This window comes from Diospyros lotus, chromosome 7 (genome assembly GCF_014633365.1).
Source record: "Diospyros lotus cultivar Yz01 chromosome 7, ASM1463336v1, whole genome shotgun sequence".
NCBI lineage: Eukaryota > Viridiplantae > Streptophyta > Magnoliopsida > Ericales > Ebenaceae > Diospyros > Diospyros lotus.
The window spans coordinates 12,340,284-12,484,462 of NC_068344.1; the positions used below are offsets into that span (position 1 = coordinate 12,340,284).

General features: G+C 36.3%; 1 protein-coding gene across 1 annotated transcript; it reads right to left on the bottom strand.

The window, feature by feature from the left end:
* Window positions 1-42,912: 42,912 nt before the first annotated feature.
* Window positions 42,913-43,211, bottom strand: LOC127805557 (em-like protein GEA6). Its single transcript, XM_052342310.1, has one exon. The coding sequence runs from the start codon at window positions 43,207-43,209 to the stop codon at window positions 42,913-42,915; it is 297 nt and encodes a 98-aa protein (XP_052198270.1). The 5' UTR covers window positions 43,210-43,211.
* Window positions 43,212-144,179: the final 100,968 nt, after the last annotated feature.

Genomic DNA, 144,179 nt, shown 5'->3' on the forward strand with positions numbered 1-144,179 from the left:
CAGCGACAGCGGCAGGAGGCACGATAAATTGATCGACAGCGGGAGTACTTCACACACACACACACACACACACACACAGATGGGAGTTAGGGATTTGATGATTTGGGGAAGAAGGGGAAAGGGAGAGGGAGAGATATACACGGCGAGAGTATTCCCGCCCACATTTTTTTCTTTTTTTTTTTTTAAAAATATTTATTTGTTAAGTAAAAATCAAATAATTTATACAAATAATATTATTAATTATTTAATTGATAAAAATAAAATAATTTATAATTATGATAACTAATAAAATAATAATTTGAATTATTAATCTAAAATATGGTAATAAAATAATTTAAATTATTGTATCAAATTAATATTTATTTAAAAATATAATTATATTATAAATCTAATAATTATAATAAATTAATTAGTTTGATATATTGTATTATTATAATAATTATAATAAATTAATTATTATAAGTAGTACTTAAATTTTAATAATTTTTTTATTTTATAGTTAGAACTAAAAATTTTAGTCAATAACGACGAGAAAATGATTGATTAACGATAACTTATTTTACCTGTCGTTAAAAGTTATCTTATAACGACGGGATTTGTATTTAGTCGTTAATAGTACTACATTAACGACCAAAACTAATGTCGTCGCTAATTTTTGGTCGTTAATGCCTGTTTTTGTTGTAGTGTGAACATATATGTGTTTGATGAAAATCCAATCTTAAGTATGAAAAATCATTTATGTTAATCTCATACTTCAAAATAAGCTTTCATATTTTGAAACGTGCATGAAAGGTTTTGGCTTGAAACTTAATCGTATGAAAAATTCTTTAGTTTATGCATCATGTCTTGAAACTCGTTTTGATAACATTTCAATAACTAACATCATGTCTGGAAGACTAGCACCATATAAGGAGACATATATGAAAATGTTTCCCTTTTAGAAAACTAACTCCCGATAATTCAATAACTAACATTCATTAGTGATAAAATGATTTTTAACGAATTTTTCAAAAAATAGAAAGTGTATATCTTGGAGGTGGTAAAATCGCAAAATCCTAAGTTCCTACTAAAATCCAAATTCTACTTTTTTATTCTTATGGATTTTGATTTTTTTGATATTTTTATTGAATCCAAATGGGGGGTACTTTCTTACAACATATTTACAACATATTTACATTTCTCTGTCGACTATGCTTGTTCAATCTGTCGACTATGCATACGGATAGTCAACTATGCTTGTTCAGTCTGTTGACTATTTTTGATCTGTCGACTATCATGTAAGGATAGTCGACTATGGCTTTTCATCTGTCGATTATTTTTGTTCATAAAATTTAAAATTCTCTTCACATTTTTACAATAGTCGACTGTGCATATGTATCTGTCGACTATGGGTTTCTGTGTTAGAAATAGTCGACTATCACTTTCTGTCTGTCGACTATGTTTGGTTTTATTTGAAGAAATAGTCGACCAACCCATTTGATCTGTCGACTATGTGTTTCACAGAAACTTACAACGGCTAGTTTTTCAATCTCCAACGGCTAGTTTCTCATTCTCCAACGGTCATAAACGGCTTCATTTCTCTTCAATCTTGTGGGAAGCTTATAAATACAAGTCATGGATGATCAAGAGAAGGCAAATGGACGAGAATGAAATTATTTGAGCTTACTGTTATTCTCATTTGTATTTAAAATTGTCTGTGCTTTAATTTTCTCTCTTCAAGGCTTTGATTTTAACTTGTATTAATTCATTCAAGCCTTGTTTTCATTGTGAGAGAACTTGTAACTAAGAGTGTCAACTCTTAGCATCTCGTTTACATTTGTATCACTTTTATTTCCCTAGCTTATTATGCTAGAGGGCTTGCTACCTGAAGCAAGGGGTTGAATTTCCTAGCTTGTGTACCTAGAGGGCCCATTTGATTGGGAGGTTTGTATTTCCTAGTCTTGGACTAGAGGACCTACTTGGTTTAAGTAGGGGGTTTTAGTGGATGGTTTGAAAAATCCTTAGTGAGGAGCTAAGGTAGTGGATTAGGCTTGGGTTAAGCCGAACCACTATAAATCCTTGTCTTTTCTTATGCTTGTGTTCTTTGATATATTTATCTTTCCAAGCATTTCATTATTCCTCACTTGGTTATCATATTTATCTTTGTTCATTTGTCATTTTTATGCTTTACGCTTTAAAACTCTAAAACCTCAATCTCTATCAAAAAGTTTTTCAAGTTCTATCAATTAAGTTTTTAAAATAACCAATTCACCCCCCTCTTGGTGTGTGCCATAGCACCTCTCGGTCCAACATAATCGAATCTGGATAGATAAATCGAAACACCAATACGAAGTCCCAAGTTCTAGATAGAGCTTAGCATATAGAGAACGAAACCAAATGTATTTATGAGAAGCTTCACCTCAAGAGAGATCTGTGATGGGAATTAACTGAAGGACTACTACGGACTTGTGGACTTAGAGCTTTTAGCGGTTATGCTACTTGGGGATTTGGTATCACAACCCAGATAAGGTATAGGTGTTTAGTTCTCACAGGTGGAGCGGAGATCAGGCGACGCAGTGATTGGTGTGACGAAGGACTAAGGCTGTGAGATTTTATAATAGATAGGGTAAACCAAAGGTGGTAGCAAACGTTTGGGCCGTCGTGGAGCATCCGTGATAAAGTGAATTAGAAATAAGGAAACCCCTCTAAGATTGTTGTGGTGGGAGATACTCAGGTGAAGGCGCTGTTGGAGGAAGCGAACAACGTGTGGAGGATATTCACGAGCATCAGGCTTCGGAGCAGGAAATAAAGCATCATCACCCTTCCGATGGAAACATATGAGTTACAATAGGGTTCCTTGGGGTTCGAGAATGACCGATAGGGATGGTATGCTCATGGGAGACGGTCGTTAATAGCATATTAGTGTTAGGGATGTGAGTGAGTTGTCTCCCCTTACGGTGCACCGTCATGTGGGTGGGGCGATTCTGAGCAAAACACCACTAGCGGGCAGTGATGTGGCGTCGACGGCGAAGAGATATCCAAATCGGTTTAAGGGTGGGGTGTGAGTAACGGATGCTCAAATTGGGAAATCGAATAGTGAGATTTTGGCTAATAAAAAATATAATCAGAGGCAAGGCATTCCAGTTGCAAGGCATGAAGGAAACCATCACTAGCAGTCATGTTTCACTGATGGTGGAAGACCATTGGAGATGAGAGGAGCTGGATCGGGTTGAGCGGACAGGCTTTCGTATTGGGTGTAAACTTTTCCTAGGTGGGGTAAGAGGCCTTAATATGGCCCATACGAAAAATTTGGGTCGCGTCAAATGTCACAACCTGCTAAATTGCAATTTAATTTATTTTATTAAATTAGGGTGTTGAATTAAAGAAAATATTAAATAATTTTAATCTTGGAAATTAGGAAATTATTTGGAAAGAATTGGGATATAAGTGTTAATATTAAGTTGGGGTGTGTGTGGAAATTTTGAAAATTATAGGGTTTAGGTGTAATTTTTGAAATTTGGTTGGGAGTTACTTTAAAATTAATTTCGTGCATATATATGTTGAGAGGGCTTGTAGGCGAGATAACACGCGAGCGTAAGGGGGTTCGGTGGGTCACGGGTTTGAGCTTGGAGACGTGCGCGTGCAGCTAGGAGGAAATGCTAATTTTTATCAGCAAAGACCTCCCCGAAATGATGTCATTTCGGGGAGGCGGTGGGTAGCCCTTGGCTGCCACGCGGTGCACACTAGGCCGCTCACCTTTTGGCTTTTAAAACACCGATTTTAGCGTGATTCAGGGTTATTTTTGAACAACAAGCAATGAGGTAATTAAGGAAGAAGGAAGGCGCACAGAAGCTGTAAAATTTAGGAGAAATTCAAGGAAAAACTCATGTTAATCGAAGTTTAAATAGCCAGGTAAGTGGGAAAAAATGTATTAATAATTCCTTACGGTTAGAATTTAATTTGGGTGCAAATTTACTAATTTTGGGAGGTTATATTATTTTGCAGCGTGTATTAATATAGCGGTGTGTGGGAGTAAAAAACCGAAATTTGCTATCTAAAGGTAAGCATTCGAGTATTAATTATATGAATTAAGGATCTCATTAGTATAAATTAATTTAAATTAAATAAAAGACTCATTGAGGTTCTATTTATTAAATGCCTACAAGGTATTGTATTGCCCCAATTTTCTAGGGAATTATGTTGAACCAAACTTGGTACTAGGTTCCTAGAAGTTGGGGTTCAGTTATGGGTCCCTCAAGTATGAGCGGTCGTGACAAGGGGCATGAGCTGTCGAGTGGTGAGGCAAGCGTTGATTGACTAGCGACGAAGGTGCAGACCAATGATAGGCCCAAAGAAGGATGTTGATCAGTTGCTTTGAGTCACAGATTATCAACCGGTACCTGATTGCTGTTGACCAGCTCTGCCATTATGTGGCATTTTGAATGGCATTGATGTGCATGGTTTAGGGCTTGCTTCACTAAGGGGTACATAAGTTGTGTATGCTTGGACACACACATTTTAAAATGACTAGGTGCACAAACATTGCATTGAATGTGTATTCCTATGTGGGCGAAGCATGACCTGATGCCTATCTTATAGGGGCTAATGTATCATGTTGATGCTTACTACCCCATTGCATATGTTATCTGTTGCATTGCATGACTACAATTTGATGTGGATTGTGGTATGAAGTTGACACTCGATAGCTATGAGTGGAGTTAGGCTCCGGGTAGCTATGACTTGGGAACTCTGGTATGTGGTTATGATAGGAGCCTCGTGTAATACCCAAAAATTTCTAAAGGACTTAAGAGTAATTTAACTTGGGATAAAAATGAAATTTTCAAAATCTTTAAGGTTATAGTGTAATTTCTCATAGTTATGAGTGACCGAATTGATTGTAAGGAATGCCCCAGTACATAAATATCCAGAGAAAAAGGTACATCATTGACGAGCGTCTTGAAATTTGATTTATGACATAGAAAGCGGTCATATCAGAGACAATTTTTGGTACAGTTATAAGTTAGCCTGAAGGACCGAATGATGGTAAAGGACTTTCGAAAAGTCAACGAAACCCTGAAAATATTCATATTTTTCATAAGGAACAACCCTTAAGTGGTTTCGGGATGAAATAAAAGGGTTTATGATCAAAACATATATTCGGGCTTAAGTGAAAATTATTAATTTTGCCTAAGGGAGGTCAAAAGGATGTTATTCCTGAATTTTTGGGGATGAAATGAAGAGTTTAGAGTTTATTCCTGAAGGCGACCAACGTCCTCGCCTTCATAGCAATCCCTGGTTGGAACGTTAAATGTTCTAGGGGCATAATCCAGGTTAGATGATGAAACATCTAAGTGATGGTATGATACAGTTTACTGAAATGCTTGATTGATTACGACCATGGCATATACAAACAACACGCAACACGTATAACTTGAGAAATCTCCCTGGAATACTTAATGTTTTGTGGAAATCATTCCACATCATCTCGTTGGAATTGACCTTACCACGACATACTTAATCCCTGGGTGTCCATCCACGTCACCAGATGACCGAGATTAACCTTACCCTATTCTCAAGAAGACCCCATCCCGTCCCCACGAACATAACAATGACATGAATTCAACATAACAATGATATGAAAATCACACGCCATGCACCGACTCTTTTATAAGTAAAACTAGTTGGTGCAATACACCACATGTTTAATATGCATACGATGTCAATACCTTTTAAGTAAAAATGCTTACGAGAAAATATCCCAAGTTCTTGAGGGTATAACCACTCGCTGGAACTGGTCTAAACATGTGCAACCTAAGCTCGGGAGGGTAGAACCGCTCACCTAAACCCACTACACTCACACCAAACCACTTACAAGACAAAGGATAAGATTGGATCGAACCACTCACTTTGTTTGAAAAGTCAATTTATACCTCGTAATACGTGTTTAGCCTCGATAGATGTGCAATCCTTTCTTCTAATGGTCAAATCGCCACCTGTTTATTGTCATATCTATAAAAATCAATATTTCTATTTTTCCCATAATTTTCTCAATTTTTCTTATTTTTCTCTATTTTCCATAACCTTTCCTTCCTTAGAAAATTTATAATAAATACCTAACACCTAATTTCACCAAATATTTTTACATAGATATTCCTAAAATAATTTTAGGAAAATAACAAAATTAATTTCGAACCAAGCACGTACCTTACGCGCTAAGCACGTGGCTGAGGGTGGAGTCCGCGTATGTAGCACACGCGGGTTGTCTTCTTCGACGATGGCCACCTACAATAGCTTCCAACAGCCAAACTAATTATACTCCCTTGAAGTACTCCTCGAGGCGATCCTAGGGGTGCCCTTAGGTGGCCGAACAACTCACCTGAAATGCCTCAAAAGGCAGGTTGTAAGCGCAGCTCCGATGAGGCCTGATTTTTCGGCCAAGTCGTTGAAACCTCATTAAACCCACACCAAACTCTCCCAAAATCTCCAGAATTGCTTCCCACAACCAAAGGAACAAAATTCGTCTATCCTTTAGGCTAACTTCAAGCAAAAAACATGGTAATTTCTCTCAATTTTTAATGAAACCCTCGACTTCGGTTGAGCTATTTATAGGCGAAATCCCATCGCTAGCTGCCAAAACTCGAGCTTACTTAACCCCCAAGGCCTAGATCTAGCCACCAAGTGCCTCAAATAACCCTAAATCATGAGAAAAATCCTTCAAAAAATCTGGCCAAACCTTCTGTCACTTCCGCCATTAATTCCGATCATATCGTTGTCGAGCTTGGCCAATGGCCACCCCCAAATGAACCATCATGACCTGGAGGCTATTTTGGAGCCTCCAAGTGAGATTCTCGATGGCCAGAGGTAGTGGGCTAGTGGCCATAGGGCGGCCGATTGGTTTAACACCTCCAAGTTTCGTATTTTGCACTTTCACTCCCCAATTAGTTTCCAAATATATTTTGCCCCTATCCTTGATACCCTTAGACTTTTCTTCAATTCTAGTTTGGCCTACAAGTTCCAAGCTCTTCATTTCCCCCCAGAGTTTTCAGAAAATTAGTCTTTTTGATCTCTCTCGAGCAGTTTACGCATTTTACACTTTAGCCTGGATGCCCTTAATTGCGTATTTTTGATCCCAAATCTTCATGAATCTCTTGGTTTTGACAAACCCTAATTCCTTGGGTATTTTTATCTTCCTTGTTTCGCTCTGACAAAGTCACTTACCTTTTCGTTCATGTTTGGAAATTAAACATTGGCCCGAAACTATGATAAACCTCATTTTGACTTCTCAATTTCTTAAATACCTTTGATATAAAATATTGGGTATTACATCCTCTCCCTCTAGAAAGAAATTTCTTCCTACCCTTCTTTTTGCATATTTTTGCTCTCTTTCTCAAGAACACACCCCTCCCTCTCAATCCCTCAAAACAGAACCCAAACCAATCCAAATTCTTTTGAAATAACCTTAAGTTCCATGGCCTATTTATAAAACCTTTCGGCCAATCCCGTGTCACCACGTGTCCCCTCATTATGAGACTCTCATCCTTATCCCAAAATGACCAATGGATTCTTTCCACTTGTCCCAAAGTTGGATTTAAATAGAATTTGGAATCCAAAGTTATATTGGATTGTTATTTAAAATCCAAAGTAATATTTAATAAGTTTTGAAATCCATTTCTTTTAGGTCCCCGAGCTATCCTTGAATCTCACCAATTCCCAAGTCTTTTAGTAACTTACACTTGTTCCCAGGTTCTTTTTTCAAAAATTGCACCTCTACCTGAACTTCAAAATTATGATTTTGCCCATGACTTCTTATGATTATATTTCCTTGAATATAAAAAATCTTGGGTGTTACACCACACCCTTAGACACACCTAACACTCCTTTCGCAAGGAGATACAAATCGCTGCATAATCTAAACCTAACAATAATGCATCATTCCTGAAGAACTTGAGGGTGATTCAAGACCCTCGTTAAGTTTATGAACATGGCTCAACCAGAATTTACAAGACCCACACTTACAGTTCAAGTAATTAAACCGGATCAAATAATTCAATATTGAAGAAAGTAGTGTAAGGAGGATTTGCAACGGGGACTTGCAACTGTAACAAAAGAAAAATATAATAACTTGGAACTGGCAAGAGGGTTAGGAGCTTGTCTAGATATTTTTATTTAAACTGTTAAAAGTATTCGGAAGGCCAAAGCTACGGCTCCACACTCCTTTAATAATATCCAACATAATAAACTGTAAGAATTATTTAAATCCAACATTACCTCAAATACCCTTAATTTAATTTCAGCTATTTTTATACTTACCTAGCACATGCTCTCCAATTTTCTTCCCTATTTTTCTCCTCTCACGTTGCTACTGACAATTTGCTTCTTTGCTTTAGGTTTTCATGATGATCAACAAGAATGGTTTGCTTGTCAAAATAAATTTACATTCATTTTGGTTTAAAACTAAAAATCATTTTTCCATCCTTACAAAAATCAAAATGGTATCTAAATCAAAATCATCATTTTTAAATACGTTTTCCCAAATTCAATTTATTCATGTAGATTATTTAATATACATGATAAACATCTTTTAATCTTAAGAATTAAAAGAAAGGGATAAAGGAGAAAGGAAGTCTTGTAAATCAAAAATGTCTCTTTAAATCATATATAGCAAATGTCGACAGTTTTAAAAGAATATGTCGACAGTACCTGTTGTTTGGAAAAAAATGTCAACAGTATATCCTAAACTGACGACCATTTTTATTGTTTATAGCCCAAACTGTTGGTAGTCTTCATTAAACTGTCGATAGGTTAATTGCATGCTCTCGGTTTCTAAATGTCGATAATCACTGCATCAACAAAGTCGACAATTTTTGAAAAATGTCAACAGTCTTTTTAAAACTATAGATAGTTGTTTAAATTTGAAGCAACCTATCGACAGCCTGAAAATAAATTGTCGACAGCCTCTATAGCAGATGGCTTTTAACGGCCAAAATTCCTTCCTCCATGATGGTGTCTCCACTTGCAACGGGATGGTTTCAAGTTTTGTCTTTCAAACCTCTATAAATGCAAGTCAAGAAGAAGAATTCGAACTACCGAAGTTATCTATCTACAAGCTCCCAAGTGCTCATCAATTGTTGTGCTTTCATTGTGCCTTAAATCTCTTTGTTTCCAAGGCTTGTATTTTATTTGTATTTTAAAGCATATTGTTAGCCTCGCATTTGTTATTGTTTACATTGTAACTAAGAGTGCATACTCTTGGAAATTTATCTCTCTTAGAAATTTATCTCTTGTATTATTTCATTTGTTCCTAGCTTGCGTAAGCTAGATGACCTACTTGTCATAATAGGAGGCTTGTATTACCTAGCATTGATAGAGGGCTTGCTTGGTTGTTTAAGCAAGAGGATTGTATTTTCCTAACTTAATGCTAAAGGGCCTATCCGGTGTGATAGCAGAGTTGTAGTGTTTTGCTTGAAAATCCTTAGTGATGAGCTAAGGTAGTGAATTAGGCTCTGTTAAGCTGAACCACTATAAATTCTTGTGGTCTCGTGTGCTTGTGATCTTTCATTTCTATCTTTTCAAGCATTCCTTGATTTCTCTCTTGCTTCACATATTTAAACCCTTCATTGAAAAAGATTTTCAATTTTTCATTCTTGTGTTTTCCATTATCAAAATGTGATTATCTTTACACGGTTGATACCTCATCATGCCATTTCAAGGTCTTGAGGTTTAACGAAGTTGTGGTCTTCATACACAACAAAAAAACTAGCATTTAGCAGTGATTTTTTTTGCATTTAGCGACAGTTAAAAATCGCCGCTAAGTGATTTAGCGGCGATTTTGAAAATCGCCGCTAAATCAGTCGTCGGGGAGCATTTAGCGGCGATTTTGACTAACCACTGGAATAATCGCCGCAAATCATATTTTTGCGACGGTTTTAAAATCGCCGCAAAATTAGTGATTTAGTGGCGGTTTTTAAAATATATAGCGGCGGTTGACCGCCGCTAAAATTAAAAAAAATTAAAAAATTAAAATTTTTAAATTTAGCGGCGGTTTTAGAAGCCGCTAAAATAAAACAAAATTAAAAATTTTAATTTCTTCCACCTGCCCGCGCCCACCCGCCATGTGGCAAGGCTGGAAATTTTCAGTCTCCCCTTCCCCAGTTTCGAACCCACAACCTTCCCTGTACACGTGCATGCTTGTAATCGTCTGATCTGCCAAACTCCATTGTTATATAACTGCATATATAAATTATATACCACTACTTTCCAGAATTATATTTTATATTTTTTAATATAGAAAGAAAAAATTAATTAATTTATTATTTTTTAAAAGAGTAAAGGAATAAATTAAAATTAAATTAACTAAATTAATTTATTAAAAATAAAAAAATTATATATTTTTTAAAATTATTAAAATTTTGTTAAATTTATTTTTGTTTTTATTTTTTTAAATTAAATTTTTAGTTAACTAGTGGTGAACCCGTGTGATATATGGGAGAGTTTAATTTAAAAATAAAAAAATAAATTTATTATTTTAAATAATTTTAACAAAATTGATAATTATAATTTTTTTAATCTTTAATCATGTTGAAAAAATTTAAGATTACTTAATTATTTACTATTCAATATGCTAATGGATAACACTTTTAATTTAATATACTTATAATTTGTTTTTTATTATATTATATTTATTTATAAATAAATATTATAAAATCTATAATATTTCCACTTAAAGACGTTAGTTATTTTTTATTTATTATATTATAATTATAAATATAAATTAAAACTCTTAAATATGAGTAAGAATAATTTTTTTCAATAATAACAAAATTTTAAAAAAATAAATTTTGATTTCTTCCATAGTCTTAAAAATGTGATACCTTAAATATTAATTAGCATTGAAAAACCCTAGTACTTGACAACCTTAAATAATTTTTTATGAATTTGTTAAGACATCACATTTTTAAGACTATAATATAATTATTAAAATAATTAATAATTAATTAATCACTACTTTTGATTTAATGCAAATTTTTGAGAAAAAAAATTCACCATTGATTGACACTTGACAAAATACTTTATTTAACTACTATATTTTAATATTATATAAATATACATAGAATAAAGATATAAAAATAATATTTTAAATAAATAGATAATTTTCTATGACTTAATTAATAGTTTAAGTTGTCTATTAATATTTCTCATAAAACTCATGCAAAATTAATACAAAACAATTAGCATTGAAAAACTTGTATATTTAAAATTTATTATTAATTTTACAATAATTAGTACATATTATTTCAAGACAATTGAAAGATTTAAATTATTAATGCAAATTACAAAATGTAAATTATTAATGCAATAAGTATTAAATGCAAATCATTAATGCAAGTTTGGGGGAAAAATTTTATTACTATTTATTATTTCAAAGCAATTGAAAGATTTAAATCATTAATGCAAGTTTTGGAGAGAAATTTCTTTTTTCAAGACTATCATACTTTTATATATATAAATATGCAAATTACAAAATGTAAATTATTAATGTAATAAGTACTAAATGCAAATCATTAATACAAGTTTTGGGGGGAAAATTTATTACTACTTATTATTTCAAAGCAATTGAAAATTTTAAATTATTAAAGCAAATTACAAAATGCAAATTATTAATGTAATAAGTATTAATTTTAAATCATTAATGTAAGTTTTAGAGAAAAATTTCTTTTTTCAAGACTATCCTATTTTTATATATATAAAGATGCAAATTACAAAATATAAATTATTAATACAATAAGTATTAATTACAAATCATTAATGCAAGTTTTGGAGGGAAATTTCTTTTTTCAAAACTATCCTACTTTATATATATATAAAGATGCAAATTATAAAATGTAAATTATTAATGCAATAACTACTAAACGCAAATCATTAATGCAAGTTTTGGAGGAAAATTTTATTACTACTTATTATTTCAAAGCAATTGAAAATTTTAAATTATTAATGCAAATTACAAAATACAAATTATTAATGCAATAAGTATTAATTGTAAATCATTAATGCAAGTTTTGAAGGGAAATTTCTTTTTTGAAGAGTATCATACTTTTATATATATAAAGATGAAAATTACAAAATGTAAATTATTAATGCAATAAATACTAAATGCAAATCATTAATGTAAGCTTTGAGGAAAAATTTTATTATACTTATTATTTCAAAGCAATTGAAAATTTTAAATTATTAATGCAAATTACAAAATATAAATTATTAATACAATAAGTATTAATTGTAAATCATTAATACAAGTTTGGGGGGAAATTTCTTTTTTCAAGACTATCTTATTTTTATATATATATATATAAAGATTTTGTAATTAATTTAAATTAAATTTTAAATTTATTTTAAGATTTTATATTTCTTTTTGTTAATTTAATTCAATTTAATTTTTATTTTAATTTTAAATTATTTAATTTTAATTATAAATTATTTAATTATTTTTGAATTTAGCGCAAGTTTTTAAAAAATCGCCGCTAAATTAAATTTTTTAATGAATTTTGCTGCGATTTTTAAAAATCGCCGCAAATATTAATTTAAATTTAATTATAAATTTTTTAATTATTTTTTTAATTTAGCGGTGGTTTTGAAAATCGCCGCAAATATTAATTTAATTTTAATTTTAATTTTAAGTTATGTAATTATTTTTTTAATTTAGCGGCAGTTTTTCAAAACCGCCGCTAAATTAAATTTTTTGATAAATTTTGCGGCGGTTTTGAAAACCACCGCAAATGTTAATTTAATTTTAATTTTAAATTATTTAATTATTTTTTAATTTAGTGACAGTTTTGAAAAATCGCCGCTAAATTAAATTTTTTGATGAATTTTGTGGCGATTTTTAAAACCGCCGCAAATGTTAATTTAATTTTAATTTTAAATTATTTAATTATTTTTTAATTTAGCGGCAGTTTCTCAAAAACTACTGCTAAATTCAATTTTATTTTTAATTATTTAATTATTTTTTAAATTTAGCGACGTTTTTTTGAAAACCGTCGCAAAATTGAATGTTTTAATGATTTTTGTGACGGTTTTTCAAAACCACCGCAAAATGTTAAAAAAATCGCCACTAAAATAGTATTTTGCGGCGGTTTTAGAAACCGTCGCAAAAAAATCGCCTCTAAAAATTAATTTTTTTTAGTGATATACGACATCTCCTATTTATTAAAAGAATTTTTAATATACCAATTCACCCCTCTCTTAGTGTGTGACATAGCACTTCTATTCTAATAGCTACTTGTGCCCAAAAATCCAAATTTGGCCTTAAAAAAGAGTAAAATCGAAGCTGCTTGGTGGCTAAGGCAGGGGAATGCCCCAGCGCGCACCACGTGGTGCCACCAGCTGCCACACATGGCAGTCACCGCCTCACCAAAACAACACCATTTTGGGTGCTCCTTAGTTGGAAAATTCTAGCAAAATTCGCCTAGCCTTCACCCATGCAACTCGAACCCGTGACCGCCTGCCCCTCCTCACGCGCGAGTGCCATCTCACTTGCAAGCCTCTTTACCTATATTTGCAATTCTATAAATACCCCCAAATAAAATAATTAATTATCTTAATTTCCCAATTCACTACTTGGTATTCCATTTCATAAAATTATAAATTGATATGTCATGTTGTCATTTTCCAGTAGAAATTCATCAGCACTAAAAATCACCTCGATGGATTACTGAGAATCCCCTCAACTCCACCATTATTCAATAATTATCTCAAATATTGAAATTAATAATTATTATTTATTTTCTAAAATTTTGAGATGTTACAATTAAGGTAAGTTATTTTTAATTAAAAATATTTGTTATAGTCTTGACCAAGTAATCTTTCGTGGATAAATTACAATCATTATTACTTTTAATTTTTGTTACAATTCATTTTTCTTTCTTTTTACTTTTTATCAAATTTTGCTAACAAAAAAAGACATAGTATACATTAATATAAAACTTAAAATTACTCAATTACCAAATTTATATTAATTTTAACAATTAAATGATTTTAAAGTCTAAATTAATGCAAACCATATAAATTTTTATTAATAAAAAAGAGAATTGAATTATAATAAAAATAAAAATTTAATAACTAATAATTTAACCGTTTCCTTTCCTTTCCTTCCCTTCCCTTCCCTTCTGATCACTCACTTTTCCCTCCCATTTTCTCTATTTTCTATGCTCTCTCTATGCATGCGCCATCGAGAAAACACTCGTGGGAAAGACAGTGAGCCTAAGGGACAACGGACGTGGTGCTTGCATGAGTTTTATGAGGTTGGGCTAGTGTGGCATGGTTAGGGACCTCCCGAGAGGCGCTGTGTGTGTGCCATTGAGAAAGCTCTCATTAGAGGAGGCTGACATGTTCACAATGCACTTCGGAGTAGTCCTTATTGTTTCCTCATACATTTTATACCTGTTCATACATTTATATAAATTATTTTGGAGTTCTCACTAGAATATTTATCTTCTAATTGGACTATGTTCATGAAATATTCAAACGTTCCAGATTCGACAAGTAGCTCTAAGGGAAAGGAGATAGCTGAAGAATAAGCTTATTTTGTTGAATGTAGCATGTTTAGCATGTCTTTATGTATGTATGAGAAATTTAGTTGATGCGAAACTTAGTATGTATTCGGTTATGTTTGAGGCATTCGGTTATCGCTTTTGAGAGATGATATCCATGTGATATTTTTGTAGACATCTTGAAACAGTTTCCTATATGATAAATAACGAGTTATGGTTGTGTACCATATCAGGTTTGATTTAGCTTTCATTTGTAATAATATCACATGTCTTAACTATTTTATTATTGGGTTTGATAGGCTGAGAAGGTGAACTTGGGATTTGTTTTGGAATTTTATATTGTACATTAGTGGATGTGGTGTGAAAAAAATGTATTCCTTAAATCCTAAGTTATAACACGTTCGAAAATTTTGTGGTGCTACAGGAAGAATGGTTATGAGAGGTGGGTGAGGCCCACGACGTAAGACCGTGGAACAAACCATGATAGCGATATGTTATGATATGTTATGTTATGATGACATGTTATGTATGATGGAAAGACATGGCAACCTATGTTAGGTTTCTAACAGGTTTGTATATGGGACTTGGACGCCAATGTGTGTATCTTATATGAGCTCTAAGGACCCTCTATGTGCAGTTTACTTTATGTTTATACATTTAATGCTATTACATGTATTGAGCATGGAATGAAATGTCACTACATGGGCATGAAACACATATGGTATGTGGAAAGCTCTATTTTTAACATATTCTCTTTATTCTATTATGCTTGTTAAGCCTTGCGGCTCACATTTGCTTGCGTCATTCCAGGTAAGAATAGGGTACCAAGCAAGGGCGAGGTAGGCTGTGTTTGAGGTGAGGGTTAGTCGTGTACAGAGCAGTCCCGACCATAAGGTCCTGGTGGTGTCTTCTTACTGTAGATATTGTAATAAGTGTTGAGCCAACTTGCTCATATTAATTAAATTTGATAATTAACAAAAATATTTTTATGATATAAATGTATTTTTTCTCATATAAAAAATAAATTTATTTTGAATTAAGAGTGGGTACAAAGAGTAAATTTATTTTGAATTAAAGAGAATTAGTTTTAGACATGTTTTTTCTTACTCATGCAAAAAGTAAATATATTTTGAATTAAAGGTGAGACAGGTTTTCTTATTGTTTGAGAAAGCCTAAACATTTTTTGAATTTCAAATTTCATATTAACCATTTCTTTAGTGGCTAAAATGCTTATAAATACCCCCCCCCCAAACTCATTTTTTGAGTATCCATTGCATATATTGCACATCCAAAGCTCCTAAAAGCTCTCAAGCTAATTTCCAATCATTCCAAGGCTCTTAAAGATTCATTATTCATCAACTGAAGAGCCATAAGGCAAGAGGAGAAAAAGAAATTGCAAAGTCAAATTCGATCTTTTCCATTCAAACTGAGGTCACTATTTATTTATTTATTTATTTAAATATTATTGCCTTGTATAATTTGTTCTTAATTGCTTATTTGTGTCTAAGTGTGGAAAAATTATTTGTAACATTTAAATTATTATTGAGTATTGTATAGGTTTCCTAGATCCGTTAAAATTTAGGTGAATCTAGTTTTCAAGGTAAAATAGGGAGAAAACCTTGGTGTAATGGTTACCTAGAACCTATTGTAATCTAGGTGTGTATCTAGTTTTCAATGTGAGCTAATGTGGAAACCTTCGTGATTTTGATTTAGTGGAACCCCAAGGGTGGTTAGACCTTAGGAGAGTGGATTAAGTGTGTGTGGAAATATTGAACCACTATAAATTGTGTTGTGCTTCATATTATTTATTTTTCTTATATCTCGTGGCTTACATTTATTATTATTCTTAAACATAATTTATTATATTTATCAAATATATTTTCTAATAAAATCTTTAATCAATAATATTCATTAAAATTGAGAAAAATTTTAATCACTCAATTCACCCCCCTCTTGAGTGGCTATACCCTAAGGGACCAATAATAAGGTAGCGTGTTAGCTTTTGTGTTACTTGGTACATGTATAAGAATGTAATGGATGATGTGGGAGATGTTAATAAAGCTTTATCAGTGGAAATATGTGCGTTAGTTGTTGTATTTTCATGAAGACTCTAGAAGGTGCCAACTATTCTGACTCTTCCCCTTGAATTCCTCAGCTGGGGTTTCCAATGAAGAGGTCACCATAAGTTTTTGGTAGCCGTGCTAGAGTCACGTCCCCGGGAAAAATATAAATATTAACTATGAAAAATGAGGACGTTACATGTGGGGTACAAAGCTACTGGTTATCGACCGTTCTGTCATGGCAGTCAATGGTTGGATGTATGGGCATCAACTATCAGCTATTATGATAAACTGTAGATGATCCAAGAAAGTTGGTATTGCTAGTCACCTGTAAAGGAACATTTGGACAGTTGCATAAAATATGTGGAAGCATGTGTTCACGCATGACGTTGTCCATATGTGTATCAAGTGAGTTTATTTCTATATGATGGTATTTATCCCCTCGGCCTCTAAGTGAGGGCACTGCTATGTTTATGCCGGTGACGTTTGGGCAGGGTAGACGGGTGCTACCATGCCAAAGAGGGCAACGTGTGGTTGTTAAATATTATTGGCATTGATGGTGTATACGATATAGTTGAGCATATTAGGATGTGTACGCTTAAGGGCTATTTGTATTCCATAAGTATAAGCTCAGGTGGCGATATGCTTGACCCATGGTGTGTGATATAAGCTTGGGTGGCTATGTGCTTGACCCGTGGTGGATAATATAAGCTCGGGTGGTTAAGTGCCCTTAGTAAATAATATAAGCCCGGGTGGTTGTATGCTTGGCTCGTGGTAAGTAATCTAAGCTCAAGTGGCTATATGCTGAACCCGTGGTGGCTATATGCTGGACCCGTGATGGCTAATACGCTGCGGACAAGTTTCGATAATCTCGAGTGGGCCAAAAGCCTGGCTTGTGGAAGACTTGTTGGGCTAGGTCCTCCCCTATTTGTTCATGAGTAAGGGACACTCTTAACCTTACCAATAATCGATGTGACCCAGTGTGTGAAGTCATGGTTCTGTACATAATAATATTTGATTTTCATATTGTTGCCTTTTTATTCCATTACGCTTGTTGGGCCTTACGACTCATATTTACTTGCATTATTTCAGGTAAAGGCAAGGTATCGGTTGATGGCGGGCTAGGCATAGCTCAAGGCGGGGGCTTAGATGTGTACAGAGCGATCCCAACTATAAGGTTCTGATGGTGACATCTCGTTGCTGATATTGTGGTAATAGGGTCAAATGTCAACCTTTTGTACAGCTCAACATAGTTGACCTTGATGTATAAGAATGGGAAAATAATGATGTAGGTGACATTAATAAAAGCTCTGTCAACCGAATTGTGTGCTAGCTATGATGTTTCCCTTCAAATCTGACATGTGCCATTTCTCCCGACATTTCCCCTTGTATTCATCAGTTGGGGTTTTCAAGGAAGAAGTCACCATGAGTTTTGATAACTGTGCTGGCGTTTGGTCTCTAAAATATATATATATATATATATATTAAATTGTAATAAGCAAATTGGGGACCTTACATTAATAATAAGAGATTATAATGATTTTTTTGTTATTAAATTTAAATATATTTTTGAAAAAAATTCTTACGTGTTCATTTGATGTTTGTGAATTATAAATTATTATTCTTATTTAATAAATTACCTTAATACATATTAAAAAAAATAATGATTGTAAAATCTCATAAAATTAGGCAAAACATTGAAATAGTGACCCATGTGACATGTAATTTCGTGGCAATCTCTTAGTAATAATAAGATGGACATATTTTTCCAAATCACTCGTGTCCATAATGATAACGCACGAATCTCTTCTCCTGGCCACCAAATTGTCAATCCTTAAATCTATTAAATATTAATTATAAAACATGACATTTCACTTCCACGTTTATAGTGGCTATTAGGGTAGTCGTTATGCAATTGTCTCTTAGTCTTATATTATTACTATTAATATTTTTGTTTATAAAATTAACAAATTTTTAATATTAGAATATTTATTAGAATATTAAATAATAAATATTATTTAATATTAAATATTAATATTAGGTTATTTAAATAAATAAATTAAATAAATAATCTAATATTACATTATTCAAAAAATTAAAAATAATATTAATATCAGATTAATATTTTATTATCTAATATTAGATTAAACAAATTAACATATTATTATAAATTAAATATTTAAATAAATAATCTTAAGTTCTTTATTATTTATTTAAATAATAAACAACTTTAAAATTATTAATAAATAAATCATCTTTGATATTAATCTTTATACTATACTATTCTTATTTTGATGTTCTAATGTTATAATACTATTATTACTGTACCTATTCTAATGTTTATGTTTATTTTTTATTGATATTCTAATATTAACTTGAAAAAACTCTATAGTTTTTCTTTTATATTAGGAAACTAGCATATACCCATGCCTAAAGGCACGGTGTAAATAATATTAAAATTAAAATATAATAATATTCATTAATATTGCAAAAAAAATTATAAACGCTGAACAATTTATATTATTTTAATTAATGAAAATAGAATTAAAAAAATAAATGAATTCCCCCATCGTCATCACACACCCCATGACGTGGATGGGTTGGTTTGTGAGAGAGAGAAAGAGAGAATCAGTGAGTGAGGTAGTGGGAGAGAGCATGCAATAGAGGGAGAGAGAGAGGCAGTGAGTGGCCGTCGCACCCGTTGTCGTCCTTCCCGCCCCCTTCATTGTCGTCGCACCTGTCAGCCAGCCGTCGACCTTCCCTTCCCCCACTGCCGTCGCACCTACCGATGGTGTGAGTGGGTAGGTCTGTGAGAGAGAGAGAGATAGGCATTGAGTGAGGGAGTGAGTGGTCTTCGCACATGCCGGCCCCTCACCCATTATCGTCCCTCTCACCCCTCCTCACCGTCGTCGACCCTCCCTTCCCCCACCGTTGTGGCACCTGCCGATACCGTGGGTGGGTAGATCTGTGAGAGAAAAAAAGGTAGAGCAAGAGAGAGAAAGAGAGGTAGTGAGTGAGGGAATGAGTGGCTGTCGCACACGCCAGCCCCCCTACCCGTTGTTGTCCCTCCTACCCCCCATTACCGTCGTCGCACCCACTGGCTCCCCACCCTTGCCCCCTACTACCGTTGTACATGCTGATGGCGTGGGTGGATGGGTCTGTGAGAGAGAGAAATAGAGAGAGAGAGAGAGAGAGAGAGAGAGAGAAAGAGGTGTGTGGATGGGTCTGAGAGAGAAAGGCAGTGAGTGAGAGGTGGGTGGGTCTGTGAGAGAGAGAAAGAGAAGGGGAGAGAGAGAGAAGCAATGAATGAGAGAGTGAATGGACGAGCGGGAACATCATTCATCTCAGCTAATCTCAATCATTGATATATATTTAAAATTCATCTCAACCATTAAAATATCTCTCTCATATATTTTACATCTTTTCAAAAACTTTTCTGCTTTATTATATAAAAGGCTAAGGAGTATTGATTTTAAATAAACACTTTAATTAGTGAAATTAAATATTTCAATTATATGAACATTTTTTTCCTAATTATATAAACAAATCTAACAATTTTCTTTTTTTCTCAATTTTATCTTTTTTATTTTTAAAATTTTGATATATATATTTTTGCAATTAAAATATATTTTTTGTAATTTAAAAATATTTTTATTTGCTAAAATTATAATTCTAATCTATTTAGATAAAGGGACAAATTGGTCTTTTAACAATTAACTCACAGGATTGACATTTTTTTTTTACAATTTGACATATAAAATAAAAGATTGATATAACTTTAAATTATACTTTTTTTTTTTTTACCAAATATAGACCAACATTATCTAATTTTATCAGTATTTTATATCTTAAAATTTTATATAAAATATGATTAATTATCTTAAAATTTAATTACAAAAATAAAATTTACCAAATATATAGATATTCTACACTAAACATCAAACAAAGATGTACACACACAGATTTTAAAGAGAGAGAAAGAGAAAGGGACAAAAAACAAATAAAAAAAGAAAAAGAAGAAAAGTACACACACACAGATGTATGTGTGTGGCTGGGGGGCTGTTGCTGTATGTGTGTGTTTTGGATGTACACACACACAAATGTGATTATACATGTGTTGATGGGTGTGTGTGGCTGGGGGGTTGTTTCTATTTTTGTGTGTGTATCCATCTTTAAGCCTGAGATATGTGTGTTTATACAGTTCTGTATGTCTCTATTCTTTTGTTGTGTGTGTTCTCTGTGTTGTTCTGTGTGTATACTTACTATGTGTATATATTATGTATGTGTGAGATCTTAGGTTGTTCTATGTTTATACATACACAGAACACACACATATACATAATATATACATACAAATACATATATAATATATACATAATATACACACACGCGCGCAGTTAGTATATAAACACACACACAACAGAAATTTCTGAGAACAACAAAGATTTTGTTCACAGTAAAAATCAACAACAATGAACACATTAAAATTTATGTTCGCAACAACCAGAAACAGTAAAAGAAACAACAAATCCAACAACAAAAAATACACAGCAAACATCACATATCTCTGGGCGCAGCAACGAATGAAGAGAGAGAGAGGCAGAAATCATATATATCAGGTCAAATCTTAAGCCTTATAACATATGTGTCTGTGTGTGTGTGTAAGCAAAAATAGAGAGAAAGGAGAAAAAATAGCCTCCTGATTCTGGCAGCGAGCTTCTCGATGCCCAGGTCTCTCTCTCTCTCTCTCTCTCTCTCTCTCTCTCTCTCTCTCTCCATTCCCGATTTCTTCTCTAGTGCATGCGCTGGGCGTGCGTGAGATGCAACCCCCTGTTCCTGTGCGTTTTCTTCTTCTTCTTCTTTTCTTTCGTTCTTCCAGGTGCATGGTCTTCTTCTCTCGGAATGTTATAGAAAGCGAGCGTCTCGTTGAGAGGAAGAAGAACAAAGAGGAAGAAGAACAGAGAGAGAGAGAGCTTGGACAGAGAAAGGAAGAGAGAGATAGAGAGGGAGGGTGGGAAGACAGATAGAGAGGCAATATGGGTGGGAACACACAAATGAAGGTGTAATCTCAGCCATTCATCTCAACCAAATTGATCTCAACCATCAAAATGTCTATACATTTGAGACATTTCAAAAACCATTGTGTTTTATTATATAGATTATTTTTAATTATGCATTTTATCTATTTTGTGAACTAATCTTAATGAACAATTTTTTATATTTTATTGATTTTTGAAAACTATATTGTGTTAAAGGTTGTGTATAAATAAAAATCTTCTTTCACACTTGTAAAATAGGATATTCAATATTAAACACTCAATTTTAGTTTTGCATTCATTAAAATGAGCACATCAAATATTGAATAATCTGTTGATAACAGAAAGAGTAAACTCTAATAATGCAATGGATGAACGATTTTCTATATATAATGACTCATTCAATTATTAAAAGGTAATAAAGAGATTGAGTAGATCCTTCACGATTGAAATAATTATAAAAAAAATGATTAACCATTGCACTAAAGAATATGATTAACCATTGCATACGATTGAAGTGCCCAGAGATAATAGTAATAATTTCAACTCATTTATATTAAAATAAACTTATGTTATATTTTTAAATTTCATGTCACCTCGATGATATGAATTTAAGTTAATTCATATATTTAGAATTAATCAAACACAATGTATTTATTAATGATTAACCATTGCACTAAAGAAAATAATTGGCATTATCCTTAAATTAATTAAGTACCAAATATTATACTAAATATGTAATACCTCGAGAGCCCAAGGTCAGGTCCAAGAAGGGACTCTAAAGAAACTAATATATATATCGAGGATAATAAGGAAGGAAAAAACACCACCTGGATATTTTTTCAGCTAAATATGGATAAAGAACTTTCGGGTTAAGCGTGCTTGAGCTAGGGTACCTTAAGGATGGGTGACCCTGGGAAGTTCTCGTAGGCCCATTAGGATAAGTTGATCTGGTTCTTCTTATTGCTTGATGTAGGATGTTACAGGTAGTATCAGAACTAACCCTTGGAGAAGGCAGTCCAATGAGGGCAGGGAGTGACGTGGGGGTGCGAGGGCCTGAACAATGAGCGACTCTTAACAGGTTTATAGGATTGTAGCTCCCAAATGGGAGAAGATCTGAGACCAATTGTAAGGTCACATGACGAGGACGTTATGTGCTCAAAGGGGGAGGGGAGAATGTAATACCCCGAGAGCCCAAGATCAAGTCCAAGAAAGGACTTTAGAGAAAGTAGTATAAATATCGATGATAGTAAAGAAGGAAATAACACCAACTGGATACTTTTTGTGCTGAATGTGGATAAAAAAACTCACGGGTTAAGCATACTTAAGCTAGGGTAGGTCAAGGATGGGTGACCCGTGGGAAATTCGCATAAACTCATTAGGGTAAGTTGATCTGATCCTTCCTATCGCTCAATGTGAGATGTTATAGGTGGTATTAGACCTGACCATTGGAAAAGGCGGTCCAATGAAGGCGGGGAGTGGCGTCCGGGAGCGAGAGCCTGAATAAGGAGTGGTTCTTGGCAGATTTCTGGGACGATAGTCTCCAAATGGGAGAAAGTATGGGACCAGTTGTAAGGTTACATGACGAGGACGTCATGTGCTCAAGGGGCGAGGGGAGAATGTAATATCCTGAGAGCCCAAGATCAGGTCCAAGAAGGGACTCTAGAGAAGTTAGTATATATATTGAGGATAGTAAGGAAGGAAACCACACTAGTTGGATACCTTTTGAGTTGAATGTGGATAAAGAACTCCCGGGTTAAGCGTTCTTGAGCTAAGGTAGCTCATGGATGGGTGACCCTTGAGAAGTTCGCTTAAGCCCATTAGGGTAAGTTGATCTAGTCATTCTTATCGCTCGATGTGGGACGTTACATGTGATATTAGAGCTGACCCTTGGAGAAAGCAGTCCAGTGAGGGTAGGGAGTGGCGTAGGGGCGCAAAGTCCTGAACAAGGAACGAGTCCTGACAGGTTTCTAGGATGGCAATCCCCAAAAGAGAGAAGATCTGAAACCAATTATAAGGTCTGATGATGAGGACATCATGTTCTCAATGGGGAATGTAATACCCCGAGAGTCCAAGATCAGGTCTTAGAAGGGACTCTAGAGAAACTAGTATATATATTGAGAATAGTAAGGAAGAAAATAACACCACCTGGATATCTTTTGGACTGAATGTTGTAATACCCTAAGAGCTCAAAGAAGAGTAGTATATATCGAGAATAAGGAAGGAAACAACGCTAACTGGATACCTTTTGGACTGAATGTAGGCAAAGAACTCCCGGGTTAAGCATGCTTGAGCTGGGGAAGCTCAAGGATGGGTGACCCCCTGGGAAGTTCATGTAAGCCTATCAGGGTAAGTTGTTTGATCCTTCCTATTGCTTGATGTGGGATGTTACAGGTGTATCAAAGCCGACCCTTGACGAAGGCAGTCTGATGAGGACAAGGAGTGGCGTTGGGGCTCGAGGGCTTGTACAAGGAGCAGCTTTTGGCAGACTTCTAAGATGGTAGCCTCCAAAGAGGAGAAGATCTGGGACCAGTTGTAAGGTCGCATAACGAGGGAGTCATGTACTCAATGGGGGATAATGTAATACCTCAAGAGTCCAGAGAAGAGTAGTATATATCGAGGATAAATAAGGAAGGAAACAACATCAATTGGATACCTTTTGGGTTTAATGTAGGCAAAGAACTCCCGGGTTAAACGTGTTTAAGCTGGTGAAGCTCAAGGATGGGTGACCCCTTGGGAAGTTCGTGTAGACCCATCAGGGTAAGTTGTTCTGGTCCTTCCTGTAACATCCCAAAAATCTGGAGACAAGTAATAATAATTAAATTCAGTATTTGAGGATATTCTAGAATATTTGGAGATTTTGGAGAAGATATTTATTTATGATATTTTGAGGAAATGAGAAATTAAGGTAATTAATTAAATTAATTGGGAGTATTTATGAAAACAATAAAGTAAATTAATTTAGTGGATTTCTAAAAATTTCGGGGTGCAAGTGAAATAAACGAAAATTGGGATTCAGGGGTGTGTGTGTGTATTTAGGAGTGGGATTCTATCGTGCGCGCATATAGAGTAAAGAGGCTGCTAGCCTAGCTGGTCATGCGTGCACGTGTGCTAGGTGAGGTCATGGGATCGACCATCGGCCGTGCATGCGCAAGGTGGGTGATTTTGCTGGAATTTTTCCAGCGTAAGAAGTCCCGAAATGACGTCGTTTCGGGGCAGAGGAGGGTATCCGAGCAGCAGGCACGGAACGAGCCACGTGGCGCGCCCTCAGCCGCTCCTTTCCAGCTTGGCCGCTAAGTTACGCTGCCTGGTGTATTTAAAGGCCATTTTTGGCCAAATTTTAGCCATTTGGAGGGCTAGAAACGGGGAGAAAATTTGGAAAGAAAAAGATTGGGCGGCCAACAGCTATAATAAAGGAAAAAGTAAGGAAAAATAAGGTAATTTTGAGATTAATCAGTGTTTAAAATACCCAGATAAGTGGGTAAAATTAGTGTTGAGCATTAAATATTTAAATTATAAGTTTTTCACGGTTAGATTATGCAGTTTATGCGGTTAGAATTAACTAATTTAAGTCACGGTTGTATTAATTGTTAGGAAACGTTTTACTTCGCAACGGGAGTACAAAAGATGTAGGAATCAATCGATTTCAGGCAAGCTCCTAACCTTCTTCTCATGTTCTTCATTTCTTGCGAGAGTCTTCGTTATTTTTCATATTTTAAACCCTCCCTCACCTTGACTCGATTCCATGCTTTAATAATAATACTCTGCGTGGCAACCATCCTATGATTTATATGTTATTAATAAGGTTATTGTTGATGAAATAAGTTGAGCAAAGACATCTTGGTGTCTTTCATTTTGACCATTACGGAGCTTTGTATCGCTCCATTTTCCTTGGGAATGATGTCGAACTCGATGGGTTAGGTTTTTAGAAGAGTCGGTATGATTTATGGGGTTATGTTAAAGAGTTTAATTGGACAAGTAGATGGTTCATTTCCATGTTTATAAGGGATGAGAATGAGAACGGTATTGTGATATTCATGAGATTATGTACATGAAGAGTTATGGAGAAATGTTGTGTAATGTTAAGTTTAGAGGATATAAAGTTAATAGTGTCAGTAAGTGTGTCTAAGAGTATGGGTACAAAGCCACTGACTGTCGACCGTGGGTCGTGGTAGTTGATGGCTAGATGTATGGGTGTCAGTCATCGGTTGTTACGATAAGCGCTAAACGGCCAGAAGAGCTGGTACTGCCAGATTTTTGCCTTGGTTTGTGCATATCATGATGTGTGTGCTACAAGGGGCTGGGTTGCATTCACTTGGAGACATGCTTTGTGTGTGATGGGATGTGTGAGCATTTGCATGACCCGGTTGGTCTAAGAGCCAACTTGGGTATCCTAGGTGAGCATATGCATTTAGAGCATGCCGCATGTGTGTATTCCTATGTGGCCGTAGCAGGGCCTGATGCTTGGTTTATGGGGGCTTTGTCATCACGTTTATGCTCCAAAAGCCATTGCATTTCTTATATGTTGCATTGCATGATTCTATTATTACTGTTATTCTGGGCAGGAGTACCGTGCCAGGTGTCGGGAGTACCGACTCGGTGAGCTTCGGCTCAGCTTAGATATTAGCTTAGGATTGGCCCGAGGGAAGACCAAGATCGCGGAAGTATATGATAATGTAATGGATGATAGGAAGAACACATGAGGGTATGATGGGTATTAGGAAGAGCATGTAACGAATATCAGGAAAAGCCGACTAATGTCAGGAAAAGGCGAGTCTTTATGGATAATGATATAGTATCCTATGTTAGACTGCAACAGGTTTGTATGCGGGATTTGGGTGCCAATGTGTGACTTATGTGGGCCCATGGTTTCTTATGTGCAGTTAATTTTATGTTATGCATGTAGAAGTAAGGCACGTATGGATCATGACATGGTGTGATTACATTGGCATGAATTGCATGGGATGTCATGGGAAGAGTCCTACCTTAAACCTATAGCCTTTCTTTCATGAGCTTGCTGAGTCTCGTTTGATTTCCATCATTCCAGGTAAGAGAAATGCCTGTGATAGCAAGTACGTTCAGCGGGGTTTGGGTCCAGGCCGTCGAGTCATGGTAGCAAATACAAAGCTTTCCCGAAACTAGATCCTAGGTGTCATTGCGCTTGTCTTAAGGTTAATGCTTTATGTTTTGGGATATATGTGTATTTTGTAAGCCAAATGAACTCACGGTATGAATGTTTATGTAAGAACGGCTATGAGATACTATGTGATGAAAAAAAAAAAAGGATTATGATTTAAATAAGGGTTGTTTGCAAGTTGTAGTTATATTATTGTTCGGTATCATTTTAGTAATGACCCTCTCACGGATCCTCTATGAGTGCGGAGGCTCCAGGAGGTAGGCCGTTACACTTCCTATCATTCGATGCGGGATGTTACAAATGTGGATAAAGAACTCTTGGGTTAAGCATGCTTAAACTAGGGTAGTTAAATGATGGGTAACTCCTATGAAGTTCGCATAGGCCCATTAGGGTAAGTTGATCCAATCCTTCGTATTGCTTGATGCAAAATGTTACAAAATATATTATTAAATGAATAAATTTTTCATAAAGATAATACTAAATATATTATTAATCAAGGTTATGTTTGATGTATACTATATAGAGATTGATGCATAATATTATATAGAGAAATGTACATCCTGATCATGTTTTGATGTATTGTTATTATTAATTTAAAAATTATTATAAAATTGATATTTCTATTCTAAGTGCTAACTAATTAGGGGAAAGAAAAAAACATATTTATGTTATGTTTAAAAATAGAAACACCCGCATGTTAAGTACTACTAAACTATAGGGGAGAAAAAAAATATTTAGTCGTTTAGATTTTGAAATAAATAATTAATTAATTATAGAATAACTCAAGGTATATTGAGTTAAAGTACAAAAATGATGCCTCCTAATGTCAGATACAATTGTCCTCGTACACTAGAAACAATAGTTAATTATTGTATTATCATTTAAATTATATTTTCATTTATAATTTTTTTCATATTTAGTTTACATGTATATATATTTAATTTTATATTTTATGCACACGAAATTAATATATTTATATATATATATTTAGAATTTAAATAAATACTTATGTAGACTTTTCAAAATTTACTTATAACCACTAAATGTATGTTAGAAATAGTTTTAAATTTAAGTTTAAGTTGTGTAACGATAAATTTTAATTTTTTATGTAAAATATACAAATGATATTTTAAACAATTACTTTATTTATAGACTTTTATAATATTAAAATGTAGTGTATGTTTTATATAAAAATATAAATAAACATAGACATATGATACATCGATTATTATGGAAGTAGTTTACATTTTGCACACATTTAATAAATATTAGAAATAATTAATCATTATACATTTAATATATATTTTAATTTATAAATTTTATTATATTTAGTTTACATTTATATATATTTCATTTTATATGTTATACACATGAAATATATTAATTTATATATCGAGAATTTAAATAAATATATTTAGATTTTAATTTAAATAAATATATTTTATTAATTTATTTATAAATAAAATATTTATGTTTTCATAATTTAATAATTTAAATTTATGTAATGTTTGAGACAAAAAATTTTCTATCTCCAAATTCATCTCAAATTTGTGACGCAAAATTTTCTGCCCACAAAATTTGAGATGGAAAATTTTTTGTCTCCAAATCCGTCAAAATCAGTCTCAAATTTGAGACTAATTTTTTTCGTCTCCAAATCCATTTCATATTTGAGACGAATTTTTTTCCCTCTCAAATTTGAGACGAATTTTTTTCCATCCCAAAATTCATCTCAAATTTGAAACGAATTTTGTTTCCATCATAAAATCCATTTAAAAAATTTTCGTCTCCAATCCCCTTTTTTTCTTGTAGTGCCATGTGTGTGGCCCCCAATTAGAGACTTGCGCTCAAAAGAGTCTTCTACGCGTATCTAAAGATCCTTTCAGGATGCCTAGCGTGTCTACGAGCATGTCATGTGCACCTAGTGCACCCCTACTACCATCCTCGCGTCTAGTCGTGCCCATGCATGGTCCAAGTGCACCCTCGCGCTAGTATGGCCACCCGTGACCCTATTTTCTACACTCTCGCACTCCCTACTATCATGCATTTTTCGCGCACAATTTAGCTTATGTACCTGCAAGCCTCCTTATGCTGTCATTTGCCTCACCACGCCTTGCACCGTGCCATGAGCTCTTCTTTAATGAGCACCTGCGAATGGTCCTCCCAACATCCGATCAAGTCTCAAGTGACCTCTCGGGTCACCCAAAGATCCCCAAGATCTCACCTTTATCGCCTTATGGCTATAAGGCCAACCTCTTAAGGCTCTCATTCCTCTCGAGACCCTTCTTGCAGGGGGAAGGTGTTTCTCACCTAGATTCCTCTATGCATGTTTAATCCCAGAATCACCGGATGTAGCAGGAAAGTCATGCACTCCCCACATTTGCACGTCATGTGCTAATCGTGTGTCCCAATTGTGACAAACCTCTATATATATCTTGTCACCCCCTTGGCTTCAAGAAAGACATTCTAACCACATAATATCTCTCTTTATCCTTCTGTGTCACTCACAATTGAGTCTACCTACACAATTCCTTCATACTGCTCACTCATGCCCCTTTGATATAATTGAACTGATATGACACACACACCAAGAGGGGGTGAATTGGTATAATTAAAAAATTTCTTTTGAGAAGCAAAGATACTTTGAAGAGTAAATATGAATTTATCAATGAACAATCAAAGTCAGTAGAAACAGAAATGCAAAAGTAAGCAAGAAAAGTATGGAAAACACTGAAGACACGAATTTATAGTGGTTCAGCTTTCCAAGCTTAGTCCACTACCTTAGCTATCAACTAAGGATTTTAAAATCAATCTTTACTCTCAAACCCCCTACTCAATACGAGCAGGTCCTCTAGTCCTTGACTAGGGAACTTACAACCTCCTAACTTAATGGGCCCTCTAGCTACCACTAGAAAAAAAAATACAAAGAATGAAATAGAGATTCTAAGAGTACAACTCTTAGTTACAAATTCTCTCTTTAAATGAAAGATCGAGGTTTAAAAGTAATAGAACAGTAAGATATCAAAGCCTCTTAAATGAAAATACAGAGAGAAAAGTTAAAGGCTCGATGTAACAGTGAAGGCACGATCGTTCAAGAATATATTTCAGCAGCCTTCAATGCATTTTCAACCACCTATTTATAGTTGATGGTGGGCAAGTTGAATTTTTGGACCGTTGTGGGTGGTTGGGCGAGCATTTAATGCGCCAAAAACTAGCCGTTATAAGTTTCTGTGAAACACATAGTTGACAGAGAAAATGGGTTAGTCGACTATTTTATCAAATAAAGCTAAGCATAGTCGACAGACAGAAAGTGATAGTCGATTATCTTTTAATACAAAAATCCCATAGTCGACAGATGCAAGTGTATAGTCGACAGATGTGAAAATGTGAAGAAAATTTTGAATTTACAGAACAAAAATAGTCGACAGATGAAAAGCCATAGTCGACTATCCTTACTTGATAGTCGACAGATTAAGAAATAGTCGACAGATGCCTCACATAGTCGATAGATCAAACTAGCGTAGTCGACTATCCTCATACATAGTCGACTATCCTTAACAGTATAGTCGACTATTCTAAGGCATAGTCAACAGAATGAAACACATAGTCGACTATCCTTTTGAAAACATAGAAAACTTTAACCAATCCTCATTTTGATCTTTTTGAAGGCAAGTTGAGATTATCAAAAGTATATTTTTAAAATAAATATCACTCAACCAAAATCAATATTTCTTCTATAGGATTTCATATCTTGCTTCAAAATTCATGTATTATAAATTTGTTTTCTCATTCATATAATCCATACCTTACTTCACAATTCACATATTAAAAGCTATTTTCTCATTTACATAATCCATGCCTTGCTTCATATTATAAAAGTTATTTTCTCATTTATGTAATCTATATTGTAGAGATTGATTTTCATATAGTCATTATCAAAACCATTTTATTACTAAGAGTAAAATATCACCCTTCTCACAGTAAACCCATGGATCTTATTCGTGCGATATATCTCAACATACTGCATTATAGTGCATCTTTATATCTTCATGACCTATACTCACTTAGGTATTGGAGGGAAAGTGTGGGAGAAATCTTTGCGCGCATTCTAGTTGTCTTCTGTCTTGCAAACCCTCTAAAGGACTCATTTGCTGACCTTACAGGCATGTTTCGGAGGCCCATTCAAGGCCTCTCTTGCTCTTCCAGTGCTCATTCCTCTTATTTTCCTTGGTGCACCATCCTTCTGCTTCCTCGAATAGCAAGTCAAGCTCTTAGACTGTTTGCTGAGGTTCCCAGACATATAAATTTTAATCGTATCCCTACAACAACAAATCTAATATTAATTTTTTTGCAATTTTGGAAAGATTTTGTCTTCATTTAAGGCCTCACTTTATATATGCAGATGTTTTCACTATGTATCACGTACATCATAAAACAAATGCATATAATAAAATAACTGGATGGTCATGAACTTTAGCTATTGATTAAATCTGAGACTCTTAAGGGAGCATAAGAAAAGCATTCACACACACATATCACATATGCTAGATCTCTCCCAGCTATCTTGCTCCTTGAGCCACCAACTTTTGATCCCTCCTTTCTCCATCACACCAACACTTAATATTTAATAGATTTAGCCTAAGATAGATAATTCCAGTAGTTAAATAGGTTAGTCTTTAAGGAATTGATACTCAAACTCAAATCCATTATATTACTTGATACGAACTAGTAAACTTGTTAGATTTTAGATAATCAATCTTCTATTTTGCTTCCATTAAAATCATTTAAGTAGATCTTATTTTATTTTTTTAAAAAATTAATTAGTAACAATACATCTCATGTGTTGAACAGTTCACTTTGTAGTTAGCGCTTTAAAATTTTGTAAGTACCAAACCCCTATGCAAGGCATCGCAGAAAATTCTCTCACACTTTTAATGGGTACAGAATAATTGGTAAAACAAAAATTAAATTTCATTTCGACCATAATTTCGGTCTTTATTGACAGTATAACAGTTGATATTTGCTGGTATAATTCCAACTTTGATCTTAGTAGCATCGTTACATCGATTGATCTTTAATAGAATCGTTCGTCTCTTTGTTACAATTCTCGGGTAGAACTCACCCTCAAAACCTAGCTATTAAGGGGAAGATACCCAAGAGATTATAAACCCCATACCAGAAGCTTAAACTTCCAATGTGGGACAAGTCCCATACCTTGCAATGGACTATAACATACCACCACGCTCCGCAGCCCGACAGTAGGCTGTGCACTAGTCTCTGCTAGTCTCGGGCGAACACTGCAATGCCGACGTCACCTCCATCGTCGCTGGCTTGCATTGGGAGCCATGAGACTGTCTCTGATACCATTGTCACAACTCTCGGATAGAACTCACCCTCAAAAGCTAGCTGTTAAGGGAAGAGTGCCCAAAAGATTATAAACCCCACACCAGAAGCTTAAACTTCCAATGTGAAATAAGTCCATATCTTACAATGAACCATACCACTCTTCAAATTTAAATTTAATTAGTTCTTCGCAAAATGTGAATTACCTTTTTAGTTTAGGGAAGGCACAGGTCCTGCATAGCTATGACTATAAAGATGATTTTAAATGTAATTGTATTATTTTATAGTTAAAATAAAATAAGTCTCAAAATTTCACTTTATTTTTATCTTTTATAAATTACAAATAATCTTTCAATATTATATATTTTACTTAATTTCAGGAACATCATTTTCATTTAAATTAAATGCAACTTTTCAATTGAATCATACTGATTAAAATTAACCCTCGTCCATCGTTTCTACAACTATTATAGAATCTCACCTTGTTAAATTATTTGTTTAAGAACAGGTTGATTTGTCCTTGAACACGTACTAAAATTATATAATTATAGTGTCATTTTGTATAAAAAAAGGTTACTATAATTGAATAAATTCTTATAGTGTATAAATTATATAAATTAGTATAAAGATATATCTGAGACCATCTACGTACCCTCCCATATTGATATCGTATTAAGGACAAATTCAATTTTATTCAATATTTTATCAGCTGGTCTCGTATGCTGCAAATTAATTCCAAAGGCAAAAAATGCCTTAATTCTTAAGAAAAATGCTATTTGTACATGAAAGTATTCTCACAGAATACTTCACATAATGATATATCACGATATTTGTTCATCCCGTTCTCCCTTTCTCCTCTCTCTCTCTCCCTTTCCACGCCATTACAACCAATCACTTGTTGCCATTCTTCTCCTCAATCGCCTTGCCTGCTCTTGCTGCCACAACCTGACTGCCACACCTCCTCTCGCTGCCACAACTGCTGCAACCTTTATCTTCTCACCTTGTCGCTATTGCCTCCTCTCACTTTGTTGTTGAGGCCGACAGTGTGAGAGATAGAGGGAGAGAGATGGTATTGTAGGGCAAGGGAAAAATAGGTCATTTGGGTCATTTATTGCAGGAACAAAATGAATATTTCATTGTCTTGCAAATGATTTTGTAATCCCCTTTTTTTAACAAATAGCACCACTCAATTCTTAATTCCTTGCTGCAGATAGGAAATTAAGACGCATTAATTATGAGATTAGATTGATTAATAGCGAAACCATCGAGCTTTGACAGATACATAGCTAAGATCGCATTTAAAGAGAATATTGATCCCTGCTGCTTCGGATATCAGAACCCTACAACGAAGTGCGTCACTCCATGCTACATATACATACGTATGAAGCCACGAAAAATAGAAGGGTAGTCACTAACTAAAAGTGCAACACACGAAGACAAAAAGCAGCCTCGACCTATATCCCTCCCAAGCACACAGACGCACCCACGTAGGTAGAGCAGGCTGCATTAAGTTAGGACCTGGTTGTAGGCAACCCCGCCCAGATATCCCAACCGCCCGGTCTATCCGAACGAGAGCGCCTACATAAGAGAAGAGAAACAAACACAAGACAAAAATACCCTGGCATGCATACATATGAAAAATACAACAGCGGAAGCAAAACAATAGACATGCACGCCTACAAGTACCCTGCTGGAACAGCAGTCAAGGAGTATATAAAAATATACAGACACCTGTGCCAACGATAAATGATACAAGGAACAACCGGGCACAGTCAAAAATGAGAGTCAGAACTCCTAACAAAACATCAGAGAAAACGGGGGCAGCTAACTGTACACCCTATCGACACGGCTGGCTGCTAGGTAGCGCGGTTCTCGCCCTCGACTTTTGCTTTACCCTTACCTGGAATGATGGAAAGCAAGGTGAGTCGCAAGACTCAACAAGTTTATATAATAAGGAAGGCTGTAAACGAAACAGAAGAGAAGATCACCCCAAATATAAACCCACATGTACACACAAGTCATGTGACGCAACAACGCAACAGTGCCGTATAATAAAACATATACCGGTCCTTGGGCCCACATAAGACACCTGGCACCCAAGTCCCAAACCAACTTGCCGCTGCCCTGAAAGGCAACATAAATCACCACAAACCTGTGCGCACTGTCCCGGGTCGGTACTCCCGTCACCCGTATCCCTGCCGGTACTCCCGATAGCCGAGCCAAAGGCTCCCTCGGAACGGTACTCCCGTCCGAGAACTAATACCAGTAACCATGCAATGCATATAAAATGTAAGGCGTAATGAGCACCAACGTGATACAAGGCGCCCATACATCCAGGCATCAAGTCATGCTCCGCCCACGTAGTAAATCACACGCGATGCATATGCCCGTGCTGGATGCAACCTGACCAATCTAGAATGTCCGTGATCAAGCATAACCAAATCATGATGATCCCATCATGCAGCCCGAACCCATGTGCATACCAAACCATGCAACAAAAATGAAATAATCAAGCATGCTATAATCACATAACGGTAGAGTAGGTTAGTAGTGCCTGACACCGGTCAGCGGTTAGTGACTAGGAGAGACCATCTGACGGCCTAAAATAGACCATACAACAGTTTCACCGTCACCGAACGGCTAACCCTTGCCCCCACTGCCCAACCGCTCTAGCCAATAAATAACCGAAAATCCATAATAATACCCGACAGCTAAGAACCTAGCCCCGGGTGAGTACAACATCATTCCCATAGGATTGGGGGTGATACAAACCCCCGTAGGCAACCAACGATTAATACCCTCGAAACCAGGTTAATAAATTAAATTATTAAACACACCGTTTAAATTCCATGATTTATTAACAGCCAAATCTAACGAAGGGAGGCCAAATAAATTAGCATCGAAAGAATCGACAATGAGGGTATATAGAACTTGCCTTTCCGGAGATAGCCTTAAGCTCAATTTGACAAAACACGGTCAACGTTATACAAACTGCAATATTTCAATTATAGACAAAATTAATAAAATTGGGCCCCAAATGAAATTTCAACCGCAAAAAATATTAATTACTAGATTAGGCACATACCTGGATAATTAAATCAGGGATTAAACGGAGTTTAATCCAATTTTTGAAGCCCCAAAATCTCAAATTTACGTCGTGCACGCTGCTGAATTTTCTGCCAAAACGAGCAAAAAGGGGGGGGGGCGCCACGTGGCAGCGCACAGCTGGCTGCTGGAGAGGCCACCGCCTCTATCAAAACGACGTCGTTTTGACCTCTAGGGGCTGAATTAAATCAACCAAAATTCCATCCCTCGCGTGCGCCTGCCCGGTTTCGATCTCTCGCCCGCAGCCTGGTCGCCCTCGCGCGCGACCGCTCGCGCCCGCATGCCTATTCAACCTATATAAGATTTAAGTTATATTTAAGGTGAATTTTTGGCTTTTCCGTGATTCACGCCAGCACCCTTAAGTTTCCATTAATTACACTAACACCCACTTAATTAATTACATTAACACCCGAAATTTCTGAAAATCCCACAATTAAATTTATTTTAGTTTTTTTCTCTTTCCAGAAATTCCCAAATAACAAAATTAATTATCTTAATTTCTTATTTCCATAAAATCATATAATTAAATTTTTATTTAATCCCAACAACTTATTTTAATAATTCTTTTAAATCCAATTACCCCAAAATTAATTTAATTACCATATACGGGCGTTACAAATCCTCCCCCCCTAAAAAGAATTTCGTCCTCGAAATTTGTACCTGGCTAGGCAAACAACTGAGGATGAAGTCGCCTCATCTCTTTCTCTAGCTCCCAAGTAGCCTCCTCAGGGGTATGTCGCTGCCACTGGACCTTTACATAGGGAATCGTACAGTTACGGAGCACTTTTTCTTTCTGATCCACAATGCTAGCAGGCAACTCGGTATATGACGCATCCTCTTGCACCACGAGCGGATGGTAGTCAATTACATGCCCGGGATCTGCCACGTACTTGCGAAGCATAGAAACATGAAAGACATCATGTACGTGGGCTAACTGAGGGGGTAAAGCTAATCGATAAGCCAACGGTCCGACTCGCTCAAATATCTCAAACGGTCCCACATAGCGAGGACTCAACTTGCCAGATACTCCAAAGCGTCGAACACCTCTCTTCGGCATAACCCGAAGAAAAACATGATCACCCACCTCAAACTCCAAATCCCGGCGTCGTCTGTCAGCATAACTCTTCTGACGGTCCTGAGCTGCCTTCATCCTAGCCTGAATCAACTGGATCTTCTTTGATGTCTGCTCTACCAACTCCGGTCCAAGCAATGCTCGCTCCCCAATCTCGGTCCAACAAAGCGGTGATCTACATGGTCTCCCGTACAACTCCTCAAATGGTGCCATCCCAATACTGGCCTGGAAGCTATTATTGTAGGCAAACTCCACTAGCAACAAATGGTCATCCCAGCTCCCATAGAAATCCAATACACAGGCACGGAGCATATCTTCCAAAGTCTGTATGGTCCGCTCCGACTGCCCGTCAGTCTGAGGATGAAAAGCTGTACTGAAAGTCAACTGGGTCCCCATAGCACTCTGCAACGCCTCCCAAAATCGTGAGGTAAATCGAGGATCCCTGTCTGACACAATGCTAGCTGGGACTCCATGCAGTCTCACCACCTCGTCAATGTATAATGTGGCCAGTCGATGAATAGGATAGGTCTTCTTGACAGGTAGAAAATGCGCTGATTTAGTCAACCGATCAATAATTACCCATATCGAGTCGTACCCCCGGCTGGATCGTGGCAATCCTGAGACAAAATCCATAGCTATGCGCTCCCACTTCCACTCCGGCACAGATAAAGGTCGTAACAATCCTGCGGGCCTCTGGTGCTCAGCCTTAACCTGCTGGCACACTAAACATCGGGATACAAACTCTGCTACGCTCCTCTTCATGCCGCTCCACCAATATTGGAGCCGTAAGCCCTGATACATCTTCGTCGCCCCAGGGTGGATAGTATAGGGAGAAGGATGAGCTTCCTCTAGGATCCTCTGCCTGATATCACTGTCACTCGGCACGCAAATCCGCCCACGAAACAATAGCAAACCATTGTCCCTCTGGCTGTACCCCAATGGACCAAATCTCTCCATATCAGCCATAATCGCGTCAAGCTCCACATCCTGTCGCTGTCGATGGCGAATCTGATCCTCAAGATCTGAATGGATACTCATGGCAGCACAATAGAGTGTAGGATTATCTGATGCCATTGAGATAGTAAGATCGCTCATCTGCTCCAGTAAGAACCACTCCTGCACCATCATAGCTGCAACTGATGCTCCACGGCGACTTAGTGCATCTGCTACCACATTGGCTTTACCTGGATGATAGAGGATCTCGCAATCATAATCTTTAAGCAACTCTAACCAACGGCGTTGTCTCATATTGAGTTCCCTTTGTGAAAAGAGGTACTTAAGACTCTTGTGATCAGTGTAAATCTGGACTCTCTCACCATAAAGATAATGCCTCCAAATCTTCAAAGCAAACACTACGGCCGCTAACTCCAGATCATGTGTAGGGTAATTCTCCTCGTGCCTCTTCAACTGTCTGGATGCATAAGCATTCACTCGGCCGTCCTGCATCAAAACACATCCCAACCCTGCATACGAGGCATCGTTATATATAGTAAATAACTCACCACACCTGGGTATCGTCAGTACTGGCGCCGAAGTCAAACGCCGCTTCAACTCCTGGAAAGACCTCTCACAAGACTCGTCCCAAATGAATTTGACGCCTTTCCTCGTCAACTTCGTCATGGGTGATGCAAGCCGTGCAAAGCCTTCTATAAATCATCGATAATATCCGGCAAGGCCAAGAAAACTCCAAATCTCCGTCACTGTCATCGGTCTCGGCCAATCCATCACGGCTCTAGTCTTTTCTGGGTCTACTGAGATACCCTCACCTGAGACCACGTGTCCCAAGAATACCACTCGAGTCTGCCAAAACTCACATTTCGAAAACTTGGCATATAACTGCTCCTCTCTGAGCTTCTGCAAAACCACGCTCAGATGTACCTCGTGTATCTCAGGGCTCGGTGAGTAAATTAGGATGTCATCAATGAAAACTATGACAAAAGAGTCCAAATATTGCTTGAATACTCTATTCATCAGATCCATAAATACCGCAGGTGCATTGGTCAGCCCAAATGGCATGACCACAAACTCATAATGGCCGTAACGTGTACGAAATGCGATTTTCGCAATATTCTCATCTCTGACTCGCACCTGATGATAACCTGACCGCAAATCTATTTTGGAAAACACTGATGCACCACGCAATTGATCTAGTAAATCATCCACACGGGGTAAAGGGTACTTATTCTTAATTGTTACCTGATTAAGCTGCCGGTAGTCTATACACAGTCGCATAGACCCATCTTTCTTGCGCACAAATAATACTGGAGCCCCCCATGGCGATGTGCTCGGTCGAATAAACCCCCTCTCCAAAAGATCTTGTAACTGCACCTTGAGTTCTTTTAATTCATTAGCAGCCATACGGTAAGGAGTCTTGGAAATAGGCTGCGTACCTGACAACAGATCGACTGCAAAATCAATCTCCCGGTGCGGCGGTAGTCCCGGCAACTCATCTGGGAACACATCTGAAAAGTCTCGCACCACAGGATAGGCAGCCAACTCCTTCTTCTCCCCAGCTATCACGGTCACAAATGCAAAATAGGCTTCACAGCCACGTCGAATAAGTCTCTCGGCGCGCATAACCGATATCATCGGTGTAGTCACCACAGGCTTTACACCCCGGTATGTAACAACTGGTCTCTCCGGGTGCTCAAATGAAATTACCTTTCGACGACAATCAACTCGAGCATAGTGCCGTGAGAGCCAATCCATACCCAACAGTAAATCAAAATCCTGAATCGCCAAAACAATAAGATCTCATAAAAATACCTGGTCATGAATCCCTATCTCGCAATCCCTGACCATCTCACTTCCCAACAATACCATCCCTCCCGGTGTCGAAACAGATAAATCATATGGTAAGGGGTCACACGGGATTGGGATCTTATGCAACAAATGGGGTGCTATAAAAGAGTGAGTAGAACCTGTATCAAATAAAGCACGTACATCGTGGCCATGAAGAGAAAGTATACCTTGTACCGTATCACTGCCCTCAGTTGTCTCGGCGGCTGTCACCGCATACGCCTTCCCTTGCATCTGTACTCTCTCTGTAGGCCCTGGGCGCTGTGCTGCTGGAAGGGGTAGTGGTGCTCCTGGACCCGGTGCCCTAGGTGTAAACTGTCTTTGAGCTGGTCTGGGTCCCACACCTCCCGTCCGTAGCCCTCCAATCTGTGGTGGCTGGGTGCACACGTTCGAACGATGGCCCCTCTGTCCACAACGAAAGCAAATGACATCCTGCCCTGTGGCCGGTGTAGCTGGTGGGGCTGGTGTAGCCGGTCTGGGCCCCTGTGGACAGTCCCTCTTTAAATGTCCTGGCTGACCACAGCGATAACACACGTCCCGACGAACATCCCGGCACTGACCCTGGTGTCTCTGTCCGCACTGTTGGCATGTGGAAGCCCAAAACTCTTACTGCCCGCATCCCACTTCCTTTTCTTACTGCTACTCCCAGCGCCCTTCATGACTGACTGATCTGATCGTGCCTCCAATCGGTCCCGCTCCACTGCGTGGGCCCGCTGTACAGCCGTAGAAAAGTCGGGTGCCTCGATACCAGCCATGGCGTGACGAATCTCTGGTCGTAGCCCCCTCTGAAACTTGCTGACTCTGCGAGACTCAGGGGTCACTAGCTCTGGAGCATAACGAGATAACGCCACAAAATCAGTCTCGTACTGTGTGACTGTCTTGCTTCCTTGCTATAAGTCAACAAACTCGAACACCTTCTGCTCTCTAACCCAAGCCGGTATATAAGTCTCATTGAACGCCGCGACAAACTGTGCCCATGTCGGGCCTCCATCACCATATCGCTGTCTGGTGGTCTCCCACCATTGTTCGGCGTCTCCTCGCAACAAGAAGGTCCCCAGTCGAACTCTATGGGCCTCTGCACAGCCTATAGATCGTAGATGCTTCTCCACAGCCAATAGCCAATCCTCGACCTCTGTCGTGTCGGCACCTCCACTAAACTCTGGTGGACGTAGGGCCATAAAGTCTTTAAGTAATGCGGCACCAGAACTGTCCCCTGTTCTCGGAGTACCTAAATGTGACGCTTGGGCCGTAGCAGTCCTACCATCATGACTATGCTTCTGACGTAATTGAGATGCCGCCAGTACGTCTACAGCCCGTAGAAGACCTGCCAATGTCTCCTGCATGTCCGGAGGCCCTGGCTGTCTCTCATCTCCTGTATCTGTCGCCTGTACCTCAGGAGTAGGAACAAGGTGCCCTCTACCTCGCATCGGTGGTCTACCACGACCTCGTCCACGGCGTGCGTCCATGAGTCCTACATAACCAAAATTAATTAGAACGCACTTCGAAATTAAGGACACGACCTGACACTTTAACTCTACCTAACAGCCTTGGTGTACAGTTACTTGTCCCCTAAATTGACTCAATGACGCTCTGATACCAACACTGTAGGCAACCCCGCCCGGATATCCCAACCGCCCGGTCTATCCGAACGAGAGCGCCTACATAAGAGAAGAGAAACAAACACAAGACAAAAATACCCTGGCATGCATACATATGAAAAATACAACAGCGGAAGCAAAACAATAGACATGCACGCCTACAAGTACCCTGCTGGAACAGCAGTCAAGGAGTATATAAAAATATACAGACACCTGTGCCAACGATAAATGATACAAGGAACAACCGGGCACAGTCAAAAATGAGAGTCAGAACTCCTAACAAAACATCAGAGAAAACGGGGGCAGCTAACTGTACACCCTATCGACACGGCTGGCTGCTAGGTAGCGCGGTTCTCGCCCTCGACTTTTGCTTTACCCTTACCTGGAATGATGGAAAGCAAGGTGAGTCGCAAGACTCAGCAAGTTTATATAATAAGGAAGGCTGTAAACGAAACAGAAGAGAAGATCACCCCAAATATAAACCCACATGTACACACAAGTCATGTGACGCAACAACGCAACAGTGCCGCATAATAAAACATATACCGGTCCTTGGGGCCCACATAAGACACCTGGCACCCAAGTCCCAAACCAACTTGCCGCTGCCCTGAAAGGCAACATAAATCACCACAAACCTGTGCGCACTGTCCCGGGTCGGTACTCCCGTCACCCGTATCCCTGCCGGTACTCCCGACAGCCGAGCCAAAGGCTCCCTCGGAACGGTACTCCCGTCCGAGAACTAATAACTACCAGTAACCATGCAATGCATATAAAATGCAAGGCGTAATGAGCACCAACGTGATACAAGGCGCCCATACATCCAGGCATCAAGCCATGCTCCACCCACGTAGTAAATCACACGTGATGCATATGCCCGTGCTGGATGCAACCTGACCAATCTAGAATGTCCGTGATCAAGCATAACCAAATCATGATGATCCCATCATGCAGCCCGAACCCATGTGCATACCAAACCATGCAACAAAAATGAAATAATCAGGCATGCTATAATCACATAACGGTAGAGTAGGTTAGCAGTGCCTGACACCGGTCAGCGGTTAGTGACTAGGAAAGACCATCTGACGGCCTAAAATAGACCATACAACAGTTTCACCGTCACCGAACGGCTAACCCTTGCCCCCACTGCCCAACTGCTCTAGCCAATAAATAACCGAAAATCCATAATAATACCCGACAGCTAAGAACCTAGCCCCGGGTGAGTACAACATCATTCCCATAGGATTGGGGGTGATACAAACCCCCGTAGGCAACCAACGATTAATACCCTCGAAACCAGGTTAATAAATTAAATTATTAAACACACCGTTTAAATTCCATGATTTATTAACAACCAAATCTAACGAAGGGAGGCCAAATAAATTAACATCGAAAGAATCGACAATGAGGGTATATAGAACTTGCCTTTCCGGAGATAGCCTTAAGCTCAATTTGACAAAACACGGTCAACGTTATACAAACTGCAATATTTCAATTATAGACAAAATTAATAAAATTGGGCCCCAAATGAAATTTCAACCGCAGAAAATATTAATTACTAGATTAGGCACATACCTGGATAATTAAATCAGGGATTAAACGGAGTTTAATCCAATTTTTGAAGCCCCAAAATCTCAAATTTACGTCGCGCACGCTGTTGAATTTTCTGCCAAAATTTGCTCACTGATTGAGCAAAAGAAACGCCCAAAATCGGGCTTTAATTGCTGCCAAAACGAGCAAAAAGGGGGGGGCACCACGTGGCAGCGCACAGCTGGCTGCTGGAGAGGCCACCGCCTCTATCAAAACGACGTCGTTTTGACCTCTAGGGGCTGAATTAAATCAACCAAAATTCCATCCCTCGCGTGCGCCTGCCCGGTTTCGATCTCTCGCCCGCAGCCTGGTCGCCCTGGCGCGCGACCGCTCGCGCCCGCATGCCTATTCAACCTATATAGGATTTAAGTTATATTTAAGGTGAATTTTTGGCTTTTCCGTGATTCACGCCAGCACCCTTAAGTTTCCATTAATTACACTAACACCCACTTAATTAATTACATTAACACTCGAAATTTCTGAAAATCCCACAATTAAATTTATTTTAGTTTTTTTCTCTTTCCAGAAATTCCCAAATAACAAAATTAATTATCTTAATTTCTTATTTCCATAAAATCATATAATTAAATTTTTATTTAATCCCAACAACTTATTTTAATAATTCTTTTAAATCCAATTACTCCAAAATTAATTTAATTACCATATACGGGCGTTACACTGGTCCTCAACTTGGACTCGTCGATTGGGACGCCCTCTTCCTGGGCGTGCTCACCGCCGGGCTGGTCGCCGGTGCCGAGGCCGCCCTTCTTGCCCATCTCGTGGTAGCCTTCGCCACCGAGCTGCTCCTTCCTGGTCTGCCCTCCTTTGCTCCGGCCTTGAGTGAGGTGCTCCTGCGCTTCCAGGCTCTTCCCGCCGGTGCCTCCCGGCACTACGGTCTCCCCGCGCTTGGCCCTAGCGTCGAGCTGTGCTCTCTCCTGCTCTGAAGACATATTGCCGCTGCCGCTTCTATCTGTTAGCGGCTTCCTGCGTCGACTGGTTATGATTTGTAGGGGAGGATGGAAGTGTAAAATGGCGACGGGTGGACGGAATGCAGACACGCACGCACCTGCCATGCTGTGCTGGGCTGCACAGAGAATGACACGAGTCGATGACGTGCTGCTTCTGTGACACGTAATGCCACTCGCTCTGCTTACTCCCCAGTTACTCGGAATCACTCGCTTCGCCCATTTCAATGCGCTCCGCTCATTGAACGGGGACAATTTTTACGTTAAGAATTATATTTTCTTCAAAATTATGTAGGCGCCGCGCTCACGGGCTGGCTATGATATTTTCTTCCCTAAGTTTATTTTTACACTTTTCTAGGCTAAATTAATTGAAGAGAAGATAGATTTAAAATTTGAGTGACGAAATCTCACAATTTAATTAATTGTGTTATTGTTTAAATATAATAATAAGATTTCTGTTCAACTAGTATGAGATCTTGTTAAAAAAAAAATGATGGTGAATCGTCAATCTTATCGGTCTGGAAGGGCCTCCTTCGGCCCTTCTTCCCAATAGCTCGTCGAGAGAAGTTGATGTCCATGCGATGGACTTGTAGATGCTTTGGAGGATTCTCGAGTGGAGGTCCTTTTTTGGCATAATAATGTAAAATGGGCAGAAGTGGAGCTTGCGACAGGATGTTGTGTAAGAAGACTGTCATCTCTTGGAAAGCCCAAGTGCTTTCTTCGCGTTGTCGTCTCAATGTTTCATAATCATCAATTAAAGGAACGGTCTAGGAGGCTATCCCTGAGGCTCCAAAAGCTATCTTCGAGACAGCCTCCTAGGCCCTCTTCACTTTGTCTATTTCTAGAGATTTGAGATCGTGTAAATCATGATGAATTTTTTAGATTTTTTATTGGATTCCCACGCATGACACGTCAATTGTTATTATTTGAATACAACAATAAAATTTATGTTAAGGGATTAATCTTCAAGCCATTAGAATTCAACAAAGAAGGAAAATTATAATCAAAGAACATATATAGAGCATTCTTTATATAAATACTTCAATATTTAATTTAGACCCCCTTAGTTAGATGAGATAGAGTATAGTTGTTTTCTGGGTTTCAATGTCTTACTTTTAAAGAATAAAGATTCACCTATTTATAGAGGAACATGAGAGATTTCTAATAACCATCCTTAATATTTTAGGATAGACTAGAATTTGACTTATCCTAACTTGTTACATAGTTTTTGAATAAAATTTTAGAATTATCTTGTTTGCACTTTTTTTGTTTTGGGAATGTCTCGTGAGGGAGTCTTCAATCCTTCCCTTCATTAGGTGAGACGCTTTTCTTTAGGAGAATCTCTTAGGCTCTTTGGGGCTCTCTCTTCTATTTTAACCCTTATGCTTTATCATTAGTTTTTGGATATATCGTTTTGTGATCTTTGTGATTGAGACAATGCATACTCAATGGGTGGATCCCTTTGTCTTAAGTATTTTTCTTTTATGGTCTCCATTTAGGTTTTTCTCAAAATTTTTCTCTAGATATACTTAACTACGATTTTGTCCATATACACATCAAATTATTAAATTCAAATTTAAAATTTTAAATAAATATTACCTTTGATACAACAATGAATTTAAGTTATTATTGCCAAGATACAGCAATGAATTTATTTGACATGAAACGTTGTTGTTAAGCCCCTGAATCTACAAGGAAGAAAATAATCAGAGGGCATGGGAGGATCCCCGTAAATACTCCGATGCTCAAGTTAGACAATAAGAATAATGAAAGTTTGAGAGTATTATTTACACCAGTATTAGAAACGTGCCTTTTTTTTTTTTTTTTTAAATAAGTGTTTGCCTATTTATAGAGGAGCATAGAGTAATTTGAAATAGTCTAGGATAAATATTTATACAGATAACGTTTATCTTGATTTTTCCTAATCCGGTTAGGATTAGTATTGTTGTAAATGACATTTATCTTATCCTTTTGGGGATAGAATTTCTTATGGATGACTATCTATTCTTTTCTTGGAAGGATTTTCATCTATTGCAATTTATGGTTTATGTGTTGTGTGGGACCCCCCGGTATTCGAAAAATGTTTTAGCAACGGTGTCACTGTTTTGGGGATAGGAGGTGTCATGGGATTTTCCCATGGGTATTGAAGGATAGTAGGGTCGGGGGCCCCTGGAGGCCACGGGGTCTCCGTGTGCCTCTTGAGGCTACTGGCTTCCCTTATGCTATTTGAGTAACTTCGGGGAGTGGCTGTCCATGGCTTTCCCCTTAGTTCTCATTCCACCCATTTTGCTTTGGTTAACCTTCTTTATTAATTAATTAATTTTTTCCTTTTACTTTGTCTTTTTATACTATGGCATATCAATTGCTTTACTCTTTTTCTTAGGTTTCTTAGGGAGAAGAGTAGTTCTCTTCTTTAGTCGCGGGTTGTTACGCCCCGCTTTTCTAAGCGTATTTAACTTAAGAATTTTGGGAATATTTTTTTTTAATATAAACCAGTTCCTGACAATCCCGTTTTACCTTTCCAGCATACTAAACAAGAATCAATAAGCTAAGACAGGCAATCATCATAAGTGCGGAAGCTTAAAATCGAAACCTGATATGGTACATAATCAATTCACTTTATAACAATATAAGAATCTGTATCATCATATCATTAAATACTTAAATACATGGAGACTTAACATCAAGAGATAACAACTGAATACATTAGATACAATTTGATGATTCCTCATTGTTGTTGCCAAAATACAACAATCTATTTTTAATTGAGGACAGACGCAAGAGTCTTGGGAGTCGTGCCTTCACTGATGGGAATCTTGACGAGCAATTGGATCTAGTAGAGGTCCAGATCTGGTAATCCAATAGAGCTGATGGTCTAACAAGACTGATGATCTGGTGGCCTAAATGATCTGGTGGCCTAATGATCTGGTGGCCTAAATGATCTGGTGGCCAAATGATCTGGTGGCCTAAATGATCTGGTGGCCTAATGATCAGGTGGCCTAAATGATCTGGTGACCTAATGATCTGGTGCCCTAAATGATCTGGTGGCCCAAGATGACCAAGTGACCTGAGGGTGACGAGTAGCCTTGGTGACCGAGTGGCCTGAGGGTGACGAGTGGCTTTGATGACGAGTGGACTTGGTGAAGAGTGGCCTTGGTGACGAGTGGCCTTGATGACGAGTGGCCTGAAGATGACGAGTGGCCTACAAAACGAGAGCACCGTTAGGACGCGGGTGGGGGTCCCCGCGCAAACCCTTCGATGCTTAAGTTAGATCTCGAGAGAAAATGAGAAAATTGTACTTCAATTACTCAAAATTGCGTACCTTGTGATGAAGGCATGGTCTCCTATTTATAGCGAAGGAGAGAGAGAAGACGTGCGAGAATCAGGGCGAGAATCTCGCGGCCCATTTCGATGATTTTGCGGCCCATCCAAGAGGGAAAATATGAGAGATTAGCCCAAGCCCACTCGACCATGACCGAGTGGGGGGTCACTTGGTCATGACTGAGTGGGGGGCCACCCGATCATGCCTTTTTTTGCCCTTTTCCTTGGCTTGATTTTGAGTAGTTCCCATATCTCAACTTCAAGCCAGATTTTCACATTGATTCAGCTCCAATATCTCAATACACAAAACATAAAAGTTGTAGATAATTCTCTTAGATTTCCATATAACTTTGAATCAGCTCAATCGGAGTTCATATGAGAAAGTTATGGCCGAAAAACTAAGGCAGTGTCGTACCCACTTGGCATAACCGAGTGGGTCATGAAAAGTAAGGGAAATTTGGTCTCCCCATGACCGAGTGAGGGGCCACTCGTTCATGCCTTCTTTTTGGCTTTTGTCTTGGTTCGGGTCCATCTTCTTTCAATACTTGACTCTGAGCCTTAACAATGCAAGTGCATCGACTTCATACCCGATTTACACCTTGATTAAGATCTAATCTCTCAAAACTCAAAACATGAAGGTTGTAGATAATTATCTTATCTTTCTATAGGATGTTGAATCAGATCAATCTGAGTTTGTATGAGAAAGTTATGGCTGAAAACCTAAGGTAGTGTTGTACCCACTCGGCATAACCGAGTGGGCCCTCCCCACTTGGTCTCGGCTTGACCTCTTGCTCCTTCGGCTTATTTCCTTGATCTCCTACAACCCATTGGGCCTTTGGGCTTCATGTCCATGTCTCACGAATTTTTTAGGTCTTGTAATACTCCAAGTTTCCAGGGTATATCACTCATAAATACATTAAACCGTAATGATTATACATGATCATCAATATAGCACAATTTTCTAACCATGACTAAGAACATGTCATGAATCCTCACGAAGAAGCATATACCCAAACAACTCGCCGAACCCATTGGCCACGTCATCAATCATTCCCTTGCCATAGCTGCAAATCCTAACTGGAACGTTTGAATGTTCTAGGGGCATAACCCATTAGAAGATGAAACTTCTAGTGAGGGTCCAAAACATATATATGGATGCATGATGCAATAACATGAACAAACATTTACCCTAGTATAACTTTCCTGGCCTACAAGCCCAACACGAAATCCTAGCCACAATCTTGGCACTTCCGACAAGATAATCTTAAAGTTATTCCATTAATTGCCCTTGGGGAATTACGACTACATTATTAGGGCGACATTCGATTCTCATGCACAAATCAACTGTGACGAGACTTTCTCATGACCCTTCACTATATTCCAAAGGTAAGGGATCACTATAAGCGCCTGTAATGTTATATTGATTGCTTCAGGAATTCCATATCTGAAAACGCAAAACCAAGATGTCTAGGTCATAGATAAGATATTGCTAGCTTGCACGAAGAAGCTGCCAAGTGAAGACATTACTAACTTCTTATAAATCGCGGATGTAGGTGTTTGTATCAAACTACTCAAACAAAATGTTCATGTTATGTAAAAGATATAGGGTAATACATATATGTTTGTATCCTCTGTTTTACAGTATTTCAAGGAAAGATTGCGAATGGGACTAGGGAGTTAAGGGGATGAAAACCCTTAGGCTTGGTCCACTATACATCTCTTATAATCTCAAGATTAGAATTAGAAAAATATGAATAAACAAGATTTTTTAGCAGAGCAATTCTCATAACATTATGAATTATCTAAACAGTAGTCTGTCAAAGGCAGCCTCTAAGAGCGGACATAGGAAAAGGTCTGGATCACTAAAACAAAAACATCGGGCCACAAGAGTTATGCCTTGATACATCTCACGGACGTAAGTACTATACTAAACAACTAAAACAAAAATATTCTCCTATAGAGCAAAAGTAGGCATCCCGCCTAATCGCTTCGACAAAAATTTATCATAGTGAAAGTAGGCATCCCATCGACTGCTTCGACAAAACCTTATCATAGTGAAACTAGGCATCCCGTCAAATTGTTTGAAAAACTTTATTATAGGGGAAGTAGGCATCTCGCAGAACTACTTTGACAAAACCTTATGATTGGGGAAGTAGGCATTCCGTCAAACTGCTTCGATAAAATATTGGTATTCTAATTGCTGACGTAAGTGGCTTAGGAAAATTTTCACAAATTGCGTCACCAAAATAGAGCATCCCTTGGTGTGCTCCATGCCATTAGGGTCCTTGTCCTCTCCACCCAAAACTCTCTTACAGGCCCAATGCTCTTGCATCTCGGGCAGTCCAATCATTTTTGGACCCAAAGACCATGGTCGCTCCCTTAAACGATTGCTCCACTGGCCCTATGCATCGACACACTAATTGGTGGAAGGAATAAAGTCGTAAGAAATTATTTTTCCTCTGTGCGGTCCACTGGTACTTACCCATTCTATTGCACTAGGGTGCCTAGGACCATGTACCGCTCCTTGCAACTAGACCTTTCCACAAAGGGATTTTATGGGTCAATGTCCTCCCTTCGATTAGACTTGGGGTACAATGGCGACCTCCCAGCTACTAACGAGACCGGCAAGTAAAAGGCAGTCGGTGGACTCGGGCATGCGTCTCACCCCTAGTTGCAAGTGGCGACAGTAGTACTCTCAAATGATGTCATATGCGGGATGTCTCACTCCTTACTTTGGGTCTATGAATATTTATCTCAAATTTTATGTCTTGGGGTCTGATATTCCTTGTTACCATGATAGGTATACTGTTACTTCTGAAAGTACTTCATTATCTGGTTACGCTTAACCTTATGCATTTATTTTAAACAAACACATACAAAATAAATAAAGAAGAAACAAGCATGTAGGCACAAGGTGTTTATACTCGCCAGTGTATGAGTGTGCGTTGGAGCATAATTTAATTTTCTGGGTAAGTCTAGGTTGATTCATTGGGAGATCGTTAATAAAATGAAAATAAAGCCGCGATATAAATTGGGTTGTTAGGCCAATTCATTTGATTTTAAGTGAGCAAGAATGAAGTAAACTGTAACTGTAAGAAATCTTGAGTCAAGGCAATTTCAGTGCCAATCCCATAACTTTCCAATAGATAGATAGGTACTAGAAACATCAATCTAAATTAATTTGAGGTTCTACTATTAAAATGCATCTCAAGATGATGATAGTTCTTGGTCTAGCAATCTCTATACATGGCATGAGAGATTCTAAGTTAAGCAACTACTATAAATTAAAATACAGTTAATATGCAGTAATCATATAATTCATTTTGATTTGGGTATGATAGCATCTCCAGTTTAAGTAACCTCCATATATGGCATGGAGATTCTAAGTTAGGCTTATGCTCCACTCCAAATTCAAAGATTCAATGCATGCGTAATACTCAAATTAAATCAGGTTTCTAGTAATGCATTTAAAGTTCGGCTATCTTGGGAAATCTATGGCATTGGACACTGTTATCACCTTGGCTCAAGTTTAAGCTTAGCCACACATCTCCAAAGAAAAGTTAAAGAGACAGTAATTAAAGTGCTGGAATGTAAATACAAAAATTAAAATTACAGAAATGTAAATGAACAGTTAAAGAAAGTTGCAGAATGTAAATGAGCATGAAAAGAAATTGCAGAATGTAACTAACAGAAATGAAGAATATTGTATTGATGAAATGAAATGAAGAACATGAAACAACTAGAATTAACAAAACAAAAAAGAAAAGAATAGAACGTAAAGAACGTGAACAATGCTCTCTTCCCTTATTCTGGTTAAATGGTGGATAGGGACTCCTCCTTTAGTGAAGTCAACGATATATATATATATATATTCATCTTCTGAAAATGGCCCTCGTCAAAGAAGAAATTACGTCGCGTGCCACCACGTTCATTTGCGCGTGCTCTGACAAAATCTTCAAAAAAGGATTCCGATGATTGTGACCGGAACATCTTTGAATGGTTTGGATGAGGCACATTCGAATGAATTTGGGATAGAATTCAGTTAATGTTAGTAGCATTCGGATGCTATAGTGCATCATTCGGATGAATTTGGCTTGATTCATTATGCACTTTTCTTGACATCCGAATATGCTTGGATTTTTTTCTTCATATCCAAATAGCTGGTAGACATTCAAATGGCTCTTGCATGATATATCTTGTATCCAGATATCCTCCTCCTTCATTCGGATATTGCTACTCCATTGTATCATATATTAGAATAACTCTCTTTGCTATCCAAAATGAGATTCCTCCCTACAAACAGTTATAAATCACAATTTAGCTCATTTAAGTGAGGGTGATAAATAAGATTAAATTCAAAATTTTTAGACCTAATCATTATCTCTTCATCCTTTCCTTAAATTTACATATATAATTGATTGATTCACCCTTTATGAGTTGGGAAAAGAGTAGCATCCCCCATCTGGGGAGCTGGATTAGCTTTATATGCCGGCAAACACACAAGTATTAGGACCTCGCTCCAAGAGAGGACACGTCTTCATTGGTAACAATTAAATTATTTCCTTTCTTTTTATTTATGCTCCATGCATTCATATAGCTCATGACCATGATAGGCTCCCAATTGGTCATGTAAATCAATCACAAAAGAATGATCATTGTATTCATATCCATTTAAATTCTCAAAATGCAAAAAGAATATTGAGGCCAAAAAGGATAAGAGGGTAATAAATCTTTCCTAAATCAAAGCCCAAGGAAACTAGTCCTCCTAACTAGGAGCCCCCTCTGTAAATTCTTAATCAGTGAACTCAATATCCTTCAGGGCACCTATTGCCAACATCCAATACTTATACGCTCTATGGACAAGCAAGCTTGTCAAGTTCCTTCACCTCTTCATTCAAAAATGCCTTAGGTGATATAGGATCAGGGTCCCCAAATAATTTCCAATCGCAAATATCCCTTATTTTGTCACCCATGAAGATGACATATGAAAAGTAGGTGTCCGGGCACGTTTTCTCTAAGTACTCCTGGGGCAAGTAAAATCCATACTTCATGAAGCCCGACGCATATCTTTCCTTCTCTTCAAAGCATACCCAAGACAATTGATACTCCTTAACTGTTTTGGCCTTGATGGCCCCAATACTCATTCCCCTGAGTTGGTCAGATAGCTCATCAACTTGCCTTTTCTCTTCCAAAAATTGGGAATGGGCATAATCTCTTTGTTGTAATGCTCATTTCAACTCAGCTAAGAGCTCAGAATTGGCTCCTAGCAACGTCTTCTCAGTTTTCCTAAGATGTTCCACATCTCTCTTTAAGGAGTCATTCTCATTCTTCACCTCATACACCTCGCGCTCGAGCTGGGATGGCCGCCTCTCATGTTCCTTGAGATCCCTAACTTTGTGCTCTAGGTCCTTCACTTTACCCTGTAGGTGTAAAGCGTGGAAGACCATTTAGTCTCTTTCCGCTTGGGCCTTAAGCAGGTCATCCTAAGCCTTCGCTATGGCCATTACCTGGCGTTGAATTCCCTGTTAAGCAAAAGTCCCATATCATAAGCCATAATAAGCATCGAGGAAATGTTAGAAGAAAAATTTAAAGTTCTCCATACCTCAATTAAATATTGTTCCACCGTGTCAAGCTTGTCAGGACCCGTTAAAGGGCCTAGAATTTACTTAGAATTATTTAAAAGCATTTTTTTCAATTAAATATTTAATGTGGCAATTTAACGATTTTTAATTGAGAAATAACACTTAAGGGCATTAAATTATTTAAGAATTAAGTGCAAGGACATGGTGGTTATTTAAGAATTTGTTATTAGAATTTAATTTCTAATTAGTGATATTATGAGCTGGCTTATCCTCTCGTGAGGAGAAGTCTGAGAGGTCTCCAAGTTATAATAGGAGAGTGAGATGGGCTTTTAGGGTTGTTCTCCATTATATATATACATTTATATTCATAGTGTTTAGTTTTTTCTTCACACCGTGAAGAACAGAGAGCCAAGAGAGGTAACAATGTTGCATAGGAGCTTTTGTTGAAGCATTTGAGTAGATCAAGAGTCTTCAAGTTTGTTTAAGAGTTCGATTAAAGAGTTTTATCAGGCAAGTGTTCTCCCTGTAATCCCTTCCATTACAGGATCATGATAGTTCATTTTCAGATTTTTAAGACTCTCATTTTGATTCTCAGTTTATCAGCCAATTTGTATATATCTATATGCATGTTTAGATTAGCGTATCAAAGGCTTCCTTGAGCAAGTATCTATCCCTGTAAACCATTCTTATGGGATCATGATTTGATATTAAATCTCATTTTTTCAATAACTCTTCGTTCAATTTCAGTTTTTACAAACAGTGCATGTATATATATATATATGCATATATAGTAAATTCTTGGCAAAGTTATGCATGATTTAATAGGGATTCAATCAAGTATAATCCTTGAATCATCTTTGATATTATTTCTTGTCAATTGGGTTTTGTTCTCCCAAGATTTCTTCCGAAATTGTGTAGTAATGTTAACTTCGATTCAAGATGCAGTCGCTGTTATCGTAAGTCTTATCCTTATGATATTTCAGACATTCAAATGAGTTATGTGTCATTCGAATGAGTCTTGTGTTATTCGAATGAGTTCTGTGTTATTCGAATGAGTTCTTTAATAGCCTATAATAATCAGTGAGTAGCATCTGAATGACCCTCCATCCATTCGAACGCAGATCCTTTCATTCGAATGCCAGCCCTTTCATCCGAATGAATTTCACCAGATTTCAAAAGTTTGTGAGTAGCATTTGAATGCTACAATAGTGTCATCCGAATGAATTTCTAATAGCATCCGAATGTTTTCCCTTCCATTCGAATGACTCTCTTATGCTTAAGCCCGGTATTCAAATAGCATCATGTGACATTCGAGTAACCTATACTCCATTCGAATGCATCTCAGTGATATGCCTTACATCTTAATGTCGTGTTTATCATCTGAATGTCCTGTTCAACATCCGAAGGTTTTGTTCATCATCCGAATGTTTCTTCTCACATTCGAATGATTCCTTTTGTGAATTAAATTTGTTGATCAGTGAACTCCAATTCCAATTATTATTTAATCAAATAATAAATACCTTTAATATTGGAGTCTCTTAGCATTTATGATAAATGTAACATGCCCATACTCAGAAATTACCAAATCTTTATATTTCAATATAAGTGATGAAGATCATATATCATGTTATGACATGTTCAGCAATTATTATGACATGTTCAGCATTATTTTGTGAGATTATGTGCATACATATTGGTATGAGCATTGAGCATAACTTTATATGGAGCATTACATATCTTGTGCCAGCATTTATATGAGCAATGCATTATGCGCTTCAGACGGCTTGCCCATGGGGATCCTATCAATATCAGTTTCAGTTATAGCTCAGTTTATTGCGTTGCTCACCTGGGGCTAGGGGCTTTGCCCACAATATGTGCTTACAGTTTTTATGTATACAGGATTCATATTAGTCAGGTATGTATCAGATTATGTGAGCCTATGAGCCAAAGTTGCATACCTGCATTTAGTTTACAGTTTATATGCATTACATTTTGTGAATGCAAACAGATAGTGGTTATACTCAGTCCAAGTTCAATTAGTAATTTTTCAGTATCGATATCTCTCAATTTAGCTTCAGTTATTCTTTTCATCTTATTACTTGCTAAGCTTTGTAGGTCACCCTGTACTCTTCACCATTCTAGGTCCTAGTGGGGGAGTATCAGATGTTGGGCCTAGCAGCAGTGGTCAGTAGTGTGTGTATGTGGAGCCGCTCAAGATCAAAGATGTCTGAGAATTTAGTTAGTTTTGTTAGTGTCTTGTCAATTTAGGATTATTTTATATTTCAGTTAGGGGATTGTCCCTTAGACAGAGTTTATGGTTTCAAGTTCATGTTGACTTATGGTTTTATTTTAGTTTGATTGAGATATTCAGTTATGGTATCATATTTCAGTTTATCAGAGAGTCTTATTTAATTTTATATATTTTTTTCGCAACACTTCTTCTCGAGCAGTTTTAGGAGAGGGGGTGTTACAAAGCTAGCTTAGCGTGTCCCTTGAGTACCTTGCCTCATCCTGTAGCATTATCGAGGTATACATTAGCCTCGCTGCAACTCTCAGCTCCAAAATAGTATCTATGTTTAGGAGCCTTGGGCGGGTTAAAAACTAGTGCAATTCTACTTGTTGGCACCTGGTTTGTGCCACTCCTGATATATGGGGCCCAGGTTAGGAAATAAGGGTGGATGTGCCCTAGTCTCTAAAGCCAGCACTCTCATTCTCGGTCGCTCTATCGGCTATGGAAAAGGTAAATTGCTAATGACCCAATTTTGGCCATGATGCCTCTCTAGCTTTGTTTGAGCCTCGACATTTTCCCTAGCCTCCCATTCATCTTATGCAACCGCTTGGGCCCTTAGGCTTAAGGTGATGGCTCTGGAATCTCTCCCTCCTTAGAGAGTAAGGGGGATGGCAGATGCTCCACCATAGAGAAATTGAAAAAAATCCTTTGAAAGCGTGTCCATAGAAATTCCTGCTAAGTTAGGACTGTCACACCCCCTCTCCTAGAACCACTGAGAAGGAGGTGCTACTAGAAAAGAGATAAAATAAATACTCAATAAATCTAAAAATTTGAAGTCATCAAAAATTAACTAAATTGAACACATCTTAATTGAAAAATACCTCGGACTGTATTGTAATAAAATTCTGAAATGTGGGAAACATAAATTGACACAATAATCATTGGTCCTCAAGGGACATAAGTCTAACTGATACTACTGACTAAGGAAATCCCTCAACTGAAAATATAAAATACACTAGAAATCACAAGACACAAAATAACTCCCAAACACCTTTTGATTTTGAGCGTCTCCCCATACACACTCTCTACTACCTGACATTGCTAGGTCCAACGTCTGGAAGTCCCCTGCTAGGACCTGGAATTGTGAAGAATACAGGTAAGCCACAAGGCTCAACAAGTAATAACATGAAAGAAGGATAGCAATTGAATCAAGGAACATCGATACTCATTAAGTATTAATTTATCTTGCACTCAGTGATTATTCATCAACTGCATAGTTGCACATATATGATAAGTATCAATGCACATAATCTGAAACTAAAACTAAAATGTTGGCCTTGTGCTCCATGAAATTGAATTGTGGGTCTTGCGCCTCGCGGACTAAGTCGCCTCATACAATGCAATGCACATAGACATGTTCGCACACAATATGAAGTGCTCCACATAAAGTCGTGCTCCATGCTCATACTAGGATGTCTGCACATAATATCATGCATGCCACATAACAATGTTAGGCACAAGATATAACCTTAATCAAACTATTGGATTGTATAGCTGTTATGACTCTTGATTAATGGTATAAGCATGAGAGATTTATCATATTCTGATGTGGGATTTCAATATTTATGAATATTTATCCTTGCATTCAAATAATGACTTGCATTCGTATAATACCTTGCATTCGGATATACTTAGGACCACATTCGAATATTCTATAGAGTATTTGGATATGAGGCTTTTAGATACGAGGGTATTTGAATATCATATGCTAGTATTCAAATATTAGGCTCACACATTGAGATATAATCTCAAGTCATTCGAATACTGGAATGCTATGTACGTGAGAGTTATTCGAATGTCATCATAAGTATTCGGATATAAGGCTCAATACTATGTGAGATGCATTCGGATAACACAAGATTTATTGGGATGTGATAGGATTCACAAGCTATTCAAATATCAGTCTATTGCATTCGGATATAATTAAGGCATCCGGATATGATGAAAACTCATCCGGATATCTGTTAACAACACATAGAACAATATTCAGATATGATTAAGGCATCCGGATATGATGAAGACTCATCCAGATATCTCTCATAATCAAGTCTTTTACTCATTCGAATATGGAGGAATCTATTCGGATATTAATAACAAGCATTTGGATATTACATATGGGCATTTGGATATCACACATATATACATATTTGCATTCAGATGGGAGAAGAGGGCATCCGGATGGAGGGCACTCATTCTGATATATGTTATCAATACATAGAACAATATTCGGATATGATTAAGGCACTCAGATACGATGAAGACTCATCCGAATATCTCTCACAATCAAGCCTTTTACTTATCCAGATATGGAGAAATCTATTCGGATATCGGAGACATTATGAGGAGTTATGTATTCAGATATAACTATAGGCTCTTTGGATATCACTTGGAAACAATTTTGCACTCATCCAGATGTGTCTAGTGGCTATTCGGATATCACTCACAAAAAGAACTTGCACCCATTCAGATGACTGCTTGGCCATTCAGATATCACTCACAGAAATTTATGGAACCTATCCGGATATCAACTGGTCATTTGAATATCAGACACAAACATCAAACAAAACCATCCGGATGTGGGGGATTTCATCCGGATACCTAAACCACTTATGAAATAAAACATACAATATTAGTATTTTTGTTCTGATACAAACCTACAATAGCTACACCATTTCGAAAGAAACTTAGATGATTAAAATCCAATTGACATTAAATAATAGCTGGAATGATTCAAAGATCACATTGAAAGAAATCGATAAAGAAAAATATAGGACTTGCTCGCTCATACAAGAAACTCACTGGACATATATACATACATATATATATATATATCTATTGATTGTGATAAACATTTGAGAACGAAGCTAAACATGAAACCTGTAAAGAAGGTGTGACAACCCACTCCCATCTACGGACGCCACCAGTGAATAATCAACTAGATTACTCACACATCAAGCTAATAACTGAAAAGATGGACTATGTTTCAACAAGAAACGCCCTATGTGGGTACTAGGTTTCATACCTTCTTTGCTCCACTCCGAGGAATCGATTCCCAAAATGATAAAGAAAATACAACAGAATAGAACCCGAAACCCGATAGAGCTTCACCTTTCTTCAGCTTATCCCACAACAAGGCAAAGGTGACCCAGGCACAAAAATAACATATCAACATTTCGCTAAGTATTGGGGATTTATGGGAAATACCTTTTCTATCCTTGCATGATCCGAAAATTTAGCTCCACCAAATTAAAGCCACTTACAACAACAAATTACATAATCACATATACACTATGCTGATTACAACCAACTAGATACCATTTAGCGCCCAACAACATATACATTCACACACAAGAATATATATATAGGAATATATACAACATACAAACTCGGGCAATAATGCTAGTCGCCGCTTCATCCTCCCGACATCAACACTGCTTGCATCTTAACTTGCAACATCTACAACACGAGGTAAAATCTCATGAGTCACAATGACTCAGTAAGGGTGCACATGAATGTAAAGAAGATAATATATGAGATGCAATGACAAGTAAGTATACATGAATGGTGCGGCATCACTACCCTCCGAACTTGCCTGTTGGAGGCATTAACCTCCCATATTACCCCTAGCATGCATCTAGTCTCTCCCATGGCCATATGACTCCACTAGACCACTTATAGAACATGCACAATACGCAACTGCACACAACATATATTTATCGATTTTACCAGACATTCGCAAGGTCGCCACCCTTGGGGCCATCCCTTACCTGGCTCGAAGCCTCTTCTGCCAAGAGCGAGAATGCCCGACTGAACTCCGAACTCTTTTAGGATCATCGCCTCCTCGGTAGAACCTAGATCCAATCACATAGGAACCCAACTATATCAGAACTTAAACTAGACCAATGTTTTTTCCATACACCGCGAAAATCACCAATCAACAATTTCCAGTTAACCCCAACCAAGGGTTTAATCCAACCAATGCTTATTCTACACTATCTCACATAATGTAAATAACTCAAAATAATTAATTAATTTTACCTTGACCAATCTGGAGGAGAAATCTGGCTAAACGCCTACCTCAACGTTACCTCCTTGACTGCTACCTCAGGCCTAGATTCCATTTTCGGGCCTCTAGCATGCTCATTGAGTCCCAAATTAATTTTCAAAACTTTCCCCAATTTTCCTAAATTTTTTTGATATTTTTCCCTAATTTTTTTCTCCTTTTTCCAAATTTTTCTCTATTTTCTTTATTTCTTTTTTCCTTTTTCTATTTTTTCTCTTTTCTTTTTTCTCTTCATCTTCCTCCCCGCGCACGGCCTACTCCTGCACATGGTCGTCGGTCACCCATCGCCTGGCCTCTGCTGCCTACCATCCCCAAATAGCCGCGCCACCACTGGTCGGCCGCCTCTAGAGTAGCCCGGCCTTTCCTGTGTGCGACTGCCGCCGCCGCTGCTTCAGGCCACCTCCGCAGGCCATTGCTCACAGCTGCCTCCAGCTGCTATCAACTTGCGTGTAGAGCCACCATCGGCCACTGCTGCTCGCCTATGCTTTAGCTGTGTCCGTCTACTACTTTAGCACCGTCGCTGGCCGCTGCTCTCCATTACTGCCATCTTTGATCAATGCCTACAGTCGCCGCCGGCCACATTTGCCAATCTCTCTCCTCATCTCTCTGCTTCTCTCTTCCAATCTCTCAGCCATAGCTTCAAATGAGAGAAAAATCATATTTTAATTGCAGTTCACCCTCAAAATCTCATTAATTTCACTTAGAAATTTTGATAATTTCACTTGAGGATCTATTAATTGCACTTGGACCCTCCAATACTTAAATTAATTACCCTCAAACCACTAAAAATCTTAATTTTTTCAAAATTATTAACCAATATTTACGTGGAAAGACCAATTTTATCCCTGTGCTTGCACAGGACCTTTTCTCTGCCCGAAAACACTTCAAGGTTGCCTCACACACAAAATTGGACCACCCTCAGGGTCCCTTTGACTTCGTGGAGGTCTCTTACGACCATTCGGTACTGTCAACAATTAGGGCTTATATAGAAATTATTCTGGAAACTATTCCTGATCTGATTGCTTTCAGCATCATTAGCCTCACCTTGAGACACTCACTAATCTCAAGCCCTCTTCCCTAGACATCCAAGTCCTAGGGCATTCCCTGCCATCGATTCGGCAATTTATTAATTAATTCCTCGAAACCAACCTTTGGACTCTCCGGACCACTCAAGGTCTTTTAAAAATAATTGAAAATCTTATGTTTTCCAACACCATGTAATATCAGGTATTCCAGAAGGATTATAGAGAGAGATACTTACACTAAAAGAACTAAGAACTTGTACTAAACATTAAAGAACTTATAACGAATATTAAAGAACTTGCCTTCAAAAGAAATAAAAGGAGGAAGGAAAACTTGCTTCTCAAAGAAAAAGAGGTAGTAGGAACTTGCCTGATATTTCTTCGAAAATAGCAACGTAGCCTCTCCTTTGGAAATCCTCACAGGCTGCAGCTCTTGAATTCTCTTCTTGTGGTGTGAAGAGAAACATGGACTATATGCATATATATAGAGGGGAAACCAATAAGTCATAATCCTTTTACAACTTCAAATTTCTAATCCTTTAACAACTTCAACTCCTAATCCTTCAACAACTTTACGATTTCAAACTCCTAATCCTTTAACAACTTGAAGATTTCAAACTTAAAATATCTTCTTGCATGGATTATCTTCAAATCCTCTTATTTTTTCTAGTTATCTTCCAATTTATTATTTCTAACATATCACATTAAATATTTACTTGGCAAAATCCTTTTTAACCCAAGTCCTCGTCCAATTTGGACTCCTACTCCAATTGAAATTCTTACTTGCTCATTATTTTATATGTAAAATATATATATAACTATCCATTCTCTAACTCCAATTGTAATTCACCTATCCCAATCCAATCTTCTACTTAACACCTTAATCCTTATCCAATATGTATACATGTAATAATCCTCATTTTGCTATCATACAACATCTAACATATATATATATATATATACCTTTTCAACACAAATCATAATCCCATCTTACTTTGACTTCTCAACACAAATCATAATCTCATCTTACTTTAGCTTTTTAACATAAATCATAATCCCATCTTACTTTGATTTGCAACATAAATCATAATCACATCTTACTTTGACTTTCAACATAAATCCTAATCCCATCTTATTTTGACTTTTCAACATAAATCCTATTCCGATCTTATATTGGTTTCTAATCCTAATCTCAATCGTAATTAATTTATTTTTCAACAATCCTAATCTCTCGGGTATTCGTCCCATTATTTATCTTATCAAATATACCCTTATTATATCACATGCATATTCATCTTTTTCCTAATTGTCAAAATTGCATTTCTTATGCTCTTTCAAAATTTTCACATAATCTAAAATTCTTCTTAAACCAAAAATTCCAAACGCATATAAATAAATTTCAATAAAAACTCTAGGCCCTCTAACTGGTCATTACAAGGACCCTCTCCCCTTTATCTTGGCCCTCTTGTTCCTCCAAGCTTGCAAAGATTCTTCTCCCTCAGCCTCTCCCAAAGAAAGGGCCTGAGTGGCTAGCAATTGTGTCCTTTGAAAGGCCTCTTGCGCCTGTCATTCTGATTCTTGCTGCCCGGCCCATGCTGCTCTCTGAAGCCACCTCATTTCTACACACTCAATCAAATTGTCAATGAAACAATTGAATATCAATATTTAAAAAGTTTTAAAGTGCTGAGTAAAAAGATAAGGGTCAGAGTGACACCCCTAGGGCCTGACTCCCCTTCAAGACCTTCTTCCCGCTCTCTTGCCTTATTCGAGTCCCCTGTAATATCCACCTCTTCATAATCTCCCTCACATTCCTCCCTTCTACCTCTCTCGTTATCATATGATGAAGAGGATGAGAAGGAAGCAGTCATTTGAGTTTGAACAAGTTCTAAAGGACTAGCACCATCGATTCCTTTAACAACCATCCATCCAGCCTCAATAAAGCATGTATCATTTATTAAATTAGACAAGATTACTGAGCCTCCTCCGTCCAGTTCATTGATATCATCTTGGTAATCCTTCACCAAGGAATCTACTTGCGCCCAATCACACCTTGTGCTCCTCAATCTCTCGGTGCACTAATATCGTGATGACCCATAACGTCTCGTAGGTGATGTGACCTCCATCCACCTAGTCTCAAAATCATCTATTTTTAAGGTCCACCTCTAAATAATTTAATCCTAAAATGCGTCCGCTGGAGGGACGTAAATTCTTTCTCCCTTCGAATTGTAAGAGCATGATAAAAGAAGCACAATAAGGACATTGTGGGGTCTACCCCCCGCTTCTTACACAAAACAAAAAATCCCTCCAACGTAGCCTAGCATTCAAATGTAGCTAGGTTAACACTAACATTTCCTCCCATAAAAATTGTATCCCAAATGGGTTTAAGGGAATCCTATGTCCTACTTGCAACCTATCTAAATGTACCACTACATCTCGTTTGCTAACAGTAGCAATAAGCTCTCATCTCCTAAGACCCCTTGGTTTCCATGGCTTAAGGATACATAATGATCGCGCAAGGTCCTTAGCATGTTTTCCCTTCACAACTGAGGGTCTCATTCGTGGAGAGATCAAAATATCAATATGAGGTTGTTCGAAATCCATTTTACCTCTAAGTGTTGAATTTTTCAACAAGAGTAAGTCTTTCAGACAAGTAGAAAACTCACTGGGTCGGGTAAAGATCTTCGAGACAACAAGGAGTCTTCAGGAGCTCCAAACGACTTAGGCTCTTTGAGGTATAAAGTTTTACCATTCGGGACCATAATCTATTTATAGTCATAGCCTTCGACAGGGCAAGCATCACGAGTCCTCCAAAGACTCTCCCTCGATGAGCCATCAGGCACCCACTTGTATTTTAATCTTCATTTCTCTATTCAGCCTAAGGCAAGAGTGGGGATCAATTGTGGTGGGGTATCCTAAAATTCTCCTAAGTTTAAAAGTTCATTCTTCCCCAAATAACCTTTAGGACAGAAGCCTCTTGGACCCTCAATAGGACCCCGAGATAGGTCTAGCATGCATCATTTTTTCCCAAGTCCAAGGACACCCTTCGAGATTTCCTGGACCAAAGCCATCTAGTGAACTGAAGCCTTATTCAGGGCCACCTGGAGATAGCCATTGGGGTGTCCTACCTCAAAGACTTCTCCAAGCCCTCTGACCTCTCTAAGGCACCCCTGGAAGAGTTTCCAGATCAACCTTAGGTCCCACCACTTCATCTATAAATACTTGCCTCTTCGAAGGATAATGGACTTTTTTGGAGACATTTTTGGATCTTTTGGCTCCACGAACCCCTGGACTCACTTCATACATTTGTCCTGACACTCATTCTCTCTATCTAAAACCCATCCAAAAATACAAGTATCCCTTCAAGACATGTAATAGACATACACTTGCATCGTACATCATACTTTGGACTACTATCTAACTTTGGTATCATATGTTAGAACAGGTAGGTTCTATGGCACACACCAAGAGGGGGGGTGAATTGGTTATTTTAAAAACTTAATCGATAGAACTTAAAATAAAAACTTTTTGATACAGATTGAGGTTTTAGAGTTTTAAAGCGTAAACCATAAAAATGACAAATGAACAAAGATAAATATGAGAACCGAGTGAGGAATAATGAAATGCTTGGAAAGATAAATATATCAAAGAACACAAGCATAAAAAAACACAAGGATTTATAGTGGTTCGGCTTAACTAAGCCTAATCCACTACCTTAGCTCCTCACTAAGGATTTTTCAAACCATCCACTAAAACCCCCTACTTAAACCAAGTAGGTCCTCTAGTCTAAGACTAGGAATTACAACCTCTTGCTTATACAAGCAAGCCCTCCAGCACCTAGCTAGGAATTACATCCACTTGCTTTAACGAGCAAGTCTTATAGCACAAAGCTAGGAAAATAAGAGTGATACAAATGTAAACGAGATGCTAAGAGTTGGCACTCTTAGTTACAAGTTCTCTCACAATAAAAACAAGGCTTGAATGAATTAATACAAGTTAAAATCAAAGCCTTGAAGAGAGAAAAAATTGAAGCACAATCACTGTAAATACAAACGAGAGTAACAGTAAGCTCAAATTATTTCATTCCCGTCCATTAGCCTTCTCTTGATCATCCATGACTTGTATTTATAAGGTTCCCACAAGATTGAAGAGAAATGAAGCCGTTTGTGACCGTTGGAGAATGAGAAACTAGCCGTTGGAGATTGAAAAACTAGCCGTTGTAAGTTTCTGTGAAATACATAGTCGACAGATCAAATGGGTTAGTCGACTATTTCTTCAAATAAAACTAGGCATAGTCAACAGATAAGAAAGCATAGTCGATTATTTCTCAACCAAAATTTCTCATAGTCGACAGATCCTTTTACATAGTCGACAGATCAAAAAATACAAGGAAAATTTTAAAATTCATGAACAAAAATAGTCGACAGATGAAAAGCCATAGTCGACTATCCTTATATGATAGTCGACAGATGCAACATATAGTCGACAGACTGAACATGCATAGTCGACTATCCTTATGCATGGTCGACAGATGAGGAAGATTTTCAACAGAATGAATTTTGAAAACATTACAACATATTTACATTTACTTTAATACATAAATGTAAATAAGAAAGTACCCCCCATTTGGATTCAATAAAAATATCAAAAAAATCAAAATCCATAAGAATAAAAAGGTAGAATTTGGATTTTAGTAGGAACTTAGGATTTTGCGATTTTACCACCTCCAAGATCTACACTTTCTATTTCTTGAAAAATTCGTTAAAAATCATTTTATCACTAATGAATGTTAGCTATTGAATTATCGGGATTTAGTTTTCTAAAAAGGAAACATTTTCATATATGTCTCCTTATAAGGTGCTAGTCTTCCAGACTTAGAAAAAATATTGAAACATTATCAAAATGAGTTTCAAGATATGATGCATGAACTAAAGGATTTTTCATACGATTAAGTTTCAAGCCAAAACCTTTCATGCACGTTTCAAAATATGAAAGCTTATTTTGAAGTATGAGATTAACATAAATGATTTTTCATACTTAAGATTGGATTTTCATCAAACACATTTATGTTCAAGTTGGTCTTTTGCCTTAGAATAATTTTAGCTCTATGTTGACCAACGACTTCAAAGCTAATTTGAAAATCATTTTAAGAGATTCTTTTAAGACTAAATACTTGACTTTGCAAATCTCCAACTAATATAGAAAATCATAAATCTTTTTGGTTTTCATTTTAACAAAGCACTTGAAATTGATTTTTGTTGAAAACCATAGACTTGACTCATGACTTAGGGATAAAACAAGATATTATTTTTCATCATCAAAACTAAACACAAGGGTAGAACATCATCTCCCTCTTTTTGAGGATGACAAAACTTAAAATCAATTTCACAAATCTCTCCCCCTTTTTGTCATAAATCAAAAAGGTAAGGCTTTTGAAAAAATAGACTCTTCCTTAAACCAAAAGATAATCTTTCTCCCCATTTTTAACTCTCCCCCAACGATAGATTGAAAAACTTCATTTTTAAATAAAAACATCTCAAACGATTTCACAAATCTTTAAAATAAATAATCTCCCCCTTAAACCAAAATCTTTTCAATAGAAATGAATTGGAGATAACCATAATTAAGTAAAGATAGTTTTCAAAACTAGAGATAGCTCCCCCTTAAGATGACATTGTTAATATCAAACATAATTTTTCAACACATGTCATATATATATAAAAAAAAAACATTTTTCATGAGATGCCAAAAAAAATTTTCATACCATATTGCAAACTCATGATCATATCAGAGCCAATCTATATCTTTCAAAGTAATCACTCATATTTAAATAGTCAAAGCACTAGATCAAATGCATAGTCATTCATCATATAAGAGGGATATACATTAAATGATCAATATAGGAGTGAAATAAATCATTTCAAGCAAATAGAAAGACTCTCTTTGAAAAAGACTCCCCTTTAAACTTATACGGGAGGTTTTAAGATATAGAGACATTTTTCATATAAAAATAGAATAGCAATTTGTCTCAATTCAAATGATTTTCGCAAGAGTAAAATATGACAATGATCATAAATTTGAGGAATGAACCACATGCACTCATATATATATGTTCAAAGAATAAGTGGTCATCCAAAAACATAAATCTAAACAAGTTATGGCAGATTTAATGCAAGACATATTAAAGCATAGGCTTTAAGAACATGCATTTGTCTTTTGATAATCTTAGCCATACTTGTAATGACATAGGATCATTACATATAGATAACTTCAAAAAGCAAGATGATCCTTTGGCAAATAAAGCATGATTTCATACTCAAGTATTCATTTGTCACATAAAGATAATCAAGCTATTTCATACAAGAAAAATAGCATTATAAATGATTCAAGACATGAATACTATATGCCATCAAGAATATATCATTCATCAATTTTTTTGAGATATAAGAGATTGACGGCAAAGCCCTTTGATTTAACCAATGATAGATTTGAGAGACATGAAGGATCGAAACTTCTTCAGATAAAATCACTTGAACTCAAGGATTGATGGGGATTTATCTAGAGTTTGATTTCCAATAGATTTGGACATGATACCATTTGATATTTTCTTTTTCAGCAAGATTCCTTGAATTTTTGCTAGGGCTATAGCATTTGTATTTGCACATTTGATTTGGAATATTGTGGGGATTTATGCCATAGTCTTTTTGTTCCATCCATAGGATTCGAGCAACTATATAATCACTTTTAGTGAAAGAGGATGGAATGGAAATTCACTTCCTTCTAAATAAAGACACTAGGAAATTTCTTATAACTTGTCATGGATCACTAGTGTTCTTTTTAGCTATTTTGCCTCCAAGATGGGATTTCTTAGGATTGGATTGAAATCTAGCATATAGACAAACACTAAACAAAATGTTCATCCTATTAGCTATAAAATATAGCAATTGTCCAATCATATTTCTATATAGCTCATTTTCCACCATTTGGCATTTCCCATATTTGTTTAGGCTTGATGTACTATTCTTTTGAGATGCAACTTTTCAAAAATATTAAATTTCTTAAGAATATGTAATTTTTTGCTTAGACATAAGGATCCCTTCATCTTGTTTATACTATACTTATCTCAAGTTCCCTTTGCATTAGATTGTCAACTTTGATTCCATAGGGATTTATTTGAGGATTTGAAAAAAAAATGTTATCTACATAGATTATTTGTAGATTCATAAAATGTCCTTGCTATGAGGCTTAGAGTAATGTTATATCTATTTGACCTCTTTTAGATTCTTCCTCTAGAATAAACTTGTTAGGACTTTCATGTCATGACTTAGGGGCTTGTTTTCAACAATATAGTGCCTTGGAGAGTTTGAGCACATAATTCTCATATTGAGGATTCTTAAGATTGGAAGTTTGTTCCGCATACACTTCCTCATTTATAACCACTTAAAGACACTCTTGACATTCTCTTGATGAGCTTAAAGGATTTGTGGCATGCTAATGCCAACAACATTCTTATGGATTCTAGACTTGCTACGGGAGCCTAGGTTTCATCATGATCTTTTCCTTTTTCTTGACTATACCCTTAAGCTACTAATCTAGCTCTATTCTTCTTTTATCCATTTTGATTCTAAACAATCATTTGGTTCATATGGTTGGGTGATCTTTAGGTCTTGGAACCAATCGCATACACCACTTCTTTCAAATTTATTTAGCCCTCCTTGCATAGCCATAAACCAATTTTCATCATTCAAGGCTTTCTTAATGCTTTTTGGCTTTCTTAAGATATAAAGACATCATATTAACACTTATTTCTAATGAGAAGATCTTGTTCTAATTTTTCTAGAAACATTTTCTATGATCTCATTATCTTGCACACATTTTCTCTTAGAAATGATGATTTTCAAATATGTTGAGCACAATATATGTTACTCAACAACAAAGCCTAACATACAACAGAAAGATGCTCTAGTTTGAGCATCATGATCTCTTAAAACAAGAGAACATATAAGTTGAACAAAAGGATATATGATTTCTATACTATGAGCTCTAATCCATCATACACAAATGCTACTAATGCATACCTTGAGTAATTCTTGAAAGATAACAACTTTAGAATTCTATTACTCAAATGCATTGAACCTAAACATGAGCAACACTAAGAAGTATTGCTTTGAAAACATACAACATTTAACTTCTTTCAAGAAATATTCTGACTATATCTAGATGTTTCAAAATAATACCACTTAATTACATCTTCATTCTTATTCGAGTGATTAATCATTTGTCGACTAAAAGAATTAGAATATGGAATTTCAGCAGCCTATCCAAATACTGCTTGAAATCAATAATCCTATAACTACAAGAATCAAAGCAACATACATTTAACTAATAAGTTCTTTAAGAGATCCTTCTTAGATTTCATGACTTGAGAATTTTTAGGAATATGAGCTCTAAAACTTAGGATCACATGCCTAAGCATGAAAACATTTACTCAAGAGCATAGATGATAGAAATCAAATAAAACACATTGCTCCTAGATTTAAGCGATGCTTTCATATATTTTGAGTGCTTAAGATATTCCCCAATATTAAGCTTACTCTAAGTGTCATGATGATATCTGACATTTATCCATGACACTAATTCATTAGGACACTTAGATATCCTAGAACAACAAGCATATTGACAAATAAGAACAAAAACAAGATTAATCACAATCAAAACATAGTAAGTTGTTAGAGTTATACCCCACAAGCCAATTATATTTTATGTAATTGATCCTATTTTTCATTGGGATTCTTTTTCTTCAATCAATTGTTATTGCAAGGCATTATGTTTTCTTTGTCATTGATGGTTGTCGTCACTATTTATTGCGATCTATACTTAACAGAGTCCATAGATCAGATAGGCTCATGGAATATGGTCATGCATAGAAATGATGATCATAAAACATATTCCTTATAAGCCTTGATTTTAAATGTTCCTAGTCATAGAGTTATTAAGAATGGACACTAATAACTCGGATAGACTAACACATATGATGCATGCTCAATCAGGAGAATGTCCTGTTTCATGGACATTGGTGTGAGGACACTAGTGCATATATGTGGGTGCTTATTATAAGAATAAGTACACTAAACTGACCTACTATAGAATTCCTAATGGTTATTGGTTAATGTCAATTGGAATTCTTGTATTGCAATTGTGCAGATTGATCCTTAGACTTGAAACATCATGGTAGTCTTATATTTAACTGGTTACGCCTTGGTGCTTTTTGGATTCTAAAGGAGTCATTGACAAACTGTCATTGGGCATGACCTTATCACATATGAAGGCATGTGAATGTCGATATAGGATTCATCACTTATCGTCAAGATGAGAGGATGTCCTATGTATTCCGATGATTTCATGATTGAGGAAATACTTGGCCAAGGTGAGGTGGAAATCAAAAGGTGTTTTGATTTCACCTATCAAGTTATAAATCTGTAATGAATATATAATTATTGAATAATTAGGGTTTCATCATATAACCATATCCTAAATTCAATCGGGACATTAATTCATGAAAGGATTTTACTGTACGGTAATTGTAATTGAAAAGGTCCGTATTTTTTCATCATTGGCTAGGTATTCATGGCATGTTGCTAAACATTAACAATGATATGTAGGGATTTTAGAATAAATTTGATTAATTCTAAAACTATTAATTAAAGAGTTTAATTAAGAAACCCATGACATGTGTTTAATTAAACCAATGAGTTGGGCCCTAATGTAGCCTAATAGAGTTGGCTCCTACATCAAGTCTAATGGTGGGCCTAAGGGGTCACACACTTAGATTGAGCCCATTCCACAATTAAAATGAAGAAGGTGAGAGAGAGCCAGCCCAATGTGATTAGGGTCCAGGCTTAAAGTCTTTAGGATTTTCTATGGCATGATTAGGGTATTTAACTCTATACATATGCTGCTTAAGAAGCTAAAAACTAAGGAAGATAATTTTGATTTTCTCTCAAAACGCTAGGGTTGCTAGCACGACCAAGGACGTTGTGGAAGGATCGATCATGTGGATTGACTTGGAGGAGATCATACTTGTATCTTTGCTGATCGAAACGAAACAAAATCAAAGGTTGCATGATCGCGATTCCTAACATAAGGTTATTAGTTAGCATAACCTTAACATGAAGGATAAAGCAACTTAATTTATAAAAATAAAAAACTCAAGTACCATTACTTGAGTATATGATCATTAACATAACAATCTTGATGTCTAGCATTTAAACATCAATTAGCAAATATATAATACATTACTCTTAAAGTTTGAGTAATGTTGTCACATAGAACACTAAGTATATCATGAGGTTTACAAAGCACTCATGGATAATTGTAATACCCAGAAACTTTGAAAAGCCTATATACATAAAGAAATAGAACATTTCAAAGAGTTAAGGAAATTTTGGGTCAAAAGAGAAGCCTCCAAAACCTTGGGCACAAGTGTAGTTTCAAGAAAACTCAGGGCACAAGTGTAATTTACTAAAACCTTGGAGTATTGGCTTAATAAGTCCTTTTCCTAGGGGCATAAGGGAAATTTAAAGATGGCCTAGGGACCTAGTGGCAAAGGGTCTAAGTGCAATTACCCGAAAAAGCTTAGGCTAAGGTATAATTCTTGAAACCACAAAACTAGACCATTAGAGTAACGAACTAAAGCAACTAACTATTGAAAGTAATTATGAGACACAGAAAATGGAGGATAAGGTGGCAAGTACTAGTGGCAATGTAATAATTATGACACTAGGTGGCGAGACACTTAGCGGAAGATGATTGGCCTAAAAAACTATAAATAGGGCCTTAGGGAGAAGAATAAAGCATTCACGTTGGAATTTGGGCTAGATTTTTTTCCATTTGAGAGGGGTGAAAGAGAGGATTTTGTTCTTCAAAGAGTGGGGAAAATTATGCAAAAAGAAGAGGAGGAATCGGAGAAGAAACGAGAGAGAATGGGGTTCTCTGAAGTTTTTGGAGTTGGAGTTCGAGCCAAAACTGTCAGAAAATAACATGGTATGTTCGATCTAAACTTATATCCCAAGAAAAGAGAGAGAAAGAGAGAGAGGGAGATATATGAAAAAATAGAAGTCGAATCAGAGTCAAAAATGAAGGGGCAAAAAGTGAGAAACGAAGGCAACTGTTTGTTATCGTAGGAGAAGAAAGCAGTGCGTGCAGAACACGCATCGGCAGAGCCTGCATGTGGTAGTGCAGGGGCCATTTTCCAAAGGTGCGTGCGAGCACGTGTAACCTCCTCTCGACCTATAAATTTCTAGAAAAGTTAGTTAATTCAATTAGAACAATATTATCTAAAGATATTTGATGTTTGAATTACAGAAACTGGTGTTTTTTGTAGAAACCTAGGCTCGTTTACTATGAACAGTAACTTCCAAAGGTAAACAATGAAAGTGAGTGGTTCTTGTGCATGTAAACTATTATTTCCTATACTTTGCTTCATCTTGACCATTTGTTGTTTCATTTGTGAGTGGTTTTTATGCATGTAAACTGTTCTTGCATGTGTCTTGCTTCATCTTGATCATCTTAATCATCTTTGGTATCATTTGTGTGTGATTTATCGCTTGCACATAATGTTTCCCTTATTCTTGCAAATATTTTCTATTTTTGCATGCATTACGACATTTTTGGGACTAGTTGTTGGGTTATCACGTGTGATCAAAATTACGTGCCCATGTGGGGCTAAGGATTGAGATCACATGCTTGCATGGGGCTGAGGAGTTTGGATATGATAACGCCCTAGTCATAACATGGGAGATTTCATACTTATATTGCATATTGCATTGCATGCATGAGATTTCTTCTCTTAGCCACTCACTAAGATGTTTCATATCTCATATTGACATACTCAAATGTGCTAGATACCTCAGAGACAAGTAAGAGAAAAGGAAAAGCGATGGCTAAAGTTTAGTTTAATTTTCTATTAAATATGTACTATGAATCTTTGTATAAAAGGAGTTATTGCAACCTTTGGGTTTTTTTTATCTATTCCTAAATTGGAAGCTGCATAAAGAGGCTACTACTATGGGTTTATTTTTGAGGCTTGCGTATTGCAATTATATAAACATTGGTTAAGATAAGGGTTGGGTTTATTTTTATTCTATTGAGGGTTGTGTGTTGTAATTACTATACATATATCTTAAATGATGCACTGTGAACATTGTATAGAAAAGCTGTCATGATAAGGGTTTATTTGTTGGTTTTTGGGATGTATGTTACAATTGTACTCGTACCAAGACTACATAGTGGAAATCCTTGTCATATATATAGCTTTTAGTTAGCTTTCAGGTTCTATCATTTGCTTTCGTTGATAAGGATTTTCCATGAAGCCCGCGTGTGGTATTAGCTTATAATTAGCATCACAATGTATTTAGAAATGGGGCGTTACAGTTGGTAACATAGCTAAAATATATGGTCTTGATTTGGGTTTGATTTGACTAACTTTGAGGATATTTTGGTATGTGGCAGGATATTGGAAGCTGATATTTTACTCTTGGATAATAAAATAGTGGTTTTGATAATGACTATATGAAAATCAATATCTAAATCTTTATGAGTAAATATTTATGGATAAGTTTATTTTTAATCAATTTACATGAATGTGAAAAACAATCTTTAAATCTCCTTAAAGCAAAGTTATGAAAATTTATATAGGAGAAATGTTGAAATGTGTTTGAGTGTGTTTAGATTCAAAATAAATATTTTTTTAATAATCTCAACTTGTTTTCAAAAGAATAAAATGAGGATTTGTTAAGTTTTCAAAGTTGTCTAAAGGATAGTCAACTATGCATTTCATTCTGTTGACTATGCCTAAGAATAATCGACTATGCTGTTAAGGATAGTCGACTATGCAAAAGGATAGTCGACTATGCTGTTTTTGATCTGTCAACTATTTATGGCATCTGTCGACTATTTTTGGATTTGTCGACTATCATATAAGGATAGTCGACTATGGCTTTTCATCTGTCGACTATTTTTGTTCATAAGTTTCAAAATTTTCTTCACATTTTTGCATCTGTCGACTATTGGAATGTTTCTATCGACTATTGAAAATTTGTGTTATAATATAGTCGACTATTTGTTTTTGTCTATTGACTATTTCTTGCTTTACTTGTAAAAATAGTCAACTATGCATTTTCTTCTGTCGACTATTTCTTTTTGCAGAAATCTATAACGGCTAGTTTTTTAAACTTCAACGGTCACAAACGGCTACATTTCTCTACAATCTTTTGGGAAGCCTATATATACAACTCAATGAGCATCAAGAGAAGGCTAATGGATGGGAACGAGTTGATCTAAAGAGTTCAAATCATTTTTACTCGAAGCTTACAATCTTTGCGCTTTCACTGTTATATTTTATATCCAAGGCTTTGTTATTCTATCATTGTAAATTTATTATTAAACCTTGTTTTCATTGTGAGAGAACTTGTAACTAAGAGTGTTAACTCTTAACTTCTCTCTTTTATTTATATCGCTGTTATTTTCCTAGCTTTGTGCTAGAAGACTTGCTCGTTGAAGCAAGTGGCTGTAATTCCTAGCTAAGTGCTAGAGGGCTTGCTTGTATAAGCAAGAGGTTGTAATTCCTAGTCTTGGACTAGAGGACTTACTTGGTTTAAGTAGGGGGTTTTAGTGGATGGTTTGAAAAATCCTTAGTGAGGAGCTAAGGTAGTGGATTAGGCTTGGTTAAGCCGAACCACTATAAATCCTTGTGTTTTCTTATGCTTGTGTTCTTTGATATATTTATCATTGCTAGCATTTCATTATCCTCACTTGCATTGAATTTATACTTTCAATCAAAAGGATTTCAAAGTTTTAAATCAAGTTTTTTTTTAAAATAACCAATTCACCCCCCCTCTTGGTATGTGCCATAGAACCTACTGTCCTAACAGAAGCAATTTTCACAAGGACCCTATGATGAACTTATAGCTTTACCATTCATTTACGTGAAGTTGAGGCAAATATGGGGGTAGGAGAGGCACCCCTAGGCATGATAGAAGCCGGGGAAGAATCTGAGGAACGAGCCATCACACCCCACCTCGAGACCGAAGAGGAGTGATTTTGGTTTTAAGGATTGTTTGTACACATGCACAAATAGCAAAGTAGGGCGTTTGTTGTACATGTACACCTATGTACAAAGGAAAGATGGTGGATGAAATGTTTATGGCATGCTTGATGTTATTAACCTTGAATTTCGTGATGGCAGGATAGGTTTTGTGGCTACTTTTGGGGATCATAAAGGATAAAGTAGCAATATAAGATGTTTATGAAATATATTTAATGTCACTAATCTTTGAGCTTCTTGGTGACAGGATAAGTCATGTAGCGATTTTGGAAGATATAGATAAGTGTCAATAGGATCAGATGAGTAAATAAAATGAGATTTGATACAGGTAAGTATTTTAATTATTTGGAGAAATTGAACCCCTAACCAAGATCTTGAGTGACTTACTGGATTTTTTGAGATATCTTTCCTTATAAATGACTGCTTGGGGTCTCAGGAAATTTTTTATACTAGAATTAGTTCATTTGAATCTTGTGACACGTTATAAGGACTCGATAACTTTGGAGTTTCAAGGAATACTTGGTGATAATCATTGGGAGACTACTTTGTCTTGCAGACAATTGATCTCGAGGATCTTAGATGATAAGTGTTCAAGGGCCTAATTTGCTATTTGACTATCTTATGGGATTTTTGAGAGACATCTTCATATATGGGTCATTAGAAGTTCTTATTTGGCAAGTTGGAAGCATCGAAGGATTAATTGGGTTTATTAGAATCTCGTACTAACAACTATTTTACAGGAATTGGTGGATTCGAAGCCTAGAGGATTTTAGAAGATAAGTGTCCGAAAGACCATTTTGCAGGGTTTGAAGAATTTGGAACCTTGAGGATTCTAGGCAGTAATCGCTTGAGGATGCCTAATTGTTTTACAGGATAGGACTTGGTACAAGTAAGTGTCCGAGAAAATTTTTGAGAGACTAATTGGATTTTTGAAACATTTTGATTTACAACTCGTTAGAATTTACAAATGTTTTGTGGGTACTTGAGGATTTTTGATAACAAGGCTCGAGAGACTATTTTGTTGTCTAATTATTTCACAGTAATTTTAGGATATGGGAGATTATCAGAATCAAGATTACGAGCTTGGTAAAGATCTGGTAGTCACCTAATTCGTGAAATCCTTATACAAATTGGGATATAGATATTTGGAATTTGTTGGATTGGTGATTAGCTAGATCCACATGAGTCGAGAAAGACGAAAACTTATGATTTTGGGTTTTTAGTCTTATTAGTTGGTTATGAATGTTTCGGGATTATTTTACTACTAAGGTTTAAACATTAACCTTATAATTTTGAGTATGACTATTCTAGATAGACAATGCCCGACTTTCTCAAAGGTCTGGGAAAGGACATAGTTTGGAGGTTCGAGAAAGAAATTTTAAGCTTAAGGGAAACTGTCCCAAATGTCAAAAATCTCACCCCAGAAGACCCTGTAAGGCGGGGGGCCAAGGGTGCTACACTTGCGGGAAAGGTGATCACATGGCTCCAGATTGTCCAAAAGGGCCTGCATGCTTTAATTACCAGTGGATTGGCCATCTCTTTAGGGATTGCCCGCAAAGAAGAGAAATCAACCAAGACAAGGTGAACAAAGGAGGTCAAGAACCGCAGCTGGGACATGTGATAAATTTGACAGGAAAAGATGATAATGCCATCTCAACGATCATACAAGGTACATAGATTTTCCTTAATACACCGGTACAAGTAATTGGTAAACCCCGGATCTAGCCCCCCATTCATATCATATATAATGATACGTTGCCTAGGAATGGAACTGAGAAAGCTAGGTTGTCCAATGATAGTGACTACCGGTTAGGAAAACAAATGGGAACTTGCATGAGATACAAAAATGGGAAAGGTTTCAAGGGTAAGGTCGTAATGACCTGAATTTTGGAAAAAAAGGTATGGTGATCGATTTATGTATTTAAGATATGAGTTGTCAATGAATTATAAGGAATTAGTGGTTTGAGGAAATCAATGGAAATTAAGATGAATAATTATTTTCTTCGAGGGTACTTGTAGAACAACAAAGGAACGTGGTATTCCATTCAGGATGATTTTGTGGAATTATAATGTTTAAGACAATTTATTGTATTTGTGGGAGAGGAAGGATTGCAAATATTTAGAAGATTGGGGAATTATGATGACTTATGGTTCATTGGTAATTTTTAATTTATGGGCAATTATGGATTAAGGAATACTATTAGCCAACATGTGTTAAATGTAACTTTGAATATGGGAATGATATATTAATGATTCATTAAGGATTTGTGACTTTAAGGGATTCAATTGAGAATAGGAAATTGCCAATGGAGGATTAAAAAGGAGATTGTAGCGAGATTACTTTTAGATTCGATTACTGATATTATGAGTATCTGGTGATGCCAACGCACTTGTAGCTTATATGGGTTTGATGAATAAGTGTTCAAATCATACTTGGATTAATTTGTGGTTATATTTATTATATTTTGATTTACTCAGTTAGCAAGGAAAATGAGCAAGGCTTGAGGATTGTCTTTAGGGCACTGCAGGAATAGCAAGCTTACGCTTAATTTTCAAAATACGAATCTTGGCTAACTCACGTAACTTTTCTTAAGTTATGTATTATAAAAAAAGTAGGTTAGCTGTGAAGGTTGAGGAAATAAGAGATTGGAAGCAGCCTTGAACGATGATTGAGTTATGGAATTTTATGAAAAATATGTAAAAAGGTTTCCTATCGTTGCTTTACCACTTATCCAATTAACGCAAAAAGTAGTCAAGTTTGAGTAAAACGAGGCAAGGTGAGTATATCCTTCATAAAATTGAAAAGGGAATTAACCTCTACTTCTATTTTTGCAATGCTTTGTGGAACATAAGGGTTCCCGGTTTATACCAATGTTTCTAAAATTTGGTTAAAGTGTGTCCTCATGATGGTAATGTATAGGTCTCGACGCTAAAAAATTGTGGGCCACATTATATCACCACGATTCGAAATTGGTAGCAATTGGGTTTGCCTTGGAACTTTGGCGGCACTACTTATGTGGAGAAAACTCACTACAAGAAAAATACTATTTAGCTACAGAATTAGTGACGGGAAAAAATCCGTTACTAATTAGCGACGGGCCAGCGACAGAGTTGTCCTCTCAAAAATTTAGCTGCGAATTACCGATGGAAAATGCCGTAACAAATGTTTTTTATAATTTAACGACAGGATTAGCAACGAAAAAACCTATCACTAAATAATTTTAGGAAATTTAATTTTAATATAAAATTTTAATTAAATATTTTAATTTAGCAATGGATTTTTCATCGCTAAAAGAAATTAAATTAATTAAATTTTTTACCAATGGCAAAAATTTGTCTCTAAAATAAAAAAATATATATAAATCTTTTAGCGACAGATTAGTTCCATCGCTAAAATTAAAAAATTAAAAATTAAATTATAATTTTTAGCGATAGAATAATTAATATATTAAAATTAAAATTTTAGTTCCGTCACTAAAAGATATTAAAATTAAAATTTAATTTTAAATTTTTTAGTGACAGATTAATTCCATGGCTAAAAGATTTGAAAAAAATATAAATTAATATTAAAATATTTTAACGATGGAATTATTCCGTTGCTAAAATTAATTATTTTAAAATTTAATTTTAAGTTTTAGCAATGAAAAATTTTGTTGCTAAAGTTAATTATTTAATTTTAATTTTTTAAGAGATGAAAAAGTTTTGTCGTTGAAAATAAAAACTTAAAAATTAAATAAATTTGCTTTTAGCACTATAATACAAATAATATTTTAACTCTCAATGATAAAATGAAAATTTTAAAAATTAAATTATAATACAAATAATTTTTAATAACAAAAATTTAACTAAATTTAATTTTTTCAGTGATGGAACATTTCGTCGCTAAAATAGAAGAATATTTGAATTAAAATTAAATTTTTTTAGCAATGGAATAAAATTAAATTTATTTCAAACAGTGACAGGCAGATGTCATTCTCTAATTCTATTCAGTTTTAAATATTTTTTTAAATAAACTATAAATAATATATATACACACAAAAAATAATATTTATACTTAATAATAAATATAAAATAATATATATAAATAATAAAAAAAACCTGAATTCCATACATTATACTAAATACTGCGAGTTTCATGTAATTCTATAAAACTCACTTTATGTAACTCACCTATATATTTATCATAATAAACTAATATGCTAAAAACTTGAACGTCCTATTTGATTAGCAGATTAAATAGTGTCACTACAAAGTTAACAACGAGATAAAATAGTGACAACACTAAATAATATTGTTTCACACTTATATTATAATTATTTTGTATTTAGTGTGTAAATGAGAAGACGTTACTTGCATTAAATGATAAACAACCAAATTTGTAATATCCCAAGAAAAAAGAAATTGAAAATGATAATAATGATAATAGGGATAATATTATAACCATAAAAAAATAACAAAAGAGTAAATGAAAATTAATTTAGTTTAAATGAAATTGATTTAATTAAAAGGAATGGCGGTGCGTGAGCTGAGCATCAAAAAACTTTGATATTTTGTTTTGTCTCTCATTGAAGCTTCTTGAAGCTTCTGGCTGAGATGGGGAAACAGAAAGGGAGAGAGATGGAGAGCGTGAGAGCGAGCAGAGAGTGAGGGATAGAGTAAGAGAGTTGGATCGAGGGAGAGAGGGAGGTGGCAGCCATGGAAGCTCCAAGTTAGCTCGGCCATGGCCGCTGAGTGAGGCAGGGCAGTAGCTCGCGTGGGGAGGCAGCCATCGATGGTGGCCTTGCAGCGACGTGGAGCATCGGTTCGTGGTGGCGCGAGGTAGCAGCCAAGAGCTACGGCGGTGGCACGGCCGCAGCTATTGCAGCCATGGAAGCTGGCCGAGGCGGTGTCTGGTAGCGGCTGTGCGCAGGGAGAAAGATGCGAAAGAAGAAGAAGAAGAAGAAGAAGAAGAAGAAAAGAAAGAAGAAAGGAAGGAGAAGAAGGAAAGAAGAAGAAAAATGGCGCTGGAGCAGTGAGCGTGAGCGTGGGAGAAGAAAGGAAGAAGAAGAGAAGAAGAAGAAAGAAAGAAAAGAGAAGAAAAGAAAAGGAAGAAAAGAAAATAAGGAAAAAATAAATGAATTTTGGGATTTTTCGGCATGGGAAGTGATCAGGAAATGATTTAATTTGCATCGGAAGCTCGAGTGAGGTCGAAATCAGTTGATTTCAGGCAAGTTCCTAATTCTTTCCTCATATTCTTTAATTCCCATGAGAAACCCTGTGATTACCCTCTCTTAATCTGTTTCGGCCCGTTTATTAATTATGGAATTTGGAGTCGTTTGATTTAAATTTAATTTATTAAGCTGGCTTTATTAGCGTGATTTAATTTAAAATAAATATGAGACTCGTTAAGATTTTAATTGTGGTGCGCTTACGTGGGATTTTAAACGGCTAAATTAATTATATTACACGGTAGATTTATTTAATTAAAGCCGCGATTTTATTTATTGCCAGCAAACGTTTTACTTCGCAGCGGTGCGCAAGAAAAGTAAGGAACAGTCGTGTAAAGGCAAGCTCCTCACCCTCTCCTCGTGTTCTTCAATTCCCGTGAAAGACCCATTGATTTCCTGTATTTTATCTTCTCCCTTACTCTAATTCGGCACCTCACCTTATTTGTTGAGTTATTATTCAGTGTTTTAAGTTAAATTAAATCCGAGACATCTAGAGTTTTATTTGTTGTGAGCTTACGGGGGTTTGTACCGCCCCCACTCCTTTCGGGAATGATGTTAAACCAGTTTGGGGACGAGGTTCCTAGAAGTGAAGGTTTATTTACGATTTTATTGGATTTACTTACAGTTTTTCTCAGATTTATTTATGGTTCGGTTAGAGCTATTGAGCAATGGGGTAGTGGTCGGTTGTTGGTGACGTTGGGGTAGACTACGGTACGGCCCTGAAGAGAACCGTTGGGCGGACACTCCTAGTCACTGGCCGTTGATCGGTGTCGGGCATTGCTGACTAGCTCTGCCGGTATGTGATTTACTGCATGATTAGATACCTTGTATTACTGTTCATGATTTGATATGCACATGGGTACGGGATGCATGTTGGGATATTCATTTATTGAGTATGCTTGGACACGAACATTCTAGCTTGGTTAAGTTGCATCCAGCGTGACATATGCATGGCGTGTGGTTTACTATGTGGGTGGAGCATGGCCTGATGCCTGGATGTATGGGCGCCTTGTATCATGTTGATGCTCACTACGCCATTGCATTTTTATGTGCATTGCGTGGCTACTGGTAGTTATTAGTTCTCGGACGGGAGTACCGTTCCGAGGGAGCCTATGGCTCGGTTGTCAGGAGTACCAACAAGGACGGACGACAGGAGTACCGGCCCGGGATCGCGCGCGCAGGTTTGTGGAGATATTTGTTGCCTTTCAGGGTAGCGACAGGTTGGTATGGGACTTAGGTGCCAAGTGTCTTATGTGGGCCCCAAGGACCGGTATGTGCTTTTATTTTGTTATGCTATTGAGCTGTTATGTTGTAGCGTCTCATGGCTTGTGTGTACCTGGGGGTTTACTTTGGGGAAAGTTTTCTGGTTATGCTCAGCCTTCAGCCTTTCTTTTCTTTATGCTTGCTGAGTCTCTCGACTCACTTTGCTTTCCATCATTCCAGGTAGTGCCAGCGTGGGTCCAAGCAGGGGAATCAGCATCTAGCGGCCGAGTCGGTATGGTGTACAGGCAGTCCCGTCAACCTCTATCAACTCTGATGGTTGTGTAGGGTCTATTCTTTTATTTCTGACTGTGCCAGGTCATATCTCGTGTCTCATGTGTGTCGGCACAGGAGTTTGTATTCTTTTATTTATCTGGTGACCGCTATGCTAGCAGGGTTCCCGTAGTGCATGCATGTGTTTTGCTTCGCTTCCGTTGCTCTCATCTTTGAGTATGCATGCCAGGGTGGTTTTTGTCTCGTGTTTCGTTATTTTTCCCCTTCCGTAAGTGCTCTCGTTCGGATAGTCCGGGCGGCTTGGATATCCGGGCGGGGGTGCTTACAAAACTTCTCATTTTCTAAAAAACATAAATATATTTTTCTACATTGTTCGTAATACTATATATTACTTACTCTTCACAATCTTCACTTAGACATTGTATTCTTAATTTTACAACTGAACATATCTATAATAATAAATCCTAGTTCTCACAACCAATTCCATAGGAATAGTAAAGTCCACATTTTTTTTCTCTTTAACTTTGTATTGCATGTTCTAAATTGGAACAAATCCGTCATTAAATTGGAAAAAGTTTAAATTAAAATTTAAATATTTTAGTGATAGAATTCTTCCCTCACTAAAATTAAAAAATATATAAATTAAATTATAAGTTTTAGTGGCCGAATTATTTCGTTGCTAAAATGTGAAATTCATAAAATATTTAAATTAAATTTAAAATCTCATTTGACAAAGAAAATTTTCAAATTAAAATGTAGAATTTATAAAATTTAAAATAAATTCAAAATTAGTGATCGAATATTCCATCGTTAAGTTGAAAAATTAATAAGAAATAAAATTAAAAATTAAAATCAAAATAGGGACCGAATTTTTCACTACTAATATAATAATTTATAAAACTTTCATTTGAATTAGCAACAAAATAAAATTAATAAACATTAAAATTAAAATTAAGATCCATTTGAATTAGCAAAGGTATATTCTGTCTGCATTCGAATACAAGACAAACAGAGAAACTCATATCCATTTGAATTAAAGGCAAAAATAAAAAAAATAAAAATATTCGGATATAAGACAAATACAAGTAAAACATATCCGGATATAAGACACAAAGAATAAAACATATATGGATATAAGACACAAATATATATTTGCATATTCGGATATCATGGAAGGCACTCCATCATTGTTTATTTGTACAAAAATTATTAGTACAAATAAACTTACAGTTAATTACAAAAAATATTAGTACAAATAAACTTACAAAATTTATTAGTAACTCTCAAAGATCTTTTTTCTTTTTAGAATATACAGGAGTGAAACAATCAGTTTATTGATATTGGAAGACCTAAAGAAGTTTTCTAATATATCATTGATCGTGAAATATTGATTGCTTGTTGAACCTTATGAATTACGTGAAAGTAGGATACTCCAAATTTGGAATTTTTTTATTATTTATATATATTATTTTATGTTTATTATTGAGTATAAAATATATTTTTCTCTAAATACATATTATTTAGATTTTATGATTTTTTAAATTTTTTTTAAAAAAATCAAATAGACTAGATAGCGACAGGCATCTGCCCGTCATTAAACATCGACGGAAAGATGCCGGTCGCTAACTAAACAATGTTTGGCGACGGGCATCTCCCGTCCCTAACCCCCCTTTTCCCACTTTTCTTAGCTGTGCCCCTCTTTGAATTTTCTCGCCCCCTATATAAATCCCCTTCCCTCTCGTTTTCATTCTCTGTCTCCCATTTCTTCCCCCTCTTTTCACCCCCTCTGCATTGCCTCACTTTCAAAGTTTTATTTTATTATTATTATTATTATTTTTGTAGAGTCTTCATTTAGAAGATACGAGTATCACCAAAATTTATAAGGCATTTTCTTCTTTTTACTCTGTGCATTATATTTTTAGTATTTTAACTTTTAAATACATCTTTGAATGTTTTTTAGATGAAAAATATCCATGTTAGTTATAAATTGCTTTATTTTTTCTCTGTGCATTATAGTTTTTTTTAGCTACTAGTTATTTTTTAATAATTAACTATTAATTTTAATTTTTTTGCTATTTATATTTATTATATGTATATTATTTTTTATTTTACATTTATATAGTTGTATATTCTGTATATATTATTGTGTATTGTGTATATATTATTGATGATTTAAATGAGAAATCATTAAAAAAATGTTTATTAAAAATAAAAAAATATTATGTTAATTTCTTTTCAATGAAATATTAATTATATATAAAAAATAAAATAAATATACAATTTATTTGTAAAAAGTGTTTTTAAGTAGTTATTTATTAAAAATATTATAATAATTTAAAAAAAGATTAATATTTTTATTTTAATTAGTTCTCATTTGTATTTTAAAATAAGAAGTACAAATATAATGTTATAAATATAGTAAATACAATTTTAAAATTAGAAATACAAATATAATGATAAAAATATTGTTAGTGAGTTAGTTATTTTATTTAATTAAAATAAATTGTTAATTATTAAAAATTTATTTTTATATATTTATATTAAATAAATATAAAAATTTACTTTGAAATTTTAATTTATATCATTTATATTTTTTATATTTTATTATTATTATTATTATTATTATTATTATTATTATTATTATTTTATTTACATTTAATTTTTTTTATATTTTTAATCAGCAACGGAATCAGTGATGGACCAATCATGTTGTTGATTCTTTCGCTAAAATTTAGCGACACCAATTTTAGCGATGGAATCTGTCTGTCACTAAATTTGTTGCTAAATAATTTAGCGACAAAAATTTTAGTTTTAGCGACAAATTTTTTCGTTGCTAAAAATTGAATTTTTTGTGATGATTCAAGGTTTTCATGAATCATGGAAGCTTGAGATACCTATTCTCTCAAGGAGATTGAATATGAGGCAACGACGGTGGATGGAGTTTTTAAAAGTGTTGCGATTGTACGATCCAATACACATCAAGAGGGAAAATATGGTGGCAGATTGATGCAGGGATGAGCCTGCTTTGATAGCCAATTTGATGGCCCGAGAGTGGGACTGGTGGAGGCTTTGAGCCAGTTAACAACAAATGTGATTCCTAAGGGAACGTTTGTTTATGCCATTGGCTTAATGATTCATTCTCATCTGATAGAACAAATCCGACAAGCTCGAGGGGTAAGGTCATGGATTAATGACTAGGATTTCAGTTCTCAGGTGGAATACTTCGGTTTCTAATCAAATTTATGTGCCTAAAGCCAAGGAATTGAGGTAAACCATACTGGATGAGGCACACCAAGCCAGGTATGTTATCCACCCTAGAGTTACCTCAATATGTGAGTTTTGAGGAATGAGATTAAATTTCGAGGACGAAATTTATATTAAGAGGGGGAGGATGTAATACTCAAAAACTTTGTAAAGCCTATATATGTGAAGAAATGAAACATTTCAAAGAGTTATAGAAATTTTGGGTCAAAAGAGCAGCCTCTAAAATCGGGTAGAAGTGTAGTTTCAAGAACACTTGGGGCACAAGTGTAATTTACTAAAACCTGGTGGTATTGGCATAATTAATCCTTTCCTTAGGGGCATAAGGAAAATTTAAGGATGGCCCAGGAACCAAGTGGCAAAGGGTCTAAGTGCAATTACCCAAAAAAGGTCAAGCCAATGTATAATTCTTGAAACCCCAAAACTAAACCATTAGAGTAACGAACTAAACCAACTAACTGTTGGAATTAATTATGAGACACGCAAAATGGAGCATGAGGTGCTAGGGACAAGTGGCAATGTAATAATTACGACGCTAGGTGGTGGGACAATTGGCGGAAGATGATTGGCCCGAAAAACTATAAATAGGGTATTGGAGGTGAAGAATAAAGCATTCAAGTTGGAATTTGGGCTAGATTTTTGGCCATTTGAGAGGGGTGGAAGAGAGGATTTTGTTTTTCAAAGAGAGGGGAAAATTAATTAAAAAGAATGGGAGAAATTAGAGAAGAAATGAGGGAGAACGGGCTTCATCGAAGTTTGGGCCAAAATTATCATAAAATAGCGAGATAAGACCGATCTAAACTTATATCCCGATAGAGGAGAAAGAGAAGGAGCTATAGGAAAAAATGAAAGTCAAATAAGAGTCAAAACAAAGAAGAAAAATGCAAAAAATGGAGGCAGTTGTTCGTCATCGCTAAAGAAGGAAGTGGCGCATGGCAGCACGTGGGCCATCTTTCGGCAGTGCGTTCGAGCACATGCAGCCTCCTCTCGACCTGTAAATTTCTAGAAAAGTTAGTTAATTCAAGTAAAACAATATTATGTAAAAATATTTGATATTTGAATTACAGAAACTGGTGTTTTCTACATAAACCTAGGCCCGCTTGCTGTGAACAGTAACTTCTAGAGGTAAATAGTCAAGGTGAGTGATTCTTATGCACGTAAATTGTTCTTGCATATACTTTGCTTCATCTTGACCTTCTGTTGTTTCATTTGTGAGTGGTTCTTGTGCATGTAAATTGTTCTTGCATATGTCTTGCTTCATCTTGATCATCTTTGGTATCATTTGTGTGTGGTTTGTCGCTTGCACATTATATTTCCCTTGTCCAACTTTGGTTGGGATATTCTTTAAACTTTCCATCTTTCTTCCTCTTAGATTCATGCCAACGGATAGTTGTTGTTGATTATTTTCTTTATTTTCTATACTCAGAGAGGGGTGACTACGTTTCCTCAATTTTTTAGTTGTTTCTATAACCTCTGGGGGTTAGACCATTGGGATAATTTTTATGGCTTTCAGCGAGCGCTTTCTGTTGGGCAGTTATTTGTTAAAGCCCCAAGTAAGATTAGTTATTTTGAAGATAAGTGGTTTGTTCTCAGACCTTATTATGACTTCATAACCCCTCACTTTTGGTGTTTCAACCATCATTGTTTTAATAGGACTGTCAAACTTCCACTCCCTTTGGAACTTCAAAGTAGCTTCGATCCTGAGATTACGTGCTTGCTAGCCCATGGCCCCATTTCTCTTCGTGGTATTACCTCCGAGTAAAACATCATAACCGCCGATTAGGGAGTTTTCTCTAGTAGTTTAGCTAGTGCTTTCGAGATTTCTGGAGATATACCGATAATCAAGCCCTTTCTAGATGACGATGATGATGCTCACTCTTCGAAGGATGAGTTAATGGAGGAATCTCGTCTGCACCTCCTCTCTCCTGGTGGGCAACAGGTTTCATCTAAGGGTATTTATCAATTTGTTTTCTTTTTTTTCCTTAGCTTTTGTTTTCTATGTACTTTTTGACTAATTTTTATGTTTTTGTTATGCAGGTATCAGTTGCCTTGCCAGTGCTATCAAGAGGAAAGAGCTAGGGAGCTATGGGTGGTTCTAGCGAGCCTCCTCTTATTTGGGGTGAAAGGGGTTAGCAAATACCCCAGGCCTTCTCACAATGCTACTGTCGTACCACCTCCTCCCGAGGTGCCTTCTTCAGAGGTTTCTTTGCATACACCAAACCACCATATCACAATTCTCACAATTTGTCCTATCATGGGCATAGGACTTATTACATGACTACCAACACAATCACATTTCAACGATCTCTTTTCCTTTTCCCCTGCTTATCTCTCCTGGAACATTGAATATCCCAGAGACAAAATCCAAATTAGAAGATGAAACTTCTAACCGAGAGTTTTAAAACAATTTTCATGAATGTATGATGCAAGGGCATAAAAATCAACCAACACCCTAAAGTAGCCTTGATAGAATTCTAGCCCCCAGCACGAAAACTAAGGCAGTCATCCTGGCAAACACACGCAGCATAGGATACCCCTATGGTCATTTTGGCAATCGCCCTTAAGGAAATGCAGATCAAACTACTGGCGCAACATCCCACCCCATCATGTTAAACATGAATGACATAAATAACGATTATGCATATGTATGACAAGATACACATAAAACACATAAACTTGGAAAATCCCTTGTAATTCTATGTTCATTTAGGTAAACATACCACATAAAAAAATTTTGAGCAACCCACTCACCTTGATTTAGCTTCTCGGGCTTCCTCGATATGTGTGCCTTAACCTTGAAACACGTGCCTTAGCAAATTTTCAAGCCAAAATTTTTGGAAAATTAATAAAACTAAATATCCTATTTTCTAGATTTTTTTCCATTTTTTCCCCTATTTTTTCCATTTTTCCTTACATCCACACGTCAGAATCTGGTCATCTTCTCTGGCCTCTCCTTTGCCGTCAGCGACTGGTTTTTACCCCAATCTTCTTGGTTTCTTCTTCTATTTTGCTCTACTTTTTCTTCTAAACACAATGAGCTTACTAGTGGCTCGAAAAATCTGACCAAAGCAACCTAAATTGGCCAATTACAATTTGTCTCTGGTGAAGCTCGATTTTTCGGCCAAGCTTCGAATCACCCTCAAATCAGCACCAAACTCCTTTAAACTTCCCAGAAATGATTTCCACAACTTGGAGAATAAAAAGCCCCTTATCAAAAAGCCTCAATTTATTCCCAAACACTCAGATTACACGACTAAAACTTGATGGAAACCCTCAGCCCATCCTCGACTATTTATAGTTATTTTTAGCTGAATCTCCAGCCAATTAGGTCACCCCATGGTCTTGAACTTATCCCTAAGGCTATGATGCTCTGCCCCTCTCATTGATAAGCCATTTGACGCCAATGTAAGCGGTGTCACTGTGGCCGTTTGAGATAGTAGTGTTCATAGTGTTTTTCTTACACTTTGGTCCCCCCCCCTTATTTTCAACTTATTACACCTTGGCCCGTAACCTCAAGCCCTCAAGTTTCTAGAATTTTGCCTTGTTCCCACAACTTTGGAAAATCACACTTATCCCCCATAATTTTTTGAAAATTTCACTCATGCCCCAATAAAAATTACACTTAAGCTTATAAAAATTACATTTAAGTCCTCAAGGAATTTTCGAGTATTACATCCACCCTTAAAGGAATTTCATCCTCTTAATTTACACCTGGCTGATCAAATAACTAAAGGAGAACACAACTCATTACCTCATTTCTAATAATCTCGTTTGAAACAAAACATTACCATTAGCTTTTTCCTCAAGTCGATAGATACTACCCCTAAGTGCCAATAGTATCATGTCCTAAATACCTCAACCACATATCGCTTTTAACTTTAACAAATATCCTAGTTCGCATCCATTACACGTCCAATGCTTGCAAAGTATGATGTGTTTTTCACAGAATTTCCTATTGTAGCTCTGCACAGGTAGTCACACATATCCCAAAATAATATATACCCTTCAATGAGTTTATTCTAGAAATATATAATTTATAATCATCTCTGCATTAACAAGATCTTTGGTAAAATTTTCAAAAAATTACAAGAATTCTCTATTCTACTTCCATTTCTTCGAACAACTGGGGATATTTCCTCTTAATTGTATCCTCGAGCTCCCATGTCGCTTCCTCTTCTGTTTGATTTCTCCACTGAATCTTTACCAAAGGAATTACTTTATTCCCTAACACTTGGTTCTGAAGATCCAAGATTCATATGGCTGACTTTGGATAGGCCAAAATATCTTTCAGCTCAATTGTTTCTACTTGAATTTTGTTGTGAACCTCAGGTTCTGACTAAAGATTATACTCACCGGTGTATCATGGAGCTTGATTATCTCTCTTATGTACTATTCTACAAACTCTCATGCCTACTTATCCATTAGGCAATGAGTGTACTGATTTTGTGAGTTGGTTCGTTACAACCCAACTTGCATCATTTGATTTTTCTGAATCCCGTCACGAAGTCCATTTGTCACACATTCACATTTCCATTTAGGGATGTCCAGGGGCCACATCAACCTCATTGGTTTTTTATGCTCGATCTTCACCCTCTGGCATGTATCACACTATGCCTCTTAGGCACACTAGCCTTCAACCTTGGCTACCAGTAGATCTCTCAATGATCTCGATACATCTTAGTGGTTCCCAGGTGCACTGTATATCGAGTCCTATTAGACTCATCTAGAATCCTTTGCCTTAATTCTCAAAGGTTAGGCATGTATATCCTACCCTGAAACCTGAGAATGTCATCCCGTATTTCAAAAATCAAAAATTCTTGGGTTGGCCATGCTTATTTACCCATAGACGTATATGCTTGTCAACCACATATGCCCCCCGTATCTCGTTCACCAAATCCATGTGAACTCTCATGCCAACAATAAGGACGGACGATTCCTTTAGCACTATACTCACTGCCAATTGGCTAAAAGCCTCCAACAGATGCCACTTATGGCCTATCAACCTGACCATAACTATGGGCACATTCCTACTCAAAGCTTCAACCACCATATTGGCCTGCCCAAGGTGATACTGAATGATACAGTCGTAGTCCTTAAGAAACTCCATCAACCGTCGCTGCCTAAGGTCAACTCCTTTTGCGAGAACACATACTTCAGGCTCTTGTGGTCTATGAAAATCTCAAACGTTTCACCGTACAGGTAGTATCTCCATACTTTTAGAGCATATACCACCACTGTCAGCTCCAAGTTGTGCATCGAGTAGTTCACTTTGTGCCTTTTCAACTGGTGTGATCCATACGAAATTTCCCATCCCTATTGCATCAACACACAACCCAAACCTACCTTTGAGGCATCAATATATACAACATACCCTTCGGGCCATACCCTTCGGGCCCACTTGGCATAGCTAGGATAGGTGCTGAGGTCAACTTGTCTTCGAGCTCTCAAAAGCCCTCATCACATCTGAAAGACCATTCTCACTTGACTTTCCTCATGAGTCCTGTCATGGATGCAGCTATTCCAGAGAATCCCTTCACGAGTCTCTGATAATAGCTTTCCAATTTCGGAAAGCTTCTCACCTTTGTCACACTAGTTGGCTGCCTCTTTGCTGGATCCACCATAATTTTTTGACCAAGATTATATGTTCCATTTCTCTTTTGACCATCATAGTCAACATAGAAAATACCTAGGTTAGGTCATTTCCAAAGCTTCCAACCACTTGGAGATAGTTAGGGATCCTATCACTTTGCTCTATGTAATACCCGATATTACATGGTGTTGGAAAATATATGATTTTCAGTTATTTTTAAAGGACCTTGAGTGGTATGGAAAGCTCTAAAGTTGGTTTCGAGAAATGAATTAATAAATAGTCGAATCGACGACAAGGAATGCCTAGGGACTTGGTTGGTTAGAAAAGAAGGCATGAGATTAGCAAGCGTCTCAAGGCAAGGCTAATGATGCTGAAAGCGATCAGATCGAGAATCGTTTCTGTGCAAGCTTGAATTGTGCCCTAAAGTGAATGTTCCTAAAGGACTTCTAAGAAGTCAACGGGGTCCTGAGAGTGGTCCGATTTTATAAGCAGGACAATGCTGAAGCATTTTTGGAAGGAATAAAGGTCATGTGCATGCATAAGGACAAAATTAATTTTATTAAGTAAATGTTAGTTATTAATTTATGGAGAAATTATAGAATTAATGGAAGGCTTGGATTGAAGCTTGGAGGCCAAGTTAGTGTCTAAGAGTGACACTTAGCAAGCTCTTGTCCAAGAGAATGAGAGATTTAGTTAAAATAGAAAGAAAGAAAAAATGATCATTCTTGCATTTATGAGGGTCATCATTATGGGGATTAGAAGAAAATTCAAAATGAAACTAAATTAGTCTCTCATTAATGGGTGAAAATGGGAGAATTGTTTAAATGAAAAATAGAATTATTTATGTCTCTCAAGTGATGGGTTGTGAAAATAGTCAAATTAAATTAATCTTGGGAAATTAATTATTTTGGCTAGAAGACAAAAATGGATCTAATGGTTGAGATTAAGCCTTGGAGAAAAGGCAAGATCAAGAGCTAGGATCAAGTAAGTTGGAAATGATCCAAGGGCCAAGATTTAGTCTTGTATGGATTGAAATCAAGGGCCAAGATGTGTTAAGATAAAGAAGATTCAATGGCCAAATATTGAATCTTAAAGTTGGCATGGATTGTGTTTCTTTGTATGGTGGAGATTTGATCTCCATTTTTAATCAAAGGTTAAGATTAAAACTTTAATGGCACATGGATTGTGCTAGTTTCGAAGGTTGGGATTGTCTTTCATAAAGTTAAATCAAAGGCTAGGATTAAATCTTTCCAAAGCACATGGATTGTGCTAAAGTTGGAGGGTGTAGATTTAGTCACTTAAAAAACAAACCAATGGCAAAGATTTAGTCTTGAAACTTGGCATGGATTAAGAGTTGGAAGATGATATAAATTGGAAGAGAATTTTAAGTTCAAGCTTTCCCAAGTTAGAAGAAAATTGGAGAGAAACAAAGATAATTAGAAGTCTTTGGAAGCAAAAAAGCTTTTGAAGCCTTTGGAAAGCATCAAAGAACTCAAGGTACGGGATGGCCCCATGGAAGGTGGTCATGCATGCTTTGTAAGTATTTGTTATGAAATTTCATGTTGTTTGCAGGTATACATGCATCTTTGTGTACTAGTGGGTCCTTTGACCATAAGGATGACTAGAACATTGGGAGGAAAATGACAGGTTGTTGCTTTAACCGAGAAGGGTTGCTAGGGCAAAGAAGACCATCCACATATGCATAATCTTGCATTTCATGATTATTTATGCTCTTATTTACTTTGCATTGCACCCTTATTGAGCTTTGGCTCATGAGGTTTTTACCTCTCATGTAGATGTGGCAAGTTAAAAGGGGAAAATGTTGTATCATATTTTTTTATTAATAGAAAATGTGTTTGATGAAAAACCAATCTTAGAATGAAAAATCATATTCGTTAATCTCATATTTTGAAATAAGCTTGGTTGATTTCGAAATATATATGTATGGTTTTGGCTCGAATATTCAAAGTTTGAAAATTTTAAGGTCTGTATAAAATGTTTAGAAACATTGTTTCTCATGTTTCAAAATATAAGTTTATGTTATTCATGTTTTGAAACTTGATAACTATGTTTCAAAACCTATATAAAATATGTTTTATGCTATGTTTCGAAATGTCTTATAATGCTTACTTTTTTTTTAAAAAATATTTATGTTTCCAAACTTGAGTCTTATGTTTCGAAAGTTTTGTTGTTTCTAACAGCAAATTAAGGAAAATTTGAAATACATTTTTATGGAAACTTCTCTTTTGTATCTAAAAGCTTCTCAAGGTGTTAGAACCATTCTTGTGAAAGTAAATTCAAATTTAAAAAGGTAATCTTTGCAAATCTTGGTAGGTAAGACCTTTTGCTTTATATTAAATGCTGCCCAGTCTGTAGGACTAGTTGAAAGGTCAAAGATTTCAAAACATGGGGTACATGTTTCGAAACCTTAGTGCAAATTGGGATGTTTTGAAACCTCATATGTTGTTTTTCGAAACATGTCCTCAGACTTCGTGAAAACTTGTCTCTAACGGTTACAATCAGTCAAAATTTTATGTTTTGGTATAAATAGCAATTATTTGAAGATAAAAAAAGCGAGAGAAGAACAAAAGCATTTATTGAAGCATCAAGCTATTTCTCCTCAATCAATCTTGTGCATTGAATGTGAAAATGAGGAGTAAGTGAATTCAAGTGGTGCATTTACTCCTAGGCTCTCCTTGTCTATGATGCATCACTGACCCTGTATTGTCACTTTTTATCTTCTTTTCCAGTTATAACAAAGATTATTGAGCAGCTTAAATCATTAAAAAAAAGGGTGTGTGTAACAGCCCGCTCCCACCTACGGGTGTCACCGGTAAATAATCGACCGGATTACTCACACGATAAACCAACAAATGAAAAGTTGGACTATGTTTTAACAGGAAACGCCCTAGGTGGGCACTAGATTTCGTCCTTCCCTTCGCTTTACTCAAGGAATCGGTCCCAAACACAAACAAGAAAACATAGCAAACTAGGACCCAAAACCCAAGTGAGCTTTACCTTTCTTCAGCTCGCCTCATACCAAGTCAAAGGTGACCTAGGCACAAAGCTAGCATAACACACACTTCACTGAGTATTGGGGATTTATGAAAACATACCTTACTGATCTTTACCCGATCCGAACTTGGTTCCACCAACTAGGGCCTATGCACATCTAGGCTTCTCGCAAACACCTACCACACTATGATGAATTACAATAGCTAGAGACATCTAGCACCCAACAACACTTACATTCAATCACATGAGTATAAACACATACCACCACGTGAATACATACAAAGATAATATAATTCATAGACTCGGGCAACAATGTTAGTCGCCATATCGGCCTCCCGATACCATCTTTGCTTCCATCTAGACTTGTTTTATCTACAACATAAGGTAAAACCTCATGAGTCATAAAGACTCAGTAAGGGTGCAATGCATAAGTAAATGAAGCATGAGAGGGCATGCAATGCAAAATGCAATACAAATGGGTAGTCTTCCATGCCCTCATAACCTCCATAGGTTATGGCATCAACCAACCATTCCTACAACACTAGTCATCCATATGGCTATAGGTACACTAGAACACATATCATGCAATGCTGACCACTACATGCAACTCATAAAGAAACACTTACAAATGCAAGCAAGACCACCACCACTTGGGGTTATCCCTTACTTGGCTCGAATCCTCTCCTGCCTCAGCACGAACTCCAGCCTGAACCTCAAACTCATCTAGGATCACCGTCTTCCCAGTCGAACCTAGATGCAAACACACAAAACCTAACTCCATTAACATATGACATTAAACCAATGCCCACAACTTCGCCACACACCACAAAACCATCCATCAACAAATTTTCAAGCAACCCTAATGTAACGACCCACTCCTACTTATGGGTGCCACTGGAGAATAATCGACTGGATTACTCACACTACAAACCAACAACTGAAGGGTTGGACTATGTTTCATCATGAAACGCCCTAGGTGGGCACTAGGCTTCGTCCTTCCCTTCGCTCCACTAGAGGAACCAGTCCCCAAACAAAGAAGAAAACACAGCGGACCAAGACCCGAAACCCAAGTGAGCTTCACCTTTCTTCAACTCGCCCTGCAGCAAGATAAAAGTGACCCAGGCACAAACCGGCACATCAAACATCCACTGAGTACTGGGGATTTATGGAAACATACCTTCTCTATCCTTACCTGATCTGAATCCAGCTCCACCAACTAAAGCCATAAACAACAACCAATCTCACAATCACCTATCACTCTATGATAATTACAACAACTAGATACATCTAACGCTCAACAACATATTCATTCACACACAAGGGTATATATACATACCACCACATGAATACATACAAGAGATAATAAAATACACAAACTCGAGCAACACCGCTAGTTACCACAACAGCCTCTCAACACCATCCCTGCTTGCATATAGACTTGCACATCTACAACATGAGGTAAAACCTCATGAGTCATAAAGACTCAATAAGGGTGTAATGCAAAAGTAAATTAAGTATGAGAGAGCATGTAATGCAAAAATGCAATGCAAACAGGTAGTCTTCCCTATCCTCATAACCTCCTTAGGTTAAGGCATCAACCAACTCTTCCCACAACACTAGTCTTCCATATGGCCATAGGTACACTAGAACTCATGTAATGCAAGTGTTAACCACTACATGCAACTCATAAGAAAAATATCTACAAATGCATGCAAGATCACCATCCTTGGGGTCATGCCTTACCTAGCTTAAAGCCTCTCTCAACCATGAGTGAAAATGCTTGCCTACAATCCGAGCTCTTCTAGGATCACTGCCTTCCTGGTCAAACCTAAATGCAATCACACCAAAAACCCTACTACATTAGAGTTTAAACTAAGGCCTTCGGCTTTGCCATACACCGTAAAGATCACCCATCAACCAATTCCCACCAATCCCAAATAAGGGTTTCATCTAACTAACAATTATTTTACATTAACCCGCTTAATGCAAATAACTTAAAAAGAAAATATTGATTTACCTCAACCAATCTGGGGGAGAAAACCGGTCAAATGCCCATACCGGTGTTGCCTTTCAGACTTTTCCCAAATTTTTCTAAAATTTTTTGACATTTTTCTCTATTTTTCCTTATTTTCCATATTTTCATTTTCTTTTCTTCTTTATTTTCTTTCTCCCCTCTTCATCATCTTCTTCACATTCTTTTCTTCGTGCTAGCGCATAGCCATCCTCGCCCTCTTATCGACTACCGTTGCCTGAAGGCACCACCGCTGGCTACATCGCACTGCCCCAGCGTCAATCTCTCCTACGTGTTGCTACTATGACTGATTGTCCAAGCTCATGGCCGCCTTATCGCGATTGCTCGCTTGCTCGCCAGTTGCCTCCAACAACCCCACAACCGCCGGCCACCCACGCACCTCAGCCACTACTTCTCCACCCATGCATCCATCCCCATAGCCTTGGCCCCGCTGCTTGCCGTCTCTAGCCACTGCCTTGGCCATGGCCGATCGACCTTACCCCTCCACTAGCTGCTGCAAATCTGGCAGCACCGGCCTTTTCTCGATCTCTCTTGCACAAATCTCTCTCTCTCTCTCCCATTCTCACGATCTTGGCCTGCTCTCACGAGCTCTCCTCTCAGCTTCAAAATTTCAGAGAAAATGAGGTGGGGCACTGTTGCAGGCTTGGGTAGCAAGCTTGCACGATCACACTAACAAATATCCAATTATATTCACAATTTACACATTAACCCCTCACTAATCTCATAATGGCATTTTAGGGATTTTTATAATTGCACTTGGATCTTCCAAAGCTTTAAATAATATCACCAAGGCACACAAAATATTGATTTATCAAAAATTTATTATCGGCGTTTACTCCATAAAGTCCGATTTCATCCTTGAGCCTGCACGGGACCTTCATTCCACCAAAAAATACCTCAGGGTTGGCTTAATCGCAAAATTGGACCACCCCTAAGGTCCCCTCAGCTTCACGGAGGTCCTCTATTGTAATACCCGAAAAATTCTTAAGGATATAAATGGTGTTTTATGAAGGGCATAAATGGAATTTTTGGAGAAATGACACTATAGGGTACACTATCACAGTTTTAAGTGACTAACTTGATCGAAAGGGGGTACCCCGGACCCTAGATGATTAAAAAAAATATAATGGTATTGACGAGTAATACGAGTTATGATGTTAGGCATCAAAAGAAGTTGAATCGAGAATAATTTTCGGTACAATTGTCTACCAGGTTGAGAAAATCGAATGATCGTAAGGGATGTAATACTCAAGATTTTTAGATTCAGATACTTGAGGAAATAGGATATTTTAAGGGATTGTGGATGTTTGGAGACAAAAGTTCAATTTTTGAGCCAGGGGCAAAATCATAATTTTTGAGGTTCGGTTAAAAGTGTAATTTATCTAAAAATTAAGGGTATTAGCATAATTAATCCATTCTTCAGGGACTAAAATGCAATTAAAAATTACCCCGGGGATTATGTTGAAAAGGGTCTAAGTGCAATTACCCAAAAGTTCGAGCCAAAGTGTAATTTTTGAAACCTTTTTCCTAGGGGTATTTGGGAGATTCAGGAAAAATCTCATAATGACTTTAGAGATAAGGATGAAGTCTCGTGATGACGTTAGAGATAAGATAAAGCCTCATGATGACGTTAGAGATAAGATGAAGACTCATGATGATTTTGGAGATAAGATAAAGCCACATGATGACTTTAGCGATAAGATAATATTTGATTTGAATAAGATTTGATTCGGATAACAATGATTGTATAAAATCTTAGAAGATTTGGAATGATTACGGAAAATCTTAGAAGATTTAGAATGATTGCAAAAGATCTTAGAAGATTTGGGAATGATTATATAAAATCTTAGAAGATTTAGAATGATTGTAGAATATCTTAGAAGATTTACAATGATTGCAAAAGATTTTAGAAGATTTGGAATGATTGGAAAAGATTCTAGAAGATTTGAAATGATTGCAGAATATGTATTTCTTGGTAGCTAAGTTTCCAAAACCTATAAATAGGGGGTTCATGGCTAAGGATTCTCTTATTCGAAGTTGTGATAAATTCATGCTAGATGAGAGTGCTTCGGGTTTAGTGGATAGAGGGCTTTTAAAGAATATGTTAGGCATCACATGCACAGAGCACTTGAGCAGCGCGTGAGGGCATGTAAAGAGGTGGTTTGGTCAAAATACTTGAGGAGTTGCACAAAAGTCGAGGTTGGGCACAAGATTCAAGGTGTTCTGAGTTTCGTTCAAGGTGAGTGTTCGCCCCCAAAACTTGATTTACTGCGGGTGTTTCTACCCTAAAAACTTGGTGTTTGTTCTATCTAAATGTGTTGTGACTTCATGCAAAATGGTTTTGTTGCATGCAAATGGTAACCGGTGACAGTTGGTTTTATGAGGGAGGTTCGTCCCTAAATGTTTTGAACTTGTGCATTGTATTTTATAAAATGTTGTTTATATGATGCATTGAATTGTGAAATGTGGCATTGTCTTACGTTTTGTGTGTTCATATGGAATGCCAGCCTAAGATGTTGTTTGGATAGTGTAGCCATAATTCTCCAAGGGCGTGACAGAATAATAGGGGTATCTTATGCTGGTGTACATGCTGGGATAACCACCTTAGTTTCTGTGCCAGGCCATTTGGTCAGGGAAGTTAAACTAGGATGACTAGGTGGTCCATATTATGTTGTTCATGTGGGATGTCAGTCTAGGATGTTGTCTAGAAAGTGTAGCCATAATTCTCCAAGGGCATGACGAAATAATAGGGGTATCTTGTGCTGGTGAGTATGTCAGGATAGCCGCCTTAGTTTCCATGCCAGGCTATTTGGTCAGGAAAGTTGCACTAGGATGACTAGGTGGTCTATGTGAAATTTTGGAGTTGGGATTGTTTGGTGGTTCCTGGATGCTTAGAGTAGGAACGTAATCTCCAACGTAAATGTGGTGAGCCGGGTTCTTGCGTTGATGTGACCCTCCTAGGCTGGGAGTTGATAACAATTGTTCCTGAGATATTGGAGAGATGCATTGACTTACCCCTCTTAAGCTAGAATTGTGTCATGTCGATGTGTCGGTAAGGTGGCATAGCTTTTAGAGAGATTGCTCTTTTCCCGTGGTAGGGTTAAGCGCTTGGGATTCTCTTGGGCTAGGGCTTACCGGGTGTATTGGTTTATTTCATGTCTTGCATTCATTCATGAAAAATGTGTTTTTAAACTCTCACTTAGATGATTCATCATCTAATATGGACTATGTCCCTGGAATATTCAAACTTTTCAGGTGAAGGCAGCAGTGCGAAAGGGAAAGAGATCGCCAAGGAGTGACGACGATTAGTGGATAGTTTACTTTATGTCGTTTTCAATTATGTTGTTAATTTTGATAATGTCATGAAAGCATTGGTTCGACTTTGTATTATGAATAAAGTGGGTTCGATTATGATTTATTGAGGTTTCGATCTAGCTTCCGCATTTGAGATGATGTACCTGTCTTAGTGTATTGATGGTTCATAGTTGATATACTAAGAAGGTGTAACAGGATCTTCGGGGAACGGTTTTGTGTTGAGTTTCCGTTGATTGAAAAAAAAAATATCCCCAGAATCTTACGTTATGTATCGCTCCAGAAAAGTGGGGTGTTACACCTACGACCATTCAGTACTGGCACCCATTCAGGTTTATACAGAAATTATTTCGAAAATTATTCGGTCTAACTGCTTACAAGATCATTAACCTCAGCTCGAGACACTCACCAATCTCATGCTCTCTTCCCTAGACATCCAAGTATCGGGGCATTCCCTACTATCAATTCGCCAATTTTTATTAATTTACTTCTTGAAATCGATTTTTGGGCTTCCCGGACCACCCGAGGTCCTTTCAAAATCACTAGAAATTATTTATTTTTCAATACCATGTAATATGGATATTACATTCCACCCTCCTTAAAAGAATTTCGTCCTCATCTGCGCAAAACAATCACATCCTCGAGCTATCACCAAACTCCCACATTCGAGAACCCTTGTGGCTCAGCCATAGCTCACATTTCCCTTAGGCTATCCCCACCTTGAGGTTTTGCTTAGGCTACAAATCCTCAAACTCTCGAGGACATTCATCCACTAATGCCACTTTGGTCTCCTGTCAAATCGCACCACTGGTCGCTGGTCACACCTACTGCAACGATGTCCATCTCTAGATGGATTTCTACTGCCTCAAAGCATCACTTTGTAGTCAACTTCCCATTTTCCACACCAAACCAAAAATCAAACACGACAATGCCAATCAACTCGACAACACTGCAACACTGATCAGTCAACAACGATTTTACGTTGATCACACATGACAACGTTTCCTTTGCCAATCACACATGGCCACGATTTTACGCTAATCAAACACAACAACGTTTTAGTACTGATCAATCACAACAATGTCACTTCCAATGCCCATCAAGCACGTTGACATCCATGCATCCATGGCATTTTGTCATCAATCACATACATATGCATAGCTTGAGTCGATCCCCATGGCAACTTCTCATTCCTGATCAACTATAACCATGCTAACACTATATGGGAAGCAATCATCTGGCTCCTCTAGCCATACTCGACCATTTATCCTATGGTCTACTGCCTTGACCAGCTGACTTCCACTAATCGCTATGACTTGAGCATGACCTACTTACCTATGCCTCATAGTGTGTATCTTCATGCTTCAGTTGATAACATGCACTACTCGAGTCCACACCTCGAGCTTAAAGATACACGCGCCATACTCTTTCCCCAACTAGGGATTCTTTCCATGCTCAACAAAGTTACTGAGGCTTTTCTTATTGGACGATACCACTCGCCAACTAGGGTCACTTACCCACATCTGGGACTCTCATTGGGCAACCCATCCTAAATGCTTTGCACCCATACCTTAATTTTTCCACCATCATCATATCTGTGCTAGGCCTTACTTCGGTTGTCAAACCCTACAACGAGTGTGGTCCTACCATTTCGCTTTAAGGTTGTGGAACCTTTAACCCCAGCCCTCGTCATCCCTACCGTGCATGCCCCTGCCCACTCGCATAATCATTGTGTTGCCCTGTGCATTAGGCGACCCAACACCCAGTCCTCATAACCGCATTGCTCCTATACAAGCACATCCAGGCCCAACACTAGTCTCCAACAACATGGCCCAGGCCTGTCACTAATTGTGTCGCACCCGTAGTATGACTCTGAGCCTTCGGTTCTCAGCTCCATTACCTCAAGCCATCATGGTTACACCACCACCCCTATAACAGTCTTCTAGCCAAGTTTACCAGCCCAAAAACTTGATGTGTGATTTATGCACAATTAATTCGGGCAAGTGTACCCTAGTCAAATATGCATAGTGATGAAAAGAGTGTCGATCCCACGAGGACTAGATCACAATACCAAAAAAAATTTAATTAGCCTAAGTTGAACTAATTAATTAATCGAATAAATAAAAAGAAAAATAAATGGAAAACTGAATTCTTTGTGAGAAAAATTAATTAATGAATGCACTAGGGTTTAGATTTCATTTAATCTGGGTTATGTAATTATCTATTCAATTCTGATTCAAAACTAAAAATACCCTTATAGTATTTTATAATTATTTGTATGTGATGGTGGATTTCCCTCAATTAATTAATAAGCTTTCTCAAATCATATTAATCCTTTATTAATTCAATTTCACTGTCAGATTTATGAGTTGATATCAATGAAATAAATAAGCATTAAGTTCTTTGGAAACCTCTAATCTTGGAAACGGATTTGACTCACTAAGCTTCCTCGATTCCCACACATGAACTAATCATCTTTCGATCTCATAGTCAAGCATGTGATTTATATTGCCTATAGATCTAATTTATAACAATCATTTAGTCAGTCATACATAAATCATTAAATCATTAAAAGATGACCAATCTTTTAAAGTATTAAACGCAACAATATAACTTCCTCACACAAATAATAATCGGGTTTTGATCAAACTAAACAAATAATCACATAATCCCAAAGTTAAAATCCATCCAAACCCTAGCTAAAACAAATTAGCTAGACATTATTAAAATAAAAATAGAAAATAGAAAATTAAATGAAGAAGAGATGATGCTCCCTGCCCAGATCTAAAATAGATCTAGGTCATAATGAATATGCTTCAGTTGTTGCTCATGGGGCGCAAGACGTGCATGAGGCGTCCCTCCAATTTTCTCCTTCAGTGCACCGTCCCTAGCAGCCTCTTCTCTTAAATTTCGTCCCTTATTGTGCCCGCCGCACTCAATCCTCCAATCTCCTCCTCTCAATCCAATATAATAATATAGAGAGAGAGGGGGGGGAATGTGCACGGTCGCCCTAGCTTGAGTCCCATTCCAATTTGAACTTCAATTCCAAGATTTATAATATAATAATATATACATATTTGTTCCATGCACCCAGCCTCACGTCTCCAATTCAACTTCCATTTTAACTTTATAATATAATATAATTTATAGTATACAATATAATATAATATAATATATAAGATAATATTAATTTTGAAATAATTTTATAAATTAATTTATATTAAATTTTTTTCTTCTTTTTGTGCTCAAATCTTCGAATTCAATTCTTTTCTTGGATTCCTACAAAAAAAAATTAAAATAATGTAAAATCCATATAAATATACATTTTAAGTAGGAATAATAGCACAAGGTTAAGATAAAAATTAGATAAAAATATATAAACAATTAAGCCCTATCACCTAGTCTCAATTCCATTAGAACATTTCTAAATTCCATAATTCCTCGACACAGCCTCACCCTTACAGGACACGAGACTACATAGCCATCCCCTAACAACTTACTTCTCATTTCACAACTGGCACTTGACCTTGAGACTTTACCATGCACAATGGTACTCTTTGTCTTCCTCGACAATGATAATACTATGACAGCAACAAGTCTCTTCACAAGGTCGCTACATCTTAAATTTCATAGGTCGTTTCAACCACCACAACCCCAATCTTGGATTAGCCTTTTTCCTCATTACTTTGCCATTCATTGAATAGCTTACAAATCCCCGAGAAACTCCGTCTTCTCCCAAATTCTTCTTATACCTTTCACTTAAATCAGTCTCATACCATTTGGTTAGCAACCACATTGGATCCAATGCAACCATCGTGGGCCAAGACGATCTCCTACCATTGCTTACCACCGCATCTAGTCGCCACCGTGGCTCTAGAGCCACCAGCGCCACTGACCGACTATTCTCACGACCATAGCCAGCCGCTGCTGATTAGTGATCAATTTTGTAAAAATTTTGTTATAATTTTATCCTTATTTTGAGCTTAAAATGGTTTAAATTGAATATTATTATGCATTTTGTGATTTTGTGCATGTTTAAAAATATTAATATAAATATATATAAAATATATAAAAAATAATAAAAATAAATATAATATATATAATATTATAATATTATGGATTCCAAGCCCAACACAAAGAAAGCCCAATCCCAACACAAGGAAGGCCCAAGCCCAAACCCAACACAAGGAAGGCCCAAGCCCAAAAATATGAAAAGCTCAAGTCCCACAAATTGATGACATCATCGCTTACATCATGGGTTGGAATGACATCATTGCTTATATCATGGGTTGGAATGACATCATCACTTACATCATGAATTAGAATGATGTCATCGCTTACATCAAGTCACGAAGTTTCAAGAACTACACTTTGGCCCGAACTTTTTAAGTAATTAGATATTTTATTTATCTTTGTATTTTTAAATTAGGTATTTTATTTTTCTTTAGATATTTTGTATTATTAAATTACATAATTGAGTGGTCTCCATTGCATCCTTTAGCCTATAAATAGAGCACTTGGGGTTCATTTGTAACCATTCAATTTTCTTATAATGAAAGTATAGTTGTGTTCTTAGGATTTCTCTCTCAAATTTTTCACTTTAGTTTCTATATAGTTTTGTTCTTAGAATTCTTTTCTCTTAAATCTTCAACTTTTGTTTCCATATAGTTGTATTATCTTATTCATATTCTCTTTTTATTATATACCGCCTATATGGTCGGTTGAATATTGTCTTTAAATATTGGTTTTTAATTATATACCGCCTATATGGTCGGTTGAAAAATTGTCTTTCAATTATTGTCTTTTAATACCGCCTATATGGTTGGTTTAATATTGTCTTTTAATTATATACTGCCTATATAGTCGGTTAAAAAATTGTCTTTTAAATATTGTCTTTTACTTTCCGTCATTTTAATTCCTGCCAATTTATTTTAAAATGAAGATGAGTAGCTAAATCCAATCTTGGGTTAAGGCAAGGATAGTGTCCAACGCCAATGATTCCTAAAGAAAGCTGCGCTTAAAATGTGTAATATTAATCTGACCCTTCGCCAGCTCGGCAACATGGCCTCCACCAGCTCGACCCTCTGCTAGCTCAGCAGCTCGGCCTTCCGCCAACTCAACCACTTGGGCTCTACCAACTCGGCAGCTCAGCCCTCCACCAGCTCGGTAACTCAGCCTCTACCAGCTTGACAGCTCATCCCTCCTCCAGCTCGGTAACACTCATTCGAGCTACGCATCCTTGCTCCTACCAACCACCTTCTAAACCTCGGATCTCTTTCTCAAATCAATCGATACAACCACTAGATTTCGCTAAACTCTCATACTAGTAGCATACACGGTAATCAACAAGGCCTTACCTTCACAATCCTTGAGCTTCAAGCTCCCATCATTGCCATTACAGGTGCTATCACATGGCAATCGATCTTGTGTCATTAATCGGAACCCATCCAGTGCTACATGAGGATGCCTCGTCAGTATCACATCGACACATTCAGGATTAACACTTGATTGTGCAACTATGACCCTTTACAGAGCTCGCAACCATGCCTTGGCTACATGTTAAGCCTATCACAATTCCCATCATCGATTTAGAGATCCATATACCTGAAACCCTCTCATATTTCAATATTCTCATCTCATGGTTGGCTTTCATCTCGTAAGTCTCACCCTCCACAGCACTCACTTCACATGACCTCCCAGGGTCACTTGCTAACTCTTCCAGTCAACCCTATATTCTCACATCGCACGGGGTCACAATGGATCCATCACCCCAGTTTACTAGATCAACCACGATCAACTCTAGCCACAAATGCGTTAAGATCCTTTAACAAGGAGTATCATCACACGACTTACCATGATTCCATAAGTCCTCACTTAACATGGAACTTAGGCTTAGCCCTGACATAACCTACAGTTCGCTCCAGGTTTTCGGTGTCTAATTGTCTCCACTACAAACTGGTTACTCTCCATAGAGGGTTGCGGTCCCTCGTCATAAACTAACCCAATGGCCACCTACCATCTACATCTACATCAGTGGTCCTTAATATTAAACCTGTCACTGGTAAGCATCACCTATAGCATTATTCCATGCTAGAGCCATTCCTCGTTCCTTGGGTTTCACTGTTTCGACATCTCAAGCTTCCATGCGATCTCAACATTCACCGCTTCACTGCCACAAAGGATTTAACCTCTACTTGGGCCTTTGTGTACTTCGCCCATCTTGGCCTCCATGCACTTACCCGACTCACAACTCTCAGCTTCTTAACTGAGCTCGCCCTTTGACACTAAGCAATTAATAGCCACAATACATGAGACGTTATCGCTAACCGTGCTATCCTAGTCCCTCAGTCACCTTGACCTTCATGGAAGATTATCAATCCTACGAAACCTAGACTGTCATCCAACACAATTCCAGTGGTGCTGCTCCAACTCTTCAGCATCTGACCTTCACTTCCAATTCACTATGTTGCTCCAGTCATTGGGCCACCCGCCCTAGCCGCGAGCCAACCCACTAGTTCTCTGCCACATGGTCCATAGCATCAAATCCGTCACTGTGAGCCTTGCACTTGTAGCATTAATGCTACTTGAAACCTTTGCGAGCTACGATGGTTCCACCACCATCTAACGAAAGCCATCTCACTTGGTTATCCTTACCTTGATAACCTTAGGCTCACTCCATGAGCCTCATGATCTTACCCCACAAGATCACGCTTCCCGGCTTTTCAATCAAAATCTGAAAGACCTATCTTTCCACATTAATGGATCCATGTCCATCATAAATCTCTTGCCACCAAGCTCATCCCAAAGCTTGACTATCTTAAGTTCCGGCACCTATTGCCCGGAACACATATGGTCACCATCTAGGTGAATCGAGACCTCATGTCTCGCCTTGCACATTCTCGTATGCATTCGGTCACTACGGCCAGCTCGGCTTTCCAACACGCCTCACTCGGGCTCCCTAGACTTTGGGAATTACAACTCGGGGCCTCTACATCACTTTCTATTCCCCTCGCCTACTCAGGCATCTACAGTTGGCATTTCTTGTGCGCGCATGGATGTCCAGTTGCCACAATCTCATCACCCATCACTATGCTGGGACCACACAACCAGATCATACCCTTCATTGGGTGACCTCCTCATCTCCCCAACAAGGATCTTATGACCTTAGGCATCATCCCCGACCCCAAGCATCACAATGAGGGTCTATTCACCTCTCATCTCCCGACCTTAGGTGTCCCACCAAACCCCAAGGGTCACCATGAGAGTTTTGATTGGCCCTTCATCCATCAATAACATGAATGATCTTTCGCCCCTACACAACATGGAGTTCTAATCCAGTGGATCTCACATGCATATCAACACATGCCTAACTCCCACATTCTCGATCTGGATTCCCCTGAATCACAACTCAACTCGCTAGGGATTTTTCATCTCCTTCAAATGCCCGCTAGGGTCCATTTTTCACTCACCTATCCTTCCTCAGGATAAACGTTGCTTCATCCTCAAACCAGCTAAGGCCTACTCATACCCTAGGTACATTCCCTCTAGGATCATCATAATGATACGATCACATCATACCATACATATATATCATGCATACATTACACATGACTCCATTCCTTGAGTTTCGAGCTAACTCCCACTTTAGCTCACTCTATCTCAAGCACACAAGCCTTATTGCACCTCTTATAAGGGAAAAACTCTACTCCCTCATACATGCTTGGCCAAATCCTCGACATAGGGACATTCCACTAATCCCTTCCCGGATTAGTTATGCCTCAGGCTCTCCTTGCCCCTTTATGACTCTTATCATGACTCGGTTTCGTGTCCCACACGAGCCTCAACACTTCGATCTCAAGGAATTCTCATCCTTAGAACGCTTAATATCCCCAAATTCCCACATTCGAGTTTTCTTGACACCAACACCCACACTTGGGTTTTTGGTTCTTCTTTACTCGACCTGTATACCTATTACGGGTATATCATCTCAACCCATGGTATTTTCCTATTCCTAGAACAGGAATATTCAAGTATACCATTCGAACCATCATAGGCCTCAACACCTCGACCCAATCCCTAGGGTCCTCGGACCACATGCCCAACCTTCGAGGTCATTGAATCAATCTCACATCGTAACCTCGAAATCACAAATCAACTGTTCCTGACCCCAACTCGGCGACTAGGTCATCAAACTTACATCCGATTCACACCAGACATCCTCGACTCATAACTCTAGCAATTTCGCTCACCTCGATCACTTAACTGACCATACATTACACCTCAACATGTTAGCCTTCCCCACTCATATATCTAGCAATGCTCTGATACTAACTGTAAGGACTCGCTCCCACTTACGAGTGCCACTGGTGAATAATCGACCGGATTACTCACACGACAAACCAACAACTAAAGGGTTAGACTATGTTTCATCATGAAATGCCCTAGGTGGGCACTAGGCTTTGTCTTTCCCTTCGCTCCACTCAAGGAATCGGTCCCCAAACAAAGAAGAAAACACAGCAAACCAGAACCCAAACCCTGAGTGAGCTTCACCTTTCTTCAACTCACCTCGCAGCAAGGCAAATGTGACCCAGGCACAAAACTAGCACATCAAACATCCACTGAGTACTAGGGATTTATGGGAACATACCTTCTCTATCCTTACCTAATCTGAATCTGGCTCCACCAACTAAAGCTATAAACAGCAAGCAATCTCACAATCACATATCACTCTATAATAATTATAACAACTAGATACATTTAGCGCTCAACAACATATTCATTTACACACAAGGGTATATATACATACCACCATATGAATACATACAAGAGATAATAAAATACACAAACTCGGGCAACACCGCTAGTTGCCACAACAGCCTCTCAGCACCATCCCTGCTTGCATCTGGACTTGCACATCTACAACACGAGGTAAAACCTCATGAGTTATAAAGACTCAGTAAGGGTGCAATGCATAAGTAAATGAAGTATGAGAGAGCATGTAATGCAAAAATGTAATGCAAATAGGTAGTCTTCCCTTCCCTCATAACCCCCTTAGGTTAAGGCATTAACCAACCCTTCCCACAACACTAGTCCTCCATATGGCCATAGATACACTAGAACTCATATCATGCAAGTGTTAGCCACTACATGCAACTCATAAGAAAAATATTTACAAATGCATGCAAGACCACCATCCTTGCTACTATGGTCGATTGGCCTTATTAATGCCATAACACCATTCGCCACTTACTGGACGACCATCGACGCTGCCTCTTCAAGCCGCTGCAATAGGCCAACAATTGGCCTCTGCCTCTCTCTCTCTCTCTCGATCTCACTTCTCTCACACACAATCTCTTGACAAAGCTCTAACTCGAGCCCTCCTATGATTCTCCTCTCTGATTTCAAAATTTGAATGAGAAATTGGCACTATAGGAAGCTTGCCCAACAAGATCACGCGCATATATATATATATATTACATAATTACATTTTTAATCCTATTTATTTCTCATAATCTCACTTTAGAAAATCCTTAATTCCACTTAAGAATTTTATTAACTTTACTTAGACCCTCCAAGCCTTTGATTAATTATTATCAAGCCACTTAGATTCTTGATTTTTCCAAAATTAATTACAGACACTTACTTGGGAATATCAATTTCGTCCCTACGCCAGTACGGGACCTTTATTCTACTTGTAAATGCCTCAGGGTTGCCTCATTCACAAAATTGAACCACGCCTAAGGTCCCATCCGCTTCCCAGAAGTCCCCTATTACCATTCCGTACTAGCACACATTCAGGCTTATTCAGAATTTATTCCAAAAATTATTCCTGGTCTGACTGCTTCTAGTGTCATTAACCTTACATCGAGATGCTCCAATCTCATGCCCTCTTCCCTAGGCATCCAAGTCTCTCTACCGTCGATTCAACAATTTTAATAATTATTTTCTCAAAATCAACTTTCGGGCTTCCTGGACCACCTGTGGTCCTTTCAAAATCACTAGAAATTATTTATTTTTTAATATCATGTAATACGGGGTATTATAGTGTGGCATTTAGACTCGCCAGTGCATGAGTGTAATTTTAGCAGAAACTTATATTTTTCGGGTAGGTCCAAGTCGATTCTCAGGGAGCTTACTCATGGAAGGAGGTAATCACACCAAATTAATTAGCTTAAAAAATACTAGAATAGTTTGGACTAATAGTAATTGACTATTGTCTAGATATGGTGAAATCTTGGGTCAAGACAATTCGAGTGCCAAGTCCAACTGATTCCCATATAGCTTTCTTAAGAATAACAGAATGTTCAGATCGCTTGAGGTTTAGTCATTAAATACACTACTAAGATAATGATAACTCTGGTTCTAGCAATCCCCATTCATGGTATGAAGGACTCTATGTTAAGTAGCTATCATAAATCAGCATGTAAATAACGTTTAAAACATATAGTTATTCAGGCTTGGGGTATGAGGACGTTTCTAGGTTAAGCAACCTCCATACATGGCATGGAGACTCTAGGTTAGGCATACGAACCAATCCAAGCCTGAAGTTTAAATGAAGAATAGTTTTTAAGCCCTCTTAATTCCTGCTATTGAACATCTAAAGTTCGGCTACCTTGGGTAATCAGAGGCATTGGGCACTGTCCTTGCCATGCCCTAAGTTAGAATTAGCCACACATCTTCAGGTAAAAATAATCAACTTGAATTAAACTTGGCGGATGGATAATAAAACAAAAATGAAAAAATAGCTGGAAGATTAACTACTGTTATATTGAATACTAAATAAAACTACAACTGGTATTGAACTTGCAGTAAACTAGAAGAAAACAAAGAACGAGAATTGAAGTGTGTGTTTAAAAGTACAGACCAACACGCAGAATGTAAAGGAAAAGACTACTTTCTACTAATTCCTATCTGATTCTAAGCATAAGAAAAGTTTGTTGTTATCATCCCTGCCTTCTTGATTCCTAGGAGGATCATCCCTTTTTAAACTTGTTGCGCATGGAGGTGGGGGACTACTTGGTGAAATGTTGCCCAAAAAGTTGGTTGAATTTACTGTTCGTTCCACCGCATTCATTCGCGCATTTGAAGTTTGTCTTTGGTGTGTCATTCGAATAGGTGGGGAAGACATTCGAATGACAAGCTTAATTTCCTTAAGTTGCTCATGTCATCTGAATGTGTGCATGAATCATTCGAATGAATTTCACTTTACTATTCATTTCCTTGTTGATTTTCTCCAGTCATCTGAATGCAACAATGACTTTATACATATGAATTTTGACTTTGCCTCCTGATTTCTTCAATGAATTCAAATGTCTTTTGCAGCATTCGCATGGGCTTATTTTCATCCGAATGCGATTGACTTATTCGAATGACCTCCATTTCTCGCTTCACTATTTAATATTCGAATTGAACTACCCTCATCCGAATGAGTAATTGGTAGTCTTTACATTCGAATGGCTTACTTACTCAACAGACTAAACATTAGAATGACTTTTCCTTGGTTGCTTCTTTTTTCTTGGGATAGTCATTTTTACTCGATCATGCCTTAGAATGAATTATTTTGACCTTTGATCTTTACCTTCCATTCAAACAAGTATTTTTTTTTTTTTTTTTTGACATTTTAGCTCATTAAATTGATTATTGATCAATAAAAATCTGGTGGAATTTTGATATTTTTTATCAACAATCACACACCCCAACTTAAATGTTACTAGTCCCTTAACAAACAGACTATCCGCTAGAAAACTTTATTATCCACAAACTCATTAATAGACCACATCTATTAATGAAGCAAAAATGTATGATTAGTAGTATTGGGACTTTGGATGCATGAAGGAATATCCCTTTTTGAACCTTTGTCCAAGGCATATTATTAGGAGAATTGTGGTTAAATCAATTAGCATATTACTTTAAGTCCTCTAAGCTTTGACTGCAAATCTCACTGTGGATGTGTCTCTCATAACAAAATGATCACTCAAAGTTACCCTCAAGGATGTACTTTAATTTGGAGTAAATATAATTCAAGTTTCAAAAAGGTATCATCCAATTATGAAGAACGTAGTTAAGAATTGAAAGGGACTTTGACATAGCTTCGTGATCAAAATAATGCATGGGTACTCAACTTCAGATTCCAGACAAAAATTTTCTATCACGTCTTGATTTTCAGAACATACAAGGATCAAGTGGGATTTGAAACAGGATTGTAATGGGGCTAAGGGTTTCAGCAATGGATTAAAAGGACTGGGGTTAGGGGGTTCATTGTGTCTTTTGACCTTGATGCACTATTACTCCTCCCTTTTTTTTTTTTTTAGCTGAGTATCAACTTCTTAAACATGACGACCATCTTCGATCAACTTTCTAAAACCATATTGCAATTGATACCCTCGCCTCTTTTTTTTTATAACAAGAATGAAAATACATCTGTTGTAGTAACAATAACATCCCGAGTAGGAGGTCTGAGACACTAATAGATAGAAGGATAGTATTAGCAGGTGATGGTGAAAACAAAGAGGTTCAAGGGTTGTTGAGGGATTCTGCGTTCAGGGCTCAAAGGGTTGTTAGGGAAGAGGTCATTTCCAGAAGAAAAAGGGTCAGTTGAAGGCTCAAATCTTAGAAATTAATCCCACTTTCTTTTCCTTGAAAGCAAATCTACCCTATTATTGAATTCAAAAAAAATTAACTAAATTATTTTGTTGACACCATGACATTCAAAGAAAATTATTGTATTGAAGCTATTGAAATGAAAAGTTGAGCAAGAAAGATCGAATTTAGAGTAAGCTTCTTATTCTCTCAAAAGTGATAGCGAAAGGCTCAAGTGCTTACTAGGGTAATGAATCTCCACTTAAGTTGAGAACTTAGGCAATTTACCAATCAATTAACCATTATTTTATTTTATGCCATCTGGACAAACGAACAAAATGGAGTATCCTAAGCAGTCCTAATCCTTATTCTAAATCTCATACATTTATGATTTCAAGAAAAAGATTAATGTTCATATAGCCAATTTGTGAATCCAAAGTATCAAGCAAGAAAGTCTAATGCATAGAGCAGGCAATTCAATTATTCAAAAGGGAAGTGCATTTAAACTTTGTAGTTCATAGATTTGCTAACAGAAGTTAATCATGGAAATAAGATCCTATGATTACTCAATGCCATCTGAGGCATCATCAGAGGTGGTGTACTCTTCAGTGGAGTCACCAGAAGTGGTCTTCGAAATGGGTTTAGCAGGAGGATGATCAATGGGAGCAGATGGAACATCACTGCGTGGAGGGGCATCATGCTCGGGCTGAGGTTGTGTCACTGTCACGAGAGGTATCTCCCCTGCATCTTTGATCAAAGGCAATGGTATTCTGTATACAGGCTTTAGCCTCGGCCAACTCAGACTCAGTAGGTTCGCCAGTCTTTTTTAGTGGCTATGGTGATTCTTGATGTGATGAGTCAAGTAGCTGGTTCACCTTTTGGTCCAATTCCTTGTAGTGATCATACATCTTCATCACACCTGAATATATAACTTTCTGCCTTATCTTCGATTCTTCAAACATGGCCTCTTGCCTCTCTTGCAGTTTCCTCAGTGGCTCTTCAAACATGGTCTCGTGCCTCTCTTACATCTTTCTTACCAACTCATACAATACTCTCAATGAATGATCGTCTGCTGGCCTCTATGGATGGATCTCATGTTGTGGAGGCCCTTGTGATGGTCATCTTTCTTCTTGAACTGGCCTCCTTGAAGATTCTCCTCTTTCCAAAATTGGGGCTTCTAATCTCCTCAACTATCCCCTACTTCTACGGGTGGATACTGGGCTAATTCTGTCAATAGGGTTGATGACTGCAAAGCTTGCCTTTTCTTTTACTCCCTTCTTCAACAAATAATAAGTAATCAACCCTCCAAATGGAAACCCTCCACCTCCTGATGCATTCCTGGCCACCGAATCAATGGTATAAAAAATATGCTTGGCCAAGTCAACGTGTACCCTTAATATCATTTTTCCCATGAAAGTGGCCTGCTTAACCGAGATAGTAGCGGTGAATGCATGGGGCATGAAATATGAACAAAGTAACCTGTGTAGAATGTTGCATTTTGGTGACAGACTCTTTTTAGGGAGGGTAGGACCTAACCACACAACATCATCTTTACCAGTTATGATATTTGCTAAATTTTCCTTTCCTAAGTCCACACTTGACTCATTCAGGGCTCTGTGGGATTCTTCTCTTGGAATTTGGAACACATCAGCTATGTTCGAAGGCCTCAATTCAACCTTAATTTTTCTCACTTTAGTGGTCAAGAATCTATTCCCTGAGTCATCCCTACTACTAGTCACATTTACATAAAATTCCTTAACTAAGGGAATAATGGCCTTATGTTGAAACTTGACCCATAACTGCCATTCTTTTGTAGAGATTAATGGCATCAAATCACATGGTGGATCCTCAAACTGTTTTAAAACGATCCCTCTCTCACAAAGCACTGATCTCTTGGCATACCCCTCCTTGTAATTTTGTTCTACACTTGGGCTAATGAACCTAGGGCTTGAAAAGGGTGGGGGTTGCTCTATGGATTTATGAACAGAGGGTTCTTCTCTTCTTCTTGGTCTTTTCGGGGCTCTTGAACTCTCTCCTACATCCTTGGGGCGTTTATGTTTTGGAGGCATGGCCAAATTGTTAGTGTAGGTACTCTAGAGTCAATCAGATTGGGCATGTTGTACACTGACAATTGTAATCATATTTATTATTGAATAAGGAGTTATTCAATTTCACAAGAAGTTATTCTTAGTTTCTTATTATTATTGTAATGACCGGATAAAACTAGATAAAAGTCCATATAATGTATACTATGATTAATCTATAAAGATGTGAGATGATGCATCACAGTTTCTAGACATAGCATGTTATGCTTGAGTTGGTACCTATATATTTGGTACCTATATCAGTTTATGAGATAACATAGCATGTTATGCATGAGTTTCGATTGGTTATGCACTTGAGATACAGGTTCACTCTTAGCTCCTACTTTATCTGTTCTTCCTTTCTTTATGAGCTTGCTGAGTCATTTGGAATCACCTTATTTTCTCTTCATTCTAGGTAAAGGCAAGGACCCAATTGTGGGAAAGTCTAGTGGTTCCCGACTTCTGGGATAGGCGGTGTACAGGGCCATGCAGACCTAGCTGTCGTCAGCCTAGGGGTTTGTTCTTATGCATTTTGTTACTTCCAGCATGTACTCTTTTCAATTTTCTTTTGGGTCTGTATGGATTCATGTGTTGATATGGCTTGAGTGCCAGTATTGTATGTTATGCATGCTCAGCCTGTGAAACCCTAATGATCAGTGTTGTTTAGCAGGTTGAGTAATTGATGTTCATGCCGGGCGAGCAAGTTCTTTTGTCAGGTTATCTTGTGATTATTATGTGCATGCATGACAAGGTTATCCAGTCCCAGGTTATTTATATTATAGTAGGGCACCTGCTTTGGTTCTTTGGGGACCTAGGTGGGGGCCCTACATAATGCATGGTATTCAGATACCCCTATGGTTTCTTGAGTCTCATATTCGGATATGAATCCTTAATATTCGAATACCCTATGGAGTTATTGTCTCTTATATTCGGATAGGGGGCTAGGTATTCAAATATGCCTTTAGTTCTTTATCTCTAGTATTCGGATATGTGGGTTTGGCATCCGGATAGGCCCTCCCATATTCAGATATCCCATCTAGCATTTGGATAAGCTTCTTTGCGTTCGACTTCCCAAGCCACTTTCTCGATCCAACTAACTTCAAGTTAGTTATGGATGGCTTCTCAACCGATCTTGCCACACATCTAAACCCACTTTCCTTTACTCATTGCCTATATAAACTGAGTAATTTGTGAAAGAATAGGAAGTATTTTCAGAGTGTTCTGCCGAGAGTAAGGAGAAGAAGAAGAGGAAGAAGGATGAGGGTTTGGCCAAGCTTCTGGGGTTCGGTTTCCTATTCATTTCAAGCAAGGTCTTACCTTTATTTTCTTCTATAACATTCGATGTTTAGCTTGTGAGAGATTCTACCACTTCGATGTTCGATTTATTTCCTTACTATTGAGTTAGGGGTGGTTGTAGTCGGGGTTTTGTTAGTCTCAAATAAGCCTGTTACTTTCTAGTTTCCTCTATCTTGGTTGAACCCTTACTCAATTGGTAGGTCTCTTCTTATCTGCTTTGAAAGTCTCGATTCCTTTTCTGCTTTGTTGTTGGATTGAAGCTAGGTTGTTGTGTGAGTAGGTTCTCATTGGGGTAGTGCAAGGATGTTGTTGTGGCCGAGAGTATAGTGCATGTGGTTTCTGTAATTCCCAGTACTTTTTCATTCCAGATGCATGCAAGGGATTGGGGATTATACATTTGGGGGAATCCATGTGACTTGTTTGCTTGGTTATTTTAATACCTATGTTAGCTGGACACTAGCACTGCATTGAGTGTGTCTTCATATATGGGCAAGTAGAGCTTGACGCATAGTTTTATGGGGGCAATGTATCCCATTGATGCTCATTATGCCACTATAGTATATATATGCATTACATGGTTCCTAACATCGTTTGGTTAGGTGGCAGCTTCTTTTCGATTGGATATTTCGTGCCGAGGTTTGGTTTACAAATGTGGTTAGTGTTCCATTTCGAGTTTTGGTAGCACCAGCCTGAGGGAGCTTTGGCTCAAGGAGTTACTCTTGTTGCCTTTTAGGGCAGTAACAAGTTTGTGATAGGAACTTGGGTGACGTGTGTCTTATGTGGGTCCCAATGACCGATATATATATGTTTTATTACGCAGCATTTCTTTATATCTATCATGTGATTCATAGACATGTTATGTATGGTTGTTGCACGTGGGGTGCGGATTATTCTTTAGTTTCCATACTCTTATCAGCCTTCTCTTCCTTATATGCTTGCTGAGTCTTGTGACTCACTCTTGTTTCTCTTCATTCCAAGTAAGGGCAAAGTTAAGTGTGGGGACAAGTCTATCAGTCCTTGAGCTATTTCGATAGATGGTGTACAGGGCAGACTCAGTAGATCCTGTTCTGTGGAGTATCTTATGGTGTCGTGTAGTGGTTGTTTATCTTTTGAGCTCTTGGCACTGTTTTGTATATGTATGTATATATATATATATACCATGTAATCCTGTGGGCCGATTATCTTTTGTATGCGTGCCTAGGATGTGAGTTGTGCTTCTGTTGCCCGTTTCTTCTGTATGAATACAGGTAATCCTAGTTAAGCATGTATGGTAGGTTAGACTGGTTCCTCTTTGATTAGCAGTTTATTTTGCAAAATTTGTTACAATTATACCCTTATTTTAATTTCAAAATTGGATTTAATTAAATATTTTATATAAAAAAATAAGGTCAAATTAATATCGAGAGCACATTCAAAGATTTAAAAAAATATATAATAATAATATAAAAATAAATATAATATATATATTCAATACATATATGTGCCATGCTATATAAATATATATATATACTATGATACAATTGCTTGCATAATACATATATATAATATATAATATATAATATAATAACATATATATTCATGGATACAGCATGCGTAGACTTGGAGGCTCATCAAAGTCCAAAGCAAAGGATGGCCCACATGTGCAATTAAAGACCCAACCACTAATTGTTTAACTGCCAGCCGCAGCCCAATTCATGATCAATTAAAGCCCAAATGCTTGGAGAAAGCCCAGCCCAGCTCACGAAACAGGCGCCCGGCAGCTTCCAGAAATGCGGTCCCTTGTTCGTAATTACCCCATCAATTCAAGGGCATTTCAGTGGGTGTGCGATATGTATATAATCACGCACAGCAAGCAGTGAAGGGGAGAGACCCCCATTTGCCATTTCTACCAGAATAAAGGGGAGAGCAATACAGAGAGGTTGGGGCGCTATGATTAATTCTCGGCACAGAGAGGAGAGTGAGGCTGTGTGTGAGATTGAGTCAGAGAGATACAGTGAACGCACAGCAAGGGGTTTAAATTTAACGCACAGTACTTCCATTTTCTGTTTAGATTAATTTATGTTATTTCATTTTCAGTGATTAATTTCTGTATTAAGATTACTGCTTTCTTTTACTTTCAGCAACCTTAAATTCAGCCAAGTTTAATTTTGTCTCTACATTTATTCATGTTAATTTACTGTAATTAATTTCTGCACTTTAAATTCTGTTTTTAATTTTTGTAATTTAATTTCAACCCTTTAATTTCTGTCATTTAGATTTTTGTCATTTAATTTTTGTTATTTAAATTCAGTAATTTACATTTCTGCCATTTAAATTTCTGTCATTTAATTTTTATTAGTTAATTTTTAAATGGATGCGTGTGGCTAAATAAATCTTGAGCCATGACAAGAACACTGTCCGATGCCATGAATAACCCAAGTACGTTGAACTACATTGCTTAGTTGAGGTTTTGAAATTAGATAAAAAAATTTTATCAAAATATTTGGATTTAGATTGGGGTATATGCTTAACTCGGAACTCTCATGTCAAGTACGTGGGTTGCCCAAATTGATAATATCGTCATACCATATCCAAGTCTAAGTGTAATATATTTGCATTTTGATTTATGGTGGTTGCTTAAATTGGATCTTCTCACATTATGTATGGAGGATGCTATAAATAGAATCGTCATCATCCCAAAATGTAATCAATAGCAAAATTCTATAATCTAATTTTCAAATTTGATGATACTATGATTTTATACTTGCTTGGGGAATTAATGGATCGGCACTGAAATTGTCTTATCCCAAGACATTTTATTTTCAGTGTTAATTCACTATTTCAATTTTCCGTTTCTCTACCTTTCCTAGGCCTCTTGCTCAAGTTCTTCAACTTGGCTGGGCTATTCGAGTAGGGGTTCCATATTAATTGAAAGACTTAATCATGCAAGACCATCACTTTTGCGTCCATCCATGCTTAAAAATTGATTCATGAAACCTTACGATTAACATAATTAAATCATACGATAGTTTTCTTGCAATAACTTATCTCCACTACTACAAATATAAGGAGTAATAGGGATGAGTTTTTTTTTTTTTTTTTTTTCCTAAGCATTACTTGGCTTTTGACGCGAATGTCGATATTTTGTGACAAAGACACTCGATTACTCCCTTAAATAATTGCTTAGAATGCATATGTATACTTATATTTTGAACCACTGTTTGATGTGAAGGATGATGCAGGAGCATACTATCAACCCCCAGTTACTACTAAGTAGCTCAAAACATAGGAGTAGATATATAGCAATAACATATTTTTTCTTATTCTTTTTTTTTCCATTATCCCATTTTACTTCAACTCTGTTTAGGCCTACCTTCAAGAAGTGATCACAATATTATTCTTACAAAATCAATCCTGCATAATCACAAAATCCTATGAGTTTTGTCAAGAAGCACATATTTCAACAATCATGATAATTTGATATAATCAATTCATTTTCCTTAACACTGCTAAATTTAGAATCAATAATCAATTAGAACAATTCTCAATCTTGAATTAACTATGCATTGAACCAAAGTTAAAATAGGAAACATGAAATAGACCTAGACATAAAAATAAAACATTTTTCTATAGAAAATCATCATTCATGCATATTATATTTTTCTTTTTTTTAATTTCAAACAATCAAGCAAAGTATAAGAATTATTGGATTTTCCATCCCAAACTTAAATTAAACATTGTTCCCAATGTTTAAACATAAGAAAGAAGGAAAAGAAAAACAATACTCCCCTGATGCAGGCCTTTTTGGAATTGTTGAAAAATGTTGGGCTTATTCTTTTGGAAGAGGAAGGTCGAATTTCTTTGTGAAGCAAGCCCTACAAAAAAACAAAAAAAGATAAAAAAATGAAATAAGAAAGCAATCCAAAGATATTCTAAAAATTAAGAGAAATAAAAATGAAAGAAAGATAAATAATATTTCAAATGGGTTGCCTCCCATCTAGAACTTCTTAATAGTTATTAGTTTGACTAGATCTCCATCTTCACAGAGGCTTGAATACTTCTTCCATCAAAACTTTGTTTGTACCAATTGATGGGTTTATTCCTCGAATGTTAGCAAATCTCAATCCAATCCCCTTCTTTTGGTCCCTCAATACCCTTATCAACTTTTCCTTTTCATGACCTAGCAGCTTAGCTTTTGAAGAAGAAGAAGAAACATCCAAAGCCAACAATTTCCCAAATAGCCCATCACCACGGCCTTGTTCTTACATTTAAAATTTATTCTTGCTCATCAAAAGAATTAGTAATGCAATTTTCTATAGGCTCGTCTAATCTTTCTTTCAAATCATCAATGACATCTATCCTTAAGACTTCTGTTACGGGTATTTTTGGACTACTCCTTAGGGGTTGGACTCAACCCGGCAGGCCAAGCCAATCGCCTAAGGTCCAGCAGGCCAGCCCAGTAGGTCTTAAGCCAAGTTCGTCGGAACAAGCTCACACATCGCTAAAACTTGAGCTCAGATCGTGGGGCCAAATAGGCCTTAAATGAGTTCCCAGCGATATTTCTAGCAAGCTCTGAGTAACGTTTCCAGTTCGCTAATCTTGCTAAGTGCGCTCCCAGTAAGGCTCCCAGCTCGCCGACCAAATTATTCAACTCGCATGACAAGGAAACCGTGGAATAGCCAAAGAGCAGCGATGGAACGGGTCTTATTCTAAACAGGTCGTTCAGGCCCAATCTGGCTCCATCCTCTTGGTCCACTTCTTAGCCCATGCCAGTCCCATCCTGGCCTTATACCAGCCTATAAGCTGCATCATTGCGACCACCTCTGGACATCTGTACGCTCGCCTTAAATCCCATCCTCATTAATTTAGGTCTCGTCGGCACCAGACGACCACCTCCGTCAGCGCCGGATATTCAATCCCATCACCTGCAGACCCACGATGCATGTGCACAGGGCGACATCTCTTCCTCATATATCAGTAAGCTCTTTCCAGAGCCAAGGTAAGGTTTTTTTCGGCCAACCTACTAATACATTGCATTTTTCTTACTCTCTTACTCACTTGAACGTCGGAGTACTTGTAGGGGGCCAGCTGGCCGAAGGAATGCAAACCGAATCATACAAAACTCCTTGCTGTATTTTCTCTTTTCTCTCTTTCCTTGTTCATCCCATCAGTGGGGACCAACGAATCACGGTCGACCAATTCTGAACATCGACAACTTTTTTTTCATTGCCATTAGAATGTTCATAGCCTTAAACACATTGAAAGTAACTGTCTCATTATAAATTCTAAGGCTAAGGTTTTCTTGTTAGATATCAATCAAAGCTCTCCCTATGGTAAGAAAAGGTTTTCCTAAAATTAGGGGCATATCATAATCTTCTTCCATGTCCAAAACAATGAAATTAATATGAAAAATAAATTTATCTATTTTTACCAAAACATCTTCCACTACTCCCTCAAGAGAATTCTCCCTTTCAGCATGACGATTCCTCTGCGGGATATGGTTCAGTCTTGAGAAGGACTTATCGAAAGGATAACTCTTTCTGGGATTGTTGATACATTGGCTGCTTCAAGAGGATTCTCCCTTAGAGGCTATGTGACAACAGACTTAAATATCGAAAGGTTCACGCAGGAGACATCACAAGCCTTTTACTGCTTCTTTTTTCGTAGGTCTCCCAGAGACTCAATGCTTGCGACAAACACTCACATACAGGTATAAATTTATTGTTGTCTTTTTTCGTAGGTCTCCCAGAGACTCAATGCTTGCGACAAAGACTCACATACGAGTATAAATTTATTGTTGTATTTAGACAACAACAGTTTGTAATAAAAATAAATAAATAACTTTTTATATAAAAAAAATTATATCACATGCCGATTTCATTATTTAATTATCTAGATGTCAGTTCCTCAATGCATCTCATCTGAATATGTTCCTCCCACTTCAAGCATTCGAAAACTTCATCACCTTTAATATTTATATTTATTTAGGACTAATATTTTTTGTTTCCTTAAAATGCGTCCCATCTTACTTTAATTTCGAAAAATTCTTACATACTCTACCTATGAGGTGCATTTATTATTATCACCGATAAAAAATAGTAATAATTATTATATGGAAGAAGACCAAACCCAACTCATTGTAGACCTAATTCAATCAATTTGAACAACACCCACACTTTCAATAAATACACACGCATATATATTAATATACATATATAAGGGAAAGTCAACTCGTTTACCAAAAGAGATAATGGACCCACCAGAATATAAAAGAGCGGTGGATGGCAGCCAACTACTACTTGGAGGCTTCATTCATTCCTAAGAGAATGCAAAATTGGATTAAGACCTTAGAAAAAAAACGTAAGATGGAGGAATGGCGGAGGTATGTGTGGGCTGCGTGCATGCATGCATGCACCGACTCACTTATTTATGATATTCAAGTTAGTTGAGTCTCATAATGCATCTAATGTCAAACGGAATCTAAATCTTTTAAATTCATATTCAAAATATATTATAATGATTCAGTCTAAATTCATTTTAAAATTCTAACAATATATGCATACTTTTAAATTCAAAAAAATAAAAAATAAAACAACATAACAATACACCCACCACCATTGACAAATCCCCCAAATCCAATCCATCCCTTCTTAGCAATATTCTGCGTACGAAAAACAATAAGGACGACAAAAGTGCAAGTATGATTTGGCTCGATATATTTTAAATATAATTAAAAATTCAATCAAACATTCGTCATACGAAAAATATTCAGGATAAAATTAATTCATATTTAATACGTTTAATTGAATAAATTTGACAATAAGAATTTTATATTATATATATATATATATATGTGCACACAAATATATTACTGATAAACAAACAAACAACTCATTAAACACAAAAACATAATTTTACATTTTTAACAATATTACAACATGAGAATTGTTAGGCAATTCAATCATATATGCACACGAATATATTCTTCTTAAATAAGCAAATAACTCATTAAAGACAAAAAAACATTTAAGAAAATAACTCATTAAAGACAAAAAAACATAATTCCACATTTCCAACAATATCACAAAATTAGAATTGTTAGACAATCTAAATACTCAAGTTAGTTCGCTTAAATCCTCAAGTCTTTCATTAACATTTTCATCAACCTCTACAAGATTTTCAAGATCAATTATTTTTTTTATTTTGCATCTCAAAATTAGTAGAATTTTTTAACACCAATGAATTCACCCTTATATAGACAAGGTCTTCCAACATATCTTGGGATAATCTGTGACGCCCTGCTCCCACTTATGGGTGCCACTCGTGAACAATCATCTGAATTGCTCACCTACTCGCCCATTTATGAACGACGGACTATATTTCGGCACGAAACGCTCTAGGTGGGAAATAGATTTTGTCATTCCCTTCCCTCAATCCCTGGATCGACTAGCGGATCTGAACTTTAACCATACCACACATAGCTAATTAATTTTCATTAAGTTTGCTCAATTATCATTTTATTAATTTAATTCTTCTTTCCCAAGAATTTCACCGGGCTCCATATATTTCAAAATCCCAAACAACCTATTGGTTTTACCAATTTCGAGGAAAAACTCATATAATTTAAATTTTTAAAAATCTGACATTTTCTCCAAAATATCCAAAAATCCTTTTTACTTTGGAATTTCTCCAGGGCCCAAAATTAATCAATAAATGCCCCAAAAATTACAAATTATCCAAAAAAAATTTTAAAAAAAAGGGCGGCGAGGCCTGCTAGCGCGCCCGGGGCCCGCACAAGGCCCTACTGTGCATTGGTCACGAATTGTGCATACTTGCCTCACGCCCACGCGGTGGCCGAGCATGCCGCACACCCTCGCCTGCTGCTTACTGTGGCCCCCTGCGGGCCACCTTGTGGCCCTAGTTGCTACCACCAACCTTCCACCCTTTTTTTTTTTTTTTTTTCCCTCTTAGGCTTTCTTACCCAAAATTTTCAAAAATTAACTTAAATAAATAATCCCCAAAATCTTCACTTTTCCAACACAAAATAAACACCAAACATACATCCAAAATAAAATACACACATAGTCCTAAGCTTTAACAAGCCATTACCAACCAAATAAATTACAAGACATGCCTAGGCTTCAACAAGCCATAAAACTAACAAATAACCACCATGAGTTTCCCAACTTCAAGCTTGCAACACTCCTTCTTCCTCTTGGCACATAAACAACCTACAAGGTGAGGGTGAAATCCTCATGAGCCATAAAGCTCAGTAAGAGTGCAATGAATAAAAACATAATATGTGATACCAATGTATGCATGCAACATGGTCAGGGCGTTCACATTCTCACAACCACCTTGGTTTGAGACTCTAATTTACCCTACTCCACACAACTTCATGGCCATAGGTCCTTGAACACAAAGAAAAACATGCTAATGCATACATTTAAAAGTTTAAGCACATACTTACAACTTGCAAGCCACCATTCCATGGGGCTATCCCTTACCTTTTCTATTCTTCATGAATCTTCCACCAACAAGCTTAAACTTTCAAGAACATGCTTTCTTCAACCTTTTTTAAAAAAAAAATAGATCTTTGATCAAGGAAAGAAAAATATTTGAAAGCTTGAAGATAAAAAAAAGAACAAGAAGATCCTCCTAATCTTTGCAAATCTAGAGAGCTTACCTCTAGCCTTCTTGATTCTTCCTCTCTTCTTCAACTAAGCACTTGCCCAAAAAGCTTAGTCTTCTTCTCTACCTCCCTTTTTATAGACAAAAATTCCCTTTATTCACTTATTTTATTTCCATGGCAAGAATAGATCCTAACCCTAAGATTTTACTTAAGTTGGAAGAATGCATCCTAGCCTTCCAATTAAACACAATCCATGTGCCCTTGCAAGACACAATCCCATCCATCCATTTTGGAAGAACTAATCTCCACTCTTAAGAGAAAACACACTCTTAGCCTTCTTTCAAGACTACATCCTAGCCTTCCATCTTCTTAACCCATAATCTCCACCATCCAAAATCAATTTAAAAAAAAATTCTTAAATGAGTTGGCAATCCATGCCATTCTCCAAGATCCACTTCTAACCATTGGATCTATTCTTCTTCCAAGACTCAAAGCACAACCATTGGATCACTTGGGAATTTCCATTTTATTTTCCAATTAACTTAATTTGACTATTTTCAAGACAAGTCTTGAAAGACATAAATCACTTTCTTTTCCATTTAAGAAATTCTCTCCATTTTCACACTATTAATGGATGACTAATTTCTTTTATTTTTCATTTTCTTTTTAGGCAACATCATCATGGCTTGCATTTAATGCTTGAAAGACCATTATCTCTCCATTTTGAATTTCCTTTAAATGTTTATTCTTGCTCCACAAGATTATGCCATGTGTCACCAACCACCATTTCCCTAATTTCTCATTTCTTTAATTTCTCATTCTCCTTAAAGGAGAATTTGCCATGTGTCACCACTAGACACAAGCCTTTGCCTCCAAGCTTCCATCTCAACCATCCATTAATTATAAACATAATTTACCAATTTAGGGAAAATCAATTATTTTCTCTCATAATTGAATATTCTTTATTTTTCCTATTTTTCATAATTTAATTCATTTATGGAATTCCACTCCAAATTACTAAAAATGCCCTTTCTGAATTATTAATCCCATTTATTTTCACATAAATAAAAAAATAAAAAATTAATTCACTTCCATACTTAATTCCACTAAGGAATTATTTTCAATTTACTAAATTACCTTTTATTGGACTTCATTATCCAAATTATCCAAAATGCCCCTCTCATAGGGCACCATTATTCTCAAAGATCCATCATCTTCTCAAGGGCATTTTTGAAAGTTTCTCACTTCCCTTCTCATTCTCCTAACACCAGTAACACTGGGTGTTACATATATATTTTTTTTTTTGTGCAACATCAAATGCACTCCAATTACGTTCATAGACCGAAGCACTACATGGTTGGCTCAATATATGAATAGCAACCCTTTTAGAATAGGAACTAAGCCTCTATTTGCTTCCCACTACACTTTTACACATAATGATCAGCAAGTTAGTTTTCTATAAGATAAATAACTTAATAAAAATAGATATTAATATAAGTTAAATAAAAGTAACATTACTTACGAGGATGAACAATTCTCATTTGTACCATTGAAAGAAAAGTGAACATATTTGGATACCCCTCCCCCTCCCCCCCCAAAAAAAAAAAAAATCATAAATCAATAATTGGTAAGAAAACTCATTTCTCTTTGTAATGTCAACTAATTTTTCTCCCACAAATAATAAACCATATCTTACTTCAAGTTGGTCATACCTTATTTTCATGTCATACATTAAAGATGGGTTAAGGTAAGCTGCAACTGCATATATCTCATGCAGTATATTCTTCGCCCGTCTTATCTCAAATAAGTCCCACAACTGCATGTATTTGGTAGGATTAGTTTCACATTGTTGCTTGATTGTAGTTCTTTCTCTCTCCATTGCATCATAAGTGTAGTCAGTAGTTGATCCATCACCATCAACTAATCGCAATATTCTAGCAAGACACTTTAAGGCAAATATAACCTCTTTTTTCTTTTCTTTTTTCAAAATTCAATCCCTTGAATTATGTCTTTCACATTTGTACCATTGCGCCTTTGCTATACGATAAGTGTAATATCTCAAATTTTCTAAAGGGCTTAAGAGTAATTTTAACTTGGGTTGTAGATGAAATTATCAAAAGATTAGCGGCCTAAGTATAATTTATTACAATGATAAGTACTGAATCGACTGCAAGGAATGTCCCGAAGTGTAAATGTCTAAAGAAAGATATGGTCTCGATGAGCGTTCCGAGATAGAATTTATAGTATTAAAAGAAATCAAAATTGAGACAATTTTTGGTACAACTAAAATATAGTTTCGATTTAGGCTAAAAAATTGAATCATCATAGAGAGCTCCTGGGAAGTCAATGGAAGCTTAAAGGGGCTCCGATTTTTTGTAAGAATCAACTCTTTAAATGGTTTCAGGGAAAAACGTAAGGATTCATGATTAAATATAAATTTGGGGTTTAAGTATTATTATTTTAGAGTAAAAGTGTAATTTTTCATAAGTTGGGCTAAGGATAATTTTTCAAAAATCTAAGGACTTGAGGGTAAGGGGCCAAAGTGATATGAGGTGAAAGATGAAGGACCAAATAGCAAATTGAAGCTCAAATCATGGTAGAAAACCCAAAAGGATGGTCGGTCGCGGGCTGGTGGCGTCCCATTGCCACTTTCAGTGGTAGGATGGTCATCATGACCCTAGGAGTAGGTCCGACAATGTGGGGTGACCTGATTGGTTGAATAATCAAATGGAATCGGCTATAAATGGCTGGGTGATGGCCGATTTTTGTAAAAAAAAAAAAATTGGGCTTCCAAATCGTCGATTTTGGGAAGAATCGAGAGGAATGGTTAGATGGCTTTTGATCCTGAGGCTATAAGGATCATTTATGGTAAATTTGGTGGGTTTTTGAAGTGATTTGGAGGGGTTTCGACAGTCACCAGAAAATTGGCCAAGTCATCGGAGCCGCGACTATAATCGGCTATTTGGGCGTGCTCGGTCAGTGGTTTCGAGCTATAAGTCGTGTCATCGTGTTTGGGAGGTTGAGGAGATCAAGAAGCAAGAAGAAATCGGAAGAAAAAATAGACAGGGGCGGTCGCCGACGATGAGCAAGCTCGTCGGAGAAGATGCGTGGGTTGCATGCGCGCGCTAGGTGCGTGAGGTAAGGGTTTCTTGAAAAAAAAAAAAAGAAAGAAAGAAAGAAAAATAGAAAATAAATAGGAAAAAATTGAAAAAAAAAAGTTTCCAGAAAAAAATTAGTAAAATAGGAATAAGGTTTTTATGAGATATTGTGAAGAAAAATTGGAAAAAAAAATATTGAGGAGTTTTTATTTTAAAGAAATGAGGTTTAGGAAAAATAGGAAAAAATAGGAGGAATTTTAGAAAGATTCCAGAAAAATTTCAGATAAGTAAGAACATGATTTTATGAATTTTCGCCGAGGAGAATTGGAGAAAAATGTTGTGGAAGTATTTAACTTTGAATTATTTTTGAGAAAAATAAAGAAAATTAGAAAATATGGATAAATATAGGAAAACATCGAAATGTTGATTTGATGAAATATTAATTGATCAGGAGAATATTTGGCTATAGGATTTGGAGAGTCGCACATTTTTTTATAGGTTGTGCACGAAAATCAAGACATGTCACGCATACCTAGATTACAATGGGTTCTAGGCAACCACTACACCAAGATTTTCTCCCTAGCTTACTTTAGAAACTAAATTCACCTAGATTTTAACGGATCTAGGAAACCTGTACAATCTTCAATAATAATTTAAATATTAATAAATAATTTGTCCACACTTGGACACAAATAAGCAACTAAGAACAAATTATACAAGACAATAATATTTAAATAAATAAATAAATTTGTACCCTCAAATGGAGAAGTTCGAATTTGTCGTAGAAGACTTGAAGAACTTTTCTCCTCTTGCCTTGTGGTTCTTTAGTGGATGAATAATGAATATTTGAGAGTCTTGTAATGCTTGAAAATTAACTTGAGAGCTTTAGGGAGCTTTGGATGTGCAATATGTGCAATGGATACTCAAAAAATGAGTTTGAGGAATATTTATAAGTATTTTTGTGACACCCGTAACTTACTTACATGCTTAACAATAAATAATAATATTCGAACGAACTTTAAGGTTTAGCGCAGAAAAATTGGAGAAACCAGACTTCTATAAACTTAATTAAAGTTTAGAACATAATAAAAATTCAAAGCACGTTTTGTGTAAATATAAAGTTTGACATGGAAACATGGTTTCAACAGAAGAAACGAAGACTTCGCGAAGATGCTTTATAGCAATAACATATATAAAAATATCCGGAGCTTAAAGCCAAACTCATACTTCCTTGAAATTAGATAAAAATCCAAGACGTGCTTTATGGCATACATATAAGAAAAGATCAGAGTTCAACCCCAAGAACTTTGTTTCAAAAGGAAACTAAAACTTAAATTCTTGAAAAATTCTTTTTCATTGATCCACCACGCTCCACGTCCCGATCTCCTCATTCATAATCACCTGGGGGGGAAATATAAGGGGTGAGATTACGCAAATCTCAGTAAGTACAAGAGAACCATCATATGTATTTAAACAAGTCATGACATAACATAACATATCATATGGAGACACGAGAGGTTCCACCAACTTGCAGGGGTAAGAACCCTCGTGCTTAGCGCTACCGAGCTCCGGTCCCGAAACTTGCGTGAACATAACATAACATGAGGGACCACATAACATAGTTCATGGACATGCTTAAACATCATAAATAGTTCATAATGTACTTACCTCAACTTGGTTTGATGAGATTTGAATGTTTAAGGCTTCACCTTTACACTTCTCAATATGGCATAAACTTAGCTTTGATTGATTTGGAATACCCAAAACTCACCCAAAGGTCCTATTTATAGAATTATCCAACAAATCATAACCTGCCACGTGTCATGTAATTATTTGGGACTCATCATGACTCCCAAGTGTTCACATTGCCAAATATCCTATATAATCATTTCTATCCATGTGTTCTTATCAAATGGTGCCATGTGTCCCATATAATCATTTATATCCATGTGTTCTTATCTTATCTTTGTAATAACCAATGGAAGCTTGACATGTGTCCTTGATATTTTGAACCTCACATGCTTAATTACATTTTCAACACTTCCATCATTACATCTCATACGATTTAATTCATTTTTCTACATTTCCCATCATTACTCCACATGGTTAATTTATTTTCTACATTTCCCATCATTACTCCCACATGGTTATTTGATTTTCTACATATCCCATCATTACACCCACATGGTTATTTGATTTTCTACATATCCCATCATTACACCTTTAACTAGTTAGCTATATTTGGTTACTTTAACTGTTTAGTTTGAGATATTTTGATGAGATATTTTTAGGTTTCAAGAATTGCACCTTGGCCCAAAATTTTCGGATAATTTGCACTTAGGCCCTTGCAACTTAGTCCCCGGGCTATTTTTTAATTGCATTTTAGCCCCTCGAAGAAAGGATAAATTACGCTAATACCCCAAGATTTTAGGTAAATTACATTTTTACCCGAACTTCAATATTTACGATTTTGTCACTGGCTCAAAAACTGATCATTTGTCTCAAGGTTTCTATAATCCCTTGAAAGGACATATTTCCTCAAGTATTAGAAGCTAAAAATCTCAAGTATTACATTATATTTCAGTTTTAAAATCTTGGGCGTTACAATTTTAGCCATTAAAGAAAGAGTTAATATGAAGTTTGAAATTCAAAAAATGTTTAAACTGTAAGGCCCACTTCTGAATACTCGAAAGAAAGTCATTACAGAGATGATATAGAACAAACTGAACTCAACTCATTTCATTTCTAGTAGCTAAAATTTAAATAAGATTTAATTACATTTTCAATATTTCATGACTCTAGGGTCGATGGTCATACAAAATAATAAGAGGCTCAATGCCAATAAATATAACAAATCCTCATCACTATAAATCTCACCAAATCACTAACTAGGATCTTTGAAGTTAGGACGCGTCTCCGTACACCACTATCGCTTGGCTGCAGTCCTACTGGACTCGCCCCCAATAACAATTGTTCCTTTACCTGGAATGACAAAAAAGATCAAGTGAGCCACAAGGCTCAGCAAGTTCATGAAACAATAAACAATATATAGGATTCAAAAATACGATGACACCAAGAAGAGTAATCAAGGACTCCACAATTATATACGAGAGTCATAATTCATGAATTTATCAATTCAACTTAATATATCATGTCACCATGTATCATTATCAATTCTCACAGGCTCGTGAGCCATTAATCAATACATGCAAGAGTGCATCATTTCATTATCAATATCAATTTCCTCGGCTCTCAAGCCATATTTTGATTCATGAAAAAATGCATAAGTTCCATAAAACCTCACAAATAATTATGGAGCCAACCTGCCAGCTATGACCACCTCGTCCCGTGTCAAGTGCTCTAGGGTACACTTTCTCCCTTTGCACAAAATAATAGGTGCGCAAAACATATATATATGTAACATATACATGTATACATCATGTATGCATTTTCCAACTACATGTAGTTAAATTCTTATTTCCGTGATATTCATACTTTCAACATCACTTACCCATACTGGTATTTTTTCATCATCAGATAAATTCAACATATCTTACTTTCCTAACGTTTACCACATTCAAGATGTAATTTATGACACAGAAATGCTTGATGTAATTTATAACACAGGAATAATTTTTGAAAGATGCTATTTAATATTAAATCTCGATTCACCAACTAAGGAGTATTATAAATTTAATAACTATTTTTCCCATCATATGATTGTTGTGATTTCATTTAACCAGTGATAGTATGCATACTTGTATTCACGCTCATAGCTCAAATTCATGATTAGTCGCCATGCAATCAGAATGACCGCATCACGTGAAATTGCTGATCAAACATAAACCTAAAAGTTTTTTAAGGCGAAGGACCAATTAGAACATAGTTTTGAAAATGTCTTCATTTTGAAAAATTAACTCCCGATATTTTGATAACTAACATTCATTGTTAAAAGAATGATTTTTAATGAATTTTTCAAGAAACGGAAGCTATGTATTTCGAGGGTGGTAAAATCGCAAATTCTTGAGTATGTACTAAAACCAAAATTCTATCTTTTTATTGTTATGGATTTTGATTTTTTTTTATATTTTTATTGAATCCAAATGAGGGGTATTTTCTTATTTACATTTATAAATTAAAGTAAATGAAATGTAAATGGATGGGGTGTGAGCAAAGAGCTCGCATTCAAAGGCTTACAGGAAAAGCTCGGGACGACCTCAAGGTCATGAGTTCACGACTTACAGAGGGAGCTCGGGAGAGCTCGCTAAAAGGACAAGCAGAAAGAGCTCGGAACGAGCTCGAGGTCATGAGCTGAACATGAGTTCGTTGAACGAGCTCGCGGTCAAGGGGTTGGGCAACAGTTCATTGGATGAGCTCGTGCCAAGAGCTTGAGGTCAGGCGCACGGCAAGAGCTCATGGCCAAAAGCTTAAGAAACGAGCTTACGAAAAAGACAAGCGGAAAGAGCTCGGAATGAGCTTGTTGAAACATCAATGAAGCTGAATGTGTATATATATATATATATATAACTGGGTTTGTCGAACAGAATAAGGGCATTCGAACGATTGTTTAAGCATGAGTATATGGTGGATTGGCTAGGCAGGGCATGGCTCGGGTAAGCTTTTCAAATCAACGAGGGGTAACAGCTCGTTACGCATGTATGTATATGCGTATTTATAAGTGGGTCTCATATATGGGTGAATAGTATATATTTTCAGTTGAGCTTTTGCTGTTTGTGCAAGGCCTCCAAATACCTCAAAGAAATCATTCGAATGGTGACTTAGCATTTTACATTCAAACACAACACATATACATATACGAGGCATTTGGAACAGCGAGCTCATTCAGATGTGATATACACGCAAATATATATATATATATGTATACATTTAACACTACTTCTTTGGATGGAGAGTGAGCAGAGGTTCTTATCCCCACCTAGCTATATAAAATGCCATTCACGAAGAAAGCTTGGGGTGAAAACAAACCCCATTTCGAGACTGCAAGAAGATCCACAAAGAGATACATAAACATAGGTTGAACACAGTGAGTTAAAATGAATACAGTGAGCTATAATGAACACAACAATCATAATAGAAGCAAGAAGATATAGGCTAGCTCGCACAAGGATATAAAATGATGTATAAGAGAACTTGCACTGAAAATCAAAGGGGAGTGCAAGAAGAACTTACCTGATGACTTCGCTATGCAGAAAATCCTCTCTTCCTGAAGCTCTTCTCCGCCAACACGAAAATGGGACCAAAAGGCAGAAAGGAAAGAATAAGTAGTAAGAAAGAGTTACAGAAAGAGAAAGACAGGCACACAGCAAATAAAGGTCATCGATGTAGATGAAGCATGAAGAGGAAAATGAACAGTCTGCACCTACAACTTAGTCTAAATGACCTGATTGCCCTTCACTTTTACAATGGTCAAATGGAAGACCAAGGGCACTATTGACATTTGATGGCCATTTTATTTTATTATGATTTTCCTTTAAGAATTTTAAATCTCATTTATCAATTGGGCTAAGCCCATGTCATGGGCCATTCCATGGCCCAACTCACTAACCCAAATAAATTATCATAATCTAAGCCCATTCAATATATAATTAAAATTCCAAACACATCTCAATGGCCCAAGCTACTTGGACTTTTCCCACATTTTTGTATTCCATATAGATGGGCTACCAAATTCTCATTTCCATTTACTCTTCATTCCATAAACAAAGAAAAATATTTTTAACCCTCAATTAATTAAAGAAAAAATTTTTGAACCCAAAATAAAATACCCGAAAACGTCTAGACCCCCTAACGGGTTGTTACATAGACTTTCTCAAACAATAAGAAAACATATTTCACTTTTAATTCAAAATAAATTTACTTTTTGCATAAGAAATCAAGATTTGAAAATTCAAATATAAACTTTTGAGACATAAATGATTAAAACAAGAAAACATGTCTAAAAGCAATCTCCTTTAATTCAAAATAAATTTACTTTTTGCATGAGTAAGAAAAAACATGTTCAAAACCAATTCTCTTTAATTCAAAATAAATTTAATTTTTGTATGAGAAAGAGAAAATATGTCTAAAACTAATTCTCCTTTAATTCAAAATAAATATACTTTTTGTATAAATAATAAAAGCATTTATCAATAAATGAAAATTTAAACATAAACTTTTGAGACATAAATGATCAAAAGAATGAAACATGTTTAAAGACAATCCACCTTTAATTCAAAATAAATTTACTCTTTGTACCCACTTTTAATTCAAAATAAATTTATTTTTTTATATGAGAAAAAAATACATTTATATCATAAAAATATTTTTGTTAATTATCAAAACTTAATTAATATGAGCAAGTTGGCTTAACATTCTCCCCCTTTTTGATGATGACAAAAAAATGATTTATGAGGTGATTAATGTGATAAAAAAAAAAATTTGAACTCCCCCTTAATTTTATACTATAAGCTCCCTCTTTCAAAAATACTAATAGCATAAAAATGGTTTGCATATAGCTTAATATATAAAATAATTTTTAAGAGATTTAAAGACCAAACCTGATTGCCAAATCTGATTGTCTTAATTACACCTACTTGATGTCCTATCTCTCAGATATACTATTTCCTCACATACATGAAAAAATATCATAATATATTTTTCTTCCCCCATACAAAAATAATATACAATTCACACTCTCATACATACAATATCTCATCTCATAACATCTTATTCTTCTCTCCTTTTCTGTCATAATCAAAAAAACATTGTTAACAAAGAAAATAAATATATATAAACAATATAGCTCATGAGAGAAATATATCAAGCATAATCCACAATATCGAGCATAATTCGAGATTACACAACATTAAAAAAAAAGTAATCATAGTATAGTCAAGGGATATAGTAGCATTACAAAATTTACAAAGTAGTAATCTAAGGCATCCACTTTGATAGCTTTGGATTTCGCCAATGCTCAATGCTGATGATGCTTGCGGAACACGACGGATCCAAGTTCATCTATATCACTTGGGAATGGCCATTGGTTGTTACTAGTTTCGACTAGGTAAGGTTGCAAACTAGCCTCTTGGAAATAAGGAAACGACACATTTTCTTCTTGATACTTTGTAGGCACCACATGGAGAACCGGATCCTGACATGATCTTCTAGATTTTTTTTTTTTAAGACTGGGCAAATCTAGCCGAATTTGGGTATTGGGTAAATATGGGTATATCTGGATAGATCCGACTGGATGTTGGGATTGGGTAGATCTTTGGAGATCTAGCTGGATCTGGGTAGATCAGGCCGAGCAAATAAACGGATGAATAGACAATTAGACGAATGAATAGACAAATAGACTATTGGAGGCCAGATTTAGGCGACAGAGTAGTGAAAGGAAAGAGAGGTATCAAGCGACGAAGTAGCAAGAGGCGAGAGTGAGAGCAAGGGCGAGGGCAAGGTGCTAAAATGAGGGAGAAACCAGGAGTGACGAAGTGAGAAAGGTAGGGCAATGATCAAATCAACGATAGGTAGGGAATTTGGGGACTGATGAGCAAGCGTCGAGCAGCGGCGACAGCAATCAAAACAAAGAACAAACACAAACACAAAGACGAAAAAAAAAAATTGAACAACAAATAACCGAATCCGAGATACATGAAGGAAAATCAAAAAAATGAAAAAAAAAATTAATAAAGACTCACTGTGGATCCATGATAGGGCTTAATTGTTTATATATTTTTATCTAATTTTTATCTTAACCTTGTGTTAATTTTCCTACATAAATGTGTTTATATGGATTTTATATTATTTTAATCTCTTTTTATAGGAACTCGGCAAAGGAAATTAATTTGAAGATTTGAGCGTAAAAGGAAAATATATATATTATAAAATTAATTTTAAAATAAATAAATAAATATTTTAAATAATTAATATTATAATATAATTAAAGTTATTATATTTAATAGTATATTAAATATTATATATATTATATTATATTATATATTAAATTATAATATTCATATATATATATTATATTTTATCTTATATTATTTATATATATAATATTATAATAAAATAACTATTATATATATATATATTAATGGTGGCAATGGCGTGTGAAGGGCCTTAGGGCTCCATGTGCCACACACACATATATATATATATATATAATAATAGTTGAGGAGGATGGAAAGGAAGTAAGGAGAAAAGAAGGACGCGGCACAGTGGAGATTGAAAAAGGGCTTCTGGAGACGCACAGGAAAAGAAGGAAGAAGCTGAGCACTTGAGGCGCGCATAGAGAATAAGGAATTGGAGGGATTTTGAAGCCGCGTGGAGAGTAGAAAATTACAAGGGACGCTTAACGCACACAGTGATAATTCCGACTCAGTGCAACTGTGACCCAGATCTGAAATCAAATCCGGGCAGGAAGCATCTTTCTCTCCTTTTTCAATTTAAGTGTTTATTTTTAATGTTAATAATGTCTAGCTAAATTATTTTAGCTAGGGTTTGGATGAATTTTGATATTGGGATTATGTGATTATTTGTTTAGTTTGATTCAAAACTCGATTATTATTTGCGTGAGGAATTTATATTGTTGCATTTAATGCTTTAAAAGATTGATCACCTTTTAATGATCTAATGATTTATGCATGACTGACTAAAGGATTGTTATAAATTAGATCCATAAGCAATATAAATCGCATGTTTGACTATGAGATCGAAAGATGATTAGCTCATGTATGAGAATCGAGGAAGCTTAGTGAGTCAAATTCCCTTCCGAGATTAGAGGTTTCCAAATAACATAATGCTTATTTATTTCGTTGATATATGTTCAGAAATCTAGTAGTGAAATTGAATTAATAAAGGATTAATATGACTTGAGAAAGCTTATTAATTAATTGAGGGAAATCCACCATCACATGCAAATAATTATAAAATACTGTAAGGGTATTTGTGGTTTTGAATCGGGTTGAATAGATAATTACATAACCTAGATTAAATGAAATTTAAACCCTAGTGCATTAATTAATTAATCTTTCTCCCAAAGAATTCAGTTTTCTATTTATTTTACTTTTTATTTATCCAATTAATTAATTAATTAATTCAACTTAGGCTAATTAAAATTGTTTTGGTATTGTGATCTAGTTCTCGTGGAATTGACACTCTTTTTATTACTATATGCATATTTGACTATGGTGCACTTAGCTGAATTAATTATGCATAAATTACACATCAATCCAATTGGTTGCACAACGGAGAGGTGACGGTGTATGAGAGAGAGACCGAAGATGAACGGCAGAGAGAACACTAGTGGCAAGGGCAACAAGAGAGAGAGAGATATGGGTTTCAGAGAATGAGAGAGAGAGAGAGAGAGAACAAAGAGAGGATCTGGTGAAAGTAGGAAGAAAGTGAGAGAGACAAAGGTAGACCCTAATTGTTGGTCCCTTTTTTTTTAAGTAATTAATTATTAATTTATTTATTATTTTTTTATTTTTTTCATTATTATTATTATTTTTTAAACATAAACGAAATTTGCATAAGAAATTTTCCTATTTCAATATTCTAAGTTACCCAAAGGAATTTATTATCCCTAATTCCCTTCTCATTTATTCTTGAAAATTCATTGTATTCCAAATATAAAAAAAATAAAATTGATTTTGAAACTAATTTTCAATCTTTATTTTTCTTGCACAACATTGATCCAAAATTCATTTTCTAAGACTTGATCCATGCAAGTTGGCTCGATCATTAGATATGAAGGCCACATTGTTACAATATTAGAGCAATGATGCCCTAGTCCTTACACCTTGACTTAGTTCTTCAATTATTTGATCTATTTGGTTAATCTTGCACAAATTTATAATTCTTGGGAAGCATACCTAAATCATTCTCATCTTAGAGAAATAATTTTATCATCTAATTCTCTTAGCTTTCTTTCTAAAGATTTGAAAATTTTTATCATTTGAAAACAAAAGCACAACTAAGTAATCTTGGAGAACTTTTCTACTACAACATATAATGTTTTCCACCCAAACTTCTAGTTTGTGTGGGTTCAAATAGATCTAAGTGAAAAAGTTGTAAATGCTTACTGATTGATATTTCACTCATAGATTTAGGCATAGTTATATTTAAAAAATGGGAGATGAAAATTGATCAATTAATCTCATTTTCTCCTGGAGGCTTCAGGAGACTTGACTGTGAAACCTTCCACAGTCTATTACAATAATGCAATTCTAAAAGAAGCTTCATCCTTTAGAAACATAGGCCAAAAATAATTAACAAAACATATACCAATATATTCTACAAGGCCTAATACATTCATAAATGAAACATTTTAGCACGTAACATATTTAGACCTTTTAAAAAAAATTCTTTTCGAAAATAGGGATTAAATTGTCCAAAATCTCATTTTTTCTTCCAAACGAACCAATTTTGCTTGCATTGAAATGACTCCAAAAATATATCTATCACAATAGGTCATGCAAGTTGGATCAACATTATGAAAATGAGGGTTTTCAAACAAAATCTCAAAGAATTTCAAATATTTAAACACCATGGAATAAAACCTAGACATAAGTATGAAAATTTTTATCAAGCCCAATTCTTTTATATGCCATAGATGATTTTTCACATTTTAAGGCATTTGACAATTTCTAGTCATAATAATTTTAGAATTTAGAAATGATTACTCAAAAACCAAACCTCTTATATTTCATTTTTCCCATTGGCTTTTCATCCTATTTTTAAGAGTGAGGTATAAACCATAGAACTCCTCACCTCTCTTGTGCCATGAGTTTCCACTTAAAGAAATATAACATGTTCCCCATGTAGATCTCATGCACATTGACACACGTAAGACTAAGTTTTAGCATCAGGCACCCATCTATAGACTGGTCCCTTGAATCTTTCTTCATTGGGATCAACTGATTTAATTATTCTTAATGAATGTGGATGAGGAGTAACATTTAAAATTTTATTATCTAATTCATTCATTATTTGTATTATCCCTTTGGGTATCCACATTTGTACTATGTTGTTTCTCTTAGGTTGAGTCTTCATCTAGATTGTTTCTATTCTCTCTTAGATGTTTTGTAGTTTGGTTAGGGTTTTGAATTTTTCTTTAAAATTAATGTGGCTAAACTTTTTTCTATGGCTTTATTTTCTACTAATAATTTATCATTTTGAGTTTTTAATATTTTGTTTTCTTCTTCAAGATTAATTAATTGATCTTTTAATTTATCTTCATTTTTTTTCTTGAGTTCTTGTGATTTTAAAGATTTTTATTTCACTCTTTAATTTTTCATTTTCTTCTTGATTGTTTTTACTTCTTTCTTAATAGATATATATTTTATATATAATTCTTCGCATGCTTTTTGAAATTCTTCTAATGCTAAGTTATCTTCCTCTTCTTCATCTTCTTCCATAGCCATAAAGCATACATGTGCCTTTTTCTTGTTGGATTGGAATGACTCACTAGAATCATCCATATCCTATGCGAGAATGACATTTCTCTTTAATTTCTTGACTCTTTTTACTTTCTTTTTCTTTTTCTTTTTCTCCTCACCTTTGAATGATAGTGTTTTCTTTTCATTATATTATTTAGCATCTTCATTCATTTTCCTTAACATTCTAAAATATTTGAGGCTTTTTCGAACCATCTATTCAAATTACTAATTGTCTCACTAAGCCATAACTTACATCTTTGATATTGAGACATAAGAAAACTCATTTTAGAATTATTGGTTCCTTCATGAATTCTCTCTAATTCTTTCCATAATTCATGAGATGTGGAGCATGAAGACAATTTTTCACATTCATTAGGCACTAAAGAACTAAAAATTAAATACCTTGCCCTATGGTCTATTTCTATTTTTCTTAGATCTTCCTTTGACCATTATTCCTTGTATTGGGAGGATAGATCAAATCCATCCCTAACAAGTCTACATAAAAGATAGCTTATGGAAATGATATAGGATTTTATCCTAATTTTTCAAAAAGCATAATCATTTCTAATGAGCATTGGAGGACTAGAGGGGATTGAGACATCACCTAGTGATTGGCTAAAATAAGAGGCTATTATAAGATCTTATCCTAAGATTTGATATTGATAATCACAAATATTTTAGAACCCGCTCTGATACCAATTGTTAGTCCCTTAGGGTATGGTCACTCAAGAGGGGGTGAATTGAGTGATTAATTTTTTTTCCTTTTTAATAAATATTATTGATTAATTATTTTCTCTAAGAATATATATTAACTATTTTCTTTTAATTAAATTCTTGTTATTTAATTTTAAACAAATTAAGATTTTATAACTATGTATATGTAAGTTTGAGATTAATAAATTGCAAATCACAAGATATAACAAAAATAAATACAACGAAACATAAAATAATTTATAGTGGTTCGGTGTCTTTACATACACCTAATCCATTCTCCCAAGGTCTAACTACCCTTGGGGTTCCACTAAAATAATTTCACCAAGGTTTTCATACTATCTCACATTGAAAACTAGATACACCTAGATTACAATCGGTTCTAGGCAACCACTACACCAAGATTTTCTCCCTAGTTTACCTTGGAAACTAGATTTACCTAGATTTTAACGGATCTAGAAAACCTATACAATCCTCAATAATAATTTAGATATTTACAAATAATTTGTCCACACTTGGACACAAATAGGAAACTAAGAACAAATTATACAAGACAATAATATTTAAATAAATAAATAAATTTATAATCTCAAATGGAGAAGTTTTGATTTGTCGTAAAAAACTTGAAGAACTTTTCTTTTCTTGCCTTGTGACTCTTTGGTGGATGAACAATAAATATTTGAGAGTCTTGAAATGCTTAGAAATTAACTTGAGAGCTTTTGGGAGCTTTGCATGTGCAATATGTGCAATGGATACTCAAAAAATGAGTTTAGATGGTATTTATAAGTATTTTAACCACTAAAGAAATAGTTAATATGAAGTTTGAAATTCAAAAAATGTTTAAACTTTCTCAAACAATAAGAAAACATGTCTTACCTTTAATTCAAAATAAATTTACTTTTTGGATGAGAAATCAAGATTTGAAAATTCAAATATAAACTTTTGAAACATAAATGATTAAAACAAGAAAACATGTCTAAAAATAATCTTCTTTAATTCAAAATAAATTTACTTTTTGCTTGAGTAAGAGAAAATATGTTCAAAACTAATTCTTTTTAATTCAAAATAAATTTACTTTTTGTATGAGAAAGAGAAAACATGTCTAAAAGTAATTTTCCTTTAATTCAAAATAAATATACTTTTTGTATAAATAATAAAAATATTTATCAACAAATAAAATTTCAAACATAAACTTTTGAGACATAAATGATCAAAAGAAGGAAACATGTTCAAAGACAATCTACCTTTAATTCAAAATAAATTTACTCTTTGTACCCACTTTTTAATTCAAAATAAATTTATTTTTTTATATGAGAAAGAAATACATTTATATCATAAAAATATTTTTGTTAATCATCAAATCTTAATTAATATGAGCAAGTTGGCTTAACAGTTATATAGAAATATTTGAGAAAATGTTTGAGGAACATTTAGTTTGGAATTATTGAGGAAAATAGGAAGATATAGAGGAAAACTATGAGGAATTAGGAAATTTGAATATTGATATTATTTAAATAAATATGATGGTCAGGGTATGTTGAGGATTCAAGTTGAGTACGTTAAAGGTCTGGCACGAGAATCAAGATGTTATAAGATACGTTCGAGGTAAGTGGTTCCACCGAAAACCTAATTTTATGTAAATGATTTTATCATGTTGTCATGCCTTGATGTAAATATGTTATGTAGATTGCATTTACATGCTATGATGAAATGTGCATATGTACATGATGATATTATTAATCATGCGTCGCATAAGGGTTTGGGATTATGGACTAGCACCATTGCTCCACCAAGGCTGCACCCATACACCTCGGCCTGGAAATGAGGCTGCAAAAATGGGGAGCAGTAGTTGGGTGCGGTCGACTCAAACTGAAATGAAATGGAAAAGGACATTTTGCATTCATACACGAAATATGATTTTTGTACCCTTACTTAAGTGATTCATCATCTAACTTAGACTTTGCCTCTAGAATATTCAAACGTTCTAGATGGAGATTGTAGCAGAAACAAGGATGAATGAGGCGTGAATGGCACTTAGCAAAGTGCATGATGAATTGAATGTATGTTATATAGCCCATGTATTTAAGTTCTGCTACTTCGAATTCTGAACGCTTTGAGAAATAATGATGTATAACCTTATTTATGGTTAATGAGGATGTAAGAATTGATTTATGATTAATGTTAAGATGTTAGGTTCAATTCTAGCTTCCGCATTTGAACTATATGATGATTTTCTTTTGAGATAGATGTATGAAAATTTTGGGATGGATATGAGGAATGATATAGTTTAGTCCTAGTTTAAATAGAAAAAAAATTATCCCAAATTATAACACGCCTGAGAAAGCGAGGTGTTATAACAAGTTTCTTCAAGTAGCTAATGCAATTAAGTTTCTCAAGCCATCTTCATCTTCTAAAATAGATTGAAACATTAGAAAATAAGAAGCAAACCTAGTTTTGGAATACCTTCTCAAATCCTTATGTGTGTGTTCCCTCATTAAACTTAAAACAATGGTATGATTGCTTATCCATTAAACTTGCTTATAAATGTCTTTGAAAAGTAATTAAACTCCATGGGTTGCACACTTTGTTTTATATATGTGAGGATAACTTCCCATAATCATATTACAAGCAAGTCCATAATTTGAAGCATTACATGTAATAATTTGAATTAGATTCTTAGGTTCAATCTCCTCAATGACATATACAAGTATATTTATAAGAAAAAAACTACTATTTCTATGAGTCGACCTTTCAAAAGACTTTAAAAAGATAGTCCCTATCGGAGAATAAGTAACCACATTAATAAATGAGTGACCTTTCATATTTGTCCAAATATCATACATTAATGTGCATCCTGATAAACTCCATGATTCCTTCACTTTAGCTACATAATCTTCAACCATTATTTTTCTATTCATCACTAATTTAGTTCTTAGAGTAGAATAACTTGATAACGAATATCTAATACCAAAGTCAAAAACAACCTTAATCGTCTCAATAAAAATAGGTGTATGAATAACATTAAAAGAAATATTATTCAAAAAAAAAATGCTGAGCTATTTTCATGTCCACCATATCTTTATCCTTCTTGTTGTATATGGTAGGTATTGAAGTTTGTTGTAAACTTCACAAAGTTTCTTGACTAGTTTCATTCCCGACTCCATTTAATTTGACACTTTCAATATATAATTTTGTTTTTTTACTACCACCCCTAATAGCAATAATAGTTAAAACTTGTACCTCATCTAGTACACTTGGACAAAACATGAAATCATGTTATGTTTGGTCAAATAAATGCGATTTTACTTGAGATATACCACCAGGATACTTTTTTTGGAAAAATTTACATTTGATGAATTGCTGGTCCAAATTATCAACATGCTCCCAAAATTTGTCTCTTTGTCTCATTTTCTACATATAGTTTCATTTCATTTACTAATATGCATAACCATTAATTAACAAAAATTAACATGTATAAGCAGAAGCAAATTTATTAAAAATTATATAATTAAGAAAAACAAACAACATATTCAACTAACCTACGTTGATGCAAGATAACACGAAAAATTGATTCAAGTTCCAGAACAAATTGATAAAGCTATGTTAAAGTAAAACAAAACTTCAAATTCAAACATTATCAAGTTAGGCTAACATTAAAGCAGCCAATTAAGTCCAAGATAAAGATGAAGAATCAGCACAAAAAAAATCACTTCAAGAAATGCCAAGAAGAGCACAAAATAAGGAATAAAATGAAGCAATAAAGAGTTCATCAGTGTCTGTCACCTTAGAAAAGCGAGATGGGGGAGATATAACAAAAAGGTGAAACAAAAAAAGTATTACACAACTAAAAGGTTCATACGTTGTATAATCAATATAGCTTACTGGCTCAGCCAAGTGAAAATTTCCATGAACAGAGAGATGAAAATTTCCTTTAGAGCCCCTTGTCGAACCTGAAACGTTTGAATATTTCAGGGACATAATCCAATTAGAAGATGAATCTTCTAGTGAGAACTCTAAAACAATTTATATCAATGCATGAACAGGTATAAAACATATGAGAAAATAATGAGGACTACTCCGAAATGCGTCGTGAACATGTCATGTAAGATCTCGTTTCGACATAAGGTTGCCACGTCATTTAAGCAAGGTTTGAATACTAAAAAATGGGTTTGTTAGCAAAATAAATCATCGAATCGACTGAAGGGAAGGCCCTGCAGTGTAATTGTCCAAGGAAAATGGTATGGTCTCGATGAGTGTCCTGATATAGGATTTATGGAGGTAAAAGAAATTAGAATTGAGATGCTTTTTGGTACAGCTAAAATGCAGTTGTAGTTAAGGCTAAAATACCGAATTGTCATAGGGGACATTCGAGAAGTCAACGGGATCCTGAAGGGGCTTTAATTTTTCGTAAGGATCAACCCTTTAGTGGTTGTGGGATGAATTAAGGGCCCGGTGAGGACCTGGGGGTGAAATAAATTTTATCGAGTAAAGTTGAAGTTATTAATTTTGGATTTAAGCGTCGTTATGCAAATTAATTTGAGCATTAGAGGAGGAAATTGAAATTAGAGAAATTCTAAGTAATAAGGATGAAATAGAGGGATTAAATATGTATTTTTCTCATAATTATATTAGTATAATATTAATATTATATGTATTTATATGTATGCATGCGCAAGGCGTGGGAGAAGCTGTTTGTGCGCATGGTGAGGCATGTGCAGCATGTTGGGTTGGGTTGAGAGCTTTGGGCAGAGGTTGTCAAGAGGAGAGTGACGCCCAAGTTTCTATGGCTATAAATATATATAGAGAGATAGAGAGATGGAGGAGTGATAGAGGAAGAGATGGCCGAATCGGCCATGGCAGAAAGCTTGGGAGCAGAGGAGGCCGAGAGCTTCAGCAAGCCAAAAGCGAGAGAGATCAAGAGAAAAGGACCAAGAGCTCGAGGGAGAGAAAGCAAGGCCGAAGATGGCCGCATAGCCGCGGTAGCCATGGACGAGCAAGGCGGAGCAGAGCTTCCAGCAAGCTCGGATGGCTGACGAGGGCCGAAATCAACCATGAAGCTGCTGTTGCAGCTGGGCGACGCGAGCTCCAACAAACTGGAACGGGCAAGGGCGACCGAGGCAGTTGGTGTGCGGTGGTGTCTCGCGGCGGCAGGCGGAGGTGCATGTGGGCGATGGTTGCCGAGCTGGAGGCAGTGGCGGCCGACGGAGTTGGTGCGTAGGCTGCTCGAAGGAGTTGCAGGGGAGGCGTAGGAGTTGGAGTGAAGAAGATGAAGATGAAGTGGAAAAAAAAAAAGAAAAGAAAAAAAAGAAAAAGAAAGAAAAGAAATAAAGAGAAGAATCCTAGAAAATTATAGAAAAATGGGAAATGGAGATGTATTAATATTCTGGAGATTTTGACGAGAAAAATGGTTCGAGCACATGTTTGGAGGCGGTGCACAAAAATTGAGGCGGTGCACGAAAATTGAGGTAATGTGCGAGAATCGAGGTAGTGAGCGAGAATCAAGGTGGTGTGCGAGAATCAAGGATTTGCAAGACAATCGAGGTCGGTCACATGTTTCGAGGTTAAGGTGCGCATACTGAGGAAGCCTTAAAGGCTAAGCTAAGATAAGAAAAATTTCCTAGAAAATTTCAATAAATTAGGAGAGTTATTTTATGAGTTATTATAGAAAAATATTTTAGAAATACTTAGTTTGGATTATTGAGAAGTTATTTAGTGAGGAAAATGTTTAAGGAATTATTGAGAAAAAATAGGAAGAAATAGAGGGAAATTATGAGGAAATTCGAAAAAATAGAATATTGATGTTATTAAATGAATATGATGGCCAGGGTATGTTGAGCATCTAAATTGAGTACGTTAGAAACCTGGCACAGGAATCGAGATATTATGAGATGCGAATGAGGTAAGTTGTACTTCCCAAATTAGAATTTAGTTTTATGGAAAATGTTTGGTTTGTAAGTGGTACTTACCAAACTGAATTTAGTTCTATGAAAATGCTTGAGTTGAAAGTGGTTTTCTCAAAACCTAATTTTATGTGAACGATTTTATTATGTTGTCATGTCTTGATGTGATTATGTCATATAGATTGCATTTACATATATTAATGATGAAATGTGTATATGTTCACGATGAAATTATTGATCATGCATTCGCATAAGAGTTTGAGAGTACGGGCCGGGACCGCTGCTTTTCCAAGGGTGCACCCATACACCTCATCTTGGGAAGGAGGTTGTAAAAATGGAGAGTAGCATTAAGGTATGGTCGACTCAAACCGAAATGAAATGGAAAAGGACATTTTGCATCCATGCACGAAAATGATTTTTGTACCCTTACTTAGATGATTCATCATCTAACTTAGGCTTTGCCCCTGGAATATTCAACGTTCCAGATAGAGATTGTAGCAAATACGAGGATGAATAAGGCATGAAATGGCACTCAGCAAAGTGCATGATAAATTGAATGATGAATGAAATGTATGTAATATAGCCCATGTATTTAAGTTCTGTTACTTTAAAATATGAACATTTTGAGGAATGATGATGTATAATCTTATGGTTAATGACAATGTATAACCCTAGTTAGGGTTAATGCTAGTTAAGGACGTATGTTATGTATAAATGTTAGTTAAGAACTTATGTTATGTTTTAAATCATTGATGAATAGTCTTGTATTGGGAATTAAGTTCGAGAAATGGTCATGTATAATCTATTCATAGTTAATGAGGATGTGAGAGCTTATTTATGATTTAATGTTAGGGTAAGATGTCAGGTTCCATTCTAGCTTCTGCAATAGATGAGTATGATGACTCTCTTTTGAGAATAAATGAATGACAATTTTGGGACGGACGG

Coding starts and splice junctions, on each gene's coding strand:
- LOC127805557 (XM_052342310.1), bottom strand. CDS start 43,209: ATGTCTTCAGAGCAGGAGAGAGCACAGCTCGACGCTAGGGCCAAGCGC.